Consider the following 144,179-nt stretch of genomic DNA (forward strand, 5'->3'; position numbering starts at 1 on the left):
AGATACGAAGTATAGCAACGCAGATACTGTTCAATGCACTGGTTAACTCTCTCTGTCTGTCCGTTGGTCTGAGGGTGGTAGGGAGAAGTACGTTTACGCTCTATTCGTAGTATCTGACATAGAGCTAGCCAAAACTTTGAGATGAATTGTGAACCACGGTCAGACAGCAGTGTTTTTGGAATACCATGTAACTTAAAGACATGTTTCACAAGCAATTCCGCTGTTTGTTTGGATGAAGGTAGTTTTCGGATAGGAGTGAAATGTGCCATCTTGGTCAGATGGTCCACTGACACCAAGATGGTGTTGAATCCTTTGGAAGGTGGTAGTTCCACTATGAAGTCTAAGGATACCACTTCCCACGGAACCTGGGGTATCGGTAAACTACAAAGTAACCCCGATGGTTTCGTGTTGTCAATTTTAGACCTTGCACAGATATCACAAGATGAAACAAACTTTTTTACGGTTGTCTTCATGTCTGGCCACCAAAACTGCCTAGTAAGTAGATTGAAAGTTTTAGTCATACCCATATGTCCTGCCATAGGTACATCATGCGACAATTCCAAGATCTTGGTTCGCATAGTAGGGGGTATGTATAATTTATCGTTGTAGTAGAGGAAGCCTTCTGCGTCAGTAGTTAGTTGTGGTGGAAGTGAGTCCAGTCCTATGCTGTGCAAAATCTCTTCCTTCAGGGAGCGAACGACACCGATAATACGTTCAAGTGGTATTATAGGAACTGAGGGAACCTCGGTACAATCTTTCTCGGCTAGTCGTGAAAGTGCATCCGCTTTTTTATTTTTGTCTGCGGGCGTGTAAGTCACTAGAAAATTAAATCTCAGAAAGAATAACGACCACCGTACCTGCCGGTGGGAAAGAGTTCTATTAGTCTGAAGGTATTGAAGGTTTTTGTGATCAGTATATATCAGGATTGGCAATTGAGTGCCCTCAAGTAGATGTCGCCAATTCTCTAACGCCAGTTTTATGGCTAGTAACTCCTTCTCACCTACTGGGTAGTTCACCTCGGGGCTGCTTAATGACTTTGAGAAGAAAGCAACTGGGTGAAGAGGTGAGGTGTTTGTTGGTCGTTGTGAGAGAACTGCTCCTACTGCCATATTTGATGCATCTACCTCCAAGATGTATTGAAGGGATGGGTCTGGATGGCATAGTATGGGGGCAGTAGTAAAGCTTGATTTCAGCAGACAGAATGCTCCATTTGCTTCTGTTGACCAATTAAATGGTTTATTCGTGCTTGTGAGTTGTGTGAGAGGTTTCACAATCGCAGAGAAGTTCTTAATGAATTTCCTATAGTAGTTAGAGAATCCTAGGAACCTTTGTAATGCTTTGCGAGTGGTTGGAACAGGCCAATCCAGAATACAGGATATTTTGCTCATGCCCATTTTGATTCCATTTTTAGATATAATATATCCTAAGAATAGTACTTCCTCTTTATGAAACAAACATTTTTTTGATTTAACATATAAGTTATGTGCAAGTAGCCTTGACAACACAAGTCTCACATGTTTTATGTGCTCAGGTAAGGAATGAGAATAGATAAGTATATCGTCCAAATATACTACAACACAAACATCAAGCAAGTCTCTGAATATCTCATTTATAAACCGTTGGAAGGCTGCAGGAGCATTACATAGCCCAAATGGCATTACAAGGTACTCAAACAGTCCGTATCTGGTTCTGAATGCCGTCTTCCATTCATCCCCTTTACGGATTCAAATTAAATTGTATGCCCCTTTTAGGTCCAATTTTGAAAAGAAAGAAGCTCCACGCACCTGTTCGATAAGTTTAGGAATAAGAGGTAAAGGATAACGATCCTTTATTGTAATGGCATTTAATTGTCTGAAATCAATGATAGGCCTAAGGCTAGAATCCTTATTGCGGACAAAGAAGAGTCCAGCAGCAGTGGAGGAAGCAGAAGGTCGGATGAATCCTTTTGCCAAGTTCTCATCCAGATACTCCTTAAGATGAGAGAGTTCATCCTGCGAGAGAGGATAAACATGTCCGAAAGGCAACTTGCTATTAGGGAGTAGATCGATACAACAATCATAGTCCCTATGGGGAGGTAGCATTTGAGCGTTTTTTTCAAGGAAAACCTCCGATAAATCCTGATAACACTTGGGTATAATGTCATCCGGCACTACAGACAGGATCCTATCATATGTGGGGAGATTACACGTCGTTTTACAATAGTGAGAAGAGAAGGCTAGCGTTCTTGTTTTCCAATCGATGATTGGTTGATGTATGTGTAACCAGGGAAGTCCCAAAATGATTGGAAAATGTGGTGAAGTTAATACATCAAAGGTGGTGGTCTCCACATGAGACCCGTCAGCAGTTACAAGGAGTGCCTGTGTCTGACTGGTGATAGGACCAGAGGATAAAGGGGTACCGTTAATAAAACTAACGGAGACAGGTTTGGGTTTTGAAACAATAGGTATTTTATTAAGGGAGACAAAACAGATGTCAATGTAGTTTCCACAAGATCCTGTGTCGATCATAGCCTTGGTGGTGATCCTAGTTTGGTCCCACTGCAATGTTAAATGAACAAAAAGATAAGGATTAGAAAAGGAAGTTGTGAGTCCCCCTAGCAAGACATTTGAACACTCACCCTTTTTTCTGCGGACAAGGGGACAGCCGCTTATCAAATGATTCGGGGATGCGCAGTACATGCAAAGATGTTCGGTTTTCCTCCTGGCACGATCAGAAAGGGTCAGAGGTGGGCGTATCATTCCTACTTCCATAGGAGTAGGGTCAGCAGGCAACTTCCGAGAAGGACTGGAAAATGGTGAGCCCATCTTCTCAGCCTTTCTTTCTCGTAGTCGTCTGTCAATATTGATACTGGTCTGTATCAGTCCCTCTAGAGTGCCAGGTAAATCCGCTCGGGCGAGCTCGTCTTTAACGGCCTCAGATAGGCCGAGTCTAAACTGTTAAAAGGTAGAAAATCCGCGCTTAGGATAATTTTAGATTTCTAGTGTTTGATATTGGCTGCAGCCTACCTTTATACTATATTCCTAAGAATATAGTGAGAATGGAGAAAAAGAAAGGGGAAGGTGTATGGCGCTGCCAAAAGGTGCTGATGGTTCTGTATGTCCAAAATAGGTGCTAAAGGTATATACGATATAAATCACCACTATAAATAATAATTAAAGTGTCAAGTGCATCATATGTGTATCTGTAATAAATATGTGCAATACCGTAGGATATTCCACTCTGTGGCTGATAAATATTTGTGCTATGAGAAAAAGGTTGATACAAAAATGGGTGTGAATTAGTGTAGATACAGTTTGATAAGAAAATTTAAAAATAAATAAAGTGTATGAAATATAAAAAATAAAAAACAGTGGGATCCACTTAAATCTATGGCCTTATAATCGTAAAATACAAAGCATCAAGTATGGCATAAATAAGGTGCACAGTAGGTATATAAATATTGTGGCAGCAATAATACAAGAATAAATAAGTCCGTAACACCTAAAAAAGACAGATAGTCCCACAATGCTAAAAAACTTTTCCTGAAATACAGGGCAAAAAGTGACTTGAGTGCAGGTGCTCTGATGATAAATATTGAAGGTGCTCAGGTATATGGTGACCATTCAGTGCTCCCCGCACCCCTTGGACCGCACTCACCAGAGCTATATACCCCTACAGGGGTGTCAGGCCTTGAATCTATAATCCTGGGTCTCCTCCACTGACCATCAAAGTAGTTGGGTGGTCCAATTATCTGCCCGAATCTTGTAAACCCGGCTCCTTGGAATTAGGGTCCACAGGTATACATCCATACACACTGCAAGCTCTGCCAGTGTGTATGGATGTATACCTGTGGACCCTAATTCCAAGGAGCCGGGTTTACAAGATTCGGGCAGATAATTGGACCACCCAACCACTTTGATGGTCAGTGGAGGAGACCCAGGATTATAGATTCAAGGCCTGACACCCCTGTAGGGGTATATACCTCTGGTGAGTGCGGTCCAAGGGGTGCGGGGAGCACTGAATGGTCACCATATACCTGAGCACCTTCAATATTTATCATCAGAGCACCTGCACTCAAGTCACTTTTTGCCCTGTATTTCAGGAAAAGTTTTTTAGCATTGTGGGACTATCTGTCTTTTTTAGGTGTTACGGACTTATTTATTCTTGTATTATTGCTGCCACAATATTTATATACCTACTGTGCACCTTATTTATGCCATACTTGATGCTTTGTATTTTACGATTATAAGGCCATAGATTTAAGTGGATCCCACTGTTTTTTATTTTTTATATTTCATACACTTTATTTATTTTTAAATTTTCTTATCAAACTGTATCTACACTAATTCACACCCATTTTTGTATCAACCTCTTTTCAGCACAAATATTTATCAGCCACAGAGTGGAATATCCTACGGTATTGCACATATTTATTACAGATACACATATGATGCACTTGACACTTTAATTATTATTTATAGTGGTGATTTATATCGTATATACCTTTAGCACCTATTTTGGACATACAGAACCATCAGCACCTTTTGGCAGCGCCATACACCTTCCCCTTTCTTTTTCTCGAGTCTAAACTGTGTTCGCAAAGATGTGTCGTTCCACCCTGAATCAGGGGACCATCTTTTAAAATTTGCCACGAAATCTTCAACAGGTCTCCTTCCTTGTTTTAAGGCCCGTAATTGGGTATCAGCGGTACTCTGCTTATTGGGGTCTTCATATAAACTAGCGAGTTGTGCTAGAAATAAAGGGTAAGAATTAAGGAGTGTATCATCCTTTTCAAAGAGAGCGTCTGCCCAGGCCCGGGGTTCACCCGTTAAATAGGAGATGACGGTACAAACCTTAATTTGGTCAGTGGTGTAGGTTAGAGGTTTTAACAAAAAAAGCAATCAACATGCGTTTTTAAATTCACGAAATTTGCTCCAATCACCAGAAAACACTAGAGGAGGGTTTATCTTAGACTCACGGGGCTGAGCAGCAGAAAGCTGTGTGAGACGGCCAACCTGCTGTCTCAAGGTCTGATTTTCGTTTTGTACCTCTGAAAGCGCAAGGATCAATGCATCTACTTGCTGTTTTAATTGTAGTACATGAGTGGGTAATTCTGCTGAATCCATATTTTTTTTTAAAGGCTCGTTCAATCTGTAACGTTCATGCGTTTTTGTTAGTGGATGGATTTACAGCTGCAGAATTATTACACTCAGTAGCCTTGTAGAGATTCTGTTGAACAACATATCCAACTCTCAGGACTTCATCACAGTGCACAGCCTATTATGCAATATACATATACTCAATCAGATGTTTAATGGAGGGATAGAATATATGAGAATGTATAGATGAGAGACAGGCTATTGTATGGTGAGCACTAAGAGTAGTATTAGGAGAGTTGCAGATGATGGTAAAGCAGATAGGTTCTGATGTCAAGTATAGTGCAGATGGTAAGAGGACACAGATGGAGTATACTTAGACAGAGTAACCTAGTGCAAGGATAGTTGGAGGTAGTCCCAAGAGCTAACTGTCTATGCAGATGATAGTGAATAGATAGATACAGATAGTCCAGGTAATTGCAGTGGATGACAGTAGGAGATTGGTTAGTAAGGAATCCCCTGTGGGGTACTTATCACTTAGATAGGTTAGTAGTAACAGTGTCCTTTAGAGAGAGGTGATCCCGTAGCGAGATACGGATCAGCAGCGAGGTTCCGGCTTCAGTTCAGCAAAGGGAAATATCAGCAGCTCCGACTTCACAGGAGAAGGTGCGGTGAACATGTGGTTTGAACGAGCAATGAGTGAGAGAAAGCCGGCGATTGAAATAGCCGCTCATAGCGGCGCTCAGCAATGATGTCATCCGGTCTTAAAGGTGTATGCGTCTCTTGGATAACAAGATGGGACGCAATTTAGTAAGAGAGAAATATGGAACAAGGGTACCAGAGGTACCAGAACATTACACTTTGTGTGGGAAATTGCTGAGCTGATATTACTCAGGCACCAAACACCAACGGATGTAAGTAGATCTGGACGCCGTGCTGCTGGTGTTGTGAACCCCGAACGCCTGACCGGTCGTCACTTTATGGACCGCATTCCACCAACGGAAAAGAAGTCTGCACCCACAAGGATGTGTGTGGTTTGCTGTTCCAAACATAACGACACTGGATGGAAAATCAGGAAAGAAACACGGTACTACTGTCCTGACTGTGACGTTGGACTTTGAGCTGTACCCTGTTTCAAAATTTCCCACACCCGGGATGTTTATTGAAGCAATATGACCAGACCACTAATATTGCATCCTTTTTGGAAAAAAAATAAATAAAAAAATATTGCATCCTTGTTTGACAATAAAAAAAAGGGCAGTGTTTTTGATTACGTTATTTACTATAATTTATTGAATAAAAAGTGTTATTATTATTATATTGTTATTTGTTATTATTTTATAGTTTTTTATTATATTTTAATTTACAATTTTGTGTTTCAAACTTTATCATACCCAAGATGTTATAAAGAAGAACGCACAGTAAAAAAAAAATCATATGTAAATAGTTGGTTTGGGCTGCTCATCCTTAAGAATTACTAGCAAAATAATGGTACCGCTTTCAGCACCTAAAATCTGAAATAATCATACCGCCAGGGAGGTTAATGGAGCTTTTGCTTTGTCTGACGTGAGATAACCCCAAATTGCTCTTTAAATACATTTATAGCTGTGAATACTGTAATGATGTCGTACCCGGAGTACCCTAAAAGCTGCCACGGGCAGCCATCTTGTTCAGTGACACAGGCAGCATTCCAGTTCAAGCTGTGGCAGCAGATGTGTACTCAGCAGAGGTATTTCCTTCCCCCCTCTCTCTCACTCAAAAGAGTGCCTTATCTTCAAACACATCCTGGCTGGCCGGTTGTAAAGTCTTATCTGCCTTCTAGCAGGAGTTGGGTCTCCGAGGACAGCATGGAGTCTGAGCAGATGTCCAGTAAAGCTGCCTTGTAAATTCCCCAAGCCAAATTGTTAATTTACATCTCACAATCCATGCTCACGTCATAACTGTTTACCTGAATATAACATATTAACAAAAAGTAGATATTTGAATGCAAGATAAAATACAGATCGAATTAAGATCCAACATGAACATCTTCATGCCTAGGAAAGACAAGCTAGCGATCAGATGCCTTACAGGTCAGAGGTTATTCCGAGATAACCCATGTTTAGTGTCTGTGGAAAGCCAATTTAAAACCGTACCATAAAATATAGGTTTCAAGCATGTAACCATTACAATACTCAAGATATGAGTGCTTTTAATTATCTGTCAAACCAGGAGGTCCCTTAGCAGTTTATGGCCCCAGAGCCTATTGTCCAAGTACTGCTGGTGACACCCCCTGGGGGGGTCAGAGAAAAAGGACAGGAACTGATAGAGAGCCAGCTCTCATCCGACCATCCAGGCCATAACATCGCTCAAGGGGAACCAATCATACCTGTTCAGCTTCTGAAACTAAGGTAATACTAGGACCATTTTAATGCAAGTATTTTCACTCTTTATATTCATATTTCTAAATTGCTGTATTGTGTCTCTATTTCTTTGTAACCCATTTTTCTGTAAATATTTTTATCTGCACCAATCTTAACCTTTCTGATAATTAAACCTTATTTTGAAAAGTGTTAATTTTGTCTCTAAGCTCTTAAACGCAAATTGACCCAAAAGAACCTGTCTCCTGAAAGCGCGCTACTGTTTAGGCTAACCTATCTGAAACATTCTTGTCTGAGGTGACAGTGTGTGTTACAGACGGTTATTCTAAAGTCATAATTGATATTTGTAAAATCACAAGCGTCCTCTAGGCTCATTATAACGTAGAGGTGGTGGCAGAGAAAGGGTTAATCGTTTAATTAGCCTGGTGACAATCGCTCTCAGTCTGTTGGCATCTAGATTGTGGTCCCACAAGTTGGACAATCTGTGTGCCGGGTGCAGATGAGAGTGGCATTGTTACGCAAGTGACGGCAGGGTGTGAGATTGCTTGGTCTTTGGTCACGAGGTGGATGAGAAGACCAGGGGTCTGATACCCGCCACCGTCACTTATTGGTGACCGCAGTGGGATAGTCTTCCATTTAAGATCATTCAGTGCACTGTTAGGAATTAGCTCTGCACTGTAGGATTGTAACGGTTGTGGAAAGCAGTCCTTAGAGACAAACTGGTGCATATTTTTTGTTTTTTTAAAAAGAGACACACAGCAATCTCTACTTTCTACAGCTCCTTCCTATCTTTGCTTTCTGTTCTATCTTTTCTGCTTGCAAACATGCCTGGTTTATCGAAATATAAGAAAATGAATAAAAGTGAGCTGACTACGGAGTGCACATCGAGAGGACTTGACGTCAGTGGCAAAAGTCGTGAAGTAATGACTCATGCCCTGCAGGAGTATGATATACAGGCGATCCAGAACCTGGCGGAACCAGGAGACGGAGTGCCCGTTACTTCAGAGCCCAGTGATACAGGAACGGCCGCTCAGGACGGGCCAGCAGAGACTGACACTGGAATACCACTGGATGTCACCACCACTCCACCGCATGTGCAGACCAGCCCCAGCATGCCTGCAACCAGCATAGACTCTCCTCTAATGCAGGAAACGCTGCAACGTGTGAAGGATCCTATGGCGTACCTGCAGTTTCTGGAACGCCAGGCTGCGGCTGAGAGAGAGGCTGCAGAACGACGGGCGGAGAGAGAGGATGCACAGAGGAAGGCTAATCGTCGACACGAACAGGAGATGGCTAAGCTCCAGCCCCAGTGACAGACTCAGAACCTCGGATCCCTAGAGCACAGGGACACCTCTCTGCTTGTGAGCCCGGCAGCCAAATTTCCAGTCATGGAAAAGGGACAATGACATTGTTGTGTACCTACTGTCGTTTGAAAAGACTTGCCATCAGTACCAGCTGCCCCAAGCACAATGGGCTCAGTACCTGAAGCCAGGGCTGCGAGGCAAGGCCCTAGACGCTTACGTCGAATTGTCAACAGAACAGGATGGTGATTATAAGGCCATAAAGGCTGCAATCACCCAAAAGTACCAGTTAACCCCGGAAGTGTACCAGAAGCGATTTAGGTCCCTGCAAAAGGGGCCTGGGTACTCATATATGGATGTGGTAAGCCGCTTACGCACCACGTTCCGTCAGTGGACTAAGGGCTTGAAGGCCATTACGATTGAGTCCCTGGAGGATCTCATGATTGGAGATCAATTGTTGCACATCTGTCCTACAGACGTCAGACAGTTTGTGCTGGAATGAAAGCCAGCCTCTGCCCAAGAAGCAGCAGAACTGGCAGATACCTACATCCACACTGGGGTATCTGACCACCGCAAGGCTCCTCTGTATGGCGCGAAAGGAGGGAAATCGCACATGGAAACACCTCCTGCACCTAGGAGTCAAGCTCCCCAGCAACTAGCCCTTGCAGTTCCTGGTGTCACCTTCACTGCAACTGACACCCGCAGATGCTACACCTGTGGAAAAGCAGGACATCTCAGGACACAGTGCCCTGAGCAGAAGCAGATGACATCACCTGGTCAGCCGGCCAGCTACTCTTCCTCCATGCTGTTTGTCCGCAGGAAATCCCAGGTGACCACCGCCATCTTGCAGCCCGTCACCGTGGGCAACCGGACTGTCACTGGTTTCCGGGACACAGGAGCTGAAGTCACCCTGGTCAAACCAGAAGTGATAAGAAGAAGGGACATCATCCCTGGAAAGTTTTTTACCCTCACCAGAGTTGGGGGGACCCGCTCACGTGTACCCCGTGTCCGTGTTTTCATTGATTGGGGTGCTGGGAGTGGGATGAGGGAGGTGGGAGTCTCTGAGGAAATCCCCACAGATTTTTTGTTGGGTGCCGACCTAGGCACCCTTGTTTCTTACTACACCCCTGCTAAAAGCACCCTGGATGCCTCTACGGAACTCTCTGGACTTGACAAGGTACTGTGGGCAGATATTGGGTTAATGTCTGGGCAACCGATGGATGGACAGAGAGAGGGGGAGGGGAAGGGTGGTGTTGAATTACCAGGTCCTCCATCTTTTGAAGAAGGAAGGGGGGCCCACTTGCCTGTGAAGTTACCAGGGGTATGCTGTAGTAATGTTGATGATGAGGCTAATGATGATGCAAATAATGTTGATGATGATGATATTAGTGATGATGAAAATGTTGATGATGATAATATTGATGCTAATAATGCTGGAAATGATGTTGCTGATGATGTTGATGGAAATGATGATAATGCTAAAGATGTTTTGTCAATGTTGATGGTCCCTCGCAGTGTTGCAAAGGCAGTGGAGACGCAGGTCCTGGTTGCAGAGCAGCAGGAGGAGGTCTCGGGGCCCTCTCCCTGTTCTGACCCAGTGGACTCCACCTCTGTTAGGCCTCAGCAGCTGTCTTTGTTTGCCACAGGACAGCTGGCTGGGACTTATAGTACTTCCTGTCAGGCAGCACTGCGGATCGACCGGACTATCCAATCACTCAGGAATGGAGCTGAATTGCCCCCTGCTGTGATGAGTAAACAGCTTGACTGGGACAATGGGCAGATAGGTGTGACAGGACAACAGGCAGGAGGCCTGGAGACTGAAGGGGTTAAACAGCTGTTCATTGTGTCCAGTCAACCTCACAGACATGTATTGAAGGTGCCACATGATCTGATTTGTAAGGATCCCTGTGGGATCAAGCGGGCCGGGCCTGGAGTGAAACACCAGGGTTTGTGGCTTGACCTGATCCTCACACAGCATCCTAGCCCAGCAAATGTCAGGGGCAGAGTTAGTACCCCTGGGAAAGACCGGTGTCCTGTTAGCGGTAGCTGACACTCAGGGCGTGGGTTTGGGCCTTCAGCTGAAGCCCCCCTTCTCCCTCCAAGTATCTATGTCGCTGGCAGTGCTTACCACATGCCGCGTCAGAGATATTGGAGACCCTGGGAGGACACGCCCTGACGTCCACGAGATGGGAGCCTGGGTGTCTGCTCCCCCCATACCTTCGACCCCCCCTGTCTCACATGAGGCGCAGGCCGATGGGGAACAGGAGACAGAGAGAAGGCTTTGAGGAGCCTTTAGCAGGCTGAACATCAGCCCTGCGATTGTGGCCTACCCCGTGCCCAGGAACCATGAGGTGTCAAAGCAGCTAGCTGGTGCCCGCTGTCTAACCACCTTGAACCTGAGCAGGGGGCGTGGACCAAACCTTCTAACCTGGAAGGCTCAGTACGAGCCAGCCTTCCCCACCCCATGTGGCTTAACTGCGTCTACGGCCATGCTAGATGAGGTTGGGAATGCATCAGACACCTCCCTAAGCAGTGGCGGCCCGTGCATAGGGGGCGCCAGGGTGCCGCCCCCCCCCCCCCCTAAAAAAAAGGAAAAAAAAAAAAAAGACAAAAAGAACAATAAAGTTATGAAAAAAAATCGGTCCACCGGCCTATGTGGTGGCTAAAGGGGGGGGTGGGGTTTATGACCCAGAAGAGGCGCCGATTGGCTGCCTTCTGGGGGCGTAACCTGGGCACAGGAAAGGGCGCTTGGCCACCCCCACCTTCATGATATCCTGGCTGTGATTGGTCCAGTCTCCAGCCTGGACCAATAATCATCCAGGACATCCGATCGCTGACGTCGCAATGGGGGCGGTGCCGTTGCGTGCGTCAGTCACTCACCGTCACCGCCGCTCACCTTCCCGCAGGTTCCCACCACAGAGAAGAGGAGAGGCAGAGACGAGGGAGAAGCCGCTCACCTTCCCGCCACCGTAGAAGAGGACGAAGTATCGAGGAGGGGAGAAGCCGCCGCTGGGAGCCGAGCCGCCGCCAGGTAAGTGCATTGGATTGAAGGGAGCACGCACGCTGGTCTCTGCATTGATTGGGGGACAATGCTGTGGGCACTCTGCAATCATTGGGGTACAATGCTGTGGCACTCTGCAATCATTGGGGTACAATGCTGTGGGCACTCTGCAATCATTGGGGTAAAATGCTGTGGGCATTCTGCAATCATTGGGGTACAATGCTGTGCGCACTCTGCAATCATTGGGGGACAATGCTGTGGGCACTCTGCAATCATTGGGGGACAATGTTGTGGGCACTCTGCAATCATTGGGGTACAATGCTGTGGGCACTCTGCAATCATTGGGGTACAATGCTGTGGGCACTCTGCAATCATTGGGGTACAATGCTGTGGCACTCTGCAATCATTTGGGGTACAATGCTGTGGGCACTCTGCAATCATTGGGGTACAATGCTGTGGCACTCTGCAATTATTGGGGGACAATGCTGTGGCACTCTGCAATCATTGGGGGACAATGCTGTGGGCACTCTGCAATCATTGGGGACAATGCTGTGGCACTCTGCAATCATTGGGGACAATGCTGTGGCGCTCTGCAATCATTGGGGACAATGCTGTGGCGCTCTGCAGTGATTGGGGACAATGCTGTGGCGCTCTGCAGTGATTGGGGACAATGCTGTGGCGCTCTGCATTGAAAGGGGCTCTCACGCTGAACTCTGCATTGATGGGGGCACGGAACAGTGTTCATTGCATTGAAGGGGGCACAGCACAGTTGCATTGAAGGGGGCACGCACGCTGAACTCTGCATTGTGGGGGCACAGCACAGTGTTTATTGCATTGAAGGGGGCACAGAACAGTGTTTATTGCATTGAAGGGGGCACAGCACAGTGTTTATTGCATTGAAGGGGGCACAGCACATTGTTCATTGCATTGAAGGGGGCACAGCACAGTTGCATTAAAGGGGGCATGCACGCTGAACTCTGCATTGTGGGGGCACAGCACAGTGTTCATTGCATTGAAGGGGTCACAGCACAGTGTTTATTGCATTGAAGGGGGCACAGCACATTGTTCATTGCATTAAAGGGGGCACAGCACAGTTGCATTGAAGGGGGCATGCACGCTGAACTCTGCATTGTGGGGGCACAGCACAGTGTTCATTGCATTAAAGGGGGCACAGTGTTTATTGCATTGAAAGGGGCACAGCACAGTGTTTATTGCATTAAAGGGGGCATAGCACAGTGTTCATTGCATTGAAGGGGGCACGCACGCTGATCTCTGCATTAAAGGGGGCACGCACGCTGGTCTCTGCATTGAAATGGGGCATGGACGCTGGTCTCTGCATTGAAAGGGGGCATGTACGCTGGTCACTGCATTGAAAGGGGGCATGTACGCTGGTCACTGCATTGAAAGGGGACATGTACGCTGGTCTCTGCATTGAAAGGGGGCATATACCATCTCCTGTACCATGACCTGTGACATGCCTGTACAATATCTGTGCCATGCCTATACCATATCTGTGCCATGCCTATGCCATATCTGTGCCATGCCTATACCACCTCCTGTACCATCACCTGTGCCATGCCTGTACCATCACCTATGCCATGCCTTTACCATCACCTGTGCCATGCCTGTACCATGACTTCAAAGTCACGCAATTTTTTACTGCGTTTTTTGACGCAAAGCAATACCTATTACATTTTTCTTTTTGCACCCCCCCCCAAAAATTTTGAGCACCAGCCGCCACTGTCCCTAAGGGTCAAGTGGGATCCATGGGGAGAGGTCGAACCTGGTGCAGTGGCCTGCTTTAGGGGCCTGGTAGTGTTCGGCCCTGTCTGGGTGGAAAACCCAGAGCTCCTGTCCACAGTCCCAAACGTTCTGGCACGGCCCAGTTTGACAGCTCTGCGTAGTAACTGTCAGATGGACCTGTCAGCGGTTTGGTACTGGGAACAGCAGGAAGGAGTAGGCACCCAGAGATCTGGAACTGAGGATACCAGGACCTGGCCTACTCCTCACACCACAACTTTGGGTACGTCATTCCTGGGTACAGCTGACCACAGGAGGATGCTGGGGTGCGACGATAGTGGCTCAGCTGAACCTGTGACTAACCAACCCAACGGCACCCTGGTTAGACGGGCCTCCTTGACGCCAGTGTTTCAGAAGGACCTTCCGGCCCTGACGGAGGTACTGGTCCATGCACCTGGAAAATGGGGCCCTGAATTAAAACGCCCAGTCCTGGGGCAACCCGATGCCATTACCTTTGGGCCAGATGCAGCCCTAGGCCGGAGGAATGCTAAAGGAGAGGAAACCCTCATCCTCTATTTGAGCCAGAAGCTGCTCCCCAAGGGAGTAGCCTCTGTCACCCAGCAGAAGAAAGGCAGCACCCATGGCAACGCTGATGGTTTGTCGCGTCAAGCCGAGCCGCAGGAGATGGGTGCGTCCGGAAGGGAAATTGTAATCCCCTCCTATGCACCCACAAGAGGGGGAGGTGTAATGATGTCGTACCCGGAGTACCCTAGAAGCTGCCACGGGCAGCCATCTTGTTCAGTGACACAGGCAGCATTCCAGTTTAAGCTGTGGCAGCAGATGTGTACTCATCAGAGGTATTCCCTTCCCCCCTCTCTCTCACTCAAAAGAGTGCCTTATCTTCAAACACATCCTGGCTGGCCGGTTGTAAAGTCTTATCTGCCTTCTAGCAGAAGTTGGGTCTCCGAGGACAGCATGGGGTCTGAGCAGATGTCCAGTAAAGCTGCCTTGTAAATTCCCCAAGCCAAATTGTTAATTTACATCTTACAATCCATGCTCATGTCATAACTGTTTACCTGAATATAACGTATTAACAAAAAGTAGATATTTGAATGCAAGATAAAATACCGATCGAATTAAGATCCAACATGAACACCTTCATGCCAAGGAAAGACAAGCTAGCGATCAGATGCCTTACAGGTCAGAGGTTATTCCGAGATAACCCATGTTTATTGTCTGTGGAAAGCCAATTCAAAACCGTACCATAAAATATCGGTTTCAAGCATGTAACCATTACAATACTCAAGATGGGTTCTTTTAATAATCTGTCAAACCGGGAGATCCCTTAGCAGTTTATGGCCCCAGAGCCTATTGGCCAAGTACTGCTGGTGACACCCCCTGGAGGGATCAGAGAAAAAGGACAGGAACTGATAGAGAGCCAGTTCTCTTCCGACCATCCAGGCCATAACATCGCTCAAGAGGAACCAATCATACCTGTTCAGCTTCTGAAACTAAGGTAATACCAGGACCATTTTAATGCAAGTATTTTCACTCTTTATAATATAAATTGCTGTATTGTACCTTTATTTCTTTGTAACCCATTTTTCTGTAAATATTTTTATCTTGTGGGAGATTAGCTCGGTGGCGGATATGGATGACCCCTTTGGGGGGTGCGTTTACACAGGGAGATAGCCGAGAAGTGGTTGCAAACAACAGTTTGGTTTATTCTTGCAAGTTACTTCACACAAGTGCAAGCCTCAAAAACATCAAAATAAAAATAAAACACAAAATAAATCCTTGCCACTGTGGGCGGCTACCTTGTCACATACAGGAACCTACCTACGGAGTCTGTCTCCAACCTACTGTTGGGCAAACTTTGCTGATCCTACAGCAGACACTCAATAGTCCATGTTTTTTTCTTCATACAACAAATGTCCATTGAACATGTCCCTTTGCCTCTTCACATTGAACATGTCCCTTTGCTTTTCTCTTCACATAGAACACATTCCTTTGCTTGTCTCTTCACATAGCAAACAGTGCATTTATTTATTTCCACATAGAAACAGTCCAAGACCTCACCTTGAGTAGTCTTCAGTCTTAATTAATTTCCCCTTCACACAGGAAATGTCCATTGGTTTCTTTTCACATAGAAACGATCCAAGACCTCACCTTGAGTAGTCTTCACACTTGTTACCCTCCTCAGCGCACATCGCTTCAGGAGGTCTTCCCCATGCTCACACAGCTTCAGGGGGCATCCCTTCTCCCATGCCCACACAGCGTCGGGAGGCACACATCTGACTGTCCTCCTCTCCCCACACGGTGTCAGGAGGCAGCAATCAATAGACTTCCTTTGGACAAATTATAGAGGCCTTAACTTCCTCATTCCGAACAGCTGAAGGCCTTTCAACTTCCTTAAGCCAGTTCTGGCTACCTTTGCAGCCGAAACCCTATAGTAATTGGTGAATTTTCTAAACCAGGTGGAAATGTATCTCCTGTCTGTGACTACATCCACAGATTTACCTGACTTCCTGTCACATACCCCCCCCCCCTCTTGTTTCAACCCTAGGGTTGGGACACAGTTTTCCAGGCACGCATGTGTCAGGCACTGCTCTTGACTCTCACTGATAAGCCTCCTAGTATCTTCAAGCTTCAGGGTGAAACTGTTTCTGTCATCTTCATTGACAGATTTCTCATAAATTTAACACAACTTGTCCCTCATCTCATATACACATTCTTCAACTGCATTTTTGGCATCATTTCGCTCCTTCTCAAGTTTGTCTTGCATACAAGTTTGTCCTATCCGCCATGGAGGACCGTGATCCATAGGCAACTCAATCGTGCTAGTCTTAATGTCTTCAACATTCTTAAGACGCCTCTCTCTGCAATCAACAAATGACTTCCACAACACTTTGAGAACCTCTGCTTCACTTGGCTTTGTTCCAAGAAATGTCTGTACTTTATCAACTTTCCTTCAACCATCATATGGGTCAAAGGCAGTAGCTTCATTAATTAGCCGTAGACAGTTGAACCCAGCGATCTGGGTGGTATCCATTACAGACCTCCTCTCTGCATCAATGAAGGAGCATGGAACTGCAACACAGTCTATTACAGGTTTCTTCAATGCACTCTCTGCTATTGATTTCTTTTCCCTTGTAGCTCCTCTTCTTTATCTGAACTCCACATGGAATGTATCCCAAGATCAAGATCAAACTTTCACCAGTTCCATTTTGGAAACACTCCCTGAAAGGCACTTATTCATTTGCATCACGTTTTCACCAACAGCCTTAGTTTTCTCCACTAGGTGGTGTTTGCTTTTTCTCCAAGCCTTATATTACTTGCTTTAGTTTTCTCCACTAGGTTTTCAGCCTGAACTGAGAAATCATCACATTTCTTACACAGCTCCTTTGTTTGCTGAAGTTCTAATGATACATTTTCCAGTGATTGAAGTTTTTGAAGGAACTGTTTATTCCAGAGGGGTGATTCAAGCAACATGTCCAATTTCTGATACTCACTCAGGACAGACCCCAAAACACTGATCCTTTTAAAAACTGCATCAGGCACACTATCCCCTCTTTGGGACACATCCTCTGTTGCCTGTAATTCCTCTTCCAGTTCCTGCAACGGAATCTTCATCTCTTCTACTTGCTGTTCTAAGGCTCGCTTAGACTTTTCTAGCTCCTGAACGCTTTTCACAACATCATCCTTGGAGCTGACCAAATCTTCCATCTCTGTACACAGCTGTTTGTTAACTCTTTCTAGTTCAACATTACACTCTAGAGCTTCCTCCAAGGAGCGAGCCAAGAACAGGGCTTTTTTTATCATGCGCCTCCGCTTCTGCACGGTCGCGTTCTTCTGCATATTTTGCAGACACAGTCTTCTCCTCACCAAGCATCTGATCCAACTTCTTTTTCACATTTTCAACATTTTCTAATGAACCAACGCTTTCTTCCATGTGTTTCTTCATATCTGCTATCTGAGCTTGCAATATTGCGACTTGCTCTGATAGGTTTTTCTTTGCTTCCTCCTCCTCTTTTAATTGTTCCAGGAAGCCATTTTTCTCATCTTCTATTTGTTTGATTTTTTTGCTAAAACTCAGCCTTTGACACCTCTCTTCCTGTAATAGTTCCTGCGTGTCTTGCAGCTGCGATTCCAAGATAGAGAAATCTTTGGCAATTTCTCTATATTTGCTGTCTGCTTGAGAAAGCTGATTTGTAACATTGTCCACCACAACCTGTGCCTTCTCTGACAGCTTAGCACACAATCGGTCACCTTCTGACACCTTGACTTGCGATTCCTGCAGCTGTGCCTCTACTTTTTTCCTCTTGTGTTCAGAATCTCCTTTTCCCTGCATAAGAGCCTTCACCTCATTGGCTAGCTTCTGGGAATGAGACTGTAATTCTGCCACACAGGCTTGTTTCTCCTTTAACTGCTGCTGGACACGTTGGGCTTCATCTTTCCAACTTTCACAGTCCGTACGCAATTCATCTACCACATTGCTCAAAGTGGTGAGCTCACACACAGTACTCAGTAATTTAGCCTCTCTCTCACTTTTCTCCTTGTAGCTGAGAGACAAGGTATTTTTCAGAGAGACATTCTGTTCCTGCACATCCTGCAGGTCTATTTTTGTAGCTTCCAAAGACTGAAGACTTTTTTTCAGCTGATTACGCAACTCCAACATATCACCCATACTTTGCTTCAGCAAAGTCTGAATTTCAATTTCCTTTTCCATGAGGATGGTATCTTTCTCCATTATAGTCTCTCTACGTTTTTGTAACTCGGAAAAAAGAAGAGCAGTGGATTCTTCCCACTGTAACACCTGAGCCTGCAAGTTTCTATGCTCTATCCTAAGCAACTCCAGGGCGTGTTCCTTTTCTTCCATTTTCCGTTGCAAGGCATCCTGCTCAGCCCTGCACACATACTCGGTTTCCTCCAAACCGATGACCTCCATTGGCTGCTGGCATCTCTGTTTCCAGCCTGCCATGCTCTCTTGTTGAGCCTTTTGTTGAGCTGCAAAGCTCCGCTGAAAATCCACATTTGCCTCAGTGTTGCTAGGGACAACAACCTTTCTCTTTAGCAGATTCTGTTCAGGCATGGATGGGGCTTGTTCAGGCGGTAACATCCCCTCCATCCATAGAATTTGGTCTCTCATTTCAGCTATCTTTGCATCTTTCAGGCGTTTTGACCGCCCCATCTTCCATAACTCCACAATAAATTTTTCACAGTCCAGCAAAACATTTTGAGACCACTGTCTCTTTAAAGCCAGTAACTTTTCTCTCTCTTGCAGGATCTCCTTTCCTGCAGACACAGTTTGTGCAGTCTCATGCACCAGACAAAACAAAGTCCATCAACATTTTTGAGACCACTGTCTCTCTAAAACAAGTAGTTTTTCTCTCTTTCAGGATCTTCTCTCCTGCACACATAGATTGTGCAATCTCATGCACCAGACAAAGTTCATAGAACATATGCACTTCTTTGCAGGGATCTCTGCTTCTGCCCAATGCATACCTCCACCATATGTGGGAGATTAGCTTGGTGGCGGATATGGATGACCCCTTTGGGGGGTGCGTTTACACAGGGAGATAGCCTAGAAGTGGTTGCAAACAACAGTTTGGTTTATTCTTGCAAGTTACTTCACACAAGTGCAAGCCTCAAAAACATCAAAATAAAAATAAAACACAAAATAAATCCTTGCCACTGTGGGCGGCTACCTTCTCACATACAGGAGCCTACCTACGGAATCTGTCTCCAACCTACTGTTGGGCAAACTTTGCTGATCCTACAGCAGACACTCAATAGTCCATATTTTTTCTTCATACAACAAACGTCCATTGAACATGTCCCTTTGCCTCTTCACATTGAACATGTCCCTTTGCTTTTCTCTTCACATAGAACACATCCTTTGCTTGTCTCTTCACATAGCAAACAGTGCATTTATTTCTTTCCACATAGAAACAGTCCAAGACCTCACCTTGAGTAGTCTTCAGTCTTAATTAATTTCCCCTTCACACAGGAAATGTCCATTGGTTTCTTTTCACATAGAAACGATCCAAGACCTCACCTTGAGTAGTCTTCACACTTGTTACCCTCCTCAGCGCACATCGTTTCAGGAGGTCTTCCCATGCTCACACAGCTTCAGGGGGCATCCCTTCTCCCATGCCCACACAGCGTCGGGAGGCACACATCTGACTGTCCTCCTCTCCCCACACAGTGTCAGGAGGCAGCAATTAATAGACTTCCTTTGGACAAATTATAGAGGCCTTAACTTCCTCATTCCGAACAGCTGAAGGCCTTTCAACTTCCTTAAGCCAGTTCTGGCTACCTTTGCAGCCGACACCCTATAGTAATTGGTGAATTTTCTAAACCAGGTGGAAATGTATCTCCTGTCTTTGACTACATCCACAGATTTACCTGACTTCCTGTCACAATCTGCACCAATCTTAACCTTTCTTATAATTAAACCTTATTTTGAAAAGTGTTAATTTTGTCTCTAAGCTCTTAAACGCAAATTGACCCAAAAGAACCTGTCTCCTGAAAGCGTGCTTCTGTTTAGGCTAACCTATCTGAAACATTCTTGTCTGAGGTGACAGTGAGTTACAGACGGTTATTCTAAAGTCATAATTGATATTTGTAAAATAATGAGCGTCCTCTAGGCTCATTATAACGTAGAGGTGGTGGCAGAGAAAGCGTTAATTGTTTAATTAGCCCGGTGACAATCGCTCTCAGTCAGTTGGCATCTAGATTGTGGTCCCGCAAGTTGGACAATCTGTGTGTCGGGTGCAGATAAGAGTGGCATTGTTACGCAAGTGACGGCAGGGTGTGAGATTGCTTGGTCTTTGGTCACGAGGTGGATGAGAAGGCCAGGGGTCTGATACCCGCCACCGTCACACATACATAAAATTCTAAAAACTTACAAGAACTTAAAATTTTATAGTGATTATATTACAAAAATGTCAGTTTGTAGTCAATGGGTTGATATTTGGGGCTCTTTATCTTTAAATTTCCAAAGTAAAATCCATCCGCATTGTGAGATATCGTAGAGGGGGGTGTGTATGACACATCTGCATTGTAAACGTATTGGTCCAATGGGAGATTTTATTTTTCTACCATTTAAAATGTTTGAAAAAATATCAGTTTGCAGCCTACGGGGTGATATTAAGGGCTCTGTATCTTTAAATTTTCACAGTAAAATCCCACCATATTGTAAGATATGGTAGAGGGGGGTATGTGTGACACATCTTCATTGTAAACGTATTGGTCCAATGGGAGATTTCCTTTCTGACCCATTTTGAAGTATTGTGAAAATGTCAGTTTGTAGTCAATGGATTGATATTTGGGGCTCTGTATCTTTAAATTTCCACGGGAAAATCCAACCATATTGTAAGATATCGTAGAGGGGGGTGTGTATGACACATCTGCATTGTAAACGTATTGGTCCAATGGAAGATTTTATTTCTGACCCATTTTGAAGTATTGCAAAAATGTCAGTTTGTAGCCAAAGGGGTGATATTTGGGTGTGGGTATCTTTAAATTTCCACAGTAAAATCCATCCGTATTGTAAGATATTGTAGAGAGGGGTGTGTATGATACATCTGCATTGTAAACGTATTGGTCCAATGGGAGATTTCATGTCTGATCCATTTTGAAGTATTGTGAAAATGTCAGTTTGTAGCCTAAGGGGTGATATTTGGGGCTCTGTATCTGTAAATTTCCATATTAAAATCCAACTGTATTGTAAGATATCGCAGAGGGGGGGGGGGGGGGGTGTGTATGACACATCTGCATTGTAAATGTATTGGTCCAAAGGGAGATTTTATGTCTGGTCCATTTTGAAGAATTGCGAAAATGTCAGTTTGCAGTCAATGGGTTGATATTTGGGGCTCTGTATCTTTACATTTCCACAGTAAAATCCCACAATATGGTAAGATATCATAGAGGGGGTGTGTAAGACACATCTGTATTGTAAACGTATTGGTCCAATGGGAGATTTTCTTTCTGACCCATTTTGAAGTATTGCGAAAATGTCAGTTTGCAGTCAATCGGTTGATATTTAGGGGTCTGTATCTTTACATTTCCACAGTAAAATCTCACTGTATTGTAAGATATGGTAGAGGGGGGTTTGTATGACACATCTGCATTGTAAACGTATTGGTCATATGAAAGATTTTATTTATTTCCCATTTATAATTTTTGAAAAAATGTCAGTTTGTAGCCTAAGGGGGGATATTTAGGGCTCTGTATCTTTTAACTTCCACAGTAAAATCTCACTGTATTGTAAGATATCGTAGAGAGGGGTGTGTATAACACATATGCATTGTAAACATATTGGTCCAATGGGAGATTTCCTTTCTGACCCATTTTGAAGTATTGCGAAAATGTCAGTTTGTAGTCAATGGATTGACATTTGGGGCTCTGTATCTTTAAATTTCCACAGTAAAATCCAACCGTATTATAAGATATCGTAGAGAGGGTTGTGTATGACACATCTGCATTGTAAACGTATTGGTCCAATGGCAGATTTTATTTTTCTACCATTTAAAATTTTTGAAAAAATGTCAGTTTGTAGTCAATGGATTGATATTTGGGGCTCTGTATCTTTACATTTCCACAGTAAAATCCCACCGTATTTAAGATATCGTAGAGAGGGGTGTGTATGACACATCTGCATTGTAAACGTATTGGTCCAATGGGAGATTTCCTTTCTGACCCATTTTGAAGTATTGCAAAAATGTCAGTTTGTAGTCAATGGATTGATATTTGGGGCTCTGTATCTTTAAACCTCCATAGTAAAATTCAACCGTATTGTAAGATATTGTAGAGAGGGGTGTGTATGACACATCTGGATTGTAAACATATTGGTCCAATGGGAGATTTTATTTCGGACCCAATTTGAAGTATTGCAAAAATGTCAGTTTGTAGTCAATGGTTTGATATTTGGGGCTCTGTATCTTTATATTTCCACAGTAAAATCCCACCGTATTGTAAGATATGGTAGAGGGGGATGTGTATGACACATTTGTGTAATAATTATTTTGTAGGTTACAATCTGCTGTGTATTGTGTCAAATAATGTTTCCTTCTACAATTTCCAACTCAAAAAAAACTTGTCTGATAGCATGACCACTAATTTGGAACTGTCCCCAGACAGTCCTACTCCTTCGCAGAGATTCCAGAATTGAAGAGGAGAAAAGCCTGCACACACACCAGTTTAGCAGAGCAGCAGCATGGGTTGGGACCACTTCCTGTCCACTTCCTGCACTTCTCTGTACCATGTGACCAGTCACATGGTCGGTCTGCTGACCTCTCTAGGGTCCCTCTACTGGGCCGGAACTAGCCACTACCCTAGAAAGAAATCATAGAGAAAATGTTGCTGAAGACATACATCTGTTTCCTGTGCTCTGTTTCTATGGCCTTAGACCAGTGTCTTAACAGTAAGTAAAAGTTTTCCTTTGTTTTTCACAATGTTTCCATTGCAATATATATGCTGTACTTTAGGGGATAAGCCTTCAGTAAACTTGCTATAATGTATTTTAGTGATGAAAATATAAAAAAAAAAAAACATAAAAGGCACAAGACTGAATTTACAAACCTTGTTAAAAGAAAACAAATCTGTTTTAAGAATTTTTTTAGAGCATGTAACAATTAACAGACACCTCACATGTAAAATAATGCATCTCAGTGTCTAAAAAGACCCAAAATGGATCACAAAAGAATCAATGCCAGGCTATTTTACACTGGCTGAAGGAGAATGACACAGCCTGTGGCTGGCAGACATCCCCCCACACCATGTTATTGCCGAAAAATATAAAGATTTAATTTCAAATATATATTCGTTTGACAATTTCAAATAGTTTATTGATTTTATTTTTACTGTTTCTTAAAGGCTGTTTTTATTTTGAACAAGCGAGTAACAGAGGACTAGAAGCTCCTCCTGCCACTGTTTGTTTTATTAAAGAGGGGCTGGGAAAGAGCTAAGTCATGTGACAGCTGTATGTTAATTAGGAAAAAAAAGGTACTTTTTTCAAATTAAAATAATTACAGTGCCACATCCATATTCAGAAAGAGAAGGGATAATGTAAATAAGCAGTGTGTGTTTAGTATCACTTTAACCACTTCAGCCCCGGAAGGCTTTTCCCCCTTAACCACTTGCCGACCGCCGCAAGTATATATACTGCGGCGGTCAGCCCCCTGCAGGCAAAGTGAGGTACCGGTACGTCACTAGCCTGTGAGCCATTAGGGGGCGAGTGCGCACCGCCAGAGGCGCGCTCCCGCCCCCCACGCGAGTGACTGGCGGACCCGATGTCCGCCGGTCACTCGCGATCGTCAGTTACAAAGGGAGAAAGGCAGGCAGCTAGTGTAAACAAAGCCGCCTGTCACTCTCCCTTGTTCAACAGCAGAGATCTAACGGTCCTGCTATGTAGGACCATAGATCTCTGCTGTTACACACACAGCCACATCCCTGCACAGTTAGAATCACGCCCCTAGGGACACACTTAACCCCTCCTTCTCAAATAAAGTTAACCCCTTCCCTGCCAGTGTCATTTTTACAGTAACAGTGCATATGTATAGCACTTTAAATTTCCAAAGTAAAATCCATCCGTATTGTAAGATATCGTAGAGGGGGGTGTGTATGACACATCTGCATTGTAAACGTATTGGTCCAATGGGAGATTTTATTTTTCTACCATTTAAAATTTTTGAAAAAATATCAGTTTGTGGCCTACGGGAGATATTAAGGGCTCTGTATCTTTAAAATTCCACATTTAAATCCCACTGTATTGTAAGATACAGTGGGTACGGAAAGTATTCAGACCCCCTTAAATTTTTCACTCTTTGTTAAATTGCAGCCATTTGCTAAAATCATTTAAGTTCATCCTTCTTCCTCATGAATGTACACATAGCACCCCATACTGACAGAAAAACACAGAATTGTTGACATTGTTGCAGATTTATTAAAAAAGAAAAACTGAAATATCACATGGTCCTTCAGACCCTTTGCTCAGTATTTAGTAGAAGCCCCCTTTTGATCTAATACAGCCAGGAGTCTTTTTGGGAAAGATGCAACAAGTCTTTCACACCTGGATTTGGGGATCCTCTGCCATTCCTCCTTGCATATCCTCTCCAGTTCTGTCAGGTTGGATGGTAAACGTTGGTGGACAGCCATTTTTAGGTCTCTCCAGAGATGCTCAATTGGGTTTAAATCAGGGCTCTGGCTGGGCCATTCAAGAACAGTCACGGAGTTGTTGTGAAGCCACTCCTTTGTTATTTTAACTGTGTGCTTAGGGTCATTGTCTTGTTGGAAGGTAAACCTTCGGCCCAGTCTGAGGTCCAGAGCACTCTGGAGAAGGTTTTTGTCCAAGATATCCCTGTACTTGGCCGCATTCATCTTTCCCTCGATTGCAACCAGTCGTCCTGTCCCTGCAGCTGAAAAACACCCCCACAGCATGATGCTGCCACCACCATGCTTCACTGTTGGAACTGTAATGGACAGGTGATGAGCAGTGCCTGGTTTTCTCCACACATACCGCTTAGAATTAAGGCCAAAAAGTTCTATTTTGGTCTCATCAGACCAGAGAATCTTATTTCTCACCATCTTGGAGTCCTTCAGGTGTTTTTTAGCAAACTCCATGCGGGCTTTCATGTGTCTTACACTGAGGAGAGGCTTCCGTCGGGCCACTCTGCCATAAAGCCCCGACTGGTGGAGGGCTGCAGTGATGGTTGACTTTCTACAACTTTCTCCCATCTCCTGACTGCATCTCTGGAGCTCAGCCACAGTGATCTTTGGGTTCTTCTTTACCTCTCTCACCAAGGCTCTTCTCCCCCGATAGCTAAGTTTGGCTGGATGGCCAGCTCTAGGAAGGGTTCTGGTCGTCCCAAACGTCTTCCATTTGAGGATTATGGAGGCCACTGTGCTCTTAGGAACCTTAAGTGCAGCAGAAATCTTTTTGTAACCTTGGCCAGATCTGTGCCTTGCCACAATTCTGTCTCTGAGCTCTTCAGGCAGTTCCTTTGACCTCATGATTCTCATTTGCTCTGACATGCATTGTGATCTGGAAGGTCTTATATAGACAGGTGTGTGGCTTTCCTAATCAAGTCCAATCAGTATAATCAAACACAGCTGGACTCAAATGAAGGTGTAGAACCATCTCAAGGATGATCAGAAGAAATGAAAAGCACCTGAGTTAAATATATGAGTGTCACAGCAAAGGGTCTGAATACTTAGGACCATGTGATATTTCAGTTTTTCTTTTTTGATAAATCTGCAACAATGTCAACAATTCTGTGTTTTTCCGTCAATATGGGGAGCTGTGTGTACATTCATGAGGAAGAAGAATGAACTTAAATGATTTTAGCAAATGGCTACAATATAACAAAGAGTGAAAAATTTAAGGGGGTCTGAATACTTTCCGTACCTACTGTATGGTAGAGGGGGTGTGTATGACACATCTGCATTGTAAACTTATTGGTCCAATGGAAGATTTTATTTCTGACCCATTTTGAAGTATTGCGAAAATGTCAGTTTGTAGCCAAAGGGGTGATATTTGGGTGTGGGTATCTTTAAATTTCCACAGTAAAATCCCACCATATTGTAAGATATCGTAGCGAGGGGTGTGTATGAAACATCTGCATTGTAAATGTATTGGTCCAATGGGAGAATTCATGTCTTATCCATTTTGCAGTATTGCGAAAATGTCAGTTTGTAGCCTAAGGGGTGATATTTGGGGCTCTGTATCTTTCAATTTCCACAGTAAAATCCAACTGTATTGTAAGATATCGCAGAGGGGGGTGTGTATGATACATCTGCATTGTAAACGTATTGGTCCAATGGGAGATTTTATGTCTGATCCATTTTGAAGAATTGCGAAAATGTTAGTTTGCAGTCAGTGGGTTGATATTTAAGGCTCTGTATCTTTACATTTCCACAGTAAAATCCCATCGTATTGTAAGAGATGGTAGAGAGGGATGTGTATGACACATCTGCATTGTAAACATATTGGTCCAATGGAAGATTTTATTTATTTCCCATTTATAATTTTTGAAAAAATGTCAGTTTGTAGCCTAAGGGGTGATATTTGGGGCTCTGTATCTTTTAACTTCCACAGTAAAATCCCACTGTATTGTAAGATATCATACAGAGGGGTGTGTATAACACATCTGCATTGTAATCGTATTGGTCTAATGGGATATTTCCTTTCTGACCCATTTTGAAGTATTGCGAAAATGTCAGTTTGTAGTCAATCGTTTGATATTTGGGGCTCTGTATCTTTAAATTTCCATAGTAAGATCCATCCGTATTGTAAGATATTGAAGAGGGGGTTGTGTATGACACATCTGCATTGTAAACGTATTGGTCCAATAGATTTTATTTTTCTACCATTTAACATTTTTGAAAAAATGTCAGTTTTTAGTCAATGGATTGATATTTGGGGCTCTGTATCTTTAAATTTCCACAGTACAATCCCACCGTATTGTAAGATATAGTAGAGGGGGGTGTGTATGACACACCTGCATAGTAAACGTATTGGTCCAATGGGAGATTTTATGTCTGATACATTTGGAAGAATTTAGAAAATGTCAGTTTGTAGCCAAAGGGGTAATATTTGGGGCTCTGTATCTTTAAATTTCCATTGTAAAATCCCACCGTATTGTAAGATATCATAGAGATGGGGTGTGTATGACACATCTGCATTGTAAATGTGTTGGTCCAATGGAAGATTTTTTTTATTTCCCATTTAAAATTTTTGAAAAAATGTCAGTTTGTAGCCTAAGGGGTTTTATTTGGGGCTCTGTATCTTTAAATTTCCACAGTATAATCCAACTGTATTGTACGATATGGTAGAGGGGGGTGTGTATGACACATCTGCATTGTAAACGTATTGGTCCAATGGGAGATTTCCTTTCTGACCCATTTTGAAGTATTGCGAAAATGTCAGTTTGTAGTCAATCGTTTGATATTTGGGGCACTGTATCTTTAAATTTCCACAGTAAAATCCAACCATATTGTAAGATATCGTAGAGGGGGGTGCGTATGACTCATCTGCATTGTAAACATATTGGTTCAACGGGAGATTTTATTTCTGACCCATTTTGAAATATTGCGAAAATGTCAATTTATAGCCAAAGGGGTGATATTTGGGTGTCTGTAGCTTTAAATTCCCACAGTAAAATCCCACCGTATTGTAAGATATGGTAGAGGGGGGTGTGTATGACACATCTGTGTAATAATTATTTTGTAGGTTACAATCTGCTGTGTATTGTGTCAAATAATGTTTCCGTCTACAATTTCCAACACAAAAAAACTTGTCTCCCCAGACAGTCCTACTCCTTGGCAGAGATTCCAGAATTGAAGCAGAGAAAAGCCTGCACACACACCAGTTTAGCAGAGCAGCAGCATGGGTTGGGACCACTTCCTGTCCACTTCCTGTGTAACGTGAGATTTACCTACCCCGTGAGAAAAACCTACCCTCGTCACTTCCGGGCAGGAAAAGCTGAGCAGCGCAGCAGTGCGCATGCTCAGAGCTCCGGATACCTGATGGAAAAACTGAGAAGCTGACTAGTGCGCATGCGCACTAGTATGGAAATATGTCGGTGTACCGTGAAGAAAACCTACCCACGCGGCGGTTCCATAAAACAGCTGTGCAGCAGTCTTCTCCGCTCCTGTCCCGGTCACTTCCCTGCTCTCGGCAAGTAAATATAAAAGCGGCTGTCGGCTCCGTGATGTATGTTTTCATACACCCGCCGCCGCTTTTATATTTACTTGCCGATAGCAGGGAAGTGACAGGGACAGGAGCGGAGATTATTCATATTGCTGCACAGCTGTTTTAATGTAACCGCTGCGTTACATACAGTGCCGAGAACCGGAAGTGACGAGGGGTAGGTTTTTCTCACGGGTAGGTAATTCTCACGGAACACCTGCACTTCTCTGTACCATGTGACCAAACAGTCACATGCCTGCTGACCTCTCTAGGGTCCTTCTACTGGGCAAGAACTATCATAAAAATCATAGAGAAAATGTTGCTGAAGACATACATCTGTTTCCTGTGCTCTGTCACTATGGCCTTAGACCAGTGTCTTAACAGTAAGTAAAACTTTGTTTTTCACCATGTTCTATTGCAATATATATGCTGTACTTTAGGGGATAAGCCTTCAGTAAACTTGCTATAATGTATTTTAGTGATGAAAATATAAAAAAAAAAACATAAAAGGCACAAGACTGAATTTACAAACCTTGTTAAAAGAAAACAAATCTGTTTTAAGAATTTTTTTAGAGCATGTAACAATTAACAGACACCTCACATGTAAAATAATGCATCTCAGTGTCTAAAAAAGACCCAAAATGGATCACAAAAGAATCGATGCCAGGCTATTTTACACTGGCTGGAGGGGCATGACACAGCCTGTGGCTGGCAGAAATCCCCCCACACCATGTTATTGCCAAAAAATATAAAGATTTAATTTCAAATATATATTCGTTTGACAATTTCAAATAGTTTATTGATTTTATTTTTACTGTTTCTTAAAGGCTGTTTTTATTTTTATTTTGAACAAGCCAATAACAGAGGACTAGAAGCTCCTCCTGCCACTGTTAGTTTTATTAAAGAGGAAGTAAAGTAAAAAAAAAAAAAACGAGAAAAAAAAAGCCCTGTAAAGAGAAAGGCATAATGAGCTAGTATGCATCGCATACTAGCTCATTATGTAGTACTTACCTTGAAACGAAGCCCCCGCCGTACCGCCACCTCAGCGACAGGACGGCGACATGTCCTGCCATCCCGCTTCCGGGTTCGCGTCCTCCGGCCATCTGATTGGCCGGAGGCGCGATTACATCACTCCCGCGCATGCGCGCGGGAGCCGCCGTTCACGGCACTGAGCTCTGAAGGAACGGCACGGGTGGCCGTTCCCTCAGAGCGCCTGCGCCGATGACGTCATCGGCAGTTTGCGCTGTAAATATCTCCTAAACGGTGCAAGTTTGGGAGATATTTATAGCACCTATAGGTAAGCCTTAATATACAAGAGGGTTTACAACCTCTTTAAAGAGGGGCTGTGAAAGAGCTAAGTCATGTGACAGCTGTATGTTAATTAGGAAAAAAAGTACTTTTTTAAAATTAAAATAAATAAATAATTATAAATTAATTATAATAATTAATTTTAATAATTTATAATTATAATTATAAATAAATTAAAATAATTACAGTGCCACATCCATATTCAGAAAGATAAGGGATAATGTAAATAAGCAGTGTGTGTTTAGTATCACTTTAACCACTTCAGCCCCGGAAGGCTTTTCCCCCTTAACCACTTGCCGACCGCTGCAAGTATATATACTGCGGCGGTCAGCCCCGTGCAGGCAAAGTGAGGTACCGGTACCAATAGGGGGCGAGCGCGCCCCGCCGGAGGCGCGCTCCCGCGCGAGTGACCGGCGGACCCGATGTCCGCCGGTCACTCGCGATCGTCAGTTACAGAGGGAGAAAGGCAGGCAGCTAGTGTAAACAAAGCCGCCTGTCACTCTCCCTTGTTCAACAGCAGAGATCTAACGGTCCTGCTATGTAGGACCGTAGATCTCTGCTGTTACACACACAGCCACATCCCTGCACAGTAAGAAGCATGCCCCTAGGGACACACTTAACCCCTCCTTCTCAAATAAAGTTAACACCTTCCCTGCCAGTGTCATTTTTACAGTAACAGTGCATATGTATAGCACTGATTACTGTAGTAATGTCACTGGTACCCCCAAAAGTGTCAAAAATGTCAGTCAAGGGTCCGATCTGTCCGCCGCAATATCGCAGTCCCGCAAAATCACAGATCGCCGCCATTACTCGTTAAAAAAAAACACCAAAAAATGACAGAAATCTTTCCCTTAGTTAGTAAACGCAATAACTTTTGCGCAAACCAATCAAAATACGCTTATTGCGATTTTTTCACCAAACATAGGTAGCAGAAAACAAATTGGCCAAAAATGTTAAAAAATTTTGATTTTTAAATTTTTTTTTTTTTTGGAATTTCATATAAAAAAATTTGAAAAATATTGTTATTTTTTAAAAATTTACGCTCTTTTTTTGTTTATAGCGCATGATCAAAAAATTGCACAGGTGATCAAATACCACCAAAAGAAAGCTCTGTTTGTGGGAAAAAAAGGACGTCAATTAGTTTAGGTACAGCGTCGCACGACCGCGCAATTGTCCGTTAAATTCACGCAGTGCCGAATCGCAAAATAGGGCCTGGTCAGGAAGGGGGTAAAATCTTCCGGGGCTTAAGTGGTTAATGACCAGGCCCTATTTTGCGATTCGGCAGTGCGTTACTTTGACCGACAACTGCACGATCGTGCAACGCTGTACCCAAACAAAATCAATGTCCTTTTTTTTCCCCCACAAATAGAGCTTTTCTTTTGGTGGTATTTGGTCACTTTTTTTTTTTTGCACTATAAACAAAAGAGCGACAATTGTGAAAAAAAAAAAAAAAAAAACAATATTTTTCACATTCTGCTATAGGACATTCGGAAAAAAAGAAATTGAAAAATCAAAATTGTTTAACATTTTAGGCCAATTTGTTTTCTGCTACATATTTTTGGTAAAAAAATCGCAATAAGCGTATTTTGATTGGTTTGTGCAAAATGTATCACGTCTACTAACTACGGGAAACATTTATGTCATTTTTATTGAGGTTTTTTTTTTTTTTTACTAGTAATGGTGGTGATCTGCAATTTTTCGTGGGGCTGCGACGTTGCGGCGGATAGATCAGAACCCTAACTGACACTTTTGGGGGGTACCAGTGACATTACTACAGTAATCAGTGCTAAAAATGCCATTGGCAGGGAAGGGGTTAACTCTGGGGGGTGATCAAAGGGGTTAATGTATGCCTCTATGCTTACTAACTGGGTGTGGGGGGGGGGGGATCTGTTACAGGCACAGACAGATCACAGTTTCAGCTTAGCTGAAACTCCACATCTGTCCCTGACTGTCTCACAGAAGATCCGCCTGCATTGTTTACATAAGCAGGCGGTTCTTCTCTGCGTTTACCGGACGATCGGGGGAGGAAGGCGGCAATCGCCGCCTCTCTTTCCGCGGGCCGCCTCCCGCTGTGTCCAAACACAGCGGAAGCGTGGCGGCGCGCACGCGCCACCGAAGCCCCATCGCCCTCCAGTCATGTAGTACTATGTGACTGGACCCAGGGGAGCCACACTGCTGCAGTAATATTACTGTGGGCGGTCGGCAAGCGGTTAATCTCATCACACAGGCAGTTTGGTTCCAGGGTGTAGCATCTTCCCTAAGCAGACTGGGATTTTTTTTTAGAGCTCTTTGCTCAGACCTGCTTCAGCTGAACTTGTTAACCCCTCAGAGAGCCAAGAAAGCTCACTACACAACACAAAAAGAAAAACTGTAAATTGCTTGCGGGCCAGTTCACATCAGAATGTGGTGTAGAAAACCTGCGTTCCGTGCACGTTTCCCACACTGCATTCAAAACGCATTGCAGTTGTGATCTGCATCAGGTGTCAATGTTAATTCAATGACATCGCAAACACAGTGCATTTGCCTGCACTGGATGACATGGTACAGTAGTAGTTGTTTGCATTTTGTAAAGTAGTGCATGCACTACTTTTGGTGCGGATTCAAATGAATGAGCTGAAATCACACTGCAATCGGATCGCATGTGAATAATATATGAACGCACAGCGCATTTCCTGTGTGATTCATGGTGTGAACTAGCCCTGGATCTGAGGCAAATATATCTCCCATCCTGGACACAACCAGAAGTTTTTTCTGGCCTCCTGTCACTTGATTTACTAACTTTTGTTTAGACTTGCAGTTGGGGGGAAAATGCACAGTTGAGCTGCATTTTTGCCAACTTCCCCCACTTAAGCTGCAATAGACAGCGAAGGGGGGTGTTTACATGTCTCAGCTGCCATGCTTTGCTTCAAGCCTGTGGCAAAGTTGACCCAACTTGTAGCTACACATTCAAATCAAGAGCAAAGCGCCGCAGATGCCCCACAACAACATGAAATGTGGTTATACTAACTAGACCTTCCGTTATACTTTATCCTAAATGTCCAGTTGCCATTATATGGCTAGCTGCGGGCTCAGGGAGGTAACGTGTTTCTCCACATTTGGGGATCATAATGTAATCTTACACTGGACTAGAGTTGTTTCCTAGTGTTTGCACGAATACCTATGTAGGTAGAAGTCACTCGTTTGGTAATCCCTCTGGAGTTATTCTTCTTACACTGAAATGAGCGGTGTAATATCTCGTCCACTCTGGCACACCCTTTACACAAAGATACCAAACTAATTTAAAAATGGCCTTGAGTTTATTGAAGGTAAAAGACAAGGTTATACAACTATAATCGCAACCTTATAACTATTTACTACCATGAAATGCAGGCACAAAACAGACTGGAGATGTATAGAGATTTTTTTTTTCTACGGATGGTGACTGGGCCCAGATTCCACCATGTTTTTAACGTGACTTGTTACAGGACCACAGGGCCAAAACAGAGCTAATAGAAGAATGTGGGGGAAAAAAAAACTTCAGGGAGCCAAGCTACTCAGGGATGGTCCTGCTAACTCCAAGTTGCCTACTTTGATATATATCTATCTATCTCTCTATCTCAAATGTGTAGCACCCTACAAGAAGGTAGGTGCTAGGTAAAGTGTAGTAGGCCTTGTCTGCCTATCAGCAGGGCCATGATTTTCAGCTAGGTTGTCATGGTTCCCAGGTGTGGCTGTTGAGACTGGGGAGTCTCCCCACTGTGCTCAATGAGAGGGCTCTCAATGGGCAGTGGAGGAAACAAAGCCAATGGCCCACCCAGGCTTTTATCTACCCCAGAAAGGCAGATTCTGCCGCACAGCTTTCTGGGAGTGGGTATAAGTTTGAGGGGAAGCACATGACGCAGCGTCTTTGGCGGGAAGCAGAGTCCCAGGAGGGAGGGTACAACTGTCTGTCCTCCTGTCAAGAGGAATCGGGTGTCCCAGGCAGCTTGCCTTAAGGGACAGAGGGCTGAGCTGAGCTGCAGAGGGGATCCGGTGTGCTGAGGACCAGCGGAACTGAGAGGGGTCGAGTTTCAGGAAAGCATTCCCAGTTCATGAGTACTGAAAACTGCCCCTGAGGGGTCTGCCTAGTGAGAGGGGACTGGAGTGGTCCCCTCTCACTAGGCAGACCCCTCAGGGGCAGTTTGCAGTACTCATGAACTGGGAATGTTTTCCTGAAACTCGACCCCTCTGTTTGCTGGTCCTCAGCACACCGGATCCGCTCTGCAGCTCAGCTCAGCCCTCTGTCCCTTCAGGCAAGCCGCCTGAGGGATCCAGGAGCTAGCTAAGTGGTGCAGGAGCAAAGTAAAAGGGGGTGCCAGTTTTTGACCCTGTAAAGTAAAGGGGATGCCAGTGGTTGGGCCCTGAAGTATTCAGTGTACAGTGGAAGTGTACAGTGTTGAGAGTTGCAGCAGTGTTACTAAAAGGCTACCTTAGTCAGGAAGGACTGGTGGAAGCAGTCAAGGACTTTTGAGCTAACCAGAGTGTCAGAAGTCAGTCTACTGTACAGTACAAGCAAGTCAGTGATTTCAAGCCCCAGCAAGCTTTGGTCAGCATTCAGCCGGCGTCAAGTCAGCGCTGAAAGGCATTTTTCTCTCAAGTGTCCCAATTTGTACCTAGTTGAGCCAGAGGAGAATCCCACTCATTCCCTTCTCCCATCCCCATATTAAAAAAAAACAAAAAACAAACCAAAGATGCCGGACTGTTCTTTGATCTCACACTTGGGCAATCAGCTTAAATGTGCTGTTGGTGTTACCGGTGACCATGACAATAAAATAAATAGTGAAACAAGTGCCAGGATTTAAAATAAGAGGACATTGTCCCCAAAATGTAATCCTTCTTTTTTTTTTTTTTTTGCTAGCTTAGGAGGGGAATTTTGTGAAGTGGTGAATCCTGGTTAGGTCCGTCAATCCTTCTAAAGGTGTTTTTAAAGCGACACTTAATAAAAAGAACAAGCACTGATAGGTGAAGATAATTTGAAACAAGCTCAAATGGGAGGAGAGAGTAGGATGAATTCTGTATCTATTGGATGTCCTAAAACCTGTGATATAGCAGTATGTTTGTTTCTGTAATTTGTGAAAAATTGGTTTGACTCTCACTAATTCTTGTTTTTGATGGAGGAGGGACCCCTTTCAGCTTTATAGCTCTATAAACTCCAGATAGACTGACCTGATGTATGAGGTATGCTGAGGGACCTCCAGGTCTACACTGAGATACAGTATATAGACTGTAAGTGTTTTGCAAGACTTGCCTTGACTCACTGAGAAGTCACTATAATTGGCTGGAGTCCTCATCTTAATCACTGAGAGGCACCTACAGAAATATACTACCTAATTCCCCTCAAGAAATTACCAACGGCTACACCTCTTTGTAATGGTAGCCACGAGTGAAGCTAACAATTTACCCTGGGATTTGTGCTGACTATTCAAGATGGCTGCAGTTCTATTTTTCTGAGGTAATGGTGGCCAGAAGTGAAACTGTAAGCTTTGTTGATTGTTAAAGATGGCTGTGGTCCTCTCCCTGGTGGCTGTGGGTGAAGACTGACATTTTCTCTAAACATATGCTGACTGTTACAGATGGCAACCATCCTCTCTTTGAGGGAATAGTGCCCGAGGGTGAGACTGACAGCTTCCATACTTAAATCCTGCAGCTTGCCCGAGACCTACACTCATATATTAATCAGTATCAGATTGTTGGTCCCGGCTACTTCTCAGCAATTGAGTCGACTGTGCTGTTGAGTCGATTGTGCTGCAGGACAGGTAAATCCACCAGGCTCGGTGCTCAGATTCCTGCTTCCTTCCTCTTCTTTGGTCTATCTACCAATACCCAGAGCTTTCTCTAGGTGTTCCTCCTCATTGCTTTTCTCCTTCCCCTTTGCCACAAAGCTTTTTGGGTGTTGTAGTTTCCTTTCCACAGCTGTGTCATGTGATTCCATGTACCAAAACAATATTTCCCATCCTCCTTTGTTCGACAGCATCTCCTTCTTGCTAATCAATGATAGCCAATGTGGGAGCATTATAAAGTGTCTATAGAGGCTGTGTTAATAGTCACACTGGGATTTCTTGTCCCACTAACCACCTTACAAAGCCCATTTCGCCCCTTTTTTTCTTAAACACCTTCCTGTCCAATCTATAGTACAATGATGGCCAGATTGTTGTTCTGGGAGGACGTCATATGATGTCCTCCCAGAACGCACCTCTCGTGAGGTCCCAGGGCCACGCAGCAATCTGTCCTGTGGACACAGCCGATGACTGATCAGTGTACCAGCCCACTGCCAGTACCATGTGATCACTGTGACCCATCACAGCAGATCACATGACAATTGTAAACAATGAATGGCTTCCTTTCATGCCATCCATTGTATACAATTGTGTTGCTAGCTCTGATTGGTCACAGTGATCACATGGTACAGACAGGGCCAATCACTGCCCATATTTGCCATGTGATTAGCTTTGGCCAATCACAGCTAATTACACCAAACAAACAGTAAAAATGGTTGCTTATACCAATGAAATTCATTGCTATAAGCAATCATAATGCATTAAAAAAATAAATCACTTCCACAGAGTAGCACAGTGTTTCTATGGTGACACTGTATTGCTCTGGTCACAGAATGTTAGAAAAAAAAGGAAAAAAAAAAGTAATAGAAAATAAATGTTTTTAAAAGTTATAATTTTTTTTTTTAATTTTGCATATTGTCACCAGTCAGTGTCCCTGATCACCAACACAACTGTTATATGATAATGCTGAACTGAACTGATAATAGTATTAAAAAAAAAAAAAAGCACGATTTTTTTTTCTTTTTCTTATTTCTTTATTTTACAAATAATTGTGACAAAAAATGACAACTTTAAAAAACTCACCATGCCTCTTACTGAAGACCCTGGAATGTCTACTTTCCAAAAAGGGGTAATTTGAGGGTATTTGTACTGTCCTGACATTTTAGGGCCTCAAGAAATGAGCTAGTGTGTCAGTACATCAATTAAAAATCAGCCAAAAATCTGAGGATAGAGGCACCACATCCCAGGAATACACAAAATATTTATAAAGACAGAGATGGGATTTTTAAGGTGCCAACAAAATTATATACCATAATTTAGTTAAAAAAAAAACAAAATGTTATTTGATAGTGTGTGTACAATGACTTCATTTCAACATGTTTCTCCATTCAATGCCTTCCTCAGGATATTTGTGAAGCACTGTACAGAGTGGCACTACAAATAAAGAAAAAAAAATCACACGTACAATGGATATAAAAAGTCTACATACCCTTGTTAAAATGTCAGGTTTTTGTGATGTAATAAAATGAGGCAAAGATCATTTCAGCACTTTTTCCACCTTTTAATGTGACCTAATAAACTGTACAACTCAGTTGAAAAGCAAACTGAAATATTTTAGGGGAGGAAGCAAAAATAAAAAAACTAAAATAATAAGTGTGCACACCCTCTTAAATCTGGGGATGTAGCTGTGTTCAGAATTAGGCAATCACATTCAAACTCATATTAAATAGCAGTCAGTACGCACTAGGGATGTAACGATATCGAAGATATCGCGATATCGTATCGTCGTGGTCGTCTCGATATCGTCGTGGTCGTGTCTCGATATCGTCGTGGTTGGGTTACAATATTAAAAGGACAGGTGTCCGTCAAAAAGCAAGAGGAATAAACACAGTCCCGCGGAACAAATCATTGTTAACTACATAGACCAGAGTTTAAGGATTTTTTTTACTGTTTTTTTTTCTTGCAATGTAGATATTTTGATCTTTCTGATGAAAAACGTGAACATAAGCTAAATGATAGGTCAGTGTTTTTTTTAAAGGCTTTTTGACTGACTATTTTATTTAAGTTTAAGTTATGTTCCTAAATACCAGTTTTAAAAGGCTGCCTTTATTTGCCTTGCACATTGAGGCTTGGTTCACATATATGCGATGCGGGAAGGCTGCGAATTCGCAGCCTGTTCCTGCATCGCACACGCACCCCCGGCAGTTCACACTGCCATATGCGATACGCTGGGGGTGTCAATGTAATCTTAACGACACCCCCAGTTTGATCGCATATCGCAGTGCGATCGTGCAGTTCGCACAGGATCAGATCGCACAAGTGTGAACCGCTGTGCGATCCGATCCTGATGCGGCAGCAAAAATGCCTCCTGTGCGTGTTTGCTGCGGGTGCGATGCGAATTTAGCCATACAAACTGTATGGCTATACTCGCACCGCACAGCTGATCGCATGTAATGTTGGAGCAGTGCGCTCCGACATTACATGCGAACCCCGCACACGCAGAAGTGTGAACCGGGGCTTAAACCTGACTTAACTTGATCTTTGTTTGCACTTAAAGGGAATTGCCTATTGTTTGTTTACAATTGTTCTAGCTGCTTCTTAACTTGAACATTGCACAGAAGAATCAGTTATGCAACCAAATATTACTATACAGAATATTGATGTTCCTGACTACAACTTGCACTTTAAAAGCACTATGTGATCAGTGTTTTATGTTGTCATGGATCCATAAATACAACAATTAATTGCCTGTTGACTGGCAAAAGCAGAATAAATGTCTGTATTTTTTCGCTATTATCATCACAAACACTATCATGAGCTATTTAACAATACCGTGAGCTTTTCCACAATATCGCAATAAATATCGTACCGTGAGGTCAATATCGAAATTGTATCGTACCGTGAGATTTTGATATCGTTACATCCCTAGTACGCACCTGCCATCATTTAAAGTGCCTCTAATTAACCTCCTATAAAGTTCAGCTCTTCTAGTAGGTCTTCCTGACATTTTCTTAGTCGCATCCTACAGCAAAAGCCATGGTCCGCAGAGAGCTTCCAAAACATCAGAGGGATTTCATTGTTAAAAGGTCTCAGTCAGGAGAAGGGTACAAGGCATTAGATATACCATAGAACACAGTGAAGACAGTCATCAAGTGGAGAAAATATGGCACAATAGTGACATTACCAAGAACTGGACGTCACCCCAAAATTGATGAAAAGACGAGAAGAAAACCGGTCAGGGAGGCTGCCAAGAGGCCTACAGCAACATTAAAGGAGCTGCAAGAATAACTGGCAAGTACTTGCTGTGTGGTACAAGCGACAACAATCTCCCGTATTATTCATATGTTTGGGCTATGGGGGAGAGTGGCAAGATAGGATACCAAGAAAAACATCTAAGGCCAGCTAAATTTTGGAAAAACACATCTGAAGTCTCCCAAAAGCATGTGGTAAAATGTGTTCTGGTCTGATGAAACCAAGGTTGAACTTTTTGGACATAATTCCAAAAGATATGTTTGGCGCAAAAACAAAACTGCACATCACCAAAAGAACACCATACCCACCGTGAAGCATGGTGGCGGCAACATCATGCCTTGGGGCTGTTTTTCTTCAGCTGGAATAGGGGCCTTAGTCAAGGTAGAGGGAATTATGAACAGTTACAAATACCATTCAGTTTGGCACCACACTTCTGCTAGGAAGCTGAACATAAAGGTCATCTTTCAGTATGACAACGACCCAAAGTATACATCCAAATCAACAAAGGAATGGCTTCACCAGAAGAAGGTTCAAATTTGGGAATGGCCCAGCCAGAGTCCAGACCTAAATCCCATTGAAAATCTGTGGGGTGACCTGAAGAGGGCTGTGCACAGGAGATGCTCTCACAATCTGACAGATTTGGGGTGTTCTTGCAAAGGAGATTTGGCAAATAGTATGCCAAGCCACAATGTGCAATGCTGAAAGACTCATACCCAAGAAAGACTGAGAGCTGTAATAAAATCAAAATGTACTTTAACAAAGTATTAGTTTAAAGGTGTGCATACTTATGCAACCATGGTATTTTAGTTTATTTTGACTTCCCTCCACCTAAAAGATTTCAGTTTTTTTGGAAAGTTTATAGGTCTCATTAAAGGTGGAAAAAGTTTTGAAATTATTTATCTTTGTCTCATTTTTTTACATCACAGAAACCTGACATTTTACCCAGGGTGTATAAACTTTTATATCCACTGTAAATCAAGCATATAAACTACACATTTTTATTTTATTTATATATATATATATATATATATATATATATATATATATATATATATATATAAAATGTATGCACTAATGTGCAGACTAGATCTATACATCAGGTAAATATCATTAATTGTCATAATCAACATTATAATCAGTAGGTCATCTACCCCAGATGCTCAAGAGCTTTTTTTTTTTTAAGAATTAATCGTTGAGCGAGTGTTGGAACCCATAGGATTACAGCTAGAGATATCAGTGTGTCATAGGAGGAATACAACTCACTATGGGAGGCTAGAGTAGAGAATAAAAATAACCTTATACTGTACCTTTTGATGGATATACAGTGGCATCCAATAAAATTAGAATATCATCAAAAGGTTAATTTATTTCAGTAATTCATTTCAAAAAGTGAAACTTATATATTTATATAAATGCGTTACACACAGAGTGATATATTTCAAGCATTTTTCTTTTAATTTAGATTATGGCTTACATCTAATGAAAACCCAAAATTCAGTATCTCAGAAAATGACATAAGACTAGGGTTGAGCGAACACCTAGATGTCCGTGTTCGACGGGTTCGGCCGAACTTTAAAAAAAAGTCCGGGTCCGTGTCCCGGACTTTTACCGAACTTTTCCCGGACACCGAACCCCATTGAAGTCAATGGGGACCCGAACTTTAAGGCACTAAAATGGCTCTAAAACACCAAAGGAAAGGGCTAGAGTGCTGCAAATGGCAGCAAAACGTAATTAAGAGCATGGCAAGTGCTCTGCAAACAAATGTGGATAGGGAAATAACTTAAAACAACAAAAAAAAAACAGAAAAATAAAACAATGTTCTTCTTCATCTCTGAAGGACGAGGCCCATATGGAGTAGGAGGGAGGTTGAGGTGGTGGTGGATGTGGCGGTGACATAGGCGTGCGCACAGGGTGTGCTGGGTGTGCCTGGGCACACCCTAATCACCTAGGGCACATAGCATTGCCAGTGAGGAGATGGGAAAGATCTCCCTGGGACCTGCTCTGCTCTATTTCTCCTTGCCTACAGGTACATGGCCCCGATACATTACTCTCCCTGCTGGCAAACACATGCATGTGTATTTCAACTTTGGGGTGCACACCTTAATGCAATAGGCTGCGCACACCTATGGGCGGTGTAGGTGGAAGCGGCGGTGGAGGAGGACCAGGGCCGGATTAACAGCATCATGGGCTTGGTGCTGAGGATTTTGAAGGGCCTTAAGGGCCGTGCCTTGCCATGCACCCAGAGGAGGAAGGGTGCAGCCATGCATGCCTAATTCAACATGGGATGCTGTCTCTGAAGCCCATAAACACATCTATGCATCGCCAACTGTCCCTCCTTGTCCGGCCTTCACGCTGTGTGGGGAGGTTCTGAGGGTGCTGCCTGGGGAAGCGAGCATAGAAGCCAGACTTCTGTGTTTACAAGTGACAGAAGAGCACCCTCAAACCTTCAGAAGTATGAGATGAACCCCAACAACTTGGAAAGGTGGATCTCTCTCACACGTACCGACACAGACTATCCCGCAATTCAATTGATCCTCAAAGGTTTTTATTGAATAGCGGAATAGGAAATATGATCAAAAAAAGTGTATGTATCTCGCACGTACACAACCACACTAGGCCCCAATTACTATTGTTTGTACCCCTAAAAGGCTAGATGAGGAGTAGGGGGAGTATGGAACAGGCAGCACCCTCAAACCTTCAGAAGTATGAGATGAACCCCAACAACTTGGAAAGGTGGATCTCTCTCACACGTACCAACACAGACTATCCCCCAATTTAACTGATCCCCAAAGGTTTTTGATTAAATAGCGGAATAGAAAATATGATCCCAAAAAAGTGTATGTATATCACACGTACACAACCACACTAGGCCCCAATTACTATTGTTTGTACCCCTAAAAGGCTAGGAGTAGGGGGAGTATGGAACAGGCAGCACCCTCAAACCTTCAGAAGTATGAGATGAACCCCAACAACTTGGAAAGGTGGATCTCTCTCACACGTACCAACACAGACTATCCCCCAATTTAACTGATCCCCAAAGGTTTTTGATTAAATAGCGGAATAGAAAATATGATCCCAAAAAAGTGTATGTATATCACACGTACACAACCACACTAGGCCCCAATTACTATTGTTTGTACCCCTAAAAGGCTAGGAGTAGGGGGAGTATGGAACAGGCAGCACCCTCAAACCTTCAGAAGTATGAGATGAACCCCAACAACTTGGAAAGGTGGATCTCTCTCACACGTACCAACACAGACTATCCCCCAATTTAACTGATCCCCAAAGGTTTTTGATTAAATAGCGGAATAGAAAATATGATCCCAAAAAAGTGTATGTATATCACACGTACACAACCACACTAGGCCCCAATTACTATTGTTTGTACCCCTAAAAGGCTAGGAGTAGGGGGAGTATGGAACAGGCAGCACCCTCAAACCTTCAGAAGTATGAGATGAACCCCAACAACTTGGAAAGGTGGATCTCTCTCACACGTACCAACACAGACTATCCCCCAATTTAACTGATCCCCAAAGGTTTTTGATTAAATAGCGGAATAGAAAATATGATCCCAAAAAAGTGTATGTATATCACACGTACACAACCACACTAGGCCCCAATTACTATTGTTTGTACCCCTAAAAGGCTAGATGAGGAGTAGGGGGAGTATGGAACAGGCAGCACCCTCAAACCTTCAGAAGTATGAGATGAACCCCAACAACTTGGAAAGGTGGATCTCTCTCACACGTACCGACACAGACTATCCCGCAATTCAATTGATCCTCAAAGGTTTTTATTGAATAGCGGAATAGGAAATATGATCAAAAAAAGTGTATGTATCTCGCACGTACACAACCACACTAGGCCCCAATTACTATTGTTTGTACCCCTAAAAGGCTAGATGAGGAGTAGGGGGAGTATGGAACAGGCAGCACCCTCAAACCTTCAGAAGTATGAGATGAACCCCAACAACTTGGAAAGGTGGATCTCTCTCACACGTACCAACACAGACTATCCCCCAATTTAACTGATCCCCAAAGGTTTTTGATTAAATAGCGGAATAGAAAATATGATCCCAAAAAAGTGTATGTATATCACACGTACACAACCACACTAGGCCCCAATTACTATTGTTTGTACCCCTAAAAGGCTAGGAGTAGGGGGAGTATGGAACAGGCAGCACCCTCAAACCTTCAGAAGTATGAGATGAACCCCAACAACTTGGAAAGGTGGATCTCTCTCACACGTACCAACACAGACTATCCCCCAATTTAACTGATCCCCAAAGGTTTTTGATTAAATAGCGGAATAGAAAATATGATCCCAAAAAAGTGTATGTATATCACACGTACACAACCACACTAGGCCACTGCACCCCACAATGATTGTGTTCACTGCACCCCACAAAGATTGTGTTCACTGCACCTCACAAAGATTGTGTTCACTGTACCCCCCAAAGATTGTGTTCACTGCACCCCACAAAGATTCTGTTCACTGTACCCCACAAAGATTCTGTTCACTGCACCCCAAAAAGATTGTGTTCACTGCACCCCAAAAAGGATGTTGTTCACTGCACCCCAAAAAGGATGTTGTTCACTCCACCCCAAAAAGATTGTGTTCACTGCACCCCACAAAGATTGTGTTCACTGCACCCCAAAAAGATTGTGTTCACTGCACCCCAAAAATGATTTTGTTCACTGCACCCCAAAAAGGATTTTGTTCACTGCACCCCAAAAAGGATGTTGTTCACTCCACCCCAAAAAGATTGTGTTCACTGCACCCCAAAAAGATTGTGTTCACTGCACCCCACAAAGGATTTTGTTCACTGCACCCCAAAAAGATTGTGTTCACTGCACCCCAAAAAGGATGTTGTTCACTGCACCCCAAAAAGGATTTTGTTCACTGCACCCCAAAAAGATTGTGTTCACTGCACCCCACAAAGGATTTTGTTCACTGCACCCCACAAAGATTGTGTTCACTGCACACCAAAAAGGATTGTGTTCACTGCACCCCAAAAAGATTTTGTTCACTGCACCCCAAAAAGATTGTGTTCACTGCAGCCCAAAAAGATTGTGTTCACTGCAGCCCAAAAAGATTGTGTTCACTGCAGCCCAAAAAGATTGTGTTCACTGCAGCCCAAAAAGATTGTGTTCACTGCAGCTCACACACAGAAAAATGGATGTGGATCACTGACACCTGCCTATCTCCAATCCCACACCACACAGCAATATCGATTGTAGTTTGTAGAACACAGTTTCCCTAAAATTCAGCAGACTCTGTCCCTAACAGGATTGAGAAGAGATCGTAGATCAGGATTGAGTGCAGATTCACCCCACCCCCCACACAGCAATATCGATTGTAGTTTGTAGAAGACACTGACCCTATAATTCAGCAGACTCTATCCCTAAAATGCCTACAACTCGCCCTGCCTAAACACTCCGACCTGTCCCTCAATTCTATCCGGACACAAATGGTTTTTTCCTGCCTATCTTTCCCTAATCAGCAGCCAGCACGTTGATGTGTGCTCTGTCCCTGAATCTAAGCAGCATAATGACGCCGCTGCGGCTGCCTCGAACTTATAAAGACTTGGTCACATGCTTCAGACGGCCAATCACAGCTACTGAGACATTTGCAGGCATGGCTGGGATGGCTTAAGGCACACCAGTTAAACGATTGTTGATTGGCTGTTGAAAGCCCGCCATGAAAAGAGCGCCAAAGCATGCAAAACCCGGAAATAAAACGACCGAACACGGATTTTTACCCGAACATACAGTAAAGTGTCCGTGTCCGTGTTCGGGTACAAAAAATCCAATTATTCGGTACGAACACGAATAATACAGTCCGTGTTCGCTCAACACTACATAAGACCAATAAAAATAAATAAATAAATAAATAAAAAATAGACTGACTGAAAAGCATGTCCATGTACAGTATAGTATGCAATCAATACTCGCTCGGGGCTCCTTTCACATGAAATACTGCATCAATGCAGCGTGGCATGGAGGCGATTAGCCTGTGGCACTGCTGAGGTGTTATGAAAGCCCAGGTTGCTTAGCCTTCAGCTCGTCTGCATTGTTGGGTCTGGTGTTTCTCATCTTCCGCTTGACAATACCCCACAGATTTTCTATGGGGTTTAGATCAGGCGAGTTTGCTGGCCAATCAAGCACAGTGAAACCATGATCTTTAACCACTTGCCGACTGCTCATAGTAATCCTACTGCGGCAGTGCGTCTCCCCTGGGTCCAGCGACGACTCCTAGTGATTTCGGCGGCGCGCTCCCTCTGTGTTTCAACACAGCGGGAGTCGGGCCGGAGGAGGAGAGGCGGCGATTGCCGCCTCCCATCCCTGATCGTCAGGGAATCTGTGAGAAGACCCGCCTGCTTATGTAAACAAAGCATAGCTGAACCTGCGATCTGTCTATGTCACAGAGCCCCCCCACACCTCAGTAAGTATATGGCATACATTTAACCCATTGATCATCCATAGGGTTAACCCCTCTCCTGCCAGTGTCATTATTACAGTAACAGTGCATATTTTTAGCACTGATTACTGTAGTAATGTCACTGGTCCCCCCAAAAGTGTCAATGTCAGTTGGGGGCCCGATCTGTCCGCCGCAATGTCACAGTCCCGCTAAAAATTGCAGATCGCCGCCATTACTAGTAAAAAAAAAAACCAATAAAAATGACATAAATCTTTCCCGCAGTTAGTAAACGCGATAACTTTTGCACAAATCAATCAAAATACACTCCTTTTTTTTTTTACCCAAAAATATGTAGCAGAAAACAATTGGCCTAAAATGTTAAATTTTTGATTTTTAATTTTTTTTTTTTGGCAATGTTATATAGCAGAATGTGAAAAATATTGGTTTTTTTTTTTTTTTTTTTTCAAAATTGTCGCTCTTTTTTTTGGTTATAGCGCAAAAATTAAAAATCGCACAGGTGATCCAATACCACCGAAAAAAATGACGTCAATTTTATTTGGGTCCGTTAAAGTAACGCAGTGCCGAATCGCAGAATAGTGCCTGGTCATTAAGGGGGTAAAATCTTCCGGTCTTAAAGTGGTTAAACCAGGTATTGGTACTTTGGGCAGTGTAGGCAGGTGCCAAGTCCTGCTGGAAAATGAAATCAGCATCTCCATAAAGCTGATCAGAGGTGGGAAGCATGAAGTGCTCTAGAATTTCCTGCTAGAGGACTGCGCTTGGACTTGAAAAAACACAGCGGACCAACACCAGCTGACTGTGGAAACTTCAGACTTGACCTCATGCAACTTGGATTCTGTCCTCCTCTTCTTCCTCCGGACTCTGGGACATTGATTTCTAAATGAAATGCTAAACTTTTCACAGTCAGTGATGATTTGGGGAGCCATGTCATCTGCGGGTGTTGGTCCACTGTGTTTTACCAATTCCAAAGTCAGCGCAACCCTCTACCAGGAAATTCTAGAGAACTTCATGCTTCCCTCTTATGGAGATGCTGATTTCATTTTCCAGCAGAACATTTCACCTGCCCACACTGCCAAAAGTACCAATACCTGGTTTAATGACCATGGTATCACTGTGCTTGATTGACCAACAAACTCGCCTGACCTAAACCCCATAGAGAATCTGTGGGGTATTTCAAGAGTAAGATGAGACAACCGACCCAACAATGCAGGCGAGCTGAAGACCGCTAATATATAAAATATGAGTTTCACTTTTTTAATTGAATACTGAAATAAATTAACTTTTTAATGATATTCTAATTTTATGAGATGCACCTGTATAGTTATTTTTATTCTCTACTCTAGGCTCTCACTGTACATCACAATTGATCCATTTTCAGATACTGTATGTATACAATATTTTGTGAACTTAATAACTTTCCTACAGACTAAATAATAAACCCCTTATTTGGGTTATTTTCACCAAAGAAATGTAGCAGAATACATTTGACCTAAGTGCCGGGTCACACTTGTGCGATGCGGGAAGGCTGCGAATTCGCAGCCTGTTCCCGCATCGCAAACGCACATCTGGCAGTTCACACTGCCATATGCGATACGCTGGGGGTGTCAATTAAACGACACCCCCAGTTTGATCGCATATCGCAGTGCGATCTGACAGTTCGCACAGGATCAGATCGCACAAGTGTGAACCACTGTGCGATCCAATCCTGATGCGGCTGAAAAAAAGGGTCATGTGCGACTTTTGTGCGGGTGCAGTGCGAATTTAGCCATACAAAGTGTATGGCTGAATTCGCACTCCACATCCGATCGCATGTAATGAAGGAGCAGTGCGCTCCGATATTACATGCGATCGCCGCACACGCTATAGTGTGAACCGGCACTAAATGTATGAAGAAAGATTATTTATTTGCAAAATTCTATAACCGAATTGAAGAAAAACACTTTTTTAAAAAAATATTTGGAGTTTTTTTTTTTTTTTTGTTTAGCACAAAATAAAAAAAAACCCAGTGGTGATTAAATATCACCAAAAGAAAGCTCTCTTTGTGTGGAAAAAAAATGATAAATTTCTTATGGGTACAGTGTTGCATGACTGCGCAATTGTCATTCAAAATGTCACAGTGCTGAAAGCTGAAAATTGGCCTGGGCAGGAAGGGGGTAAAAGTGCCCTTCATTAAAGTGGTTAGAGAGGGTACTTTATGCGAGAAACAGGTTATACCTATGTATGTTGTATCTTGTACTTGTTTAACCACTTTACCACTAGAGCATTTTGCTGTCTTACGTCTGGGCCACTTTTTGCGATTCGGTGCTGTGCGACTTTAACTGACAATTGCACGGTCATGCGACGCCGTACCCAAACGAAATTTATGTCCTTTTTTCCCACAAACAGAGCTTTCTTTTGGTGGTATTTGATCACCTGTGCGATTTTTACTTTTTGCGCTATAAACAAAAAAAGAGCGTTTATTTTGAAAAAATAACAATATTTTTAACATTTTTTTATATGAAATTCCCCCCAAAAAAGATGTAAAAACCATTTTTTTTTTAAATTTTTGGCCAATTTGTTTTCTGCTACCCATGTTTGGTAAAAAAAATCGCAATAAACGTATTTTGATTGGTTTGCGCAAAAGTTATTGCGTTTACTAACTAAGGGAAAGATTTCTGTCATTTTTGGTGTTTTTTTTTTTAACGAGTAATGGCGGCGATCTGCGATTTTTTTTTTTGCGGGACTGCGACATTGCGGCGGACAGATCGGACCCTTGACTGACATTTTTGACACTTTAGGGGGTACCAGTGACATTACTACAGTAATCAGTGCTATAAATATGCACTGTTACTGTAAAAATGACACTGGCAGGGAAGGGGTTAATTTTATTGGAGAGGGAGGGGTTAATGTATGCCTGGTGCTTACTAACGTGTGGGGGGGGAGGTGACTGAGTGAGCCAGGGACAGATCGGATGTCCAGCTATGCTGAACACTCCGATCTGTCACTCCCTGTCACTTAGGAGATCCGCCCGCTCTGTTTACACAGGCGGGCGGATCTCCAAACTGGATTCCCCGACGATCGGGGCAGAGCAGCGGCAATTGCCGCCTCTCTTCCCCTGGCCCGTCTCCCGCTGTGAATGAAAACAGCGGGAGCGCGCCGCCTACAGGGGGAGGAGTCCAGCGACGTAGGTCAACGTCGCTGGACGATAACGAGCCACTGTGCCGCAGTAGCAGCACAGTGGCTAGAGGTCAAGTGGTTAAAAACAGCCATTTTCAAACAGGGTTCAACTAAACCTTAGGGTTCCTGCAGAGGTTGCAAGGGGTTACTTGAGCTGTGGCTAATTGACCCCCCCCCCCCCAATTTGATGGTGCTTGCATAGTTCTAAGGTCAATACCACTTGGCAGAGCCAGTTGCATGACACCAATGATCTCTTTAGCTGTTTGTAACAGTTGTATTCTTCCCACTAGCCACCAATGTAAGGTGCACTTTTCTCATTAAGGGCTCTTTCACACGGGCGGTCCGATCAGATCCGCCTGTCAGTTTTTTAGGCGGATCTGATCGGATCCTCCATGCAGCTCTATGGGGCAGCGGTGTCAGCAGAGGTCACCTCCTCTGACACCCGCTGCCATCCGCATCCGATCCTGTGCTGAAATCTGGACGGATGGAAACCCTATTTTTCCATCCGTTCAGTAATCGGAGCGGAGTGGATCTGATGAGAGCGGACAAGCGGTCCGCTCTCCTCCAATCCCCCATAGAGGGCAGCGGGTGCTGAGACACCTCCCTCTCCGCTCTGCAAGCGGAGACGGAGCTGTCATCCGCCCGGCTCAGCGGGGATCGCGGATCGATCCCCGCTGAGCAACACGGATCCGCCTGCGGAGGCGGACCGTGTGAAAGAAGCCTAACACCCAATTATTTTGTCTTATCAAGAGTTCCTCGAGACCTGAAAATAATTCCAAAGATTCTTTTTGGGCAAAAAGGTTGAGACAGGCTGATTAAACCTAAACATTTATTGCATTTTTGTTCTGTTTAGTTACTATTTAAAGTTATGTCAAATGTGAAATAAGATATTATTTGTTTCTCTTAGATGGAGTCTTTTTAGTGAAGCAAGACCCTAAAAGCTTATTCCTTAATCCTGGAGAAACTGCAATCATTAACTGCACAGCGGTTCCTGGGGCTAAAACAAAAAACATTTTCTTCAGGAAACGTTTCAAAGTAATAATGAATATGGTAGTAGTGAATACAACCTATAGTAAACAAACGGTGAACATGAAGTATGAGAATCGTCTGACATACTCTGGCCAGGTTCCACATTTCACTCTAATGTTGAAGAATGTGTCACATGATGACTCGGACCTTTACATATGTGATGGAATCACTGAAAACCATGGGGAAATCCTTGGAGAAGGAACCTTCATTTTTGTTGGTAAGTTCATCAAAACATTTTAATACTGCACATTATTACAGCCTGTTGTAAATGTCCTTACCAATTAGACATTGATGAGTAATTGATTTAGCAACTGATTTGGCAAAGAATGGTGCGCTGTTCCTAAACAATTAAGACCAATTGTGATAATGTATGATGGAAATTAAAAATAATCAGCTGAATCAAAAAGTGCAAATAAATAAACCTATGCAAGTGAGTGTACAGTATATATCAGACAAAAATAAATGTGAACCACAAGGTGCATAAATCAAAAATATACACATATACTGCAATAATATAAATGTATGCATAGATAAGGGTCTCAGTGCATAGTATGAAAAAATTGTATACAGTGAAAACCTTGGATTGCAAGCATAATTCGTTCCGGAAACATGCTTGTAATCCAAAGCACTCTGATATCAAAGCAAATTTTCCCATAAGAAATGATGGAAACTCAGATGATTCCTTCCACAACCATTTATTCGGAAGCCCTTCCGTTTATAGTCCATATAAAAAGATTATAGCAATTGTATAACCATAAAATGTCCATTCACAAATGGCACCTGTAATGGAACCGCAACCCACACTGTACTTGTGGACTTCCGTCAGTATATGGCTTCCTCCCAATCGTGAACATAGATATCAGATTTTCCAGCCACCCCCATACAAAGCTAGCCGACAACTTAGCTTGTACTGGAATCTTCTCTTTTATTGAACAGTTTCACACTCAATTGATACACACATGAGCACATCCCCCTCCTGATCAGATTACCACACATAGGTTAGGGGTTGCCTGATTACATTATCATATGCAGATGAAATTGTGTACAGAAATTGAATTAACCTGAACTAATTATCTAGCCATCTGGACAGAACACTATGTGAGTTCATTAACATTTAACAATAGAACAGACAAGCTTAACAGAATACACGTCTCACCTCAATACACAATATCATAAGTAAACACAGAACCCAGTTGTAGCAATCCAAACCATTAAGTATCTGTCTTTCACTCCCAGTGACGGTGAGTACCGTCACAGCAGCCTCCACAAGGGGATTAGAAGTAAAATCCAGCAGGAGCTACAGAGTATAAAAGAAAAGAGAGGCGCCTCTAAGTGTAGCAATATGGTTACATTTAATGAAATTTAAACATTTAGCAACTCACATGGTTGACGATTAAAAGAGGCACATCTACTGTAAGACTGCAGGCATCCAGGGTAAAGCTTTCCACATAGACCGTCCACCGCACCGCTGGCTATCACCACCGTCAGTCTGCAGTCGTGACCGGGAAGATTATCCTGCCTTAGAGTGATCTAAAAGCGAGGCTTAAAGTGCTCGTGAAGCGTAGCGTGGAAGGGATGACGTTGATGGCAGTACGAGGATGGTCTTTGTGGACAGCTTTACCCCGAATCCCTGCATACTTAGATGTGTCTGTTTTAATCATTAACCATGTGAGCTGCTAAATGTTGTACCTTCATTAAATGTAACCATATTGCTACACTTAGAGGCGCCTCTCTTCTCTTTTATAGTCAGGTGTGACATGACGCTACTTGAATATCAAGACATCGCTTGTTTATCAAGTCAAAATTTATAAAAAAAAAAAAAAAGTACTGCTCTTGCAAAACGCTCTCAAACCAAGTTACTCCCAATCCAAGGATTTACTGTAATAAGTCCACAACTTCCTGACAGTGCACATCTCAAGTGGCCTCTTAAGAAGCCAATTTATCTGGTTGAAGGAGCACCTTTTTCAATTTCAGAGCACTGGTGAACACAGAGCGGTACACTCGATATTTATGCACTTTTTCCACTTGAGATGTGCACTGTGACGAAGTTGTGGACTTAGTATAGGATTTTTTCATACTATGCACTGAGACCCTTATCTATGCATAAGTTTGAATGATTGTAGTATATGTGTATATATTTGATTTATGCACCCTGTGGTTCACATTTATTTTAGTATATATTTGCACTCACTTGCGTACGTTTATTTATTTGCACTTTTTGATTCAGCTGATTATATATACTGTATTTTCTGGCGTATAAGACTACTTTTGAACCTCAAAAAAATCCCCCAAAAATGGGGGGTCGTCTTATACGCCGAGTATAATATCTCCAAGGTAACCTAAGTATAAGTATTACCGGTAGATGTAATCTCTCAAGACGCTGGCTGTGCGGGAATCCTGTACCGGTATACCTTATGTACCATAGCTTCGGTTAAATACAGTGTACCGCGTTGAGCCAATCAGGGAGAGCGATGTATTCTATTATTGAATGCAAAGCTTGCTCGGATTGGGGGAGTAACATCAGCCCGCCTCTCTGACTCTGCCAATCCGAGCAGGCTTTGCATTCAATAATAGAATACATCGCTCACTGTGATTGGCTCAGCGCGGTACACTGTATGTAGCCGAAGCTACGGTACATACGGTATACCGGTACAGGATTCCCGCACAGCCAGCGTCTTGAGATTACATCTACTGGTAATACTTATACTTAGGGTACCTTGGAGATATTATGAGAGATTACATGTATTACAGTACTAGAGTACCTTGGAGATCTATGAGAAATCTGATGTTTTTCAATGGTGTTGCCTTGCTTCGGAAGAGGGGTAGTCTTATACGGCGAGCATAGCCCAAAACCTATGTTTTAACTTGAAAATTAGGGGGGTCGTCTTATACGCCCAGTCGTCTTATACGCCGGAAAATGCGGTAATTTCTGTCATCATTTATCACAATTGGTCATAATTGTTTAGGAACAGGGCACTATTGTTTTTAATATTACTATTTATTTTCTATTTCCAGAATTTGAGTTGCTGCAGTTTCGCATTTAGCCGGCGCAGAGATATATTTTTTGTTTATTTTAGTTTATTTTGGCAAAAGGTGACTACATTCTTCACTCTGCTTGGTGAATACAGTGATACCTCGGTTCACGAACTTAATTCGTGAACTGACTCTGGTCGCAAACCGAATTGGTCGTGAACCGAGGTACATTTTCCCATAGGGTTCAATGTAAATCTGGTTAATCCGTTCTGACCCTTTTTTTTGTTTTGTTTTTGAAGCACAAAAATATGAAACAAATTACAATACATATTAGTACAGTACAGTACAGTATTAGTACAATGCTTCTTGGGAGCCATATTAGGAGTCCAGTACAGTAAGCACTCAAACGGGGGAACTGTACAATACAGTAAGTACAGTACAGTATTGTACAGAAGTAGTAGTAGTATAGTACAGTACTGTATGTGCTAAAAAGCACACAAAAAAGCAAAAAGTCACTGAAAGTGTCTTCACAGTACTCACAATACTTCTTTCTGTGTCTCTTCTTCTCTCCACGATCTTCCTACAGGAAGTCACGACCATTTGACAGCCTGGAAATAGCATTAAAATGTTTGTGAACCTGTTCGTGAACCGAAGCGAAGTTCGTGAAACGGAGTATATTTCTATTAACTTTTCTGTTCGTGAACAGAGTTGTTCGTAAACAGAAGCGTTCGTGAACCGAGGTATCACTGTAACAGATTTTTCTGACATGTTAGTGAACTGGTATGGTGCCTTTTGTCAACATGCTTAGGGCTTGTGTTGATGATTGATGTTGATTAGTTTGGGGCACTTCTGAGATAATTCAGAATTCATGGATAGGGGCATCTGGCCTGCAGTTGGCATCCTTCTGACCTGCATTTAACTTTCTTGAAATTATTTTTGAGTTCCCATAGAATGGACAAATGGAAAAGAATGTAAATGCAAAAGTCACTTGAAGTGGGCAAATACCCAATGATGCATGCAGGGCCGCTGAAATGGGGGGGGGGGGGGGGTAAAACCTGCCCTCCTGTGCTGGGTCTGCGTCTGGACCCAGTAGTCCAAATAGGGGCCTGAGGCAGAACAGAGACTCTTTTTTTTTTTTTTTTTTGGGCTCAGGTAGAGTACTCCCTCAGGCTGTGGCTATCAGTAAGTAAGGCAAAGTTCCCTAGGCCCCACTAGTGCAGCAGGGAGGCTAGGGGCAGAAAGGTGGAGTAATCTGAGGTAATGCAGCTCCCTACAATTAAATGAAAGTTCTGGCCTGTGCAGAGCTGTCCCAGATGCCGTAAATCAATTACACAGCCTAAGGCCCCTTTCACATGGGCTTTCCGATCCGATCCGCTTGTCAGTTTTTCAGGCGGACCGGATCGGATGCTCAATGCAGCCCTATGGAGCGGCGGATGTCAGCGGAGACCTCTCCGCTGACACCCGCTGCTATCCGATCTGATCCTGTCCGTGTTATCCGGACGGATGAAACCCTATTTTCCATCCGTCTGGAGGATCGGATAGGATCGGATGAGAACGGACAGGCAGTCCATTCTCATCTGATCTCCCCATAGAGTAGAGCTGGGCTCTGACAGCTCCATCTCTGCACAGTGAGCGGAGACTGAGCTGTCATCCGCCTGCTCAGCGCACCGCCCGTGTGAAAGGAGCCAAAGACGAGGGGGGGGGGGGGTTAGTAGGAATTTGACTGTTATGGGTGTTTTGGATCCTACTATCCATGGGCTCCCCTGTCACTTTGTCACCCCTCCTTGCAATATCTCTTGCTGATAAAGCGGGTGCTGTTTGCACATAGCTTTAATAAATGTTTTATTATCATGCTTACCTGACAACTCGATAAGGACACATTGTCCTTATTGCGATTTTTAGATCTGCATGGTATCAGTGTGTCTTAACCCAAGAAGAAAAATGTAATACATTGCAGCTGAAGAGACTTTAAATGTGGAAGCTGCATTTATTTTTTATTTTTTCCTATATCTTTACCTGGTGAACTTGCCAGTAACACATTTCCAGTCTCATGGTGACAATGCTCACTTACTCTACAGTACACGTGGAGCAGCAGCATACTGTCACCTTAGGACAGGAAGTATGTTAGAACACCCCTTACCCATTCTCCTTATCTTGATAATGTGGGGAGGTGTTCTGTAGTCCACATAGATAGCAGGGAACAATACTATCTGATAACAGTCAGCAGAAGCAGAGCGCACAGGATGTTATCATCTCACTAAATTTCTAGCAGGGTCAACCATTTTTTTTGCACGTAACAAACAGATATACCAAAACTCTTTTGACCAAGAGAGAAGAAATAAAAAAATGTATTCTAAGGGTTTACATATATTTTAAAATACGTAAATTAAAAAACGTGCTTATATACTTTTTTCTTTAAATAGATTCTACCGCCCCCAAATGCTGTCCACTAGGTCTTATATTTACCTTCATCCCTAGTCTACAGATCTTTATTGCCTTCCCCTGTTTCGAGCTGCACAGCCTTTCCTCTGAAAATGACCCCTTCATACTGCACATACAGTGCATTGCGAAAGTATTCGGCCCCCTTGAACTTTTCGACCTTTTGCCACATTTCAGGCTTCAAACATAAAGATATAAAACTGTAATTTTTTGTGAAGAATCAACAAGTGGGACACAATCATGAAATGGAACTAAATTTATTGGATATTTCAACATTTTTTAACAAATAAAAAACTGAAAAATTGGGCGTGCAAAATTATTCAGCCCCCTTAAATTAATACTTTGCAGCGCCACCTTTTGCTGTGATTACAGCTGTAAGTCGCTTGGGGTATGTCTCTATCAGTTTTGCACATCGAGAGACTGAAATGTTTGCCCATTCCTCCTTGCAAAACAGCTCGAGCTCAGTGAGGTTGGATGGAGAGCGTTTGTGAACAGCAGTTTTCAGTTCTTTCCACAGATTCTCGATTGGATTCAGGTCTGGACTTTGACTTGGCCATTCTAACACCTGGATATGTTTGTGAACCATTCCATTGTAGATTTTGCTTTATGTTTTGGATCATTGTCTTGTTGGAAGACAAATCTCCGTCCCAGTCTCAGGTCTTTTGCAGACTCCATCAGGTTTTCTTCCAGAATGGTCCTGTATTTGGCTCCATCCATCTTCCCATCAATTTTAACCACCTTCCCTGTCCCTGCTGAAGAAAAGCAGGCCCAAACCATGATGCTGCCACCACCATGTTTGACAGTGGGGATGGTGTGTTCAGGGTGATGAGCTGTGTTGCTTTTACGCCAAACATAATGTTTTGCATTGTTGCCAAAAAGTTCAATTTTGGTTTCATCTGACCAGAGCACCTTCTTCGACATGTTTGGTGTGTCTCCCAGGTGGCTTGTGGCAAACTTTAAACAACACATTTTATGGATATCTTTAAGAAATGGCTTTCTTCTTGCCACTCTTCCATAAAGGCCAGATTTGTGCAGTATACGACTGATTGTTGTCCTATGGACAGAGTCTCCCACCTCAGCTGTAGATCTCTGCAGTTCATCCAGAGTGATCATGGGCCTCTTGGCTGCATCTCTGATCAGTTTTCTCCTTGTATGAGCTGAAAGTTTAGAGGGACGGCCAGGTCTTCGTAGATTTGCAGTTGTCTGATACTCCTTCCATTTCAATATTATCGCTTGCAGAGTGCTCCTTGGGATGTTTAAAGCTTGGGAAATCTTTTTGTATCCAAATCCGGCTTTAAACTTTTCCAAAACATTATCTCGGACCTGCCTGGTGTGTTCCTTGTTCTTCATGATGCTCTCTGCGCTTTAAATGGACCTCTGAGACTATCACAGTGCAGGTGCATTTATACGGACACTTGACACACAGGTGGATTCTATTTATCATCATTAGTCATTTAGGTCAACATTGGATCATTCAGAGATCCTCCCTGAACTTCTGGAGAGAGTTTGCTGCACTGAAAGTAAAGGGGCTGAATAATTTTACACGCCCCAATTTTTCAGTTTTTTTATTTGTTAACAAAGTTTGAAATATCCAATAAATTTTGTTCCACTTCATGATTGTGTCCCACTTGTTGTTGATTCTTCACAAAAAATTACAGTTTTATATCTTTATGTTTGAAGCCTGAAATGTGGCAAAAGGTTGAAAAGTTCAAGGGGGCCGAATACTTTCGCAATGCACTGTATGTGCTGAGGTTTATTCATTTCAATGAGAAAGTTGTACTCATGGTGGCCTAAAGCTGTCTCTTAGGGTACGGTTTCCCTAAAGTTCCGTACCAAAATTCACCTATCTCCTACTCCTGTCCATCGGTCCCTGAAAACTCATCTTTCCAGGAAGTTTATCTTTCCTCCCCCCAAAAACTGTACTTTTACCTTCTCAAGAAAGCTCATCCCTCACAGTTAATGCCTTTTGTATCACTTGCCCCTCATGTAGTGTGTAAGCTCCTATGTGCAGGGCCCTCCTAACTTAGGGCTAAAGGTAAGTATAACATTGGTTGGCAGAATTCAGGAGGAGTGGGAAACTAATGAAAAATAAATACACAATTGCTGTTGTTCTTTAACTACATGCCTCATGGGCACTTTCACCCCCTTCCTGACCAGGCCAATTTTCAGCTTTCAGTGCTGTCGCACTTTGAATGACAATTGCATGGCCATACAACACTTTACCCATATGAAATTGTTAGAGCTTTCTTGTGGTGGTATTTAATCACCTCTGGGTTTTTTATTTTTCGCTAAACAAACTAAAAAAGACCAAAAATTAAAAAAAAAAAAATATATATATATATATATATATATATATATATATATATATATATATATATATATATATTTATATTACAGTATCTCACATAAGTGAGTACACCCCTCACATTTTTGTAATTATTTTATTCTATCTTTTCATGTGACAACACTGAAGAAATGACACTTTGCTACAATGTAAGGGCTCTTTCAGACGGCCGCTCCGCTGCTTTTCTCCGCTGCGGGACTTTTTTTTTTTTTTTTTCACGGAGCGGATGACATTTGTGTCATCCGCTCCGTGTGCCCGCATATAATCCCATCCGTTTGCGGATGATATGCGGACATAATGTAAGTATATGGCATTGCGGATGTCAGTGGATGACACCACTGACATCCGATTTTCCTTCCTTTCCGTTTTTTACACGGATGAAAAAATAGGGTTCTGTTCCGTTCCAAAAAACGGAACAGAACTGAAAGGAAGGAAATCGGATGTCAGCGGATGGTATTCCGCTGACATCCGCAATGCCATAGACTTGCATTATGTCCGCAAATCATCCGCAAAAAAATAGGATGATTTGCAGACAAGCGGAGCGGCCGTGTGAAAGAGCCCTAAAGTTGTCAGTGTACAGCTTGTATAACAGTGTAAATTTGCTGTCCCCTCAAAATAACTCAAACACACAGCCATTAATGTCTAAACCACTGGCAACAAAAGTGAGTACACCCCTAAGTGACAATGTCCAAATTGGGCCCAATTAGTCATTTTCCCTCTCCGGCATCATGTGATTTGTTAGTGTTACAAGGTCTCAGGTGTGAATGGGGAGCAGGGGTTTTAAATTTGGTGTTATCGCTCTCACTCTCTCATATTGGTCACTAGAAATTCAACATGGCACCGCATGGCAAAGAACTCTGAAGATCTGAAAAAAATAATTGTTGCTCTAAATAAAGATGGCCTAGGCTATAAGAAGATTGTCAAGACCCTGAAACTGAGCTGCAGCACGATGACCAAGACCATACAGCGGTTTAACAGGACAGGTTCCACTCAGAACAGGCCTCACCATGGTCGACCAAAGAAGTTGAGTGCACGTGCCCAGCGTCAAATCCAGAGGTTGTCTTTGGGAAATAGACTGCCAGCATTGCTGTAGAGGTTGAAGGGGTGGGGGGGTCAGACTGTCAATGCTCAGACTATACGCCGCACACTGCATGAAATTGGTCTGCATGGCTGTCATCCCAGAAGGAAGCCTCTTCTAAAGATGATGCACAAGAAAGCCCGTAAACAGTTTGCTGAAGACAAGCAGACTAAGGACATGAATTGCTGGAATAATGTCCTCTGGTCTGATGAGACCAAGATAAACTTATTTGGTTCAGATGGTGTCAAGCGTGTGTGACGGCAACCAGGTGAGCAATACAAAGGCAAGTGTATCTTGCTTACAGTCAAGCATGGTGGTGTTAGTGTCATGGTCTGGGGCTGCATGAGTGCTTCTTGCACTGGGGAGCTACAGTTCATTGAGGGAACCATGAATGCCACCATCTACTGTGACATACTGAAGCAGAGCATGATCCCCTCCGTTTGGAGACTGGGCCGCAGGGCAGTATTCCAACATGGCAACGACCCCAAACACACCTCCAAGACGACCACTGTCTTGCTAAAGAAGCGGAGGGTAAAGGTGAAGGACTAGCCAAGCATGTCTCCAGACCTAAACACTATTGGGCATCTGTGGGGCATCCTCAAGTGGAAGGTGGGGGAGCGCAAGGTCTCTAAAATCCACCAGCTCCGTGATGTCCTCATGGAGGAGTGGAAGAGGACTCCAGTGGCAACCTGTGAGGCTCTGGTGAACTCCATGCCCAAGAGGGTTAAGGCAGTGCTGGAAAATAATGGTGGCCACACAAAATATTGACACTTAGAGCCCAATTCGGACAATTTCACTTAGGGGTGTACTCACTTTTGTTGCCAGCTGTTTAGACATTAATGGCTGTGTGTTGAGTTATTTTGAGGGGACAGCAAATTTACACTGTTATACAAGCTGTACACTCACTACTTTACATTGTAGCAAAGTGTAATTTCTTCAGTGTTGTATAATATATATAATTTTTTTTTTCCTTCGTTTTGTTATAAAATTTTGCAAATAAGTAATTTTTTCTTCTTCGCTAATGTGTGTTGATGAGGCAGCACTGATGGGCGCTGATGAGGCTGTATTAATGGGCACTGATGAGGCTGCACTGATGGGCACTAAAATGCAGCATGGATGGGCAATATGCTGCACTTATGGACACTGGCACTGATGGGGCTTGCACTGATGATCAGTGCCCAAAAAAAATCCGTGTAAATGTCTGCTGTCACAGGTAAGTAAGTTATCGGCTTTCCATTCCTCACACAGTGGCAGCACTAAGGAAAGGAAATACTGATAACCAGCATTTGTTTACATGGGATCAGCTGTGATTGGACACAGCTGATCACATGGTAAAAGGCCACTGTCAATTGGTCCTTTACCTTGATTTGTTATCAGCTGTGTCCAAAGGACACAGAAATCACAGAGGGTTGGGGTTCTGGGAGGATGTGGATAGATGCCCTCCCAAAACAATACGACCGCGCTGTAGCGGTCTTTCGGCTATAGCGTGGTTGGAAAGTGGTTAAAACTCTGTGCAAAAGACTGAAACTAAAAAGAGGGGGGGCACATAGAGGTGGTATAAGTGGACAATCACCCCAAGATATAAACACAGTCAATAGGGGGTAAGCAATAAGATCTATTCGTATTGCCAGTTAAAATGAAGGAACAGCGCTTGGTCGTCTGATCTTGGGTGTCAGATGTTAGATGAAGACGTTGTAGGGGTCCTGGAAGGGTCAAATGGAGTTGGATATCCCCATGTGAAGAAACCTCTTGGGGAGCAGAACTGCCCTGGGATAGATGGGGAAACCCCGATGGAGAAGAGTAGCGGAGCCAGATGGAGAACCGACATGTGTGTCGGCCGTGTCACCCAACCGCCGGAGTCCGCGTCTCTTCCGGAAAGAGCGTCACACACCATCAGTCAGCCACGCCCAGAGCAGGAACTAGCGTGGAACACAAGCTAATCATGGTTGCCGTGACCACATGTTACGCGCGCCTGCGCTTTGTCAAGTCTTGGCCTCTAAGCATCAGTGCTATCAGAGGGTTTGCAGGAAGTTGGAGCCAACATTTTCATTTTAAGAATGTTAAATTGATTTTCAAATTGTTAGTGGTGTCAAATAGATGTTCATTTTTAACTGTAGTGACCAGAAAATCCAAAGTAACAGCATGGAAATGTTTTCACGAATAAACAAATCTTTAACAGCGAAATGTTGTTGTTTTTTTTTGTTTTTTTGTTTTTTTTTAAGGAAAGTCCTTTAATTTTAAAATCAAATGTTAAAAGCAGTTTTTTTTTTGTTTTGTTTTTTTTAAATACTTTTGTTGTGTTATTGAATGTACTGATGAGAATTTTTGCACAAATATTTGTGCAAACGCCCGTTTGAAAGTCTATTGGCTTATGGTCAGCGTAAGGAACTAATTGAGGTCTGTGTTAGTGGATGGGGCTCTCCGCAGACACCCCTGCCTGCCGATAGCGCTAAGGCAGGGAGAAGAATCTGCTTTCATATAGCAGTAAAGAACTTTTGTTATCATGCAGTCCTGATAGCTCTGGAGAGACATTCTCTGTAGTTGTCGGTCTGCATATTAATGGTATATTTAATATAATTATGTGCAGTTAGTTCATGCTCTTCACCTCAGCACTATCAGTATCAACAGGAGGCTTTGCAAGGAGTAGTGACAAAGCCGTGTGGGGAGCGTCAGTTAGTAGGATCTGATACTCCCGGAAGTCTCAACGCCTACTAACTTTCTAAGGCTAATTTAAAAAAAAAAAAGTAGCTCATAAAAAACAAAATTACACAAATATGTAATCTGTCTGCTTTATTAACCACTTGCCATCCAGCCGCTGTAGTTTTACTGATGCAGGTCAGCTCTGTTACATGAAACGACATACCTGTACGTCGTTTCGTGTAGCAAATAGTGGGGGCGCGCACATGTCGATTGGCTAGAGGGGGAGCCAATCAGTGGGTCCAGCGGACGCGATGTCCGCCGGGTACCCGCCATCACTCCCCATGGAGACAGAACGGCAGTCTGCCACTGTAAACATGGCAGACTGTTGTTCCGTCCGTAATGAACACAGGGATCCTGTGTTCCTCCTATTTAGGAAAACAGGTCTCTGTGTTCATCCAGTGAGTAAATCCCCCACACAGTAAGAAAGCATCCCTATGGCACACATTTAACCATTTGATCGTCCCTGGTGTTAACGCGTTCCCTGTCATTGTCATTATTACAGTAGCAGTGCATATTTTTAGCACCTATTACTATAGTAATGTCACTGGTCCCCCCAAAAGTGTCAGATGTCCGATCTGTCCGCCGCAATGTCGCAGTCCCACTAAAAATCTCTGATCGCCGTCATTACTAGTACAAAAAATAAATAAATAAATAAAAATGGCATAACTCTTTCCCCTAGTTTGTAGACGTGATAACTTTTGCGTAAACCAATCAATACACACTTATTGTGATTTGTTTTTTACTAAAAATATGTAGCAGAATACATACTGGCCTAAATTGATGAAAATTTTTATTTATTGGGAATGTTATATAGCAGAAAGTAAATAATATATATACTTTTTTTTTCCAGAATTTTTTCTTTTTATTTGTTTATAGCTCAAAAAATAAAAACCGCAGAGGTGACAAAATACCACCAAAAGAAAGCTCTATTTATGGGAAAAAAATTTTTTTTTTTTTGGTACAGTGTTGCACAACCGTGCAATTGTAAGTTAACGCAGTGCCATATCGCAAAAAATGGTGTGGTCATTAACGGGGTAAAACCTTGCAGTGCTTAAGTTATTAAAAAGAACATTTTTATTAAAACTGAACCTTAGGCTACGTTTCCACTAGTGCAATGCCAAAGTTGTGCGATTTACAGTGCAACTTTGCAGTGCGACTTTGATGCAACTTTTTTGATCTGACTTGACACACTCTGACTCAAAGTCGCATCAAAGTAATGCAGGCACCTTTTCAAAGTCGCTGCAACTTTAAGTCGCATAGATGGCAACGGGTGCCATTGAAATCAATGAGCTGTGACTTTTCATGCGACTTTGTCTCCAAAGTCGCACGAAAAGTCGCAATAGTGGAAACAAAGCCTTACTCTTTTTTGCAAGGTCGTCTCTCCTGCCACCTCCCCCTCCCTCTTACACATTAGCAAAAAAGAAGTGTATTTTTAATTTTCTTTTTACTTGTCAAAGGCTAGGCCAGAATGATGGCACAGTCTCTCTGTGGCGTGTTCGCACATGTGCTACATCTCACAAACTGCCTCCTGTAATGTGTGACATAGGGGTCAATTTACTAAGCTTTATCGCATGCGGTAAGGATATCATGTTGCTCATTTGCATAAATTATATGGTATACAGTCTAATTCATAAAAATAAAAAAAAAACGATTTTGCTGTAAACATTGAAGAAGAAAGAAAATTTGATGGTAAATATCGCAAAAAATCGTGTGGTAATTTGTTGAGTCCAATTTGCAAATGAAACAGGAACTAAAGGTGCGATATTTGACACCACCCTTTTGGTGGCGGTAACCAGCGCAGTTCCAGAAAGAGGGGCCTACTCAAACCCTCAAAGAGGCATTCCACCCACGAGAGCCTAATTCAACCCACTGAATACCCACAGAAAGTGGTGCAATAATAACCTCAGAGAGGGGACTAATTCCACCCACAGAAACTTGATACTATTCCACCAGCAGTGGACACACCAAAATGTGGCATTATACATCAAGTATCTTATTTTATTTTTTATTTAAAAAGGCATGACATGCAGTGCAAATTAAAGGCTAACATCAGCTAAAATTTAACATCAAGAACTTTAAAAAAAAAAAAGATATATATATAATTTTAAGTAAAATATGTAAAACTATGGAGTATGTCAACCATGAAAATTTCTCCAGTTAGAAGTGACCTCTTGAAGTGGCCACTGTAATATTTTTGGGTATATACACCATTACAAGTTAAACTGAGATAGTTACATAGTTAGTGAGGTTGAAAAAAGACATCAGTCCATCCAGTTCAACCTATGGTGTGTGTGTGATGTTAACTGTACACTGTATACCCCTGTATGTTGTGGTCTTTAACCACCTCCCACCCGGCCAATGTACATATACGGCCGAGTGGGAGCTTCCTCCTTCTGAGTGGACGTTCAGGAACGTCCTGCAGAAGTATGGAGATCGCACAGCCGCGTGCACGTGCAGCTGCGCGATCCCGGTGTGCCTGTGTCCCCTAGACACAGAGCAACACCGCTCGACAGGAGGGCTCTGTGATTGGCCCTCCTGATCACATGACGGCTGTGTCCAATCAAAGCCGTCATGTGATGTAAATAGAGACATTTTCATGGTGATCGACTCTGCTTCTCCTCACGCAGTAAGGAGAAGGAGAGCGGATCGGTGCTGGCAGGCGGTAATCAGTGAGTATAGAGCTGTTTTACTGCTCTTTACTCACTGATCACCCTGTGCTAGTGCCCCCAACAGTGTCCCCAACCATAGTGTCCCCAAAAGTTTCCCCAAACACAGTGCCCCCACAATAAAACCCCTTTCACACATCTGTCCCAATAAAATCTGTCCCAGTGAACATCTTCCACATCTGTTCGTGATCATCTGGCGCAAATCATCTGGCACACATCTGCCCCATCTGTCCATGATCATCTGGGGCACATCTGCCCCATCTGTCCGTGATCATCTGGCACACATCAGCTGCCACATTTGGTGCGCTGCATCTGGCGCACATCTGCCACATCTGTCCGTGATCATCTGGCGCACATCTGGTGCAGATTATCTGGCACACATCTGCCACATCTGGTGCACATCAACTGCCACATATGTCTGTGATCATCTGGCGCACATCTGGCACACATCTGCCACATATGTCCGTGATCACCTGGCGCACATCTGGCACACATCTGCCACATCTGGTGCACATATGCCACATCTGGTGCGCATCAACTGCCACATATGTCTGTGATCATCTGGCGTACATCATCTGCCACATGTGTCCGTGATCATCTGGTGCACATCTGGCACACATCATCTGCCACATCTGGCGCACATCTGTCCGTGATCATCTGGCACAGATTATCTGCCACATCTGGCGCACATCAACTGCCACATGTCTGTGATCATCTGGCACATATCATCTGCCACATATGTCCGTGATCATCTGGCGCAGATTATCTGCCACATCTGGTGCACATCAACTGCCACATATGTCCGTGATAATCTGGCGCACATCTGGCACACATCGTCTGCCACATCTGGTGCACATCTATCTGTGATCATCTGGCGCACATCATCTGCCACATCTGGCGCACATCTGTCTGTGATCATCTGGCGCACACCATCTGCCACATCTGTCGCACATCATTTGCAAAATCTGTCTGTGATCATCTGGCGCACATCATCGGCCACATCTCTCAAAGTGAACATCTGCCACATCCCAGTGATTAACATCTGTCACACATCTGTCCCAGGAATCAGCGCACATCTGTCCACATGGCTAAAAAATTATCCAGGGCATTCAAAAATGTGATAGATGCTCAGGACTCAGGAAATGAAATGTGTAATTTATGTCTTTAGAACGCCTGATGGTACTACTTGGATGTTGGGCCTCTATATGTGGCCAGGCTGTGGAAAAGTCTCACAAATGTGGTATTGCCATACTCAGGTGGAGTAGCAGAATATATTTTGGGGTGTAATTGCAAGTTTATCTATGCCATGTGTAAGAAATAACTTGTTAACATGACAATTTTGTGGGGAAAAAAAAAATCTTCATTACAACTTCATTCAACTATTGTGGGCAAAAAAATATTGCAACTTCAAAAAACTCACTATGCCTCTTACTAAATACCTTGGACTGTCATCTTTACAAAAAGGAGTCATTTGGGGGGTTTTTGTACTGTCCTGACATTTTAGGGCCTCAAGAAATGAGGTAGTTAGTCAGTACATCAGAATTGATCAATTTTCGATGATACGCAGCCTAGCTTGTAGACTCTAAAACTTTCATGCAAACCTATTATCATACACTTATCAGGATTTTTTTTTACCAAAGACATGTAGCAGAATACATCCTGGCCTAAAATTATGACGAATTTTGATTTTATTGGATTTCTTTTAAAACAAAATTTAGAAAATATTGTTGTTTTTTTTCAAAATTTTCGTTATTTTTTTGCTTATATCGCAAAAAATTAAAAGCCCAGTAGTGAATAAATACCACCAAAAGAAAGCTCTATTTGTGTAAACAAAATGATAAAAATTTGATTTGGGTACAGTGTAGCATGACTTGAGTAATTGTCATTCAAAGTGTGAGAGCACCGAAAGCTGAAAATTGGTCTGGGAAGGAAGGGGGTGAAAGTGCCCAGTATTGAGGTGGTTAAGGTGCCCATCTAATAATTTTTTAAAACTATCAATGCTCCCCACTGATACCACTGCTCTGACAGTAAAGAACCCCCTACGTATTATAACATGGGGGACCATTAGCTCAGTGGCAGATGCGTTTTTCAGTGATTCACTGTAGTCAGGACTGTGGTTTAAGGGCATGGCAGCCCATTTTTATTAAAACAATAAGGAAAGTTTATAACATAGTTGCCCACTCAGGGGTTCTTCTCCAGTCAATATATATCAAACTGAAAATGCTAGCCCACCTGGCTCTCCCACTTTTACTCAGCTTTCCAATAGCAGTACCTCTGCTCTTTTCACTGGTCCCCAGACCATGAACTCTACAAAGTCGTCACCTGTCTCTTGCAGACACACCTGCAGCCCCTGACTCCCATAGAGTATTGGAGTCCTCCTGACTCCCCACAAACAGACCTCCTGTCTGTTGGATGAAGCAGTCTCCAACTGGGAGCCCTGAGGTCTTCCTAGACCCTCATTATAAGGGCTGTGTGCACCTGAGCACGCACCCTGCTGGTCATCTACAAAACATGAACACAGAGTGGGAGATTCCGTCCCTCCCAAAACACTATGAAATCTCCAAACTACAGAGCCCCATCCAGGTATACCAAAACCTGGAGAAAACTGCAAAAGCAGTCTTCTCCACTGCACATCTACGCTCTGTAGTCCTGCACAGAGCCAATGTGCACACTCTGCATCCTTTAAATGACCACTTTCACCGTGACAGAGTCTTGACCTGTCTCAGTATTTTAAGGTTAAAACGTTTTTCCTCTAGTGTTAGTGAGTGGCCACGTGTCTTATTGTATTCCCTTTCTCTGAAAAGTTTGTTCCTTTTGCTAGGGTCACCAGTACAGTATTTGTACATTGATATCATATCACCTCTCAAGCGTCTCTTCTCCAGAGAGAATAAGTTCAATGCTTGTAGTCTTTCCTCATAGCCTAGATCATCCATTCCCCTAATTATTTTTGTTGCCCTTCTCTGGACTCTCTCCAGTTCCAGCACATCCTTTCTGAGGACCGGTGCCCAGAACTGGACGGCATACTCCAGATGTGGCCGGACCAGAGTCTTGAAGAGTGGGAGTGTTGGGAGTGTACCCCCCCCCCCCAATTCTTTTTTGAAGACTGAAGAGATGACATTATTTAGCACTTTCGCCTTCTCACTGTCCTCTGTGGCCAGAATCCCTTCATCGTCTTTTATGGGGCCGATGTGTTCTGGTATTGCTTTCTTACTATTTATATACTTAAAGAATTTCTTGGGGTTTTTTTTTTTACTCTCTTCCACTATATGTCTCTCGTGTCTTGATGATGTCTGTATGACGAAACGCGTAGAGCGTCACTACGCCACTTCTGCCTTTACTCTTGGAATGCACTTCCGGACCGCGTGGAACGCATAGTGTTCCGGAACAGTTAGATCGCAGCGGACCTCCCGGCTCATGCTGTTTTGCAATGCCTGATTTATACTATGTATATATGAGTACATTTTCTTAATAAACTTTGCACTTTTTAAACTGTGCTACACTATACGAGTTTTTTTCCTCATGTATATACCCGGACTATACCTGGCCATTGAGAGCATTCACCATAAGACCCCCAGTGGTATTCCCAGCTAACCAAGGGTGATAGGATCTCCATTGACGCCATAACCAGAGGAACCAAGTGAGGACCTTTTGAGGGATGTAGAAACCACATCTAATTTGGAATATAGGCTTACTACCGCTGTAGGGGTTCCCCCTTCTGGTAAGTGCGGTCCTGGGAGTTGGGGGGAGCACCTTGACCCACCACACCGGCCATACTTGAAGAGGCACTGGAGTCACACAAGTCACCCCTGTTGTGAATCTGCACCGATTAAAAATCTGCACTAGAGCACTTTTGTCATGCGATTGGGACTATTATTATAGAATATTCTTTGGAGTATTACACCTCACTGTATAAGTGATTGACACTAATTTTAGTATTTTTTGAATTTCTCACCTCTTCTGCCACATATGCGATTTGGAATCGCATTTTTTTCACCATTAATTGTTATTTCTATAAAACACAGTTATATTTCTTTGGGTACTGATTTAGTATTCACTTGCACTTGCTTCTTCCTCGTGGGGTCTGCTCTGTAGGGAGCATACGCACATATAGTCACTGCAGCACTTTGCAAGTTGCACCTTAATTGATTTTGAACCTTTCTTTGGTTTATTAACTATTTTTGATATAATGAATAATTTAGATCACTGAGGCACTCAGTCACCTTATTTATATGCACTTTATTTCCACAAGTGTAGCTCTTTTTTGTATTGGTCACTTATTTGTATATTAATTCTGTTTTTTTTTATTTATGTCATTTTTCTGATGTATCAACCATCATATTTCACCTGATGTTTACTTTATGTACCTAATTATCACTTGTATACATATCTGGGAATAAGTTCTCACACTGTGGACACATAGGTACATATTTTCCTCTGTCCCTGTATACCTATTTTTGGCAGTGCCACTCACCTCCTTGTTACCCCTACATCTCTACTGAACACTTTTGTGAACAGTTAAGAGGTAGGCTGCAGCCAAATTCCAAATATTCTTGGTTTTATCCTAAGCGTGGATCCTTCTCTTACCTAATTGACCTATGGTCACTGTTTCCTAAGTTGCACCGTATTTCTATATTCGTGAGCAGGTCTGTGTTGTTGGTAATCAGTAGGTCTAGTACCGCATTGTTTCTTGTCGGTGCGTTCACCATCTGACCCATGAAATTATCCTGTAAAACATATAGGAACTTCAGATCCGTGGATGAATGCGCGGTTCCTTCTGCCCAATTTATATCTGGATAATTAAAGTTCCCCAATATAATTACATTTCCCATCCTTGCTGCCATTCCAATCTGTGAAAGGAGGTCCTCCTCACCCTCCTCCCTCTGGTTTGGGGGCCTATAGCATACGCCCAATATTACTTTCCCCATAGTGCCTTCCCTTTGAAGTTCTACCCATAGGGATTCTACCTCCTCCTTAGCTCCATTATTAATATCGTCCCTCTTTTTTACCTCTACACTGTTCTTAATATATAGACATACCCCTCCCCCTTTTTTACCTTCTCTGTCTCTGCGATAAAGGGAATACCCCTGAATGGTCACCAGCCAATCATGAGAGCTGTCAAACCAAGTCTCTGAAATCCCCACAAAATCAAAGTCCTCCTCATACATCAGCAGCTCTAGCTCTCCCATCTTGTTTGCCAGGCTTCTAGCTTTGGTATACAAACCTTGTAAGTTTGTCCGGTTGCATACTATATCCTCGTTCGATGTTGTTTTTAGGCTGCTCTTGCGATTTTTTTTTTTTCCCATACCCACCTTGGGCTTAGAAACTCCGAACACCCTACTGCTAATGTCCCCATTTGTGCCCACTGAACCTTGCTCCCCGCTGGCTAATTCTACATCTGTACCCTCCCCCCCCATCACCTAGTTTAAAAGCCCCTCTAACTTGTTGGCCATCTTCTCACCCAGTACGGTTGCACCCTCCCCATTTAGGCATTTAGGTGCAATTCGTCCCTACTAAAGAGCCGGTAGCCGACTGAGAAGTCGGCCCAGTTCTACTTGTTTACTTTCCTAATCTCCCGCTGCCTCTCTGGTGTGGCTTGAGGTACAGGTAGTATTTCTGAAAATTCTACCTTGGAGGTCCTACTCATCAATTTAGCTCCTAAGTCCCTGAAATTGTTTTTAAGGACTCTCCATCTCCCTCTGACTTTGTCATTGGTACCCACGTGCACCATGACAGCTGGGTCTTCCCCAGCCCCACCCAATAAGCTGTCCACCAGATCCGTGATGTGCCGAACCCGAGCGCCCGGTAAACAACAGACAGTTCGTCACTTACAGTCTTTTTGACAGATTGCCCTCTCTGTCCTTCTAATGATTGAGTCCCCTACCACCAGAACCTGTCTTTCCTTTCCCTTGCTCCCACCCTCACTGCAGGAGTTCTACCCCTGGCAGCTAGGGGTGTGGCTCTGCTCCAGCAATGCTGGTCCCTGACTGGTTTCCCCAACATCACGCAACACGGTGTATTTATTGGGATGCTCCAGCCCAGGATCGGCCTCCTTGCCTTTTTCCCTTCTTTCCTTCCTAACTGTCACCCAACTTCTCTGCTCTGATGCCTGCACCCTTGTATCGCCGCCCTCCTCTGTGCAGGCCCCTGCCTGCACCTGATGGGTACGTTCCCAGCTCTCCTTCAGTATGGAGATTCTTCTCAGTGTTGCCAGTTGCTTCCCTATATTCAGGACCTGAGCTTCCAGGGAAGCAATGTGCTTACATTTTGTGCAGCTGTATTCACTTTTGATCACCTGATTGAGGAACTTATACATGCCACAAGATGTACACCGAGTCGTATCTCCACACCCGCCGGGCATTGTACCTACTAATCTAATCTAATGGGGATTTTGAAATTTAACTTTGTCCTGTGTAGCTGTTTTCTATCTTCCTGACTAATTTCTCACACTCAGGTACTTTACAACACTCTGGAACTCACACACAGGTACTTTACAACACTCGAGCACTCACTCACTCTCTGCATTGAAGGGGACACAGCACGCTGGTCACTGCATTGATGGGGGGCACGCTGGTCACTGCATTGATGGGGGGGCACGCTGGTCACTGCATTGATGGGGGGCACGCAGGTCACTGCATTGATGGGGGGCATGCTGGTCACTGCATTGATGGGGGCATTCTGGTTACTGCATTGATGGGGGGCATGCTGGTCACTGCATTGAATAGGGGCATGCTGTGGTAACTCTGCATTGAATGGGGGCATGCTGTGGTAACTCTGCATTGAAAGGGGGCATGCTGTAGTAACTCTACATTGAATGGGGGCATGCTGTAGTAACTCTGTATTGAATGGGGGCATGCTGTAGTAACTCTGCATTGAATGGGGGCACGCTGTAGTAAAAATGCGCAACGAAGAGGATCCGCCACAAAAAAATATTGCAATATATATAGTTGGGGAAAAAAATATCGCAATGTGATTTTTTTTCAATATCGTGTAGCCCTTCTTCAGATCTCACTTTTCTAAACTGGCCGTTTGTGACAGAACGGTCATGTACTGTGATGAGAAGAGAAGAACATGTTCTCTGCTCTTCATCTCAGCTACCTAAACCGGTACTCCTCAGAGATCAGTCGTGATCCTGAGGATCACGGCTTTTCTCTGTTTATTAAACGCACACCTAAATCTAGTCACAGTCTCAGTCTTTACTTACCTAATCTGTGTCTCTGTGCTCCTGCACAGCCGCCCCTGTAACTTGACACTGGCACTGACACTTGTAGGCAACGGTGAGTCCTCCTCCCTCAGTCCATCTGTCAATCTCCTACCCTGCTCCCACCCCTATATTGTCACTTTACCCGCCCCCCTCAATCAGCCTTTGGTCAGCTTATCCTTTGGATCCCTCGGTCCTGCCGTTCTTCCGATCGCCCACCGCCTCTTCAGGTCCCCTTGTTTCCAGCCGCCGCAACAGTCTTGAAGGAGGTGGGGGGGGGGGGGATCCAAACAGAATAGTCTCCTCTCACTCTTCCCATGCTGCACTCTCCTCGCACGCTGACTCCGCTGACAGTTCTCCCGCCTTCTCCGCTCTGTACACATAACACTGCACAGCACCACCTGCTCTCCTGAGATAGGAACATAAAAAAAAAAAAAAAAAATGTTTAAAAAAAAATTATAAAAAATATAGTGAAGTTTTCTTTAGTTTCCGCAATATAAACATAGGCAGCAGCACAGAATTGGGCCAAAAACATAGAGCAATCTAGTATAGAGCACTTTCAACAGCTCTAGTAGGCCATACATTTACAAATTTTTCTGAATGTATGGCATGAAGAATTTAGTAAAGTAGCACAACACAGCATAACAGCTTTTTTCAGGCAACAAGAGTTGTACATGGTTACCAAGCATCAGAAGACATACAATTGAAAAGGTAGTTCGCATTTCAATGCCTCCAAATACAGACTACTGTAAAAAAAATTTACATTCGTTTTTTGCAAAAGAAAATTAACAAACATGTTAAAACGTAAAATGTTCTAAACAAATTACCTTAAACAACCCTTAAACTGGATACACACTATACAACTTTTGTTGTTGGATTTCCTTTAGATTTACCTTTACTATGTAGTACAAGGACCTGCCTGACTGCATACATATTATATGGTTTTGGTAAATCTAAAGGAAAACAATCTAAAGAGAATTGTATAGTGTGTATCCAGCTTTAGGCCTCATGCACACTGGATGTCATCAAAACGTCAGTAGAAAGCTGTAGCTGTAGGAGTTTTTCAGCTTTTTTATAGTAGTGGGTTTTTTTAGCGTTTTGTAGCTTTCTCCAGCCGTAGCGTTTTTTTTTTAGCTTTTTGAGCAAAACTATACTCCCTCTAAAGCTTATGGCTCAAAAACATTGATAAACGCTGAATAGCCACATTTTTTGGCGTTTTACATCGGTTTTAAGCTTTAATCAGAGCTGGAGCATTTTTACAGCTGAAAAACTCCTCTCAAAACCCACTAGTTCTGTTTTTTTTCCAGTTAGAAAACGCCCCTGCTAAAAACTTCTGATAACAGCCAATGTGTGCATGGACAGATAGGATAACATACTGGCTGCAGAAAAAAAAAGTCTGACTCCAAAAACAGCAGCTGTAAAAATGTCCAGTGTGCATGAGGCCTTAACCACAGACACCTGTGATAAATTACCGCATGAGAAAATTAGATAGTTATCGAACAATCGAAAAAAAGTAACGCATTCGTTGTTTAACGCTAAATTGTTAGTGAATTTAACTTTTACAACTGATTTACCACATGCGTTATTTTACCACATTTTATTTGCTGTTATTTAACTCTCAGAGAATTGATGGAATAGCCATTCTAGGAGCTGTTTGCAAAATGTCATGAATGCACATGCATACCAGTTCTCTGCAGTCTGTCTGTGTATGAGCAAGGGATCTTGTGCAAGCCTCAATGTGCTGTGGGGGACTCTGTCAGGTATGCCAGGGGGATCTCTGCATGTTCCAGAGGTCCAGTAAAGATAGCAGCACTAGATAAGAGGGACAAAGGGAGAACTTATGCTTCAAGCAAGTCAACAAGGGAGAACTTATGCTTTGGATACCATGGTTTAGTAAGTATTTTTTTATTTCAAGATGGGGACTTTTTTTTTTGGGGGGGGGGGGTGGGGGTAGACAGAGTGAAGTTCTTCTCTATAAATAAGTTTGAAGTGATGACGGGATCTCTGCTGATATCCTCTCTTACTCTAGACCAGTGGTTCTTAACCTTGTTGGAGGTACTGAACCCCACCAGTTTCATATGCGCCTTCACCGAACCCTTCTTAATTGAAAAAATAAAATATGATTTTTTTCAAATTCAAAACATAAGTATATATTATTTTAGGTATATATTTATACATAGGTGCACAAAATCAACAAAACCATTAAGAACAAAGAACAAAACCAATAAAACATGATTTTCACACAAAAACATAACGAATATTTACTGCAAATTAGTGTGACTTCTGCTGTTGTCTTTCAGAGACCAATTCAGAAATGTGCGGCTTTATCTTGGCAAGTGCCACTCTTATGTCATTATCATGTCTCATGTCACCTAACCCTGGACTGCTGTAAGGGGGGATCTATATGGGGGACGGGACCTCACCTCACCCTGGCCTGCTGTAAGGGGGGAGATCTATATGGGGGAGGGGACCTCACCTCATCCTGGCCTGCTGTAAGGGGGGATCTATATGGGGGACCTGGTACCCAGCCAGTACTACTCTAGTCCTACCTTTTTTTTCACCTGTGTCCCGACTCCCGATCACAGGCTAGGTTTTCCTCCTGCAGGCTGCAGCACCACTGTCACCACTGGCTCTCTGGCCTCTCACCTGCCGGCTGCGGCTGCCTGGCCTGGTGGTTCTCTCCCGCGATGCGCTGGGCGGCCGCTGCATGGGTTAGTCCCTCCCCCAGACAGTCGCTCTCCGCACCGCACGTCTGGCCTGTCTCCAAACCCCATCGCCCCACCACCACTCCACAGTGGGCGATGCCGGCTCCGGCTGGATCGGATTCGGCCAGGAGCCGAGCTGCACAGCCAGCAGTGAGAGTGAGCCAGGGGCAGAGAGAGCTGTGAGTGTGAGCAGAGCGGGAGCGGAAGGACATGCCCGAAACTGGAGAAATAGTCCCTGACAGCGAAGTGGTACTAGCGGAGGGTGTGCCGAACCCTCGAGACTGACCCACCGAACCCCTGGTTAAGAATCACTGCTCTAGACTTACTCTAGCCTTACAGTTCCCAGAGCAAATATGCCATCCTTTGGTAAACTCCCTTTTGCACTGCATTCCTATATCAGACCTTTAAATCTAACTGTAAAAAAATTATTTTCTAGGGAACAGTATTGTTTATGAAGAAGAATATTTATATTAAAGTGCAAAATGTGACATCAGTTGTGAATACTATAATTTTTCCACAGGAAAACAAGAAGTCACAACGAAGGAAAATGAAACGGAAGAACCCGATGTAAACCAAACATCAAACAGCCAAGTACATTTGTACATTGTTATCAGTATAGCTGCTGCTCTCTTCCTCTTATTTGCAGTATTTGGATTTGTCATATACTTCAAGATGGTAAGTGAATAATGTCTTCCTTTTGTCTGTCTTTTAGAGGAAATAACACAATACCTGAAGACTGTTTCTGATAAACAAAACTATTTAAGCCTCATGCACACAGGGCGATTTTACAGCTGATAAATCCAACAAATCCAACAAAAAGCCGGCAACTCAGTGCTTCTTCTTAAAACAGGCTTTTATTAATGCACAACAGCAACAACAATGTCCATTGATGCTAACGCGTTTCAGCCACAGCCTTCCTCATAGCATAACGTGTTAGCATCAATGGACATTGTTGTTGCTGTTGTGCATTAATAAAAGCCTCTTACCAGATGACCCAGGTTAGACAGCAATCAAGTATATCTCATATCAATCGCTTGGACATTTGGATTCAGTCAGGCAGGGCATACATCGATCGCTTGGGCGTTAAAAAAATAAAATATGATTTTTTTCAAATTCAAAACATAAGGCTCGGTTCACACTATTGCGATGCGGGAAGGCTGCGAATTCGCAGCCTGTTCCCGCATCGCACACGCACCCCCGGCAGTTCACACTGCCATATGCGATCCGCTGGGGGTGTCAATGTAATCTTAACGACACCCCCAGTTTGATCGCATATCGCAGTGCGATCGTGCAGTTCGCACAGGATCGGATCGCACAAGTGTGAACCGCTGTGCGATCCGATCCTGATGCGGCAGCAAAAATGCCTCCTGTGCGTCTTTGCTGTGGGTGCGATGCGAATTTAGCCATACAAACTGTATGGCTAAACTCGCACCGCACAGCTGATCGCATGTCATGTCGGAGCAGTGCGCTCCGACATGACATGCGAACCCGGCACATGCAGAAGTGTGAACCGGCTCTTAGTATATATTATTTTAGGTATATATTTATACATAGGTGCACAAAATCAACAAAACCATTAAGAACAAAGAACAAAACCAATAAAACATGATTTTCACACAAAAACATAACGAATATTTACTGCAAATTAGTGTGACTTCTGCTGTTGTCTTTCAGAGACCAGTTCAGAAATGTGCGGCTTTATCTTGGCAAGTGCCACTCTTATGTCATTATCATGTCTCATGTCACCTAACCCTGGACTGCTGTAAGGGGGGATCTATATGGGGGACGGGACCTCACCTCACCCTGGCCTGCTGTAAGGGGGGAGATCTATATGGGGGAGGGGACCTCACCTCACCCTGGCCTGCTGTAAGGGGGGAGATCTATATGGGGGACCTGGGATCCATATGGGGGACCTCACCCTGGCCTGCTGTAAGGGGGGATCTATATGGGGGACCTGGTTCCCCATATAGATTCCCCCTTACAGCAGGCCAGGGTGAGGTCCCCCATATGGATCCCAGGTCCCCCATATAGATCCCCCTTACAGCAGGCCAGGGTGAGGTGAGGTCCCGTCCCCCATATAGATCTCCCCCCTTACAGCAGGACAGGGTGAGGTGAGGTCCGGACCCTGGCCTGCTGTAGGGGGGGGATCTATATGGGGGACCCCAGAGTGACCTAACCTCACCCTGGCCCGCTGTAAGGGGGGATCTATATGGGGGACCCCAGAGTGACCTAACCTCACCCTGGCCTGCTGTAGGGGGGGATCTATATGGGGGACCTCATCTCACCCTGGCCTACTGTAAGGGGGATCTATATGGGGTTCCCCATAAAATAGATCCCCTTTACATAGTCTTCTCAGTGTTCTCACACAGTCAGTCACACAGTCAGTCACTAGACTAGTACAGCCAGTACTACTCTAGTCCTACCTTTTTTTTCACCTGTGTCCCGACTCCCGATCACAGGCTAGGTTTTCCTCCTGCAGGCTGCAGCACCACTGTCACCACTGGCTCTCTGGCCTCTCACCTGCCGGCTGCGGCTGCCTGGCCTGGTGGTTCTCTCCCGCGATGCGCTGGGCGGCCGCTGCATGGGTTAGTCCCTCCCCCAGACAGTCGCTCTCCGCACCGCACGTCTGGCCTGTCTCCAAACCCCATCGCCCCACCACCACTCCACAGTGGGCGATGCCGGCTCCGGCTGGATCGGATTCGGCCAGGAGCCGAGCTGCACAGCCAGCAGTGAGAGTGAGCCAGGGGCAGAGAGAGCTGTGAGTGTGAGCAGAGCGGGAGCGGAAGGACATGCCTGAAACTGGAGAAATAGTCCCTGACAGCGAAGTGGTACTAGCGGAGGGTGTGCCGAACCCTCGAGACTGACCCACCGAACCCCTGGTTAAGAATCACTGCTCTAGACTTACTCTAGCCTTACAGTTCCCAGAGCAAATATGCCATCCTTTGGTAAACTCCCTTTTGCACTGCATTCCTATATCAGACCTTTAAATCTAACTGTAAAAAATTTATTTTCTAGGGAACAGTATTGTTTATGAAGAAGAATATTTATATTAAAGTGCAAAATGTGACATCAGTTGTGAATACTATAATTTTTCCACAGGAAAACAAGAAGTCACAACGAAGGAAAATGAAACGGAAGAACCCGATGTAAACCAAACATCAAACAGCCAAGTACATTTGTACATTGTTATCAGTATAGCTGCTGCTCTCTTCCTCTTATTTGCAGTATTTGGATTTGTCATATACTTCAAGATGGTAAGTGAATAATGTCTTCCTTTTGTCTGTCTTTTAGAGGAAATAACACAATACCTGAAGACTGTTTCTGATAAACAAAACTATTTAAGCCTCATGCACACAGGGCGATTTTACAGCTGATAAATCCAACAAATCCAACAAAAAGCCGGCAACTCAGTGCTTCTTCTTAAAACAGGCTTTTATTAATGCACAACAGCAACAACAATGTCCATTGATGCTAACGCGTTTCAGCCACAGCCTTCCTCATAGCATAACGTGTTAGCATCAATGGACATTGTTGTTGCTGTTGTGCATTAATAAAAGCCTCTTACCAGATGACCCAGGTTAGACAGCAATCAAGTATATCTCATATCAATCGCTTGGACATTTGGATTCAGTCAGGCAGGGCATACATCGATCGCTTGGGCGTTAAAGCGGAGTTCCGGGCACAAAAAAGATTTTTTTTTTTTGTGCCCCTCCGCTAGGTATGCCTCACCTGAAAAGGAATTGGATAGTTATTTTTTTTTTTTTGTTTACTCACCTTTTTATTGAAGATCGTAAATACTCACCTATGACAGCTTCCTCCTCCAGCGCCGAGGCTCACCCCGTCACTTCCTGCCTCGCGATGATTCCTGGGAGCTAAACGTCATAGCTCCCAGGAATCAATGCGCCGCATTCTGGGACACGAAGACGCGGAAGAAGACAGAGAAGAGGACCGCGCCGGCTTCAGCTGCCCACAACCGAGATGGAAACGCTGTGGAAGAACATTTCTAAGTAAGTATTTCTTCTTACAGGTAAGTGCGAACCGGGACAGATCAGAGGCTAGCCATTGTGGAATGTGCTAGCCCTGACTGTCCCGGGGGTATGTTCAGAAAAAAATCGTTTCTCTGCCCGGAACTCCGCTTTAAGATCCAATTATATAATCCATATGGACAAATACTCCACGGTGTGAATATAAGGAAACAATAGAGCAATCATTGTGCAATCATTGTGCAGAGATCTTTTAAAATTTTATTAAACCAACAAAAAGCCTGCAGAGAACATGTTTCGTCATAACTGACATTACATTGTTTCCAAAGCAACAGTCGCCCCCTGATGTCAGTTATGACGAAACATGTTGGGAGGAGCTTAACCACATGACACTGGCATTGCATGCTACTGGAGGTCGGCTATATTTTTGGATTGAAACAAACTTACACCACTTCTTTATCATTTTTACATCTGTTGCTTTGGAAACAATGTGAGTACCTTGTGTGCAGGCTTTTTGTTGGTTTAATAAAATTTTAAAAGATATCTGCGCAATGATTGCTCTATTGTTTACTTATATTTACACCGTGGAGTATTTGTCCATATGGATTATATAATTGGATCATATAATTGGATCATAACGCCCAAACGATCGATGTATGCCCTGCCTGACTGAATCCAAATGTCCAAGCGATTGACACGAGATATACTTGATTGCTGTATAACATGGGTCGTCTGGTAAGAGGCTGCACATTTTTGCTCTCCTGGTGGTGGATATACTGCTGTTTTACCCTCACAGCATTTACTTTATGTCACTGGGGGACTATTTGGAATTTACACTCTCTGAGCGCTGCTATTTACTTGATTGTGTATGACCAACCCTCACCAATAGGACATTGTGTCAGCAGCTCATAATCCGTTTATTTGGACTTTTATTCACTACCATATGTTTTTGTCCTAGTGCAATTGTTTTGATTTTATGATTAATAAAAGCCTGTTTTAAGAAGAAGCACTGAGTTGCCGGCTTTTTATTGGATTTATCTGCAGTGGACTTTTTAGCCTGAGCACCGGTACTCTATCTTAACACCATTCATATGCCAGTAGAGCTTGGGTGAGTTTTGTATATGTATATTTTTCATTTTTACAGCTGCTTTTAACGTCAGACTTTTTTTTTTTTTTTTTGCAGCTTGAAAACACCTCTTCATGTTATTCTTTGGCCTCACGCACACACAGGCTTTTAGGAGCTGTAAGTGGCATAGGCGATTTCAAGCTGCAAAAAAAAAAAACCCTGGGCCAGCATGTTCTGAGGACCGGAATTACAGTTGGAAAAACATCTGACGCTGCTAAAGGCTGCTAAACGCAGCTTAATGTTAAGCCTCATCAAGCGTGGTTTTTTATTTTTTTGCAATGTCAAATTCAATGGTTCCCTATGAGAGCCCATTGATTTGAATGGAAGTCGCATCCAAGTCAGATCATGATGATCCGACTTGTGGTGCTATTTGTGCTCTGAGGATCTTGAAGGGGACCCCCACGCCAAAAAAAAAATGGTGTTGGATCGCCCCCAAAATCCTTTCCAGACCCTTATCCGAGCATGCAGCCCGGCAGGTCAGGAAAGAGGAGGGGACAAGCGAGTGCCCTCCCTACTGGACCATACCAGGTCACACGCCCTCAACATGGGGAGGTGGGTGCTTTGGGGGGGGGGGCTCTGCTGTTTTTTGGGGGGGGTTTTGGCGTGGGGGTTTCCCTCAAAATCCATACCAGACCAAAGGGTCTGGTATGGTCTTGAGGGGGTCCTCACCCATTTATTTATTTTCATTTTGGCATGCAGTTCCCTTTCAAGATCCATACCAGATTTAAATGACCTGGTATGGGACTTGGATGGGGGAGACCCCACGCCGTTTTTTTTAAATTTTGGCATGGGGACCCCTTCAAGATCCTCAGAGCATGAGACTTCTATTCAAATCAAAGAACTGAAAGTCAGATCAAAGACGACTCTCATGGGGAAAAAAAATTATTGTTCAAAAATCATGAAATGAATGACCAATACTATCACCACAGGGAAAAGGCAGGCAGGAAAAACTCTCTCTGCACATTATAGACAATAGAAAGGTTGTTTTGAGTGCATCTGTGTTCAGACAATGGACATTAAAGTGTTTGTAAAGCCTAAACATTCCTTGCATTAAGGTAAAATATGTTTAGGTTAAAGTATCAACCCCTCACCCCCCCCCATAAACTTACCTGAGCCCTCACTCGATCCAGCGCATTGCCTGTCTGCAGCAGCTCTCTCCACTTCTCCCCGCTCTCACAGGCTCAGCTGAGAGCAACGGGAGCCATTGGTTCCTGCTGCTGTCAGTTAACTCCTGTGATGAGGGAGCAGGTGGGGGCATGGCTGAGCTTTGCTGTCTGTGCCAATGGGCACAGGCAGCACGGCTCAGGATCAAGCACACAGGTGTGCCACCATAGCAAGTGGTTTCCTATTGTGACACACAAAAAAGAGAAGCCAGCAGTGCCGCCAGGGAGCTGAGAAGAGATGGATGGGGGCTGCAGGTAAGTATAAAATGTTTGGTTATTTAAAAAAAAATACGATTTTAGACTTTTCAATCTCTTTAAGACTCCATTCACACTAGTCCGACTTGGATTGCGACTTGTCAGCCTGACAAGTCGCGGTCCGTCACGCTCCCATTGTGTGGTACAGGAGCCGTTCTAATAGGAGCGACACAAGTCGCTCCGACTTAGAAAAAGGGTCCTGTACTATTTCGGGGCGACCTGGAGCGACTTGCATAGACATTCATTTTATGAAGTCCGTGCAAGTCGTGCCGAAGTCGCGGTGCACGCGACTTCACAGGTCGCCCCGAAAGTCGTGCGGCTGCAGTGTGAACCGAGACTAAATATTTATATCCTTAATAAGCAGAAAAAGAGTTTTAAGGCAAGCATTCCCTGAGATCTGCTGCTTCTGATGCAAAGTTATTCTCTCTCTAAAGTATCGTTTCAGGATTCTTACAGCATAGATGCCCTGGCTGTATGTTTACATTGGAGTTCTGCTCTCCTAGTTCAGTGCTTGATTTGTAAACTTTAAATTGATTGTAAAGGCTATTTTTTTCCATAAGATTTTTTTTAGAGAATTAGTACAAAAATTAAAAATATAAACATAACAGAGAAACAAAACAAAAACCCTATCTGAATACCCGCATAGGTAGAAAAGTCCTCAAGGCTGTCAATGAGCCGTCACCAGCCAACCAAGTCCAGGCATTATAGAGGGGTCCAAGCCCTTACATCTACCTGGTAATACAGTACAGAACCAAAATTACCTAACTAAATACAAGGTTATAACAGAGACCACCTCGAGATCATGAAAAAAAATAAATGATGGCGGTATAATTCAAGATTGAACACCAAGAGCTCTGACTTGCTGTTAGCAACAACAGTACTCTTGCTAAAACGCTTGAGGAAGCTCCTGCATTCATAAAAAGGTGAAAATACCTACCATTTGTGTACTGATAATGGTGTTTTTTCCAATCCTTGCAGGATGGCCCACATATGAGAGATGTGGCTCCTCCCCAACAGGAAACCCAGTCCATTAACAGCTGTTAAAAGGCCCCACCCATCCCCTTGTCCCTCAGTTGTAGTAAAGATGCTTCCACAACCAATACACAAGGGATTTTTAAGCCCTTAGGCACTCACCAGTTGCTGTCACCCTTTTAACAGGGCGTGAAGTAGGCCAGCCGTCCTGGAAGAATTGGAAGAAACACTGTAACCAGTACACTAACGGTAAGTATTCTCTCCACACCTTCCAGGATGGCCCACATATGAGAGGATAATAAAGTAACCCTACTGGCCTACCTTAGGATGGGACCACTGCCTGCAGTACTTTCCTGCCAAAGGCTAAGTCTTGCTGAGACAGCACTTCCACACGGTAATGTTTCACAAAAGTGTCACTGCTGGACCAGGTAGCTGCACTGCGAATCTGTTCCCAGGAAGCTCCCGCTTTTTCAGCCCAGGATGTAGCCAGTGCCCTTGTAGAGTGTGCCTTCAGTTTTGCTGGAAGTGGAACACCTGCAACCTCATAATGGCTTGCTTAATCCACCTGGAAACCGAAGGCTTTGATGCCTACATTCCTTTCCTTGGTCCAGAGCAGAGGACCAAAAGGGGATTAGACCTCCTAAACTCCTTGGTCCTTTCTAAATAAGTGAGGAGACATCTCCTCACCTCTAAATAATTAAATTTAATTTCCTTTTCATTCCTAGGATTATCACAAAAGGATGGTAGTACAATCTTCTGCTTCCTGTGGAAGTAAGAGGCTACCTTAGGCAGATATAAATGATCCAGTTTCAGGATAATCCTATCTGGAAAAATAACATAAAAGGTTCTTTTATTGACAGACTCTGTAGGTCTCCTACTCTCCTAGCTGTAGTGATAGCCAAGAGGAAAGCTAGCTTAAGAGACAAAACCTTAAGAGGGACCTCTTCTTCTAATGGTTCAAAAGGGCTTCTAGATAACCCCTCTAGAACCCTGGCTAGGTCCCAAGGAGGGAACCTATCTCTAGTCTCAGGGGTAGCTCTATCCCTAGCTAACAGAAATATTTTAACCAAAGGCTCTTTTGCAAGTCTTGTATCCAGGAAGACTGAGAGAGCCGCAATCTGTACCCTAAGGGTGTTCACTGCCACACCCTTATCTTCCCCATCTTGCAAGAAGTCCAAGATTATGGGAATAGAGGCAGATACCATATTTTCCTGTTTCTGCCAGGCACAACATTTTTTCCAAACTTTGAAATAAATTTTCTGTGTTACTAGCTTCCTGTTTAGAAGGAGTGTATCTATGACCCTATCTGAGCAGCCCTTACTTTTGAGGATGTAACGCTCCTCAAGCAACCCATCCTCTGGGGGAATACTAGACTGGAGTGGTTGCCCGGTTTCTGCTATGGCAGGACTGGAAGATTCCCTTGTTTTTATGAGATGAGTCTTCCCCTGTTCCTTTCCATGGTGACCACTGTAAATTTCAGGAACACCCACCGCTCCAGTATTGGAACAATAGACTTTTTTTGAAGCAAAAACCCCCTTCACAGTGGGACTTTAAAGGTAACAATAAAATATATATAAAGAATTGATTTTCTAAAATATTTATTGATAAATTCTCTGAATTGTGATCTCATTAATCAAGATTCAATACAGTGGTATAACACATGACCATACATGATTGGTCCATCAAATACATAAATATATAGTGAACATAGTGCTACTTAAGGAGTGGTATATAGTCCCATAGTCCTATGTACCACTCCTTAAGTAGCACTATGTTCACTATATATTTATGTATTTGATGGACCAATCATGTATGGTCATGTGTTATACCACTGTATTGAATCTTGATTAATGAGATCACAATTCAGAGAATTTATCAATAAATATTTTAGAAAATCAATTCTTTATATATATTTTATTGTTACCTTTAACCACTTTACGACTGCTCACAGTAATATTACTGCGGCAGAGTGGCTCGTTATCGTCTGACGACGTAGTACTACGTCGTCAGACACTCCCCCTGTTTTCATTCACAGCCGGAGTCGGGCCAGGGGAGGAGCAGCGGCGATCGCCGCTGCTCTTACCCGATCGTCGGGGATCGAGTCTGGAGATCCGCCCGCTGTGTGTAAACACAGCGGGCGGATCTCCATAGTGACAGGGAGTGACAGATCGGACTGTTCAGCATAGCTGGACATCCGATCTGTCCATGGCTCACTCAGTCACCTCCCCCCCCTACACGTCAGTAAGCACCAGGCATACATTAACCCCTCCCTCTCCCATAAAATTAACCCCTTCCCTGCCAGTGTCATTTTTACAGTAACAGTGCATATATATAGCACTGATTACTGTAGTAATGTCACTGGTACCCCCAAAAGTGTCAAAAATGTCAGTCAAGGGTCCGATCTGTCCGCCGCAATGTCGCAGTCCCGCAAAAAAAATCGCAGATCGCCGCCATTACGCGTTAAAAAAAAAACACCAAAAATGACAGAAATCTTTCTCTTTGTTAGTAAACGCAATAACTTTTGCGCAAACCAATCAAAATACGCTTATTGCGATTTTTTTTTACCAAACATAGGTAGCAGAAAACAAATTGGCCAAAATTTTTTTTAAAAATTGGTTTTTACATCTTTTTTGGGGGGAATTTCATATAAAAAAATGTTAAAAATATTGTTATTTTTTCAAAATAAACGCTCTTTTTTTGTTTATAGCGCAAAAAGTAAAAATCGCACAGGTGATCAAATACCACCAAAAGAAAGCTCTGTTTGTGGGAAAAAAAGGACGTAAATTTTGTTTGGGTACGGCGTCGCACGACCGCGCAATTGTCAGTTGAAGTCGCACAGCGCCGAATCGCAAAAAGTGGCCTGGACGGAAGACAGCAAAATCCTCCGGTGGTAAAGTGGTTAAAGTCCCACTGTGAAGGGGGTTTTTGCTTCAAAACCTGTATTTCGGGATTATGGTAACACATTACCTTCTAGTTGCCTACATAACTTTTTATGTTGGAACAATAGACTAGGTATTCCTGAGATCCGGAGTCTTCACCGACCCTAGGGGTTAACCACCCTGGTATGAAGGACTTTTGATGTCACTTGGCCTCTTTTGGAACTTGTTCCTGGGTGAAAAGAGATACATTATCTCTTTCCCAAGCTCTAGGAAGACTCCCTTTCTTGAAGGGTTCCTTCCTGCCACCCCTTGAGGCCTGGCCCCTGAAAAACTTCCTATGGCTGTCCTTTGGGGGTTTACTAGGAAAGCTTTTACCTTTCTCGGAGGATCTGGCCAGTACTTCTTCCAAGCCTGTGCCAAACAGAAAAGACCCTTTGAAGAGCAAGCCACACGGCTTTACCTTAGAAGTGAAGTCTCCTTCCCAAGCCTTTAACCAAATGGCTCTTCTGGCAGAATTAACCAGAGCAGCTGTTTTGGCTGAGGCGACCACAGCTTCCACTGCTGCATCTGCCAAGAAGGCTACCACCTTCCTTATATCTGACAGGGAGTCTATCAGATTCTGGGAACCTCCTTCCTGAGAAGTGTGTCTTAGGAGTTTTCCTATCCAAAAGTCTGTATTTCTGGCGACACAGGATGCCGCCAAGGCTGGAGCCATAGTGAATGAATTAGCCTCCCATGCTTTCTGTAACGAGGCTTCAATTTTTCTATCCATAGGCTTTGTTATGTTACCTGTATTCTCAAAAGACAGGTCAGACTTCTTGGTTGCTTGGGATAAGGATGCGTCCAATTTGGGAATTTTTAGGAATTTTTTAACCTCTTCTTCTTTGAAGGGAAACTTCCTTTTACATGTTTTGGGCTTTAAGATACTTTTCTCCGGATATTGCCACTCTTGGAGGATTAAATCCTTCAGGGATTGGTGAACTGGAAAGGCCTTAGATGGACTTTTGCCTAAACCCTTGTACATTCTATCCTATACTGAGGTTTCTTTTGGAGGTTCTGGGATTCCTTCTGTATTATAGACAGCTTGAAGGAGTCCCTCCAAGTCTTCCAAGGCAAACAGACTTCTGTTTCCCCTGGAATCTTCCTCCTCACTATCCGGATCCGATTCTTCCCCAGAAGTAGTTTGGGACCTAGCCTGACTCCCTACTTCCCCTGGGTCTTCCTCTTCCTCCCTAACTTGGGCAGGTGGTAGACCCTGTGATGCAGGCAAAAAGACTGATGTCCCAGCCCTGGACAAGGTACCGTATATACTCGAGTATAAGCCGACCCGAGTATAAGCCGAGGCCCCTACTTTTACCACAAAAAGATGGGAAAAATCATTGACTCGAGTATAAGCCTAGGGTGAGAATGCAGGGCGGCGGGCATGGTACAGGAGAATGCAGGGTGACTGGCATGGTGCAGGAGAATGCAGGGTACTGGCATGGTGCAGGAGAATGCAGGGTACTGGCATGGTGCAGGAGAATGCAGGGTACTGGCATGGTACAGGAGAATGCAGGGTGACTGGCATGGTGCAGGAGAATGCAGGGTGACTGGCATGGTGCAGGAGAATGCAGGGTACTGGCATGGTACAGGAGAATGCAGGGTGACTGGCATGGTGCAGGAGAATGCAGGGTGACTGGCATGGTACAGGAGAATGCAGGGTACTGGCATGGTGCAGGAGAATGCAGGGTACTGGCATGGTGCAGGAGAATGCAGGGTACTGGCATGGTGCAGGAGAATGCAGGGTACTGGCATGGTACAAGAGGATCCGGGGTTGTGGGCATACTACAGGAGATGCAGTGCTGTGGGCATGGTACAGGTGGACCATGCCCGCAGCACTGCATCCCTTGTAGTGTGCCCGCAGCCCTGCATAATGGCAGGTAGTGAAGCTGTTTTACTTACCTGTTCCAGAGGCGCCTTCATTTTAAAAATGGGCTGATGGCTCTGCCATGTTACCGCCAAACGATTTGAGTGTCTCCTCTTCCTTATCGCACTGCGCATGCCCCGACTCCAAACAGAAGTTCCGGTCTCCAAAGCGAGGCTTAAAGCGCGGTTGCGGCGCTTTTTGAAAATCCTCAGACACTGCGATAAACAGGAAGAGTGGAGGAGACCCCTGCAAGATGTCTGGACCCAGGCATACAGGAACCACCCATAGGAACGACTGCCTGGGGCTTTGGGGGTGACTGGCCCGATTGAACCTGGCTTACAGGGGGACCCGTCCACACCCACAGTTTTGGGTCAGAGAAAATAACAAACGTTTCGCTGTAGGGAGAAACACAATCTAAACTGAGGGACAAGGGGAAGGGTGGGGCCTTTTACCGGTTGATAAATTGTGTTTCCTCTTGGGGAGGAGCTACCATCTCTCATATGTGGGCCGTCCTGGAAGGTGTGGAGAGAAAAGGGGGGGGGAGAGAAAGTAGAAAAAGAAGTAGTAGTGGCTTCCATGTTCGGTCGGATCACCGAGCGCCACAGAGAAAAACCACCCTATAATCCAGGCCCAACCACCAATAGCATTCTGACCCACCAGCAGTGCGCAGAAGCAAAATTGTACTGACAGATGCAACAAGAAAGGAACCTTGTATCAAGACAAGCCTTTGGGGCCAGGGCTTCAAAGGCTACTTATGTCATTGACATTATTTGTTTTAGGCTGTCAAGTTCAGCTCCTCCAGTATGTTCCCATGAACAACTTCATGCTAGGGGGGCGATGGTTCCATCCAACCTACCGGATCACACAACCGTGCATGTGAATCGGCAAAGATTTCTTATAAGTACATACAGAAAGGGACGAATAGTGAAGCAGATATTCGCTTGGCATGAAGTCCACTATCATCCCCATCACCTGCGCCGTAATATCATGAATCTTGGTCCAGAAAGGGACCAAACTAAGACATGTCCCCATGTTCACCATTGTGGAGGAATGTGCCCTCGTCCATAAGACAGCGCCAGCAACAGTCTGCTGCTGTCTGGAAGATTTTATGTAAATGGAGTAGAACCTTGTACCAGCGAGTGCTAATTTTATAAGCGTTCTCCTGCGTATGGACATTAGGGGATCCCTTGTGCACCAAGGTACTGATGCGTTCCTAGTCCTCCGCCACAAGCTGGCAATCCAAGTCCTTCTCCCAGGCCTTACACGCGACCCCACTCTCAGGAGGAAGAGGCAGTCAAACAGCACATAAATGGCAGATATTAGGTGACGTTGGGGGGACGACCACGTGCAAATGGACTCAAAGGTTGTGAGGTCTCTAGAAAAGCTCTCTCGACCACTGGTAACAATGTCAAATCTCTGCTTAGTTTTAGTCAGTCTTTTGACTAAAATTACATTTTTGTTTTAGTCGTATTTTAGTCATCTGAATTGTTTTAGTTTTAGTCGTATTTTAGTCGACTAAAATCTCAAGTACGTTTTTAGTCTACTAAAATCGAATGGGCTTAGTTCAATTGTAATGCATTATTTTAGGCATTGCTCTAGAATTGCAAAACTCATTATATACTCCTGGAGTAAAAATCTAATAGCATGTTGTTATTTATGGTATTAAGGTTTGAGCATGCACTGCAGACACAGATTTAGGGTCCTTTCACACGGCACACCGTCCGTCGAGGTCCGTTCTGCTCAGCGGGGGATCGATTCGCCGATCCCCGCTGAGCAGGCGGATGACAGCTCTGTCTCCGCTCTGTGTGCGGAGATGGAGCTGTCAGATCCCCGCTGTCCTCTATGGGGAGATTGGATGAGAACGGACCGCCTGTCCGTTCTCATCCGATCCCATCCAATCCGATCCTCCAGACGGATGGAAAATAGGGTTTCCATCCGTCCGGATTCCACGGACAGGATCGCAAGTGGATAGCAGCGGGTGTCAGCGAAGATGTCTCCGCTGACATCCGCTGTCCCATAGGGATGCATGGAGCATCCGATCAGGTTCACCTGGAAAACTGACAGGCGGATTGGATCGGATCGCCCATTTGAAAGGACCCTTAATGTCTTTAAAAAGAAACCAAGTTTCATAAACAAACAAAAATATTGCTTTTTGATAAACACAAGTCAATCTGGTTGGAAAAAAAAAAAAAATAGATAGATACAGTAGATAGATATATGCACACACTATATTGTCAAAAGTATTTGGACGCCTGCCTATATACGCTCATGAACTTTAATACCCTCTCAGTCTTAGTTTGTAGGGTTCAATATTCAGTTGGTCCACCCCTAGTCAGCTATACCATCTTCAGCTCTTCTGGGAAGGCTGTCCACAAGGTTAAGGAATGACTGGCCCGCACAGAGTCCTGACCTCACCTGATAGAACACCTTTGGGATGAATTAGAGCGAAGACTGCGAGCCAGGCCTTCTCATTCAACCTCACAAATGCACTTCTGGAAGAATGGTCAAACATTCCCATAGACACGCTCCTAAACCTTGTAGACAGCCTTCCCAGAAAAGTTGGAGCTGTTATAGCTGCAAAGGGTAGGCCAACTCAATACTGAACCCTATGGACTAAGACTGGGATGCCATTAAAGTTCATATGTGTGTGAAGGCAGGCATCCCAATACTTTTGACCATATTGTGTGTGTGTGTATATATATATATATATATATATATGTATGTATATATTTGTGTGTATATATACATAAATACATAATCCTATATGTACAATCCTATACCAACAGTTGATCCAGAGGAAGGCAAATAAAACCCAATAAGGCATGATCCAATTTGCTCCAGCAGGGGAAAACATTCCTTCCTGATCCCCCAAGAGGCAATCTGATATTCCCTGGATCAACTTTACCTATAAATATTATATCCAGTTATATTATGAGTATCTAGGAAAGAATCCAGGCTTTCTTAAAATAATCCACTGAGCTGGCCAGATCTTCAATATTAATAAGAAAATATATTCATTTTTTGGTTTCAGCAGCTTAGTAGATGCCCCTACTTATTCTTATGTGGTAGTGAAGTGTTAATTTTGACGACAAATTTGGATTTTGTTTTAGCCATAGTCTTTTGGCTAAAATGCCATTTTAGTTTTAGTCGTATTTTAGTAATCTACAGTTGAGCTCATACGTTTACATAACCTGGCAGAATTTATGATTTATTGATTTTTCTGAGAATATGAATGATAACACAAACTTTTCTTTTATTCAGTGCGTAACCAAACGATCCTACACTTTCCACGGATGTTCTATTGTATCACGAAGTCCGTGCGTTACTAGGTGATGATGGACGCTGGGAGGAGAAACTTCCGGGGAGGGAGGAGCGGAGGGAGGCGCACATCGTACTTAAGTCCCCATACGAGCGTACGTCTCCACCTCTGAAGACGTCACTACGCTCTGACGAAACGCGCGTCAGGTGGAACGCACGCCGTCATAGCCGGAAGTCAGCCTGGAACGCAAGCTGCTCTCCACGCTACTGACATCCACGATAGGGTCTTGCACAGCGTTTTTGTATTTTTAACCGGCTTTGTCTACACTTTTATCAAATAAATTTGTTTAATGGTACTACACCATCCGGAGCCTATCCTCTTTTGTTCCCTAAAATCCACACCGGGAGTAACCGTGAGGAGCCCCGTTTTCCACATCTGGGGGATTTCTGGCCGAGAGGGATAGGAGCCCAGCAGATGCCATTACTCTGACCTGGAGGGTCACTCAAGCTATATTGGTCTCCTTGCCGTATGGTAGTTGAAACCCATCACATCTGGTGAGTTCACATCTTGCCCCTATTATCTGCATGATTGGATACCTTTATCCATTGGAGAACACAGCACCAAGCACCAGCACTTTTCCTTATATTTTTGGCACCTTTATGGAATACCAGCCACTGAGTCACCAATGAACTATTTTTTATGTCACTCAGCACTTTATATACACTGTGAATTGTTGGACTTGATTTTGGTCACATTATTTATTTGAATTTAAATGTTTATCAATATGTATATGTTTTAGGGGTACAGCCCATTTTAATGTTTTAAGAGATTTTATAGCCTATGTACACTGTACACACATTCCCTTTTGTCCCCCCCATACATTAGCAAGCGCTATAATATCTCATCTACTGTGGGATTTTTTTACATGTTCATTTTGCACTTTATAGCAGCTGCTCCTCCATTTATTTATTCTATTTATTATATCTACTTCACTTAATTGATCAGGCACTCCTAGGCGCGAGGAATATATTCTATTGAATATATTTATTTACAAAATTCATAGTTAGTGTTTGCCTGAAGCCATTTATTATCAATCAACTGTTTACTCGTTTTAAATCATAATGACAACAGAAACGATCCAAATGACCCTGATCACAAGTTTACATAACCCAGTTCTTAATACCATGTATTGCCCCCCTTAACATCAATTACAGCTTGAAGTATTTTGTGGTATTTGTGGATGAGGCTCTTCATCTTCTCAGATGGTAAAGCTGCCCATTCTTCCTGGCAAAAAGCCTCCAGTTCCTGCAAATTCTTGGGCTGTCTTGCATGAACTACATGTTTTAGCTCTCCCAGAGTGGCTCAATGATATTAAGGTCAGGAGACTAAGATGGCCACTCCAGAACCTTCACTTTATTCTGCTGTAGCCAATGACAGGTTGACTTGGCCTTTTGACTAAGATCAAGTGTAGTATCTGTTCTTATCAGTTGGTATGGAACCTGATGGCTAGTACCAGTGGGGGCCGAAATGAACCAGGGCGCTCCGGAACTACCGGGGGACTGGGAAGTAAGCCACACCAGAGAAAGCCGGATGGTTCCATTGCCTTCCTGATTTGAATGGGTCCGCCCCTATCAGTTTGAAGGGAGCGGGAAAGCTGGTGTTGGCACTCACATCGGTTAGTACTGCTCCTGGATGTAATTGGTAAGGAATGGCGGATGGCGGTGGGAGAGCCTTTCCTCCTGGGTTGAATCTGGCCTTGCAAAAGGCTTGTCCCCAGTCGAAGGCTGGCTCACCCTAAGCTGTCCAACGTTCTGATGCCTCCTGATGGGATAGGGCTACACTGGGTCTGGCCTTGGGCCGAGATAGAAAAAGCCCGTGGTGTACGTGCCCCTGGGGTGGCAGCCCAGGGGTGCCTTAATTGTCACTGGTGAGGGGCAGCTCGCCTTGAGTTTTTTGGCACCTTGGTCACAGCAGCACACACACTTTTTCCGCACTTGCCTCTTGGGCTAGGCCTTTTGGCTTCGACCAGAGGAATTTTTATTCCGGCCGGAAGGCCTGCCTTTGTATTTTCACATTGGCACTAATTCACCTCTCCACTTCCCCTTCCCCACCTTTTGTTTGTGTGTGCTTTTTCTTTGTAGTTTGTCACTTCACTATCACCTTTTTTTCTCTGCACGATATGTAGGGTGTGGGTCCTCGGGCCCAGCCTTGAGTCTTGGGAGGGGGTGGATATGGCCTTTTGGCTTAGTTCGTCCTCTCTCATGGGGTCTCCCTTTGGGGGAGCCTCACCTAGTACTTGGGGTGGGCTGTTTCGGCAGTCCCCCTGGAGAACGGGGTCAGTCTGGTTTCGGCCAGACAGACCATAAGTACCTTATATCCCTGTCAGGAGTCTTGCGCCCCGGGGGATCGAGGTTAGGGTCCTACCTCTTCGGAGGGAAGACCATTCTTTCGCACACCCTGTGCACTTTTTGTGTTCTCACGTTTGCGTGTGTGCACTTTTTTATGCACCGGTTGTAAGTCTTTTGAGTGTGTTTCACACGCCACGGGCTTTAAAAAAAAAAATGTGTTTAGGATCATTGTCATGTTGGAATGTCCAAGTATGTCCCATGCGCAGCTTCTGGGCTGATTAATGGAAATTTTTACTCCAGTATTTTTTGATGACATACTGCCATAATCTTGCCATCAATTCTTACCAAATTTCCTGTGCCTTTGTAGCTCACACATCCCCAAAACATCAGCAATCCACCTCCCGTGTTTAACGGTAGGAATGGTGTACCTTTCATCATAGACCTTGTTGACTCCTCTCCAAATGTAGCGTTTATAGTTTTGGCCAAAAAGCTAAATTTTGGTCTCATCACTCCAAATGACTTTGTGCCAGAAAGTTTGAGGCTTGTCTCTGTGCTGTTTGGCGTATTGTAGGCTTGATAATTTGTGGCATTTGCGTAGTAATGGCTTTCTTCTGGCGACTCGACCATGCAGCCCATCTTTCTTCAAGTGCCTCCTTACTGTGCATCTTGAAACAGCCACACCACATGTTTTCAGAGAGTCCTGTATTTCACCTGAAGTTATTTGTGGGTTTTTCTTTGCATCCCAAACAACTTTCCTGCCTGTTGTGGCTGAAATTTTAGTTGGTCTACCTGACTGTGGTTTGGTTTCAACAGAACCACTAATTTTTCCACTTTTTGATTAGTTTAAACACTGTTGATTGGCATTTTCAATTCCTTGGATATCTTTTTATATTCTTTTCCTGTTTTAAACAGTTCAACTACCTTTTCCCGCAGATCCTTTGACAATTCTTTTGCTTTCCCCATGACTCAGAATCCAGAAACGTCAGTGCAGCACTGGATGAAAGATGCAAGGGTCTGTCAGGAGTCCAGAAACTCATTGACCTTTTTATACACACACACACACACACACACACACACACACATTACAAGCAAACAGATCACAGGTGAGGATAGTTACCTTTTAATAGCCATTCAAACCGCTTTGTGTCAACTTGTGTGCATGTTATCAGGCCAAAATCACCAGGGTATGTAAACATTTGATCAGGGTCATTTGGATAGTTTCTGTTGTCATTATGATTTAAAAAGAGTAAACACAGTTGATTGATAAAAAAAAATGGCTTCAGCCAAACACTAACCATGAGTGAAGGAAAAGTTTTTGTGTTATCATACATATTCCCAGAAAAATGGCCAAGAAATCATACATTTTGCCAGGGTATATAAACTTATGAGCACAACTTTACATTGTTTTTGTTTTAGTCATATTTTAGTCAACTAAAGTCTCCAGTATCAGTGTTAATTTAGTAGACGAAAATATTTTCGTCAACAAAACTAACATTGCTCTCAGCTTCCAGGGCCATTAAGGCAATGACGGATTTGCCGGTAAGTCTAATGAGGAACATTAGAGTCCAGGACTCGGCTGTTTATGTCCGCCCAATCAATGAAACGATCATTATGAAAGAACTTATATGCTCTAGGTTGGGCATAGGGCCAGGCTTGAAGTAAAAAGGCTGATGACATGCCCCGTGTAACGTGAGAATTACCTACCCCGTGAGAAAAACCTACCCTCGTCACTTCCGGCCAGGAACAGCTGAGCAGCGCAGCAGTGCGCATGCCCACAGCCCCGGATACGTAATGGGACAGCTGAGGACCTGACTAGTGCGCATGCGCACTAGTAGGAAATTATCACGGTGTCCGTGAAAAAAACCTACCCACACCACGCTTACATTAAAACAGCTGTGCTGCAATATAAGTAATCTCCGCTTCTGTCCCTGTCACTCCCCTGATCTTGGCTAGTAAATATAAAAGCGGGTCTCGGCTCCGTGATTTATGTTCTCATACACCCGCCGCCGCTTTAATATTTACTAGCCGAGAAGAGGGAAGTGACAGGGACAGGAGCGGATATGATTCATGTTGCAACACAGCTGTTTTAATGTAACCGCTGCATTACATACAGTGCCGTGCAACCGGAAGTGACGAGGGTAGGTTTTTCTCACGGGTAGGTAATTCTCACGGAACACCGGCATGAAATTCGGGTTCCCACACAAGGGTGTCAAAGGGCCCAGAGCTGAAGATATGCCATGTGCGAATTTTGTCGGCCAACAACAACCAACTGCAGAAGTGATGTCATGTGCTGGTTAACTTTTCGTGTGTTTTTTCTTCTCTGAGCATGCCCAGTCTTGCTCATCACATTTTTGTCTGCCGAAATCTGTACTGACTGAAGAACAATCGGCCGTTCTGGTGACAGCCAACAAAAATTTTATAGCATGCACACCAGATTTTGATTGGCCGAAAAGTCGCAGTCGGTTGTTGGAAGCATCATACTAACAAGCCGACAATCGGCCGATCGGACGTTGGCCGAAAATTCACAGCTAACAATCGGTGCGTGTGTACGAGGCTTTACTCTTTTAGTTTGGGAGGAACAGTGTGGCTAAGCTGATCTGCACTCTCAGTTTATTCCATAGGAAATTTCAAAATTAGCAGCAGATAGCAGAAAAATAAGACTTAAGCCCTGTACACACGCACAGATTGTTGGACGTAAATTGTCGGCCAACGTCCGATCGGCCGATTGTAGGCTTTTTAGTATGATGCTTCCGACAACCAACTGCGACTTTTCGGCCGAAAAAAATCTGGTGTGCATGCTATAAAATTTTTGTTGGCCAACAACAGAACGGCCGATTGTTCCTCAGTCAGTACAGATTTCGGCAGACAAAAATCAGATGAGCAAGACTGGGCATGCTCAGAGAAGAAAAAGCACAGGGAAAGTCAACCATCACATGATATTACTTCTGAAGTTGGTTTTTGTTGGCCAACAAAAGTCCAGTGCAAGTCTAGAGCACATTTCAACCAACAAACAACACTGGACAAAAGACGGCCGATCGGTCGGCCAACAATCTGTGCGTGTGTACAGGGCTTTAGGTAAGGCTATTGGCACTGTCTGCATAACATATAGGAATCAGGAAGGACATTTATTTTCAGTGCAGCTGCCCGACCAAACCAAGACAATGGTTCAAAGCCTGAAGATCTTGTTGAATATGCCAAAGCAGTGGCACAAAGTTGCGCGCAATTTGTTGCAAGAGATCTGAAAGAAGCTCTATCCCCAGGTATGAAATGGCATCTTCCTTTCAGCTAAAGGGGAAACTCTGTTTACATAAAGTCGCCTTCTGTTGGTGCAGGCCTAAATTAGGAGCAAAAGTCATAGAATAGATGACACTAAGGGGTTGATTTATTAAACTGGAGAGTGCAAAATCTGGTGCAGTTTTGCATGGTAGCCAATCCGCTTCTAACTTCAGCTTGTCCAATTAAGCTTTGACAATATAACCTGGAAGCTGATTGATTTCTATTGTAGATTTTGCACTCTAGTTTTAGTAAATCAGCTCCTAAGATTTGACAGAACTGAGAAATCCCAAAGCGCCTGCATCAGATTCGGCATAGATACAATTGGTTCCTTCAATAAGAACATAAGGTCTTCTTCGTGCGCTGCAAGTTTTTAGGTTTTACCCTCCACCGTGAATTCTCAAATATGCAAGTGGACCTGAATATAGCATAATAACCGTTCCAAGGACAATATAAATATCAATGGTGGGAGCGGACGACCCTGCCACATACCACTGTGGATCAATAGGCTATCAGAGAGGTAACCATTTACTTTAACCCTCACCGTAGGGCAAGCAAAATGGGCCAAGATCTGTCTACAGAAGCGTGACTGGAAGCCCAGCGATGCAAGGACTGCTTCTAGGTAGTCCCATGCAACCCTATCAAACAGGGCAGTAGATATTTTATTTTCCTGGGGGGGGGGGTCAGCCTTGAGTACCCAGAGAACAATAATTAGCACGCCATGCTGTGACAATTGTGGTGTGTGTATATATACAGTATATACAACACCCCCAGCAGGCACATCTGTTAGTGAAGCAAATAGTAAACATGGCTTCAATGTCTGGTTTCTAAAGAGGTCAGTCTGTAAAGCTGTTTATACAGGGGCTCTTCTTTGTATTTAGTACTGAGCTTCCGGATAATTTGGGTTTCCTAACCGAGTACAGGGAGAGCTGCGTTGCCTCTGTCCCCAGGCTTTGCCATTGTTTTCAGGTGGTTTTCCCTGCACAGCTACTCTCTCCACTGGCTTGCACACCTCATGCCTCATCTAATTTTGTACCCAGCACTCTGCAGTCCTCTGTCTCCACCCAACTTCTCTTGTACTGCAGGCCGCTTGCTGCCCAGTCCCTGCTGGCTCTCTGCATGCTCCTGATCGTGGGTCCCACCAATAAGTTCTACTTTTCCAAAATGCCTCCCCCTGCACTTTCTCCTTGCCACTGGGTGGGGCTAAATCAAGCTGGCGATGCAGTGAATCAGCTATTCTCTTCACTGTTCTATTAGCAGGGCCATCATTAGAAATCATGAGGCCCAGTACAGACTGCGGCTAAGCCCCAGTTTTACTGCCTTTTGGCCACGACCTTAAATCTGAAATACAGGTGGAGGCTACTCACATGCCATGGCTGTGACAATTTTGCATCGCAGCCATGGAAAATTTGACATGGCACATTGAGTTGACTATCATACTTAGCCATTCAAGTCAATGGGGTCATGCCATAACTGTAAGCCAAACACTTTGCTTGTTGTTGCAGTGCATTAGCACCATTTTACACTGCCACTTGGCTTGAGAAACAGGCACTCAGGGAACAACAGGGTCACCTCCTGAACACCTGAAAGCTGCTGCACTGTGGATAACTTTTCAGAGTTTTGGCCAATGTAAACCCAGCCTAATAACAAAAGAATGAACACCGCTCCCTGTTGGTTCATAACAATCTGCCACTCACATTCACTGGGTGCTGGCTCATTTCAAAAGAAAATAGAAACTCCAGACATCTGCACTCCAGTAGCCACCTCTAAAATGCGTAATGAGTAAGCATTAGTTCAGCATTAAACGTATCAACAGTTTTTTCCCCTACTTTCACTGTGATTAAACTTCTTGTATATTAGCAGTGATTACTGGAGTGCAGATGTCCAGCCTAGTAACCATAGGTGTGAGCAGCCTATTGCATTAGGGTGTGCACCCCCAAAGCTCAAACACACATCATGTATGTGTGTATACACACACCCAGGATATATATAGTACATATGTATACACACTCGATTGCGGAGTATTTTTTTTTTTATTGTTTTTTTTTGCAGGGTTTAGGGTTACTGTGTGTGTTACGTACAGAGTGCAGGGTTCAGGAATGAGTTGCGTAAGAAATGCAGAGTTCAGGAGTGCGGGGTCCAGGGTGTGCTACGCACAGAGTGAAGGGTCCAGGCAGAGGCGTAACTAGAACCTTCAGGGCCCCGATGCAAGAAACCATGAAGGGCCCCCCAGACCCCTGGCCGGGGCCCTTCCCTTCAAGCCCGGGGCTCTTCCCACTAATCCTGGGGCTCTTTAATCTCATTGCATGGCCTTTTATTATGGTCCCGCATCAGGATCCTTTCACAAGTTCTGCAGTGGGCCCCCTTCCTGCAATCTTGGGGCCTCCCCACAGTGGTGAAATGCCAGGGCCCGGTCGCAAGTGTGACCTTTGAGATCCTAGAAGTTCACCCACTGGTTTGCTACCGGGCCCCCTGGAGCATGGGGCCCGGTAGCGATTGCAACCCCTGCAACCCCTGTAGTTACGCCCCTGGGTCCAGGGTGTGCTACGCACAGAGTGCAGGGTCCAGGAGTGCCACATTTCAGCTGAAAAAAGCCCTGAGTAAAAATATACAATGCAATACTGTCTGCAGCCATAAATGATACAGCCACAGCACCTGTGATCATTATTATCATGCTGATGCTCACACTATACTGCATATGACTTTACTGTATATAGGTTGTACAGTGTGATCATCAGCATGATGCTGATGATCACAGGTGCTGTGGTTGTATCATTCATGGCTGCAGACAGTTTTTGCACTGTATACAATTACTACTCCTGGCAAAAGTGGTAACAGTATAGCAAACACTGCAGCATCTCAATCTAGTTCTACACTAGCCTGCTGGCTGGAAGAAAAAAAAAATGAATCCTAAAGGACTGTAATGTATCAGGCTGCAGAACAGTTGGACTTAGACTGGGATGGAAAGGGTGTCGGGCAGACAGTCAGTGTGTAGACTCTTTACCTCCCTGGCGGTATGATTATGTCAGGAATTATGTACCAAAAGCGGTACAATTTTTTGCATGGAAATTTGGCGTTATGTATTGTAGGCCTACAATTCTTAGTAAATACTTACTTAAACCTGACCAAAACAAGACTCTAGTAGACATCCCAGATGTGATAAATTTGAAACACAAACACATGAATTATAATCTAATCAATAATATAATTTTATTCAATAATGCAATGAAAAATAATGAAATTTGTCAAACAAAGAAATTCAATACACATCCTGAGTGTGAAACAGTTTTACAGCATGGAACTAGACAAAGTCCAACGTTGCAATCAGGACAATAGTACCTTGTTTCCTTTCAGACTTTTTTTCCATTGCCATCCTTCTTGGAACAGCAAACGATGCACATCCTGGTAGGCGCTAACTTTCTTGCTGTTGGTGGTACGAAGTCTACAAAATGACGGCCTGTCAGGCGTTCTGGATTGCCAACGTCAACAGCGCGTCGTCCGGGACTGTTAGCAGATACTGATGGCGTCGGGTGGTTGACAAAAATCTGCTCAGCCACCTTCCAGATAAAGTCAGAATGAACAAGAGGTATGTTAGTGTTTGCTTTATAAAGGATATAGGCGTTCCAAAGGCATTATTCAAGGAGATGCCTGAAAATCTTTTTGTAATACTTTTTCTGTTGCTTCCGCATCGCCGTGTAAAATGTCATTGCCTGATCGGCTTGATCGACACCTCCCATTGTGTGATTATAGTCGATCACGACTTGCGGCTTCAGCACATCTGTTCCGTGTTTTGTGCGGACCATGGCAGTGGAGGTGCTGTGCACGGTGCTCATGAGACACACGTCCTTTTTGTCTCGCCACCGCATTGCCATCATTTTACCCATTTGAAAGGCAACCATCTCTCCTTTTTTTAGTTTTTTCCTGCTAAACATTGATGGCATGTCACGCTGGTTTGGCCTAACAGTACCATACCCATCAGTTTTGTTTAGGAGCAAAACCTCATAAAGTTCCGGAGAGGTGTAAAAATTGTCCGTTGTCACGCAATATCCCTGGTTCAGCAATGGGTCCAGCAGTGAAAGGACAGAGGATGTGGCCATCCCATAGCCGCTGTACCTGGGATTGAACTTGGTACCTTTCCCGGTGTAAATTATAGCATTCCAGATGGATGATTCACAGAGCATATAAAATTTGATGCCAAACCACGCTCTTTTGGATGCAATAAATTGTATCCAGCTCAGGCGTCCCTTGTAGGCCATCAGACTTTCGTCCACACTGACATCTCTTTCTGGCACATAGGTCTGCTGGAAGTTGGTGACAATCATTTGGCACACCTCCCAGATTTTTTTGAGTTTGGGCGCAGGATGCGTGGCCTCATCAAACTCTTTGTTGTTGGCGAAATGTAAATTCTTCATGATCAGTGAAAAACGATATTCGGACATCAGTGTGCCAAAAAATGGAGTGGCCAGCATCTTATTGGTGGTCCAATACCATTTCTGGAGTGGTTTCCCCACCACCCCCTGAAGGATGATGAGTCCCAGAAACTGGCAGATGTCCTCTTTACAGACCGGTTCCCATTTTCTGGATCTGGAAAATCTGGCACGCAGTGTAACGGATTGCTGCTCATGGTAGCGGTTGGTTTCTGTGACGATTTTTAGAATTACCTCCTCAGTAAGAAATCATTTCAGGTATGCCAGAGGATTGTCACTCTCCACAACAACCTTCATCCCAGGAGATCCAGTGAATCGGAATCTCGGGGGCGCTGCCTGGTCCGCATCGCTGTTTAGAGGGCACCAAGTGCGCACATCGCTTAGGTCAGGTGCGGGATCATCGGCGTTGTCACTTTCTGGATCAGTGTTGGTGTCAGAGTCAGATAACAAGTCTCCCCATGACTCACTGTCGCTCTGTTCTGCGAGCAGCTCCGTGTCGCCGCTGCTGTCCCAGTCGCTCAGCTGATCCAAAAGCGCATATGTAGGACAGGGCTTTTTTTATGCCATTTTCAAACGGTTTTATTTGTCACAAATGCCAATGGCAAGGGGCACTGAAAGGGCACTGTGTCTGATACTAAGGTGATACAGTGTAATCCTCTCAGATTTCACTGGATCACCTCGTTTTTATGTGTTTTGAATTTCCCTCCCAGTTCCGCTCCCATGCAGCATTTCTGCTGCAGGGAACGGAACCAGGAAGTCATCAGACCAACGGACGAGCGGTGGGGATCTCGGCGGCGATCACAGCAATGGGAGATCATCGCTGGATCGCCAGGAGAAGGTAAGGAACCCCGCTGCAGGCTTTGCACATCTACCCCGAGCGTAACTCGGGGATACCGATCCTAGCATAAAAAAAAACACCCCGAGTCACGCTCGGGGATACCGCTAAGGCGAACATTTTCGTCCAAAGAATTTTCGTACGATTTTCGTATAGTGTGTACAGAACTTTCTATAGACAATTCAGAATTTTCGTTTAATGTGTACCGTGTTCGTATGATTTTTGTACAAGAAAAATCAGAAAAGAAAGACTGCTCATAATCAGAAACAATAAACAACAAAAAAAAGCATTTGTTGTAGGAGAATTGTTGTACGAATTTTCGTTCATCGGTTCTGATTTTCTGTGAAACAACAAGGAAAATTGGACGATTGTTCACCCGATTTTTTGGGGTTTTTTTTTGTTTTTTTTATAGTCTGTACCCCACTTTAGTGTGTAATGCTCACATCTGAGACGAGGCTGCAGGACTTGTTCAGTGAAGATTTATGTGTGTGGAGAGCAGAAAGTAACAGGAGAAAGGGAACTGGAAAGGGGTGGATGAGGATTGGTATATGTAATGTCTGATTATAGCATGGTCTTACCGGGAACATGTGGAGCCATGTAGTACACAGAGGGAAGAGAAAGCTGGAGGTGAAAGAAGCCGATGTAGCTGGAGAAAGTGCAAGTAACTTTTCTCCTCCCTCACCTCGATCACTGCAGGAAGTTCATTCATTGCATGCAGTTCTGCAGCTTCTGTTGCTTCTTCCCACACCAAGACAGGAAGACTGCTGGGTGAATTTTAAGGGAAGGACAATGCACTTTGTGTACCCATTGGCTGAGGAGACAGCAGCACTGCCCCCTGCTGCTTTCTCAGCCAATAGGTAGCTAAAGTTCATGAGAAGTGCCTTCCTCCCTCCCTCCCTCCTGACATCATACGGGACATCCCAAGTACAGACTTGTTGTTTTACACTGCGGGCACATCGGGAACAAATGTATTTTTTATCTGGTATCTCAGCCTCGTGTATGAGACAGGTGGTCTTCCCAGTGGCAGTGCGGCTCCTGCAGCTGATAGGCTACACTAGCCTAGCTGCTGTGAAATTGACCCCCCTGCCCCCCCCCCCCAATTATCTACACCCCTGCTATCAAAGGCCTTCTTTAGTGGTATTGTAGAAGGATGGGCTTTATGTTAGAATCTAACGTACATTTGCATTGGGTGTTCGTGTTTTCCCTGAACACATGAACACCCAGGACGCTCGGCGGGAACTTTTCCCGCTGATGAGCGCCCCATAGTGCACTGCGCGATCGCAGTGGATTAGGTGCTTGTGATTGGCCAAAGTACGCACCTGACCTGTGTGGTTTGGCCAATCGCAACACAATGTCCTGTCAAAGCCATGATTGGCAAAAGGCAGGGTGCCTTTAGCCAATCATGGCTCAGAGGCTAAGTCCACGCCCCACACTATATAAGGCTGCTGCTTACACAGCAGCCGTGTATAGTGTGTGACAATAGAGATTAGGCAGGTAGTGAATAGTTCCGTCAGTTTAGTGCAGTCAGTGTAGTGTACAGGCATAATCCACTTTTAAAATGTATGGATATGTTGTAGTCCTGGGTCCCCTCTCAGTGCTCCCCAAGTTTGGTCCCCCTGTCACTTATGGTTCGTGAGCAGTGCAATGTCAAGCTGACCAAGATTAACCATAGATGCCAGTGTTAAAGACTGGGAGCAGTGCCATATCAAGCTAACCAATATTTCCCATAGATGCCAATGAGCACTGAAAGCTGAAAATTGGTCTGGGCAGAAAGGGGTGAAAGTGCCTTGTATTTAAGTGGTTAAGGGAAACCTTATGACAGAATTTAAATCCCCCCCCGAAATCTATACCAGGCCCTTTTCAGTCTGGTACAGTTTTTAAGGGAAACTCTATGCCAAAATGTTAAAAAAAAAATGCGTAGGGCCCCCTCCCACAAAATCCACACCAGGCCCTTAGGGTTTGGTACAAGTTTTAAGGGGAACTCCACGCCAAAATTGAAGAAGAAAAATGGCATGGATCCCCCCAAAATCCATAATAAACCCTTATCCGAGCATGCGGCCTCCTGGCAAGCAAGGAAAGGGGGGGGGGAGGGAGCGTCCCCTCTCCTGAACAAAACCAGGCCTCTTGGCCTCAACATGAGGAGGTGCTTTAGGATGCCCCCCAAAACACCTTGTCCTCATGTCGACAAGGGCCTCTTCCTGACAACCCTGGGCTGTGGGGTTCTGGGGTGGAAGGCTTATCAGAATCTTTAACAAGGGGGCCCCCAGATCCCCCCCCCATGTGAATGGGTTTTGGGTACATTGTACCCGTAGAGATGGCATTGCTTGTTCGCTACCCGCCAAATTTTCGGACACATGGCATTGTTTGCGGCAGCCATATTTGTTTACATTGGGGAGAACTTTGACCCATGACAGAGCCGTCAGGTGGAACGGGACAGCCAATTGAAACATTCCAGCACATGGACAGTCCCCCTACCCTATAAATAGACCTGACCTGGTGGCCATTTCCCATTCCGTTTTCTGCCAGTGTAGGGAGAGGTCTGCTGTCACTGTGCTCATTAGGGAGAGTTTGCTAGACACATATAGCGCTGTGAAGATCCACAAAAGTCCTTTCCAGGGCTGGTATTTCGGTATAGGCCTTCTACAGTCTCTTTTCGGGTTAGGGACAGGTATCCTGTGGTTACTTTAGGGGCAGTTAGAGATCGGCTGCAGTCACAAATCGCTCTGTCAATGTCCACAAAAGTCCTTCTCAGGGCTGGTATTTCGGTATAGGTCTAGTATCGTTAGAGCTTAGGGAGAGGTATCCTGTGGTTGCTTTAGGGATAGTTAAGCAGGCCATACACAATGCGAATTCCGTACGAAAATCGTAAATGCCAGTGAATTCGAACGATTTTCGTGTCGTTAGTGTGGTATGTGCAACATGCGATTTTCGTACAACAGCAAAAATTCACATATCCAACATGTTGGGTTTTTCTGAGTAAATTGTGCAAATTTCGTATCATTAGTGGTTGAGTCGTGTGATTCGACAGAACAACACACAACTGCGCATGATTCCGAAAAGAGCGACCCGGAAGGAAAATAAAAAGAATAACAACACGAACGACTGTTCGTCAGAAAAAACATCAGTGCGTCCTGAACCACATCAAGGTTCTTGGTTTCATGGCTCCCAATACACCAATCTGTAAGATAATTGTATATATGTTGCTCAATATTATTGCTTTTGTTTTGTGTATTTGTTTCTTTTTTAATGGTTATTGTTTAATAATGTAATCTTTTCATAATGCTCTTTTTGAAATGGGTATGTATTGCTTTAGAAACTAGCATCTTTTTCAGACAACCGTGTACAGGAAGTTAAATATTATTTAGAAAATTTGATGTTCTCTCAAAATTATACTTATGTTTGCATTAAATTTCTTAAAAGTTACAGTTGTACTTTTTAGAATTACCTTTAAATACTGTGGCTGGAGCACCTTCACTATGGCCTCACACGTCTCAGGTATGATTCTTCCCAATGATTGGGCTGAGATTCCAGTGGTGAACTTCAGGTCTTCATAAGACCTGCCTGTTGCCAAAAACGCAGGGTTGCCATGAGCATCTCCTCTGCTCTAATAGATTTTCTCATGCAGGTGTCCTTTTTGGTGATATGTGGCTGCACAAGACATAATAGCATCTCAAAGGACTGCTGGGTCATCCGCAAATAATTACGGTAATCCTCAGGATTATTTTACCTGAGGTTTGCAAGCAGGTTGACATGGGAAAATTGCTCTTGTTGCATGAGCCAGTCTTTGGCCCACACTCGGCTCTTCCTTCTATTTCTCTTCTTTTTCTTCTCCTCCTCCAAAGCTATCAATGCAATAACCATTGCTGCCATTTTCTGATTCCTATTATACCTCTTGAATGGCATTTTCTTTCTCCGAATAGTCGTGTGCTGTGACGAATGATTGTTCTGTTTGCAAATGACGCGACCCGAGTTTTAACTGTAGGGGGAGTGCCCAGTGGAGGTTTGGGTTAAAAGGTTAATCCACAGTATAATATACTTTGTAGAAAGCATATTATAGTGGATTAGTACTATTATTGTGCACTGTGCAGCATTGTGACAGATGTGGTGGTGAGACCACACCTGTTGCAGTTTAAACAGCAAGTTGTTTCTACTGCGGAAACTTTACAGAATGAGACTTAGCAGAGAACAGGAAATTTTTGGGAAAAAAAAAAAGCAGAGAACAGGACATGCAGGAGCACATAAACGCAATGCTGGAAGTGATTGCACAACTCAGATCAATTGTGGAGAATATAACAGACAGCTACGCTGCAGCCATGTTGTTATACAGTTTGCCCGATACATATACTGCACTGATCAATGCACTGGAGACACGACCTGAGACAGATCTGACGCTAGCATTTGCAAAAACCAGGCTCATAGATGAGTATCAGAGAAGAAAGGAATTAGTGCATGACTCCACAGAAACCAACACCAGAACCGCTCTTAAAGCTACAGACGCAAGGTTACACAGGAAAGAGACCAGAGTGTGTTTCAGATGTCACAAACAGGGACACATAAAGAAAGACTGTACTATATGGAAAGCAGAGCAAAGAAGACAGTGTCCCTCTTATGCTAAACAAAAAGGTCAAAGCCATAATTAATGATCCATGGGAAGGAAACTGGAATGCCACATTTAAAGTGACAGGCAACAATAAATGTCAAGGCTGGTGCATCGATTCGGGGGCAACCAATCACATGACGAGTGATAGAAGTTTTTTCACAGATCTTGATCTGAACAACAAAGAAACTATTTATCTTGCGGATGGAAGCAAAATACATGCAGAAGGATATGGGCATGGAACCCTTGTATGCCCTGATGATGCGGGACACAATCTAGCCATAACAGTGAAAGATGTGCTTTATGTTCCTAATGTAGAAGGAGGACTCTTATCTGTGAAGTGTCTAACAGCCAGAGGACTCACTGTAAAATTCCAAGGTGACAAGTCTTCTATTCTAAACGGCAAACAGACAATAGCAAGTGCCAAGCTGGATGATCATCTATATCACCTCGACACAGTGAAGGAAAAGGTGAGACTATGTACACACAAGCACAATGACTGTATACATATATGGCACAGACGTCTAGGTCACAGACACCCAGAATGCATACAGGAACTACAGAGGAGGAATCTGACAAGGGATCTAACAATATCCCCTTGTCCAGTAACTGTTAAATGTGAATGTTGCATTAAATCCAAAGCTACAAGAGCAACACTTCCCAAAGTCAGTCAGAAGAGAGCTTCAAGACCACTTGACTTAGTTCACAGTGATGTATGTGGTCCCCTAAACCCACCTACACTTGGAGGCAAAAGGTACATAGTGACTTTCATAGACGACTATTCAAGATACACAGTCACCTACCTAATGCAACACAAGAGTGAAGTTTTTGACAAATTACAAGACTATATAATAAAGACCAGTAACAAGTTTCAGAGGAAGCCTCTCATACTTGTGAGTGACAATGGAGGCGAATTCACAGGACATAAGATACAAGAGTACTTAAAAAAGAATGGAATAGAACATCAAAAGACAGTCCCATATACACCAGAACAAAATGGAGTAGCTGAAAGAAAGAACAGAACTCTGACTGAAATGATCAGATGTATGCTGACAGACTCTGGACTACCACAAAAATACTGGGATGAAGCAGCTATGACAGCTACATATTTTCAGAACAGACTTCTTTCCAGAACAATAGAGAAAACTCCATATGAACTTTGGCACAATGAGAAGCCAAATGTAAAACACCTAAGAGTTTTTGGATGCAAAGCATACCTGAAGAAAAACGCACCAAACTCCAAAACAGAGCATTTGAAGGTATCTTTGTTGGATACAGTGACAATGTCAAAGGTTACAGAATCCTTAATCCCAAAACAGACAAGGTTACCATTAGCAACAGCATAACCTTTGTTGAAGATTTAAGAGACAATGTTATGACAACAGTAGAATAGAATAGAAGGGAAAGAATAGAAGGGAAAACTAACATTGACCAACATTGTAACTTCTGAACAAACAGTTGAAGTGAGTGCAGACTCTACCAGTACTGAAGAGAAGACACAAGAAGGCTCAGACACAAAACCGAGACGTTCAACAAGAGAAAACAAGGGTAAACCACCTGTACGTCTCTCATACAAAGTAAGTACTGCCAGTATCAACGAACCTGCAACTTGGGAAGACATATCTCAGCTTTCAGAACAAGAAGCAAGTAAATGGATAAAGGCTGCTGATGAAGAGATAAAATCCATGCATGACACTAAAACATGGACACTTACAGAACTACCACCCGGAAGGAAAGCCATAGGCTGTAAATGGACTTTTAAAGTGAAATACAATGCAGATGGCACAATTGAGCGATACAAAGCAAGGCTAGTAGCCAAGGGCTATTCTCAAAAATACGGAGAGGACTATGACGAGACATTTGCACCAGTAGTCAAGCACACTACAATACGGACTTTACTGACAATAGCCGTCACACGGAAAATGCAAGTGAAACATTTTGATGTGAAAACCGTGTTTCTACATGGCGAGCTAACCGAAGAAATTTACATGGAACAGCCGCCAGGGTTCAAAGATGACCAAAGGCCAGACCTAGTGTGCAAACTTCGCAGGAGTATATATGGTCTAAAGCAAGCAGCCAGAGCAGGGGAATATAAAAATAAATGAAGTGCTTACACATCAAAACCTCCTGAGGAGTAAAGCAGACCCCTGCTTATACACAAAGAAATTGGCAGACAGATGGGTCTATATGCTTATTTATGTGGATGATATCCTGATTTGCTTTGAGCAAGAAGGGGGATGAAGCAGAAATACTAGAAAAACTAAATCAGAACTTCAACACCAAAGATCTTGGCAACATAAAGAATTACCTCGGCATCCAGATCGAGAGAGAGGAAGATGGCAGCTTTCATCTGAACCAAAGACACAAAATACAAGAAATAATTGAAACATTTGGAATGGAAGACGCCAAACCAGTAAAGTCTCCTATGGAAACCAACTACCTAAAGGAAATGAATTGCCAAGATAAGATTACCTACTAATACTCAATACAGGAAGGCAATAGGGAAATTGCTGTATCTTACCACTGCTACAAGGCCGTTGTAGCATTTCATTTCAGCAACTGTTGGAATCTTATGCAGAAAGGTTTTGATGCTAAGTCAAAAGGACTGGAATACTGTAAAGCGAATCATTCGCTATCTTAAAGGGACTTCGCACTACAAGCTAAAGTTACCAGCAAGTGATGAAAGCACCTTAAAAAGATATGTGGATGCTGACTGGGCAGGAGACACCAACGACAGGAAATCTACCAGTGAATACTTATTTTTCTCTTCTGTCCTCCGACAGTTGCCGCCCACTCATACAGTCTTCACCAATGGGGTATTGACTTCCTCTCCGCAGGAGTAGCTAGGCATAAGACTTGTTAAGAACAAAGCATTTACATAGTCACACCCATGGGGGTTGTCCCACTGGTCCAATACCCCCCTGCAATAGCCATCGCAACTCAGTTTGTCTTCTGCCTAGTTCAGGAGTAGATAGGCTTCCCTGTGCTGGGGCTACAGTCTCAGCTTTCTTCTTCTATTTTATGATTTTATTTTCTGCAAATGTAATTTTTTCTTTGCATTACTAGCTGTTTTATTTTGTCAGTGTTAGTTAGTCGGATCTTCGGATGAAGACAGCGTTTGCGGAGCTGGGAATCGGACCGGTCGTCCTGGTGCTCCGGGACAGAGGATCAGATGGAATCCCAGCCCGCCATTGAGCGTTTAGAAGGCTATGTGTTAGCCCTGGCCTCGCAAACGACCCATCCCTGTCCTCAGGGATGCAGCCTGTGAGGTGGCTAACTAACCGGACACATTCACGGTTCGTCTGTGCTCTGCTGGTGTCCTGCGTTTTTCTGGCTGACGGCACTCCCCTGCCATCTGAGGGCGGGTGCTTTCCCGTTGATATGAGGCGCCCCACACCATCGAGTACAGGTAAGTACACTTCTGTGTGGGGCCTCTGTCTGGGGTCAGCAGTCCTGTGTGTCTTTGGTGTCCCCTATGTCTGTGCGTTTTGGGGTCCCAGATCCCGGTCCCTGTGGGGGTTTTTTCTCTCACAGCCAGCACTGTGTGGATTTTTGGGGGTCCCTCTCTGTTAGCTCAATCTCGTCAGGAGGCAATTACAAGATGATATACGACCCTTCAGTCCCAACTCCCCCTGTATAGTGAATTCTCTCTCCGCTGGCCAGGAGATGCGACAACACAGAGCACTTAAGCAAAGCGTAGGCACATCTAGTTTATTTCAAGTTTCGCTCACACATTTAAAGTAAATTTGGGCGGCAAAACCCAGTTTAAACCAGTTACAATTCATGGGTCAACTTATCAATAGAACATATCTCCACAAAACAATACATGAAAAGGTCCTTGCGTTCCCCATACATCTGTGTCAATATGAGGTGTCCTGTGTCTGAAATTGTGTTTTGTGGGACAGCCGCTCCGTCTTTGTTCAGCTATCTGATGTGTTAATGTAAGCAATTGTCATTTATGTTCAGGTGTTGTCTGTCATCTCTATGCGAAGCCTTAACTTGTCAAGTGTCCAAATGAATGAATGAAAAGGTGTTTGACATGTAAACACCTATCACTGTCTGTCGTCTATATGCAAAATACAGCTGTCTGATGTCCAGGGTGTATGAATGAGGTGTGTCAAATGGCTCGTTAATGTCATTTGCAAGAGCCCACATTCCATCGTAGAATGGGCCCTAGCTGAAATGAAATATAATATTTTAGTAAGGCACGTTGATACACTCTTTCACTCTCCTGTGTCACTTTAGGATGCTTGGAGGTACAGACACGTGCGTGACCGATGTGGGGTTAAAAACCGCCAGTCCGCCATTTTAGGTGTGGGCAGCATGTCTGGCTTCACTATGGGCGCTTATACAGCATGGTATGTAGTGTATTTTGGCGCCTTGCGGCGCCATCTTGTGTGTGGCAAATGATTGTTCCGAGCACATGTCGGCGGCCATTTTACCGAAGCCTCCCATTACTTTCCATTGGCATCCATGTTTCCTTAGCCTGCAGCCTCAGTTCAGTCTCTGGCGGTGACATCACTTCCTTCCTTCACTCAGGAGCGACCGACGGCGGTGGTAACACACTTGTGGGGCTCTGTTCTGCTGTCCTTCTTTTCCTCCCTTGTGCAATCTTCCTGGCTTTCAGTTTGTCCCTGCGGGGGGTCTGTGTTCCACAGTCATTGTCGTGGTGTGCTACGGGGTCCGCGGCGCGCTTAAAGGGCCAGTACCTTAACAAAAAAAAAAAATTTTTTGCAATGGAATCCCAGGACAGCAAATTCCCTCCAGCTTTGGTGGGGGATTCAAGTTCTTCTGAATCCTCTACCCTGACTAATTTGGCTGCTGCAGTGGTGACTTTGGTGTCCAAAATGGATGTGCTGATGACTGAACGTGCTGCTAGAAAAAGGCCTAGGATTTCTTTTTCTACTGATTCTGAATGTGACATGGTTGCTGTAGGTAGTGTGCCCCTTTCAGGGTCTCGCTCTTCTCAGGACCCACAAGAGTCTGAGGGGGAGGCGGAGGTTACAGGGGTGGATGAATCCCCCCCTGGGACGCCCGGGGAACGCGCAGCTATGGATGCGCTGATTCTTGCCATTAAAGAAACACTACATTTAGAGGATGAGCCCAATCCTCCGGGCATTGTGTCCTCTTTTGGTACACACAGGACCCGCAAGACGGCGCAGGTTTTTCCTTGCCACACGGAGTTTCACCACACAGTGAATGAGCAATGGCGCAATTTAAAACACACCTTCACGGTGCCTAAAAGGTTTCAACTTCTCTACCCTTTTGCGTCTACTACAGTTGCACGCTGGTGTGTGGCTCCTCAAGTGGATCACACTGTAGCCAGATTGAACAAGGCTACTCTGGTTCCCACCGAAGATTCTCCGGTATTTAGGGATCCTACGGATAGGAGGCTGGAATCTCTTGCTTGCCATGCCTACGTGGTGGCGGGTTCCATGCTAAAGCCTATTTTCGCCTCTGTCATGACGGCTCAGGCTGTGGCGGATTGGACCAAGGTGCTAAGACGCACTCTCGTGGCTGATTCTGCCCCCCCCCCCCACTGATGGTGGACCAGATTTATCAAGGGGTCATGTATTTGTGCGATGCGGCCTTAAATGAGGCTCCATTGGCTGCGCGCCTGTCCAGTGTCGCGGTAATTAACCGTCGACTGATATGGTTGAAAAGCTGGTCGGCTGACCAGAAATCCAAAAAGACGGTGGCTGATATTCCCTATGCGGGGTCTCGCCTTTTTGGAGACTCCCTGGATGAATTGGTTAAAGGAGTCACTGGGGGCAAGAGCACTCTGCTGCCCCAGAATCCTAAGGGCAAGTTTTTCCACAGCAAGCGGGGTCCCGCCTTTAAACCTAATCAGGGGTCCTTTTGTGCCTTCAAGGCACAGTACAAGGGAAAACCCTTCAAGGGCCAGGGTGGCCAGAGAAAGCCCTGGGCCGGCAAACAAAAATCCGGCCAAGCTGGTGCGGCGGCTCAGTCCGCCTCTGCCTGAAGGGGCGCCCTCACCCATTTCAGGGGTGGGGGGACGTTTGCGCAGTTTCCTCCAAACTTGGCTACTTGGAGTTCCGGACAGGTGGGTTCAGGAAATCATTAGATCAGGGTACAAGATCGAATTGCTTTCACCCATTTCAGGGGTGGGGGGACGTTTGCGCAGTTTCCTCCAAACTTGGCTGCTCGGAGTTCCGGACAGGTGGGTTCAGGAAATCATTCGATCAGGGTACAAGATCGAATTTCTATCACGGCCGGCAGACAGATTATTTCCCTCAAATCTTCATTTGACCCCTGGGCGGTTACAAGACCAGCATCAAGCGGTACAGGATCTCCTCGCCCAGGGGGTAATCGTCCCGGTGCCTCATCGGGACAGGTTTCAGGGGTTTTACTCGAATGTGTTCACTGTGCCCAGAAAGGAGGGCAAAGTGCGTCCGATTCTGGACTTCAAAGCTCTGAACCGATTTGTGCGCTTTCGAAAGTTCCGCATGGAATCACTCCGCTCGGTGGTGGCCTCCCTGAGTCCAGGAGAATTCCTGGCCTCTATCGACCTGAAGGATGCATATCTACACATCCCCATTTTTGAGGGTCATCAGAGGTACCTCCGGTTTGCTATCGCAGAGGATCATTATCAGTTTGTGGGGTTAACTTTTGGTCTCGCTTCGGCACCAAGGGTTTTTACCAAAGTGTTGGCGCCTGTTCTGGGACTGTTGCGGGCACAGGGCATTGCAGTCTTGGGATATCTGGACAATCTCCTGTTAAGGTCGAGTGCCAGTCAGAGCCTGTTGCGCAATCTGTCCACTACGGTCCAGACGCTCCAGGAGTTTGGTTGGACCATCAACGTTCAGAAGTCGACCTTGTCTCCTTCGGTTCGTCTCCCATATTTGGGAATGGTTCTGGACTCTGCTCAAGCAAAGGTGTTCTTACAGGAGGACAAGCTCCGGACCCTGCAGTCCGAGGTCAGGTCCCTCAGGGACAACAAATCCTCATCACTCAGGACCTGTGTGCGGTCCCTGGGGTTGATGGTGTCAGTCTTCGAGGCAATACCATTTGCACAGTTTCACACAAGATCTCTCCAGGCGGAGATCCTGGCCAGGTGGGACAGACTACCTCAGTCCTTGGACCTGAGAGTGTCTCTGAGTCGCCAAACCAGAATGGATCCCTTGTGGTGCCTTCAGTCCCCGGCTGTGTCGAAAGGGAAATCCTTCCGGCCGTTACTGTGGACGGTGATAACCACAGATGCCAGCCTGTTGGGCTGGGGTGGTGTCCTGGGCAACCTGTCTGCCCAGGGCACTTGGTTGGAGGAGGAATCCTCCCTTCCGATAAACATTTTGGAATTGAGAGCGATCAGGCTGTGCCTGCTCCACTGGTCGGATCGTCTTCAGGGCCGTCCTGTACGGGTGCAGACGGACAATGTCACTGCGGTGGCTTTCATCAACCACCAAGGGGGCACAAGGAGTGCCCGGGCGGCCCAGGAGGTGACCAGTATTATGTCTTGGGCCGAGACTCATGTCCCAGCGATATCGGCAGTTCACATTCCGGGTGTAGAGAATTGGCAGGCCGATTATCTGAGCCGCCAGACCCTGCACCAGGGGGAATGGTCCCTGCACCCGGAGGTGTTTCACATGCTGTGTGTGAGATGGGGATCCCCGGATGTGGATGTGTTTGCGTCTCGGCTGAACAACAAGGTGGAAAGGTTCGTGGCAAGAACGCGCGATCCTCTGGCAGACGCCGTGGATGCGCTGGTGGTGCCTTGGCATCAGTATCGACTGATATATGCCTTTCCTCCGATTCAGTTGTTGTCCAGGTTCCTTCGCAGTTTGGCCTCAGAACCAACAGTGGTGATTCTGGTGGCGCCGGACTGGCCACGCCGGTCCTGGTACGTGGACATCGTTCACCTGGCCGTCGAGCCTCCGTGGCGGCTGCCAATGCGAGAAGATCTACTGTCTCAGGGACCGATCTTCCATCCTGCTTTACAGTCGCTGGCTTTAACGGCATGGCTGTTGAAAGCCAAGTCCTTAGAGACAAGGGTCTTTCCTCGGAGGTCATTCCTACTTTACTCAAGGCTAGAAAAGCCTCGTCTGGTAAAATTTATTACCGTACATGGAAAGCTTATTTTGCCTGGTGTGAGTCTAGGGGCTTCTCTCCTCGTTCTTACTCGGTGGCGAGAGTGCTGGCTTTCCTTCAGTCTGGTGTGGACCAGCGCCTTGCGTTGGCCACGATTAAGGGCCAGGTTTCTGCACTGGCTGTTCTTTTTCAGCGCCCTGTGGCGTCTAATTCTTTGATTAGGACCTTCATTCAAGGTGTGCGTCACTTGGCCTCTCCTAGAAGGGAGCCTCTACCTCCATGGGACTTGCACTTGGTTCTGTCCGTGTTACAACGTTCCCAGTTTGAAAACATCAGGGAAATTTTGTTACTTCTGCTGTCTAAGAAGGTTGCCTTTCTGGTGGCGATCACTTTGGCTCGAAGAGTGTCGGAATTGGCGGCATTGTCCTGCCGCTCCCCTTACCTGGTGGTTCATAGGGATAAGGTGGTCTTGCGACCTAACCTGTCCTTTCTTCCAAAGGTGGTTTCGGATTTTCACCTTAATGAGGACATTGTTTTACCTTCGCTCTGTGCGAAATCTAAGCATCCTAAGGAGATTGCCTTGCATTCATTGGATGTTGTCAGGACGATCAGGGTTTACCTGTCGTTGACCGAATCCTTTCGGAAATCAGATTCTTTTTGTCCTTCCTGAGGGACCTCGGAAGGGTATGGCTGCGTCTGCGGCGACCATTTCAAAATGGATCAGACAGACAATTGTTCAGGCCTATTCGTTGAAGGAACGGGTACCACCCTTCCCTGTCAAGGCTCACTCTACCAGGGCGGTGAGTACGTCCTGGGCCCTCCGGAATCAGGCTTTGGTGGCCCAGGTGTGCAAGGCTGCGACTTGGTCGTCAGTGCACACTTTTTTCCAAGTTCTACAAAATTGATGTTCTGGCATCAGCTGATGCCTCCTTTGGCCGCAAAGTTCTCTGTGCATCAGTGCCGTAGGGGACCCTGTTTTTTTGCGGGTCCCTTGCTGTTGGGGTTGTTTTCCCCCTTGGTTATTTGCTTTCCTGGGTTGTTGCTCCTGTTGAGCTTTTTTGTTGCCCAGGAGGTTCCCTGTTCATGTAAGGTTCCTTTCTCTGATGTGGGTACTGCGTTGCCTTTCTGACGGTTGCGTTTCCCACCCCTCATGTCTACACTGCTTGGGGACATCCCCATTGGTGAAGACTGTATGAGTGGGCGGCGACTGTCAGAGGACGTAAGAGAAAATGGAATTTTTGTAAAATCTTACCGTAAAATTCCTTTCTCTGAGTCCTCCGACAGTCGCCGCCCCTCTTTTTGGGGTTCTTATACACTTAACTGCTTGCTACCAAACTGAGTTGGGATGGCTATTGCAGGGGGTATTGGACCAGTGGGACAGCCCCCATTGGTGTGACTATGTAAATGCTTTGTTCTTAACAAGTCTTATGCCTAGCTACTCCTGCAGAGAGGAAGTCAATACCCCATTGGTGAAGACTGTACGAGTGGGCAGCGACTGTCAGAGGACTCAGAGAAAGGAATTTTACGGTAAGATTTTACAAAAATTCAGTTTTTTCTGTCAGGAGGTGCCATCAGTTGGACTAGTAAAAAGCAACTCTCTGTTTCACTGTCGTCTACTGAAGCAGAATATGTTGCTGCAGTGCAGGCAAGCCAAGAAGTTATATGGCTGAGACAGCTATTAACAGGTTTGGGTCAACCACAGTTGGGACCAACAGAAATCTATGAGGACAATCAAGGATGCCTTGCACTTGCATGCATGGAAGGAGTTAATTCAAGAACCAAGCACATTGATGTGAAGTTCCACTTTCTTAGGGATCTTCAAGAGCAAGGTCTTCTTGAGTTACTTTATTGCCCAACCGAGGATATGACAGCAGATATCCTTACAAAGCCTCTGATCACTGAAAGACACTCAAGGCTTACAAAGAAGATGGGTCTAATAGACTAAGCCTTAGCTGTTGAGAAGGGGTGTTGGAGATACAACAACTTTAAAGCTTGGCCTATTACCTGCTGCAGTTCACAAATAGGACACTAGATGTCGCTAATGCTCAGTGATATGCAATGCATTTTCTATGATGTGTTGTAATTTCCTGTGTATTGTACTTGTTGGTTATCTTTTCCTGTCTGTGTTTTTTCTCACAATGAGAAGGTGACATCTTTGCTATCTGTGGTTATGTTACAATAAAGAAGCCAGTTCCTGTTACTCCACAGTGTCTGATCTGAATAAACTCCGCTGCACCCAGTGATCACACTCTGCAACAAATCCTTGAGCAGCGATCTATGACATTTTGGGCCCCTCCTCCTTTCACACAAATCCCAGGACACACAGGTCCCAGAAGACTGTGGGACCATTCAGAAAGAGCAGCGCGACTCGTGCATGCGCAGTAGGAAACAGGCAAGGCTTTACTTCCTATTTCCCTTAGTCAAGATGCCTGCGCCTGCACCCGGAGCCGATGGACGGATCGGCTTGGGGTTCCGAAATCGCGGGCTCCCTGGACAGGTAAGTGTCCTTATAATAAAAGTCAGCAGCTACAGTATTTGTACCTGCTGATTTTTAATTTTATTCCCAAGGCTGCAACTCCTCTTTAAAAAAAAATGCTTAGCTTCTTCAGTTAATGGATAAGCTGCAAAACTTCTTTACCTTAAAGAACAAGTTCAGTTGAATGTGACTAACTACTACTAGATATATCATAACACAATTGTGCATTTAGCTGTTTGCTTGAAGTTTGAAACTCTTGGGTATTTACCATTTTACAAGTGAGAGAGAGAAAAATGGAAATTGCACTTTCTGCAGATCACATTCCTGCTAAAATCAAGTACTCACCTAGAATCCTTGCATTTCTTCGAGTTTCAGAGTCTGCAATACTAATATTTACGCTTGAAGCATTAGGTGGTGGAAAAATTTGCCAAAAATCTTACCTTTGAAACTATTCTGATGTACTTAGATTAGGTTGTCATCTTCTGTAGGATGTTTCCTGGATACCTTAAACATGGGGAGGGGTTGCTGCTGTGACCAGATTTCCCAATGGAGAGTAGCTACGTTCATTCTGCATGCTCTCACTGTATGTCATGGTGTGGCCACCCTCTGTGCTGACTCTCAAAATAGACAAGGGGAGAAAACACAAGCGCCTTCTAAGTGTAGCATGTGGAGAGTTTAATACATATAAAAACTATTGTTACTCACAAAGGTATAAAGTTCACAAGCATGTAGCACTGTAGCTGAGGTCCTTAACATCACCGTCTTGGGGGTGCTTGATGAATGTAGAGAGCTGTCTTCCCCTGATTCAGGCCTGAAGTAGGAGCGCAAGCTCGGCAAACGTGTTGCCAACATCTAAACATCGCATCCCAGAAGTGACGTCACGGCAGCCCAACAGTGAGCTCCACAGACCCAGGAAGCAACAGAGTCTACCGATGCTGTCCTATCACGGGAACACATCTCTGTACATCCATCAGGCACCCCCAGAATGGTGATGTTACAGTCCTCAGCTACAGTGCTACATGCTTGTGAATTTTATACCTTTTGTAAGTAATACTCGTTTTTATCTGTATTTAACTCTCCACATGCTACATTTGGAAGACGCTTGTGTTTTCTCCCCTGATGTCTTCTTGCTCCAACACTGAGCTGCCAAATACAGTGAGCATTCTACATGAAATTTATGGACTCTCTCATATGAACTGTGATGATCATTATTGAGAACTCTAGGCTCATACCCAGTACCCACATTTTGCACCAATATTTGTGTGTTATTGTTAAGATAGACTAGGGACTATGGGATATGTAGTGTCTAAAGAGCAGTGCATATGACTGCAACTAATGTGCGCTGTGTTTTCCAAGCAAACAAAAGTCAAGGGGAAAAGAGAGGAGGCTCAAGAGTTCACAGAGGACATTAAAATTAGCCGAAAAACACAGTAAGAAATTAGAAATTCTGAAATGAAAAATTAACAAAGATTTTCCCTTTTATAGTGTGTTCTAGCATCAAGCCAAAGCATCTAGACTGTGTAGAGGGGGTGTGTCCATTGCCTCCACTCGGGTGTCAGATTACACTCAGCTTCTTTCTGTATGCTGTGCAGTTTGATGTCAGATCCCCGCACCCTGCCTTCTACTGCTGAGAAATAGCCATTGATCCCTATACCTTTAATAGCTGTAGAGGAGAGAGAGAAGCAGATAAACAAGTACAACTTATGTAGGAGGAGTGGTTTCATTCATCTCTTTGTATCACCAGAGGCTAGTCACTTCACAGGGTATATGTCAGGGTTTACAACCACTTTATTGAAATAGGTAGTAGATGTGCATGGATTTTTTTTTTTTCGGAGAATAAGGATATTGGTTAGTTTCACTTTAAACAATTTACATATAACCTCCTAAGACATAGGGTTTGATTTACTAAAACTGGTGAGTGCAAAATCTGCTGCAGCTCTGCATAAAAACCATTCAGCTTCCAGGTTTTATTGTCAAAGCATAAACAAGCTGAATTTAGAAGCTGATTGGCTACCATGTACAGCTGCAACAGATTTTGCACTCTCCAGTTATGGTAAATCAACCTCATAGAGTGTCATTGTTAATAGCGTGACCAATCATCTACCTTTCATGCACAGTTTATATTAAGTGCACCAATTAGAATATATTTTAAATAACTTTTAATAATTTTTTTTAGGAGAATGAAATATCGGCTCCCAGAATGCATTTTTATATTGTAATAATATTTTTTTGTTTGTTTGTTGAACAGAAGAAAAAAAACACCAATCAAAATACTTATGTGGATATGACACAAACTCTCAGTCAAAACACCATGCCAAATAATGAATAATGTTGCAGATAAAACGACAAAAAGCAACCATTTGTAAGTATGCGATCTGTTATCTTAGAAAACTGAGCATTATAAAACATTTGACCTGATTTCTATTAATGATGTCGATTAAACATTTTTCTTTTTAGTTAAAGCGGAGTTCCAGACGTTTTTGGTTTTTTTTTTAGATAAAATTACCCTTGTTATTGTCCGCACTCCTTTCACGATCAGCTATCTTTCTCCTTTTCTGTAGTTGTGCAGCATTGATCACTTACTTTGTTTGCCTTCTGCACAGCGTGGCCATCCTGACTATGGGCATGTGAAACCCGCTGGGTCTCTCTTCCGAGATTCGGTGCATGCTGGCTATCCAGCATGCACCTCCTGATCTTGCGCATGCGCAGTGCAAAGGTTGCTACCAGCCAGCGATGCCCATTGACTTCTGGGATTGATGACACTCAACCCTCAGGAGCCAATGCGCAGCCGCGACGAGGTACACAGGAAGAGGATCAATATACCGCTTAAAATAGTGTAAATCACCCGAATGGAACTCCACTTTAATCAGCTAAAATATGAGGATATAAAAAGGATATGCCTATAAAAAGGAAGTAAAGGAAGAAAGTGTTATGTGTTATGTGCATACCTGTATGAGGAGCCCGAGATGACCAGGGTGGCTTCTCGCACAATTTCTGCCTAAGCACCCCTGGAAGTTGGGATAGGGTCATCAAGGGTAATGGAAGGGTGCAGGTGCCAGGGAGCTGGAAATGAAATCTGAGACTTGGGGGAGTTGGTATTAAGTAAGCAGAAGCACAGTGGATAGGGAACCCAGAATACACAAAGTTCAGTTGTGAGCTGGATCACAAGCTGAGTTTTCCAACAGTCAAACACAAAGGCACCAAATCATAGGCAGAATCTAGGTCAGGAACAAGCAGAGATTGAAAATTAGGGATGGGTGAACAGTTCGGCCAGAGCATGTGTTCGGGCCGAACATTTGCTGTTCGCCCGTTCCACGAACACCTGACTATTTTTTTTTAGCGCCTGCCAAATGACTACAATGTACTGCACCATCGCACAGTGCATTGGAAGCCCTGATTGGCTGAAGCAATGAAAGATTTGCCCAATCAGGGCACAGAGCACTGTCAGAGCCATGGCTGGAGAAAGTAATGATGACTCTATCCAGTCATGGCTCATTGCTCTTAGTCCCACCCCACACTATAAAAGTAGTGTGATATTGGCATGGAGAGAGATGGAACAGGGCTCTGTTCAGTGCTGCTAGAGAGTTAAGAGTGCTATAGTGTGCTATTCTGATTCTACAGTCAGTGTGAGTGTAGTGACCATTAATTTTTACTGTAGTTTCAGTTTGTTTTGTCAGGGCAGGTTTACTGCATTATAGTTCAGTGCATTAGTGCACGTTTAAGAAAGTGTATTTCTGTGCATTACTGCATGTTTAACTCATATTTCAGTGTGTTACGTGCCGTTTAATGCAGTATATATCTGTGCGTTAGTGCACGTTTAACGCAGTATATTTCAGTGTGTTAGTGCACATTTAACGCAGTAAATTTCTGTGCGTTAGTGCACTTTTAACGCAGTATATTTCTCTGCGTTATTGTACGTTTAACGCAGTATATTTCAGGGAGTTGCGTGCCATTTACCGCAGTATATTTCTATGTGTTAGTGCACGTATAATGCAGTATATTTCAGTGCGTTATGTGCCATTTAACGCAGTATATTTCTGTGCATTACTGCACGTTTAACGCAGTATATTTCAGTACGATACATGTTTTTTTAACACAGTATATTTTTATGCATTAGTGCACATTTAACACAGTATATTTCTGAGCGTTACTGCACATTTTACGTAGTATATTTCTGTGCATTACTGGATGTTTTACGCAGCATATTTCTGTGCAATACTTCTACCCAAAATCACCAAAATGTATCCAAAAAATCTCTAATCTTGTTTCCAGTGCACTACATCATACGGCCCCATTATACAGACTGGCTCCTCAAGCTGTTGTCTACAAAATAAAAAAAGCTTGCAGGGAAAATGTCATTTTTTTGGCTTTATAAATGAAAATATTTCTGCAGCAGCTTCTAAGCACAGTACAGATGTGTCACTTTACAGGTAGACTAAGGGGACCCCCCAGGCACTATATTGAAAGGAATTTTTCATTTTAATTGTTTCTCTTTTGATGCTTTTACTTTAAGCATCAGTAAATCACTGCTCATTTAACCACTTGCCGACCGAGTACGGTAGTACTACTGCGGCAAAGTGGTTCGTTATCGTCTGACGACGTAGTATTAACGTCGTCAGACACTCCCCCTTCTGGGCGGCGCTTGCGCGCCGCCGGAGGCTCGCTCCCGCTGTTTTCATTCACAGCGGGAGTCGGGCCAGGGGAGTAGCAGCGGCGATCGCCGCTGCTCTGCCCCGATCGCCGGGGATCTAGTGTGGAGATCCGCCCACCTGTGTAAACACAAGCGGGCGGATCTCCATAGTGACAGGGAGTGACAGATCGGACTGTTCAGCATAGCTGGACATCCGATCTGTCCATGACTCACTCAGTCACCTCCCCCCCTACACGTCAGTAAGCACCAGGCATACATTAATCCCTCCCTCTCCAATAAAATTAACCCCTTCCCTGCCAGTGTCATTTTTACAGTAACAGTGCATATATATAGCACTGATTACTGCAGTAATGTCACTGGTACCCCCAAAAGTGTCAAAAATGTCAGTCAAGGGTCCGATCTGTCCGCCGCAATGTCGCAGTCCCACAAAAAAAATCGCAGATCGCCGCCATTACGCGTTAAAAAAAAAAACACCAAAAATGACAGAAATCTTTCCCTTTGTTAGTAAACGCAATAACTTTTGCGCAAACCAATCAAAATACGCTTATTGCGATTTTTTTTTACCAAACATAGGTAGCAGAAAACAAATTGGCCAAAAATTTTTTAAAAAATTGGTTTTTACATCTTTTTTGGGGGGAATTTCATATAAAAAATGTTAAAAATATTGTTATTTTTTCAAAATAAACGCTCTTTTTTTGTTTATAGCGCAAAAAGTAAAAATCGCACAGGTGATCAAATACCACCAAAAGAAAGCTCTGTTTGTGGGAAAAAAGGACGTAAATTTCGTTTGGGTACGGCGTCGCATGACCGCGCAATTGTCAGTTAAAGTCGCACAGCGCCGAATCGCAAAAAGTGGCCTGGACGGAAGACAGCAAAATCCTCCGGTGGTAAAGTGGTTAAAAATGATGTTTTTTTACAAACTTTTTTTTCATTGATACATATCCCCCATGGCAGTACCAGGACCACCATAACCATTGTATGCCCAATTACTTGCATATAAGCCTTCAAAATTTGCACTTTCGATTTTTCCAGTTTGGGTCCCATAGACTTCAATGGGTTCGTTATTCAGTTCCGAACTTTCGCAATGTTCGAAAGTTCTGGTGTGAACTGAATAGGGGTCGTTTGCCCCATCCCTAATAAAAATGTGTAGGCAGCTAGGTACAGAGTTTATAGGCAAAATATTTGGTCAGAAGCAGAGATGAGTAGCATGTGGGTGGGGCCAGGAGCTGGTGTACCCAATGTCAGGGGAGCACTCACACAGACCAATTGTAGGTTTAAGTTCTTGTATTTGAATATTACAGTACAGAGTCACAGTAGAATTTTCAAGAACACTGCTAGAGGTACTGGTAGTAACACTCATAGTAGCACTTGTAGTAACACTTGCAAGAACACTATTATTCTCCTAGGGTAATAGTCCTGACATTATTGGCACAGAAATGCAGCAATATTACACATAGGTAAACAGTAAGGTACTCTTGCAGGCAGGGCCTACTTTACTAGGATGGCATCTGCTAGGTGGCTGACTTGCATACACATCTCCTGGCTCTTAAAAGGCTGAACTGGAGGTATCAAATGTGCAAAAAAGCTATCAGCGCAGTTATGTGAATAGAAAAAAAAAATTGTCCACTTCCACAATATAAGTAATTCAAAACAAACAGGTGCTGCACAGAAAAATGAATAGTGAATATGTCAAAAAAAATAAATATATGTATAATGAAAATATGTGTAAATAATAAGCAAACTCAATGACCTTAAATCATAAGTGCTTCCCAATATCACACAAAAAATGTCTAAGCCTATTGGGCGCTGACCTCTACTGTTGAAGTCAGCGCCCAATAGGCTTAGACGTAACGCGTATAGGGAGCGGAGCCTTCCCTGGTGCTCGGTGTATCCTCTCAGCTGTGTGATCTAATTTTTACAAGCATGACTCCAAGTGGCTGTTTGTGAGTATATTGATTTTAATAAACGGCTGTTACCAGCTTATCCGCACGGAGAGCATTTGATTTATTTTTGCTTCTTTGCTTATGTGGTGATCTCTATGTGCCCTGTTTGAAAGCGGCACCATCGCTGTTACCTTGTCCCTGTGCATCTGTCTGAGACCTCTTTACCATTTGGTGACATCTGCCTGTGACCCCAGAGGGGTAAAAAAAGCTGTTTTTGACTCAGTGTTCTGGGTCAAATCTTAAGGTGAGAGGCTTTGATCTCTGGTGGCGGTGGAGTGAAGCACAATATCATATATTAATCACTTCTGTGGTGGCCATTAATTTGAGGATTGGAATGCACCTATTTATGGACATTTAATTTCATGATTATGAGTGTATGCACATATTGATTTATTGACACTTATTTATTTTTTGATTTTTTTGTGTGATATTGGGAAGCACTTATGGTTTAAGGTCATTGAGTTTGCTTATTATTTACACATATTGTCATTATACATATATTTATTTTTTTGACATATTCACTATTCATTTTTCTAGCACAGCACCTGTTTGTTTTGAAGAACTGGAGGTATCGACTATAGTTCTGGATACCGTCAGTTTCTGTAGAATGTAGCGAAGTCCCCATTCTGTCTCTCCAGCAAGAACCTGTCCCAAGGCTGTATTCTCTCTCGCTATCCAGCGGGGTACCGATTTCTATCCTCACCACTTGCTAAAAACACACCAAAGCTCAGCAGGGCCCTTTTTTTTTTTTTAAAGGGCTGTCCCACCCAAGATGGTTGTCGAAGGTCTCTGAGGATTGTAGTGTTCTGTTGGACAGCTGCTCTCTCTGTAATGACTACAGAGGAACAATATTCCTCTAAGCCACAGGTGTCAAAATGGCGACCCTCCGGCTGTTCCGGAACTACAAATCCCATGAGGCATTGCAAGGCTGACAGTTACAAGCATGACTCCCACAGGCAGAGGCTTGATGAGACTTGAAGTTCCACAACAACAAATGGAGGGCTACTAGTTGACACCCTTGTTCTAAACCTATGCTCAATCCCTACAGCTGCAAGGTGCCACTTGCTGAATGGAGTGAAAACTACACCTGCCTACAAGCAGATATAGGCAGGAAAGGATAATCCAGAAGCAGGTCAGACAAAAGCAGAGCCAATAACAGAGTCAGGAAGAAATATTTCTGATCAGGAATAACAGAACCCAGACAGACCATTCAGCAATTATCCAGTGCAGAGCTCGGGTTTAAAAAAAAACCCCTTGGTGTTAGTACCTGACTAAGACCAGACATGATTGGTTATATAACCCTACGACTTCACTACAAAGAAATCTCTCTAAAAACAATCCAATTCGGATTATCACACGATACTCCAGCCAACACCTAGCGATAAGGCGCATTGTCCTGAAATATTGGCATTTATTAACAATAGATCCTGTTGTGGGCCCCAGGGTGCCCGAACTTCCTACCTTCACTTTCAGAAAGGTGAGATCTCTACGGGATAGTCTGGTTTCAAGCGAAAATAAAGGAGAGAACAAGAGAGATTATCGCCACATGGTGAGTATGAAATCATGTAATCCAGACTTGCCACTGGGCAGACACATCACCCTTGTACATGGTGGTACCCTTCCAGGATTCTCCTTTGTAATCCTGGATCGGGTACATCCTGGTTTACGGGGTGGTGACTGGAACAAAATCCTCCTACAGCAAGAACAGAGATGGATTTTTAGATTGAATGCCACCCACCTGCCAGGCCTAAACAAATCCATCTTGTTTAAACCATTTTTAGAGGGTTTTGTATCAGGGGGCCCTGAAAATTTGATCTACCGTATATACTCGAGTATAAGCCGAGTTTTTCAGCACATTTTTTTGTGCTGAAAACGTCCCCCTCGGCTTATACTCGAGTCAAAAAAAAAAATTTCCCCGGCCGGCCTGACGTGTTCCTGAGGCGTCTTAGATTTAAAAATGGTGCTGCCCGGCGCCAACATGTCACCGCGCAGGTGGCGCCACCGGTCGGGAAATGCCGTACACGTTCGGCTATTCCCGTATGCGCAGTTACGTGTTGGCGCCGGGCGGCGCCGTTTTTAAATCTAACGTGCCTCAGGAACAGGTAAGTGAGACTCCTCCACAGCTGCACTACCTGCCATTATGTGGGGCTGCGGGCATACTATAAGAGATGCAGTGCTGTGGGCATGGTACACCTGCACCATGCCCACAGCACTGCATCTCCTGTAGTATGCCCGCAGCCCTGCATTTTCTTGTAATATGCCCGCAGCCCTGCATTCTCCTGTACCATTACCATGCCCACAAACCTGCATTCACCTGTACAATTACCATGCCCCCAGTCCTGCATTCTCCTGTACCATTACCATGCCCAAAGCCCTGCATTCTCCTGTACCATTACCATGCCCACAGCCCTGCATTCTCCTGTACCATTACCATGCCCACAGCCCTGCATTCTCCTGTACCATTACCGTGCCCACAGCCCTGAATTCTCCTGTACCATTACCATGCCCCCAGCCCTGCATTCTCCTGTACCATGCCCGCAGCCCTGCATTCTCCTGTACCATGTCTGCAGCCCCTGTTTTGGGTCTCGTGGTGGTCCAGTTGGATCCAGTAGCTGCTGCATTTCCCACCCTAGACTTATACTCGAGTCAATCATTTTCCCCATTTTTTTTGTGGTAAAATTAGGGGCCCCAGCTTATATTTGGGTCGGCTTATACTCGAGTATATACGGTAATTATAGTCTAGGGATGCCCTTAACCAATTCCCAAGATTGCTAACTTTCAGTTTCCCCTGTCTCACTCATTTTTGTGTTACGGATTGTAACACTGTAGTGTCCTACATGGGTGGTATTTGTGATGCATTTTGCCTGCCATACATGCAGGCTCACTAAGTGAAATTATGACAAGCTGTACAGTATATGTATCATACCTGTGAATGCTATAATTTGTTATATAGCTGTATAGTTGTAATGTATAAATTCTTGACTTAATTCAGTTATGTGGATTTTCTCCATATCTTTCTGTTTCTGCTCTCTTACTACTTTTTTCAGCCAATATTTTGGTTCCCCTTTCTCTTTACTAAGGTATATCTTTTCGTCTGTGTTCTGACATTTTCTCTTCCTTCTTGGCTTTCAGTCCTTCTAATGTTATTGTTGTAGTTGCTGATTGGCCATTGCATCTGCCCTGTGTCCCCTCTGGGGGGAGCTCTAGGTCCTATCCTTTCTGACCCACCCAGCACACAGGGGCCGGTCAGTGTTCCTCACGCTGCCGGCCTGTTTCATAGGTGCAGGAAGCTTGATCAGTGTCATGGTTTCCATAGCACCAATGTGCACTGGTGATCTGATGATGCAGGACGCCACTCCATCACATCGCGTCTGTCATGTGATGCCGGTCCAGAGTCTCCGTTCTTCAGGACCGAACAGGGCTGGCGGGCACGTGCCATGGGGTCGGGGGGGCAAAAGGGTGCCCCAAATTCAACATAAGGAAGCTACGCTTCTCTATGCAGCCCTGTGACTCCTCCCCCTCACCATTCATGTGAGTACACTCCTCCCCCAGGTTGGCCTATATATTGCCAGCCACAGACAGTCACCACCATTGCCAGATTAACCCCCGGACGGAGAGGAACGCCAACATTGTGAACATTAGGTATCTGCTTCTATTCCTTTTAATCAAGTGTTTTTTTTTTACCATTCCATCCTCTTTATAAATGTATTTTATTCTTTGGGTCAGAGGATACCCCAGGATTGTGATCTAAACTAGTTAGACCAGTTTCTGGGCTAAACTTTGCACTCATCGCCATAGATTATCTTAGAACAAGTGGGATGTGATTTTTTTTCCTTTGTTTTTCCTGGATGGTGATGTGTTTAAGGTAGACGCTATTGTGTCTATAGGGGCTGCCATGGTTCCTACTCAGCCATATAAAGGGTGAATGGAACTTTTTAGTATATTCTATATATACTCTTAATAGATACGATTTGTTACACTTTTAACTCCATACTGGGGGACCCATTTGTGTTTGCCCTCGTTGGTTCAGGATGGGCTTCTGGACTGTGGGCCCTACCCCTGGAGGGAGACATCTGTGGGCTGTATGTCCTAGCGTATAATCAGCACTACACTTTAATTTATGTGGTTATTCTATTGTACATCCTAAACTGGTCAGTATAAATATAATGTATACTAATACTTGAATTAATATGATACAGTACTTTTATTTTGGATTTTGACTGAACTATGTTCTTTTTGTAGTCTTAATACCCCTGAAGAAGAAGAAGAAAAAAATCTTAACATTTTTGAAACATGTTGGATGGTTGTCTCTGTTACCCACAGTTGCAACAGACTATGGCTGTACAACCAAGTATCTTACCGCATTGTTTTTAAATGTTTGTATATTTGTATTTTCACAACAGTTACACGTAATAAAATTATAATATTTTAATTGATTTTCTTGATTTTTGCCCTATAAAGTCCCACCTCCTTCGGGGTACATATATATTTTAGTACCTGCGGTGTACATACCGGACCAATCACATGCACACCATGGTGTGCGCATTCCTATGTGCTTATGTATGCACATTATCACAAGTTTAGCTAGGCTACTATGACTGGAAACATGTGCACGTTTTTGCACATGAGCCTAATGGCTGGCACAACCTTACTGATTGCTGGCATGATGTTTCTGCTCCCAGGTAGCGGTATCCTGGGCGTCTGTGTAGCGTAATCAGTGCCACATCCTATTGAAAAATTGGAAAACTATACGGAAATGAATGTGGACTTTGGAGGCACTAGATACTTAAAAATATAACATTTTATTAAATAGTCTATATAAAAACATCAAAAGGAAATCACAAAAAACATAGCAATATAATACCCCATTCATAGAGGGAAACATATTAGTACAACATAAACAGTTCTGGTAGTTACATTAATAATGACGTAATGAGCAAATACAAAACATTTGGATAACAGATTGAGATAATTAATACTTCACATCGAAACAATCCTGACCGAAGGTGACAGGAAGATGTGCTGTCTTCCCAGGAAGATCGAACGATGTGTTAACACATAATCATAAAGTTCCTTTGAGCCATAGTGCTCGACATGTTTCGCGTTAAGCTTCCTCTGGAGCTAATGGATCAATGCTCTGTAAATGGTCAGCAGGTAATAGTGATTACTCCCCATCCGGGGAGGGTGGTATATACGGGTCAGAAGTCCTTTGGGGGTGTACTATTGGCCCCTCCAGGAAATAGATTTACTTCATGTATTATGCAGAGAATTCTGCTCCATCATACATTACTTTTGCGGCATACCAGCTGACGTGCTATATGCCATATCTGCTGGCCAATGACGTTTGGCAGTTTATGTGCGTTCTCATTAACTTTTGATGACTCTGACCCTTCATCCACTCTGCCCGCCGATTACTAATTTTTCTACCTCTTCCCTTATCCCCTACTGACCATTTACAGAGCATTGATCCATTAGCTCCAGAGGAAGCTTAACGCGAAACATGTTGAGCACTATGGCTCAACGGAACTTTATGATTATGTGTTAACACATCGTTCGATCTTCCTGGGAAGACAGCACATGTTCCTGTCACCTTCGGTCAGGATCGCTTCGATGTGAAGTAATAATTATCTCAATCTGTTATCCAAATGTTTTGTATTTGCTCATTACTTCATTAGTAATGTAACTATCAGAACTGGCATGATGTTTCTGACATAGAGTATTGATAGCTCCAGTGTTAAAGAGACTCCATCAAGAAAAAAAACACAGCTACAGGTTTAAAGTACATGCTGATAGAGGTACCCACACACACCTGCAGCTTCCAAACAGCCTGAAGTTATGTCTTTTTCTGAGCCATTCTGGCAAAGGGCCCTTGGATTCCAGAAGCTTGCTGATGCCTCCTGCCACTGCACATTTCTATTGGTACATCATGATGATAGTTTGCCTTGACCAGTAGAAATATGTGAGAGGCAGACAAGTGTTGGCATCAGAAATGCCTGGCCTGGCATTCTGCTGTTACCGGGGGCATATAAAGGCTGCTGTAGGTATGTGCAGGCACCTCTAGGTCATGTATACCATACAAATACAATGTGGCAACTGTAGAATTGGTGAAATTGTAGTATGCATCTGACATTATCCATGGGATGGTACGAGGTGTCAGCTGCATATGCTCCATGAACCCTGTTTAACCACTTAAGCCCCGGAAGATTTTACCCCCTTCCTGACCAGGGCCTATTTTGCGATTCGGCACTGCGTGACTTTAACAGACAATTGCGCGGTTGTGCGACGCTGTACCTAAATGAATTTGACGTTCTTTTTTTCCTACAAACAGAGCTTTCTTTTGGTGGTATTTGATCACCTGTGCGATTTTTTGATCATGCGCTATAAACAAAAAAAAGAGCGTAAATTTTGCAAAAATTACAATATTTTTCAAATTTTTTTTATATGAAATTCCCCAAAAAAAAATGTAAAAATCAAATTTTTTTAACATTTTAGGCCAATTTGTTTTATGCTACATATGTTTGGTAAAAAAAAAATCGCAAAAAGCGTATTTTGATTGGTTTGCACAAAAGTTATTGCGTTTATTAACTAAGGGAAAGATCTGCGATTTTCTTTGCAGTACTGCGACATTGCGGTGGACAGATCGGACCCTTACATAGTTACATAGTAGGTGAGGTTGAATAAAGACAATAGTCCATCCAGTTCAACCTGTGTAGGTGTGTGTGGCTGTACTCATCTCACATACCCCTGAATGTTCTGATCCTTGAGATGTAAGTCTAAGAGTCTTTTGAAAGCCACCATACTACCCGCAGAAACCACCTCTTGTGGTAGAGAATTCCACAATCTTGTAGCCCTAACAGTAAAGAACCCCCCACGTTGCCTGTGGTTAAAACGCTTCTCCTCTAATCGCATTGTATGCCCTCGAGTCCTCATGCAATCCCTTCGAATGAACAGCTTTTTTTCTAAGCTGGGATCCCCATTAAGATATTTATAAATTGCTATCATGTCCCCCCTCAGACGTCTCTTCTCCAGGGAGAATAAATCGAGCGATTGTAGACGCTCTTCATAGTCAAGGTCCTCCAATCCCCTAATTAGTTTAGTTGCCATTCTCTGTACTCTCTCCAGCTCCAACACATCCCTCCTGAGGACTGGCGACTAGAACTGGACAGAATACTCCAGATGTGGTCGGACCAGAGTTTTATAAAGTGGAAGGATTATAGTCTTATCTCTGGAATACATCCCTTTCTTTATGCATGCTAATATTCTGCTGGCTTTGGCAGCTGCCGCTTGACATTGCATGCTGTTGCCTAATCTATCATCAACCAAGACTCCCAGATCCTTCTCCATTTTTGATTCCCCCAAGGGTTCCCCTCCTAACGTGTATTGTGTTTTTATGTTTTTAGTCCCCAAGTGCAAAACCTTACACTTCTCCACGTTAAACCTCATTTGCCATGTCGTTGCCCACTCTGTAATTTTGTCCAGGTCATTCTGTAGGATATCTGCTTCATGCTGTGCAGTTATTGCCCTGGCCAATTTTGTGTCATCTGCAAAAACTGATAATGCACTACTGATCCCGTCCTCAATGCTGTTTATGAATAAATTGAACAAGGTTGGTCCCAGGACTGAGCCCTGGGGCACCCCGCTTACAACCTCAGACCAGTCTGAGTATGCGCTGTTTATTACCACCCTTTGGACACGCCCTTTAAGCCAATTCCGTATCCAAGAGCAAACTCTGCTGTCGATACCTGCAGACCTTATTTTATAAATTAAGCGCTTGTGGGGAACTGTATCAAACGCCTTAGCGAAATCCAAGTACACCACATCCACTGGTCTCCCCCTATCTAGCTCACAGCTTACCTCCTCGTAGAATGCTAAGAGATTGGTTTGACAAGAACGCCCATTTGTAAACCCGTGCTGATTACTGCTGATGATGTTGTTGTCTTTAGCAAACTCTACGATATAGTCCCTTATCATCCCCTCCAGAAGTTTACATACTATTGATGTCAAACTGACAGGCCTATAATTTCCCGGGATATGCCTCTGGCCCTTTTTCAATATCGGAATCACGTTAGCTTTCTTCCAATCCCCTGGTACATCTCCTGTCCTAATACTGTCAGCAAAGATCAGGAACAGTGGTCTGGATATAACCTTACTGAGTTCCTTGAGTACTCTCGGATGTACGCCATCCGGGCCTGGTGATTTGTTTGTGTTAAGTTTATCCAGCCTTTCCCTGATTTCACCCTCTGTTAGCCATAGTGGCAAGTCCTGTGTATTACTACTAACCATACAGTCATGGTCAGTGTACCCCTCCGTTTCCTGTGTAAAGACTGACGAGAAAAAAGCATTCAGCACGGTTGCTTTTTCAATGTCCTCTGTAACCATCCTCCCATCATCGCTAATTATGTGTGCAATATGCTCTGCCCTAGTTTTTTTGCTGTTGATATATTTAAAGAATTTCTTTGGGTTTTTTTTACTATCCTCCGCTATTTGTCTCTCAAAGTTGATTTTAGCCATTTTGATTTCGTGTTTACTTTTCTTATTTGCCTCCTTGTATTGCTCGAAAGCCAATACAGTGCCCTCTGATTTATATTTCTTGAAGGCCAATTTTTTTCCCCTAATAAGTTTTTTAACGCTACGGTTTAGCCAGCCAGGTTTGGCTTTGTCTCTTCTAAATTTATTTCCCATAGGAATGCACTGCAAGATGCCTTTGCCTAATATGTTCCTAAAGCATTCCCATTTTTCCTCTGTGGTCAGGGATCCCAGGGTTTGGTCCCAGTTTACCCTTTCCATCAATGAGTACAATTTTGGAAAGTTTGCCCTTCTGAAGTTTAGGGTTCTTATGTTCCCCACTTGCCTTGTTATATTGTTATTTATACTAAATGTGATCATCCTGTGATCGCTAGAGCCCAGGTTGTCCTGAACTACTACCTCCGAGATTATGTCTGGGTCATTAGTGATCAATAGATCCAGGACTGCATTTTCTCTAGTCGGAGAATCCACCAACTGTGACATGTAATTATCCAGTAAGGTTTCTGTGAATAGGCGGGCCTTCTGTGAGTGTGCAGTCCCCTCATCCCAGTCAATGTCGGGATAATTGAAGTCCCCCAATATGATGACTGATCCCAATTTTGCCACTTTACTCATTAGTGCTAAGGATTCCAGCTCTACCTCCTCCCCTTGGTTAGGTGGCCTATAGCAAACCCCCACAATTACTTTCCCCTTTTCTCCTTCCTTATGGAGTTCAACCCACACAGATTCTAACTCCATACTCATCCCTTCCGTAATGTCACTCCTTTCCATCACCTTTATATTGTTCTTGACATAGAGACATACCCCTCCCCCTCTTTTTCCTACCCTGTCCTTCCGGTACACCGAATACCCTTGGATATTGGCCAGCCAGTCATGTGAGGGGTCGAACCAAGTCTCTGTTATTCCCACAAGGTCTATGTCCTCCTCATGTACTAATATTTCCAACTCATCCATTTTATTAGCTAGGCTCCTGGCATTAGCATATACCCCTCTTAGTTTTACGGAAGTTGAGCGCAATTGGTGGTTATGTTCAGGGCCGCTGATAGGGCAGTACAACCAGCCCTGCTGTACCGGGCCCGGGCTCCATGAGCTCCACTAGGGGCCCGGGCAGCTTTAAAGTTAACTTTTGCCTAAATAAATAGAAATCCTTTAAATTCCATCCCCCACTTCAATTTCATTACAGGGTGTATAAATATATTTTCCTGGGCCCCATGAGGTCAACAGAGGGGCCCAGGAGGTGATAGCAGAGGAGGGACTTTATTTCCATTTTCGGGGCGTAGGCACACTAACCTTGTGCACTGTGAATATGTTGCACTGAATGAATATGTAGTTCCGTCCGCCCTGGCGGAGTGATTCGTTTATGCATGCTGTGGAATGAGGAAGTGACTGATGAGAGATGGATGAGAGGGCTCAGCAGTGCACAGACCAGCAGCACACAGTGACACTGACAGACTTCTATGGAAGGAAGGTACAGCTCCCAGACTCCCTGACTGTGTGCTTATAATCATATTCATTATGATGATCACAGCACAGCATGTACTTTATGGCTCTGGCTCTGTGTTATATGGCTTTTGGGTGCTGACTTTGTTAACTTATGGCCATACTGATTGTAACACAGTGCAGCCTTAACAAAGTCAGCACCCAGCAGCCATGTGACACAGAGCCATAAAGTACATGCTGTGCTGTGATCATAATAATGAATATGATTATAAGCATGAGTTGCTAGTTCACTCTTGTGTTTGGAAGGGGAAAGGGGGGAGTAAGAACATGCAGCTGAGCCATGTTTTTACCTCCCACTACCATCGCTCCCCTTAAATAGCCTTTCAACCAAGCTTTTCAATTAGGTCTGGCTGTCAGCTTTACATGCGGATCTGATTGAATGTTCCATGTAGGTCTACGGGGGTTTGGATGTAAATGGACTTGTGTCCATACACCCTCCTTCCTCCGGGTCTGCAGACCTAAATGTTATAGATCAAAGCTAACATGATGTAAAATGGATATGAGTGCATTTACATCTGGCCACCCATAGAGACATTACAAGTCATTCATAGACAGGGCTATTGATTGGCATGATTTTGGGGCCCGACCCCATTGTGGATCAGTTCGGGGCTAGGCACTTCAAGGTCCTATGGATCCTGGGTTCTGACTTGCAAGAGGTTCAGGACTTCCTGATGCTATGGTCCTCAACAGACATTACCCCATTAGAAAAACACTTGAGGGTTCTCAGTGCAGGGCCACTGATAAGCCAGTACATGAGCTTAGCAGGGAGGGCCCGGGCAGCCTCACAGACAAAATGCACCCCCCGCTCATTCCACTCCTTCTAGCTTAGGGGGTGTTATATACTACATGCAATTCCAGGGCCCCTTTCTGATTATGGGATGGTGGAGGCGGAGCAGTTGAGGGACTTTTTCCTTTTCAATTTTGGGCGCATGCGCATTCCCGCACCTGCTCCGCATGTTGCTGGCTGCTGTGCTAAAGTCCCGGATGCCTGCCACTGTGGCTGCCCATTGCCTACCCTGGCGGAGTGATCTTCCTCCACTCAGGTCCCCACTCAGCAGCCGAGATCAAGAGGCTTATGTGAGGCGGGTGGCAGCAGCAGTGGCAAGGAGAGACAGCTTACAGTGAGCAGAGGGAGCCACACTATATTGTGGATGGATCACATGTAAGCTGCAGGTTTAGTACGTTTCCTAAGTAAATTATTAACTTTTTTTCCCCCACAGGTTTTTTATTTTGAATTGTACTGCAGCATGGAGAAGGGGCCCTAAATAAATAAGCATACTTTGCTTTGTAATATAAGACCCACTTAAATTAGTTTTGCTAATTTTAGCTAAAATTGCAGAATGTATTGAAACCACTGCATCATGTGCCAGTAAAGCAGCTAGCATTTTCAAAAGCAATGGTCAGCAATGGCTGATGACAAATTTTTATAATCACTGAATTTCTTTAAGAGACCCTGCCATGTAACAAAATCCCCATGTGATAAGGTTCTGATGGCAGTAACAATAAAAGAGCAATGCATGTTGTGAGCCCATATATCTCCATCTTCTGCTAGTTATACTGACTTTGCTGTATGCTTTGTACACAGATCAGCAATCTGGCTATTTAGTCTCACTGCAAAGCAAGGAGAAAAAAACAGACTGTTCTGTTAGTAAAAGCAGCACATATTACATATAAGGCAGGGTCTGGGGCGGGACCAGGGGCGGAGTTGAGGGTGGGGCTAAAGGGGGCCCCGTCAGGTAGGCTGTACGGGGCCCCATGATTTCTATCAGCGGCCCTGGTTATGTTTATTCCTGTTTGGTCTGAGGTTTTCCCGCACAGACCTACCGAGTGACGTTGTGGACCTACTGTCGCTGCTGACCCTACAACTGCCTTCAGTCCTCTGCTCCCTCCTGACTGAATCCACTTCTGAGCTCTCCCCCCCGTCTCCTAGTTTAAAAGCCCCTCCAACTTGGTGGCCATCTTTCTCCCCAAAAGAGCTGTACCGTCCCCATTAAGGTGCAGCCCATCCTTACTAAAGAGCCGGTAGCCGACTGAGAAGTCAGCCCAGTTCTCCAGGAACCCAAACCCCTCCTTCCTACACCAATTCCTTAGCCACTTGTTAACTTCCCTAATCTCCTTCTCCTTAACTGACATTTTTGACACTTTTGGGGTTACCAGTGACATTACTACAGTAATCAGTGCTATAAATATGCACTGTTACTGTAAAATGACACTGGCAGTGAAGGGGTTAACTTTTTTTTAGAGGGAGGGGTTATGTGTGTCCCTAGGGGCGTGATTCTGACTGATTGGCTGTGGCTTGAGGTGTAGGAACAGTGATCAACGGTCCTACATAGTAGAACCGTATGATCACTATTCTTACACAGGGGAGAATGACAGGCGGCTTGTTTACATTAGCCGCCTGCCTTTCTCCTGCTCTAACGGACGATCGCGAGTGACCGGCGGACATCGGGTCCGCCAGGCACACGCGCGGGGGGTCTGTGACCGCGCAGGAACGTGCCTCCGGCGGCGAGCGCTCGCTCCCTAGAGCCTCACAGGCTAGCGACGTAGCCCTACGTCGCTTTGCCTGTGAGGGGCTGACTGCCAACGTAAATAGTCGTGCGGCGGTCGGCAAGCGGTTAAAAATAAACTTTTATGAGTAAAATGTTCTCCTGAAAAAGCTAGTCATGCTCATTTAATAGCTTTAATAGTTTCCAAGTCAATGACCATGAAAAATGATGTAGATCAGGAAAGCCAAGAAAAGTAGAAGTCCTTACTTTAATAATTGTTCTGGATCATTATATGGCAGCTTTCAGCCAAGGCGAGCATCCCTAGCGGTAATAAACCAGCAGCATTTGAATGAAGCTTTAGACTTATTTACCATAAGTTATGTATTGAAATTTGAAGAGTTGAAGAGTTCCAGGCCTTGATGCTATTCAACATTTCCAGGTGTGTCAGTTCTCCCATTAAATGCTATGGTTGCTGCCGGGTTGGCGGAAGAAACACAGCACCCAATGAGAGACAATAGGCACCATAACATGAAACAGAAAAATTGTAATGAAAGGGAATTTACTGATATTGCAGCTGAAATGTAACACATGTAGCATAAAATAATTTTGACATTAGTTTGATTGTATCATCTGAAAAAATGTAAAATGTAAAAACACTAGACAGTCAACACCAATACACCAATACACTGGTTACCTATGTTCCACCCTCATACCGATTATCCACACGGTTTATTCTAGGCACTAAGCCTGAGGGATCTCTCTACCAGTGCCATCCCCCCCAACAGACGTCCGATTGATTCATTGCAATCTATATGTAACTTAGGCTGGCCATACATGACAATACAATACAATAAGTACAATTTTCTTGAAATTTACCTTCAAGTATGTGAAAGTGTTGTTTAGCTTTAACCTCACATTATGTGGTTTGTGGTGGATCTAACAGAAAATTGTTCAACAAAAGTTGAACATGTATGGCCAGCCTGATACATCTTATTGTACTGTACTGCTTGATTCATTGCAATCTATATGTAAACTTGTACATCTTACTGTATCGTATTGTTGATCACATGACTTGATCATTTTTACCACCTCTCACTACGTTGGTTACACCACAAGTGTTATTTTATATACACTCTTATTTGCACTAACCACACCTCTGTACTCCTCTGCTTGAACCATAGTCTAAAACTGTGTATTATTTACACCAATAAAACACATTCTATTTGACCAACTTGTGACCCTGTGATTTTATTATCCATCCTCAAAAGGCTCTCTTTTTGTCTACTGGTCCCTTCCAGTATAGCTTTTTTTCCGCCCACCAGTGTTCATTTTGGCAGCAAATTAGCATTTAGTTTTAGTTATAGTCTTTTGACTAAAATGCCATTTAAATTTTAGTCGTATTTTAGTCATCTGAATTGTTTTAGTTTTAGTCATATTTTAGTCGACTAAAATCTCCAGTACATTTTAGTCGACTAAAATCTCATACATTTTAGTCAACTACAAATAGAATAGGTTAATTATAATGCATTATTTAAACATTTCTCTAGCATTTCCAAATAAATTGAATACTCCTGGAGTAAAAATCTAAAAATATGTTGTTATAAGGTTTGAACACGCACTACAGACACAGATTTAGCCATTGTGATATATAACATCTTTACAAATAAAACTAAGTTTCATAAACCTACAGAAATATTGCTTTTTGACAAACCGAAGTGCAACTTTAAAATACAAAAAACCCAAAAAACTGTAAACTCCATTGGCTGTAATGTAATTGCACATATTACCTGAATATATTACCAACATTAACCACTTGCCGACCGAGTACGGTAGTACTACTGCGGCAAAGTGGTTCGTTATCGTCTGACGACGTAGTATTAACGTCGTCAGACACTCCCCCTTCTGGGCGGCGCTTGCGCGCCGCCGGAGGCTCGCTCCCGCTGTTTTCATTCACAGCGGGAGTCGGGCCAGGGGAGGAGCAGCGGCGATCGCGGCTGCTCTGCCCCGATCGCCGGGGATCTAGTGTGGAGACCCGCCCGCCTGTGTAAACACAAGCGGCGGATCTCCATAGTGACAGGGAGTGACAGATCGGACTGTTCAGCATAGCTGGACATCCGATCTGTCCATGACTCACACAGTCACCTCCCCCCCTACACGTCAGTAAGCACCAGGCATACATTAACCCCTCCTCTCCAATAAAATTAACCCCTTCCCTGCCAGTGTCATTTTTACAGTAACAGTGCATATATATAGCACTGATTACTGCAGTAATGTCACTGGTACCCCCAAAAGTGTCAAAAATGTCAGTCAAGGGTCCGATCTGTCCGCCGCAATGTCGCAGTCCCACAAAAAAAATCGCAGATCGCCGCCATTACGCGTTAAAAAAAAAAACACCAAAAATGACAGAAATCTTTCCCTTTGTTAGTAAACGCAATAACTTTTGCGCAAACCAATCAAAATACGCTTATTGCGATTTTTTTTTACCAAACATAGGTAGCAGAAAACAAATTGGCCAAAAATTTTTTAAAAAATTGGTTTTTACATCTTTTTTGGGGGGAATTTCATATAAAAAAATTTTTTCAAAATAAACTCTCTTTTTTTGTTTATAGCGCAAAAAGTAAAAATCGCACAGGTGATCAAATACCACCAAAAGAAAGCTCTGTTTGTGGGAAAAAAAGGACGTAAATTTCGTTTGGGTACGGCGTCGCACGACCGCGCAATTGTCAGTTAAAGTCGCACAGCGCCGAATCGCAAAAAGTGGCCTGGACGGAAGACAGCAAAATCCTCCGGTGGTAAAGTGGTTAAATATTAGGGAAAAATATAAGAAAAGCCTTTTTCTTATTTTTTTAGTTTTCACCAGCTTAGTAGATGCTCCTTACTTATGCTTATGCGGTGGTGCAATACATGTTTAAACTTTAACTTTGTGCTATTATTACAGGCTCTGGATGGAATTGTGTTGCCGATTTAGAAATGGCCAGCAGAGGAGTGTTAATTTTGATTATGTCAATTTTCAATTTAGTTTTAGTTATAGTCTTATGACTAAAACTAAAATGGCATTTTAGTCATATTTTAGTCATCTGATTTTTTTTAGTTTTAGTCATATTTTATTCGACGAAAACATTTTAGTCAATGAAATTAACACTGCTGCCCATGTCCTAGAGCCAGGGGAAGGACATGGGCATACTTGTAGGGTCACCAGGGATATCACACCCAACTATTTCAGCTAGACCATTTCCCCCCTTTTTTTGAATGTAACACACATGTAGCATAAAATAATTTTGACATTAGTTTGATTGTATCATCTGAAAAAAATGTAAAATGTAAAAACACTAGACAGTCAACACCACGGTATTTTGTACAATGTATACCAGAAGAATTTGGCATATATTAATGCTGATCCCCTTCTTTAAGGATGCATATGCAAAGTCATGGAATAATTTTATAGATAACATATATAGGAAAATATAAGTGATGTACAGTATCTAACAAAAGTGAGTACACCCCTCACATTTTTGTACATTTTTTTTATGACTTTCCATGTGACAACACTGAAGAAATGACACTTTGCTACAGTGTAAAGTAGTTAGTGTACAACTTGTATAACAGTGTAAATTTGCTGTCCCCTCAAAATACCTCAACACACAGCCATTAATGCCTAAACCGATGGCAACAAAAGTGAGTACACCCCTAAGTAAAAATGTCCAAATTGGGCCCAATTACCCTTTTCCCTCCCCGGTGTCATGTGACTTGTTAGTGTCATAAGGTCTCATGTGTGAATGGGGAGCAGGTGTGTTGCATTTGGTGTTATTGCTCTCACTCTCTCACACTGGTCATTGGAAGTTCAACATGGCACCTCATGGTTAAGAACTCTCTGAGGATCTGAAAAAAGGAATTGTTGCTCTACATAAAGATGGCCTAGGCTTTTAGACGATTGCCAAGACCCTGAAACTGAGCTGCAGCAAGGTGGCCAAGACTATACAGCGGTTTAACAAGACAGGTTCCACTCAGAACAGGCCTTTCCATGGTCGACCAAAGAAGTTGAGTGCTCAGCGTCATGTCCAGAGGTTGTCTTTGGGAAATAGACGTATGAGTGCTGCTAGCATTGTTGCAGGGGTTGAAGGGGTGGGGGGTCAGCCTGTCAGTGTTTAGACCATACGCCGCACACTGCAAATTGGTCTGCATGGCTGTCGTCCCAGAAGGAAGCCTCTTCTAAAGGTGATGAAAGCCCGCAAACAGTTTGCTAAAGACAAGCAGACTAAGGACATGGATTACAGGAACAATGTTCTGTGGTATGATGAGACCAAGATAAATTATTTGGTTCAGATGGTGTCAAGTGTGGGTGGCGGCAACCAGGTGAGGAGTACAAATTCAAGTGTGTCTTGCCTACAGTCAAGCATGGTGGTGGGAGTGTCATGGTCTGGGGCTACATTAGTGCTGCTGGCACTGGGGATCTACAGTTCATTGAGTAAACCATAAATGCCAACATGTACTGTGACATACTGAAGCAGAGCATGATCCCCTCCCTTCGAAGACTGGGGCTGCAGGGCAGTATTCCAACATAACCCCAAACACACCTCCAAGACAACCACTGCCTTGCTAAAGAAGCTGAGGGTAAAGGTGATGGACTGGCCAAGCATATCTCCAGACCTAAGCCCTACTGAGCATCTGTGGGGCATCCTCAAACAGAAGGCGGAGGAGCACAAGGTGTCTAACATCCACCAGCTCTGTGATGTCATCATGGAGGAGTGGAAGAGGACTCCAGTGGCAACCTGTGAAGCTCTGGTGAACTCCATGCCCAAGAGGGTTAAGGCAGTGCTGGAAAATAGAGCAGAGTGTAGGGGGCAGTAGTATGTAACGCAGAGTTTAGGGGTCAGAAGTAGAGATGTAAAATTTCTGGAAATCTTAAAACTATAAGAATAGCACAAAAATAACATTTCCTTGCAGACTTCATGGCAGCATACGTATGGGTTTAGCCCCGCCTACTCTCCTTTCCTATAGGACCCCACTTCCATAAATGTTTGCTCAGAGCCAGAGGCCACGTTCCTTTTTGTCCTCCTAGGACTAAGAGGAAGATTTACCTTGATGAAGATGTCCGTGACGGTGTGCAATGGATGTGGAGTCGTACGATGATGTCTCTCTCGATGTCCAGCAATCCCAAGCTATTAGCGGGATGGACATGGGCGGTGGATGCAGTGCCTTGAAGAGCTGGGGCCTGGCCATTGGCAGGCAGGCAGCAATCTGGCCAAATCTCCCAGCTATTAGCAGGAGCCCATAAAACACCCTGAAACTTGCACAGTAGCTGCTTCTTGGATTCAGGTCTGGTTGTGGAGTGCCGTGATGTATTCCTTGTTTTCTCATGGCAGCAGTTTGTGTAATGTGTGTCTTTCCTTCTCTACGCTTCCCTGGCTCTAGTGTCCTGTGGGCCAAGACAGATGAAATGCATCTGTACTCCAGTCTGCCAGTTCAACTGTTTCTGGTGCCCCTGAGCAGATCTGCGCAGGAGGGGGCATCGGATGAGATTAAGGCCTGGTCCGCACACGCTCGGTGCCGGCAAGATTGCAAAGGCTGCGCATGCACATGGGCACCACCAAGTGGCACTGGTCCAGGCGCAGATGCGCCACGGGGCGGGTGATGTCACCATCGGGTGGCAAATTTAAACAGCTGTCAAAACTGTATACAGTGGGGATGTTCTGCGGTCTTGTGTTGCAGCTCCCTTGGCCAGTGCGACATTGTAGCTGACATGATTGTCTAGACTTCATGCTGCAGGCTGGCTGCTAGCCCTCTCTCAATTACTTGCAGGTTGCTTTCCATTCCTGGTCTATGCTGTATTCTCTGCCATGAATGTGTCACTGCCCCCCCCCCCCAGTGGCCAACCTTTACACAGCAGGTAAGCTCAGTTCTTCCTGTCCGATTTGTGGTTCTCAGTCCAGGACTTTTCAGCCTCCCTTTTTCCTTTTTTTTTTTTGTTTTTTTCCCCCTTTTGTTTCTTACAGCCCTTACAGGTCTGAATGACAACGCAGGGCACATAAAGATAAAGACCCCCCTAGGTTACAACACCGTCATTCCTCCTTGAGTTCTAGACACCACAGGTCGCTGTCCAGATCCAGGCACCACAAAGGAGACTCTGAAACCACACCTGGTCACTAATCTTGCTGCCATTCCAGCTTCTCTGGAAGGAAAGCTTGCTGGGGGATGCAGGTCCCAGGTCCCAGAAGGCAGATCACTCTGCGAGCCTTGCTATATCCAAGTGATAGGCGAGAGAACGGAAACCAGCAGGTGGAATCGCTGGTCAGACGGGTGGTTAAAGAATCCCCTACTGGACACACCTGTAACCCGTGGACCCTTCTCAGCCAAGCCGCTTTTCAGCTGGAGGCTCTGATAGTGAGGCAAAGTCAGACGACCCGGGCTTTGATATCGCCTTGGTGTCCCACCACTAGTAAGTGCAATTAAAGAAGCTTTGAGTTGGGAAGAACCTTTGGAATCCCCCTCTAAGCAGAGGAAATATTTCAAACAACTCAAGAAAGAATGCTTGAGCTTCCCGTTTCTGGGGGAACTTGGAGAAATTATCACAGATGAATGGAGCAGGGTCGAGAGGAAGAACTTCTTACTTACCAAGACGGCTAAAATATAATTGTTTAAGAGTGAGGAAGTTAAACATTTGGAGTCGGACTCTCGAATGGATGCAGTCTTGATGAGATTAGTGAAGCATGTCACCCTCCCGCTGGAGGATGCAGTGTCCCTCAAGGATGGCCCTGAGAGGCAAATCGACATTGATCTTAAGCGAGGCAATGTCACAGCAGGTATGGCCTGCAAACAAACTATGGCCCTCGTGGCTATGTCCAAAGCTATGAAGGTCTGAATGGATAACGTAGATACAGGCCTGAGCAGTGTCTCAGAAGAAGTGGCCAGGGGTTTGGCCATCCAGGAGCTGAGGCTTGCGTCGGCTTTTCTGGAGGAGGCCTCTATCGACATTATCGGTCTGCTAGCATGGGTCATGCTCTCCTCTGTAACAGCCAAGCGCACATTGTGGCTTCACCCCTGGTTAGCCAATCCCACCTCTAAACAGGCGTGGTGCAGGATCCCCTTTAGGGTTCCTCGCTCTTCGGCAACAAATTGGATAGTGCCATTACTCGTGCCATGGGGGGTAGGTCAGAGTTCCTGCCCCAGAAACAGCGCCTACTAGGTCAAAAGAGAACACAGCCCAGGAGGCAGAGCTCCCCAGGGATGTGCGCCTTTATAGACCAGGCCATGAGTTCAAGAAGAACTGGAGGAGGAATCGGTCCTCTTTCCAGAATTCAAAGGGCACCTCAACAAGTGGCAAGGAGGCCACTAAGTCTTTTTGATATTGGGCCTGCCCAGACGGACCAGGTTGGGGCTCACTTGCTCCACTTTTGACACGTCCGGGCAGCCTTGATCCAGGACTATTGGACCGTCAAAATGGTCTCCTCAGGACATGCTTGGGCTTTCCGCAGTGCCCCCCTGCTCAGGTTCATTACCACAACCATCCTGCGCTTTGAAAAGAAAAGGCATATTCTCCTATCTTGTGTAGTTTCTCTGGTGGCACAGGGCGCTGCCATGCCAGTTTCGGCCTGCGCAGAACTTCAGGGCATGTACTCACCCCTCTTCATGGTCCTGAAAAGGAAGGGCTTGTGGAGGCCTGTCATAGACCTTACCCATATAATCCCCTTCATCAGAAAGGAAAAGTTCCAAATGGAGTCTCTGATCACAATTCGACAATCAGTTTAGCCAGGCAACTGGCTCATGTCCATAGATCTGAAGGACGCCTATTTCCATGTCCCCATAGCGGTAGATTTCCAGAAGTTCCTTCACTTTGCCTTGGGCCAGGTCCACCTCCAGTTCACCTGTCTCCCATTTGGGCATTTGACATCTCCTTGAGTATTTTCAAAAGTCTTATTTGCTGTCATAGCTCTGATCAGGACCAGAGGCATTCATCTACACCAATAACTAGATGACCTACTTTTGCTATCTCGGAACAGGAAGCAGCTGGTGGAGCACAGAGCTCAAGTTATCTCCACACTCCTCGTGTTCGGTTGGCTTTTGAACTTGGAGAGTCACCTAAAGCCCACACAATCTCTAGTATTTCTCAGAGCTCAATTTAATACAGTCATGGGCACCATCTCTCTGCCCCTGGAAAGCATTCTGGTAATTAAGAACAGAATATGTCTGGCTTGAACTTCCTCCCACCTCCAGGCCTTACAGTGTCTGAGGATCATCGACACCAAGATGGCTACAACACCTATGGTGAAATGGGCGCAGTGGAGGATGTGTCCCTTCCAGAGGGGTTTTCTCCAACAATGGAATTTGGGGACCCATTCCTTGGGTCACAATTACAACGGATGCCAGCGAAACAGGCTGGGTGCTTATTGCTTGATGGAAATAGCCCAGGGTAGATGGAACGTTCCTTCCAATGGAATAGTCTCAAATGTTCTGGAGCTTCCTGCAGCATTCCACGCACTACAGGCCTTTCGCCACCTAACATTTCGTGCTTCTGAAATTAGACAACACAACAGCGTTCTCATACATAAAGAGGCGTTACTCTGTTGCCAGAGATGGAGCCAATCATGTCCTGGGCCCAGAAGAACTTGGCCAACATATCGGCAGTCTACATTCCTGGAGTCCAGAATATTTAGGCAGATTTTCTGTCCAGAACCCAGCTGGACAACGAGTGGGCTCTCCATCAAGGAGTCTGTAAATGGGTTCTGTCCCTAGTAGTTACTCCAGAAGTCAACTTATTTTCCTTCCCTAGCAACCACAAACTAGAGAGGTACTACCCGAGGTGTCATTATTCCCAGGCTTTCGGGGTGGGGGGTTGGGTGCCCTAACGGATCAGTGGAGATTTCACAGGGACTATGCCCTTCCACTAGTCCCAGTCATTCTCCGGTTCCTGTTGAGACTCAGGGCAGAAGATGCAGAAATAGTGGCGATAATCCCATACTGGCCGAATAGTCCATGGTTTCCCCTGTTGACACAACTCAGCTTTCAGGATCCAGTCCTTCTGCCTCTCAAACTGAACCTGCTGTCCTAGGGGGCTGCGCTACATCCTGCCCGGCTCATCTGCACCTGAGGGTCTTGTTTTTGAGAGGGGGAGGCTGGAGGCCTTAGACTGCTCAGAGGGGGTCATCTCTACGCTAATGAGCATTAGGAGAGCAAGCACGAACAAGGTCTATGAAAAGATATGGTCAAAGTTTGCAGAATATATGGCCGCCACTGCCAATTCATGCAGCTACCAGGCAGTCCAGCATATTCTGGGTTTTCTACAATCAGGCCTGGACCTAGCCTTGTCAGTTAGCTCCCTTCAGGTACAGGTTTCTGCTACTTCAGCTTTCATTGGAGTGTCCTGGGCCAGACACCTTTTAGTCCACCAGTTTTTCAAAGGGACAGTAAGACTCAGGCCTCAGAGGAAGCCAAGATTTCCTAAGTGGGATCTGCCACTCATTCTTTACTTACTCTCAGAATCCTGGCTGGAGCATGGAGAACTGGTCTCCATCAAAGAGCTTTCTCTCTCAAGTCTGCCTTCTTAGTGCCCGTCACGTCAGCAAAGAGGGTCTCCGAAATAGGAGCCCTGAGATATAAAGAACCGTTTCTTATTTTCTTCCTGGACCGAGTGGTGCTAGTTCCTATGCTGGGTTCAAACCCTAAGGTGACATCCATCTTCCACGAGAACCAGGGGATTGCCTAACTTCAGGTCTTCTGAAAATTCTAACATTAGTCCGCTAGATGTGGGGAAACCCTGAAGTTGTATCTGGAAGCCACGGCTCTCTTTTGTCAGTCAACCACCTGTTTGTACTCTTTTATGGGAAGAATAAGGGAATGAGTACCTCATTCAGATCCTTTACAGCATGGATTATTAAATCCATTCAGTGGGCCTATAAAGCAAAGGGCTTGGCGCCTCCGGAGGTGGTGACTGTACACTCAACTAGAAGTGCCTTTACATCATGGGCAGCTGCAAGGCACGTAGCTCCTAAAGTGATATGCAGAGCAGCCTCTTGGTCCTCAATCAACACCTTCATGGCTCATTAGTGTGCTGAGCCGGCCTCTTTATCTTTTGTTAGTTTTGGTTTTAAAAATCCTGTCTGTTGTTGGTGCAAATTAAACCTTTCTTTTGTTCAGCAATTGCCCACCCAGGTGTGTATGGCGAGTTATTTCCCATACCTATGCTGCCATGGAGTCTGTCGGGAAAACAAAAAAATTCCTATCAAATACTTTTTGTAATTTAAAAATGAGTGGCTCAGGTGGCTGTAGATGTGAGTGCCACAA

General features: G+C 44.2%; 1 protein-coding gene across 1 annotated transcript; it reads left to right on the forward strand.

The window, feature by feature from the left end:
* Window positions 1-28,477: 28,477 nt before the first annotated feature.
* Window positions 28,478-76,766, forward strand: LOC309567363 (uncharacterized protein; the record flags this gene model as incomplete). Its single annotated transcript, XM_082272777.1, has 4 exons — window positions 28,478-28,552; window positions 49,026-49,364; window positions 76,350-76,504; window positions 76,608-76,766. Exons 1-4 carry the CDS (start codon window positions 28,486-28,488, stop codon window positions 76,764-76,766), a joined length of 720 nt encoding a protein of 239 aa, XP_082128903.1. The 5' UTR covers window positions 28,478-28,485.
* Window positions 76,767-144,179: the final 67,413 nt, after the last annotated feature.

The sequence above is a fragment of the Pelophylax lessonae genome (genome assembly GCF_965119305.1).
Source record: "Pelophylax lessonae genome assembly, chromosome: 11".
Classification (NCBI taxonomy): Eukaryota; Metazoa; Chordata; class Amphibia; order Anura; family Ranidae; genus Pelophylax; species Pelophylax lessonae.